The sequence below is a fragment of the Caenorhabditis remanei genome, chromosome V (genome assembly GCF_010183535.1).
Source record: "Caenorhabditis remanei strain PX506 chromosome V, whole genome shotgun sequence".
Lineage (NCBI taxonomy): Eukaryota > Metazoa > Nematoda > Chromadorea > Rhabditida > Rhabditidae > Caenorhabditis > Caenorhabditis remanei.
Genome location: NC_071332.1, coordinates 17,020,543 through 17,160,987, shown reverse-complemented (window position 1 = coordinate 17,160,987; position 140,445 = coordinate 17,020,543). Strand labels below are relative to the sequence as shown.

At 37.5% G+C, this 140,445-nt stretch overlaps 35 protein-coding genes across 35 annotated transcripts in view; 17 read left to right on the top strand and 18 right to left on the bottom strand.

The window, feature by feature from the left end:
• Positions 1–291: 291 nt before the first annotated feature.
• On the bottom strand, positions 292–3,788 carry GCK72_020756 (uncharacterized protein; the record flags this gene model as incomplete). Its single annotated transcript, XM_003106449.2, has 6 exons — positions 292–673; positions 735–924; positions 2,144–2,260; positions 2,306–2,615; positions 3,368–3,552; positions 3,602–3,788. 6 exons carry the CDS (start codon positions 3,786–3,788, stop codon positions 292–294), a joined length of 1,371 nt encoding a protein of 456 aa, XP_003106497.2.
• A 968-nt stretch (positions 3,789–4,756) lies between these two features.
• GCK72_020755 (uncharacterized protein) lies at positions 4,757–5,639 on the bottom strand (the record flags this gene model as incomplete). Its single annotated transcript, XM_003106547.2, has 2 exons — positions 4,757–4,931; positions 4,978–5,639. The coding sequence occupies 2 exons, from the start codon at positions 5,637–5,639 to the stop codon at positions 4,757–4,759; spliced, it is 837 nt and encodes a 278-aa protein (XP_003106595.2).
• Positions 5,640–6,563: 924 nt separating this feature from the next.
• Positions 6,564–7,736, top strand: GCK72_020754 (uncharacterized protein; the record flags this gene model as incomplete). The annotated part of the gene is made up of 2 exons (XM_003106378.2): positions 6,564–7,117; positions 7,184–7,736. The coding sequence occupies 2 exons, from the start codon at positions 6,564–6,566 to the stop codon at positions 7,734–7,736; spliced, it is 1,107 nt and encodes a 368-aa protein (XP_003106426.2).
• A 791-nt stretch (positions 7,737–8,527) lies between these two features.
• Positions 8,528–9,085, top strand: GCK72_020753 (uncharacterized protein; the record flags this gene model as incomplete). Its single annotated transcript, XM_053733775.1, has 1 exon — positions 8,528–9,085. The coding sequence occupies one exon, from the start codon at positions 8,528–8,530 to the stop codon at positions 9,083–9,085; it is 558 nt and encodes a 185-aa protein (XP_053582688.1).
• A 1,620-nt stretch (positions 9,086–10,705) lies between these two features.
• GCK72_020752 (uncharacterized protein) lies at positions 10,706–12,392 on the bottom strand (the record flags this gene model as incomplete). Its single annotated transcript, XM_003106345.2, has 3 exons — positions 10,706–11,350; positions 11,404–12,009; positions 12,189–12,392. The coding sequence occupies 3 exons, from the start codon at positions 12,390–12,392 to the stop codon at positions 10,706–10,708; spliced, it is 1,455 nt and encodes a 484-aa protein (XP_003106393.2).
• A 3,066-nt stretch (positions 12,393–15,458) lies between these two features.
• GCK72_020751 (uncharacterized protein) lies at positions 15,459–16,303 on the top strand (the record flags this gene model as incomplete). Its single annotated transcript, XM_003106440.2, has 2 exons — positions 15,459–15,688; positions 15,814–16,303. The coding sequence occupies 2 exons, from the start codon at positions 15,459–15,461 to the stop codon at positions 16,301–16,303; spliced, it is 720 nt and encodes a 239-aa protein (XP_003106488.2).
• A 68-nt stretch (positions 16,304–16,371) lies between these two features.
• GCK72_020750 (uncharacterized protein) lies at positions 16,372–20,208 on the bottom strand (the record flags this gene model as incomplete). The annotated part of the gene is made up of 6 exons (XM_053733774.1): positions 16,372–16,624; positions 16,667–16,752; positions 18,878–19,162; positions 19,210–19,454; positions 19,594–19,882; positions 20,128–20,208. The coding sequence occupies 6 exons, from the start codon at positions 20,206–20,208 to the stop codon at positions 16,372–16,374; spliced, it is 1,239 nt and encodes a 412-aa protein (XP_053582687.1).
• A 1,908-nt stretch (positions 20,209–22,116) lies between these two features.
• On the top strand, positions 22,117–23,325 carry GCK72_020749 (uncharacterized protein; the record flags this gene model as incomplete). Its single annotated transcript, XM_053733773.1, has 5 exons — positions 22,117–22,188; positions 22,247–22,352; positions 22,404–22,837; positions 22,892–23,006; positions 23,054–23,325. 5 exons carry the CDS (start codon positions 22,117–22,119, stop codon positions 23,323–23,325), a joined length of 999 nt encoding a protein of 332 aa, XP_053582686.1.
• A 1,972-nt stretch (positions 23,326–25,297) lies between these two features.
• GCK72_020748 (uncharacterized protein) lies at positions 25,298–25,772 on the top strand (the record flags this gene model as incomplete). Its single annotated transcript, XM_053733772.1, has 2 exons — positions 25,298–25,360; positions 25,560–25,772. 2 exons carry the CDS (start codon positions 25,298–25,300, stop codon positions 25,770–25,772), a joined length of 276 nt encoding a protein of 91 aa, XP_053582685.1.
• Positions 25,773–25,845: 73 nt separating this feature from the next.
• On the bottom strand, positions 25,846–26,840 carry GCK72_020747 (uncharacterized protein; the record flags this gene model as incomplete). Its single annotated transcript, XM_053733771.1, has 3 exons — positions 25,846–25,989; positions 26,136–26,448; positions 26,497–26,840. 3 exons carry the CDS (start codon positions 26,838–26,840, stop codon positions 25,846–25,848), a joined length of 801 nt encoding a protein of 266 aa, XP_053582684.1.
• A 169-nt stretch (positions 26,841–27,009) lies between these two features.
• On the bottom strand, positions 27,010–28,217 carry GCK72_020746 (uncharacterized protein; the record flags this gene model as incomplete). The annotated part of the gene is made up of 4 exons (XM_003106458.2): positions 27,010–27,188; positions 27,236–27,365; positions 27,410–27,556; positions 27,609–28,217. 4 exons carry the CDS (start codon positions 28,215–28,217, stop codon positions 27,010–27,012), a joined length of 1,065 nt encoding a protein of 354 aa, XP_003106506.2.
• Positions 28,218–29,881: 1,664 nt separating this feature from the next.
• Positions 29,882–30,941, top strand: GCK72_020745 (uncharacterized protein; the record flags this gene model as incomplete). The annotated part of the gene is made up of 5 exons (XM_053733770.1): positions 29,882–29,952; positions 29,998–30,280; positions 30,330–30,464; positions 30,514–30,773; positions 30,818–30,941. The coding sequence occupies 5 exons, from the start codon at positions 29,882–29,884 to the stop codon at positions 30,939–30,941; spliced, it is 873 nt and encodes a 290-aa protein (XP_053582683.1).
• A 663-nt stretch (positions 30,942–31,604) lies between these two features.
• On the top strand, positions 31,605–32,681 carry GCK72_020744 (uncharacterized protein; the record flags this gene model as incomplete). Its single annotated transcript, XM_003106370.2, has 5 exons — positions 31,605–31,675; positions 31,728–32,019; positions 32,070–32,204; positions 32,254–32,513; positions 32,558–32,681. 5 exons carry the CDS (start codon positions 31,605–31,607, stop codon positions 32,679–32,681), a joined length of 882 nt encoding a protein of 293 aa, XP_003106418.2.
• An 824-nt stretch (positions 32,682–33,505) lies between these two features.
• On the top strand, positions 33,506–34,927 carry GCK72_020743 (uncharacterized protein; the record flags this gene model as incomplete). Its single annotated transcript, XM_053733769.1, has 5 exons — positions 33,506–33,628; positions 33,743–34,144; positions 34,193–34,306; positions 34,421–34,822; positions 34,871–34,927. 5 exons carry the CDS (start codon positions 33,506–33,508, stop codon positions 34,925–34,927), a joined length of 1,098 nt encoding a protein of 365 aa, XP_053582682.1.
• Positions 34,928–36,577: 1,650 nt separating this feature from the next.
• GCK72_020742 (uncharacterized protein) lies at positions 36,578–37,042 on the top strand (the record flags this gene model as incomplete). Its single annotated transcript, XM_003106515.2, has 1 exon — positions 36,578–37,042. The coding sequence occupies one exon, from the start codon at positions 36,578–36,580 to the stop codon at positions 37,040–37,042; it is 465 nt and encodes a 154-aa protein (XP_003106563.2).
• A 235-nt stretch (positions 37,043–37,277) lies between these two features.
• On the bottom strand, positions 37,278–42,489 carry GCK72_020741 (uncharacterized protein; the record flags this gene model as incomplete). The annotated part of the gene is made up of 11 exons (XM_053733768.1): positions 37,278–37,450; positions 37,501–37,620; positions 37,665–37,828; positions 37,878–38,151; positions 38,201–38,299; positions 38,659–39,649; positions 40,041–40,119; positions 40,180–40,298; positions 40,345–40,520; positions 40,806–40,920; positions 42,451–42,489. The coding sequence occupies 11 exons, from the start codon at positions 42,487–42,489 to the stop codon at positions 37,278–37,280; spliced, it is 2,349 nt and encodes a 782-aa protein (XP_053582681.1).
• Positions 42,490–47,707: 5,218 nt separating this feature from the next.
• Positions 47,708–49,303, bottom strand: GCK72_020740 (uncharacterized protein; the record flags this gene model as incomplete). Its single annotated transcript, XM_003106408.2, has 2 exons — positions 47,708–48,643; positions 49,256–49,303. The coding sequence occupies 2 exons, from the start codon at positions 49,301–49,303 to the stop codon at positions 47,708–47,710; spliced, it is 984 nt and encodes a 327-aa protein (XP_003106456.2).
• Positions 49,304–53,400: 4,097 nt separating this feature from the next.
• Positions 53,401–53,967, top strand: GCK72_020739 (uncharacterized protein; the record flags this gene model as incomplete). The annotated part of the gene is made up of 1 exon (XM_053733767.1): positions 53,401–53,967. The coding sequence occupies one exon, from the start codon at positions 53,401–53,403 to the stop codon at positions 53,965–53,967; it is 567 nt and encodes a 188-aa protein (XP_053582680.1).
• A 4,128-nt stretch (positions 53,968–58,095) lies between these two features.
• Positions 58,096–58,757, bottom strand: GCK72_020738 (uncharacterized protein; the record flags this gene model as incomplete). Its single annotated transcript, XM_053733766.1, has 3 exons — positions 58,096–58,374; positions 58,417–58,647; positions 58,698–58,757. The coding sequence occupies 3 exons, from the start codon at positions 58,755–58,757 to the stop codon at positions 58,096–58,098; spliced, it is 570 nt and encodes a 189-aa protein (XP_053582679.1).
• A 3,148-nt stretch (positions 58,758–61,905) lies between these two features.
• GCK72_020737 (uncharacterized protein) lies at positions 61,906–64,207 on the top strand (the record flags this gene model as incomplete). Its single annotated transcript, XM_003106371.2, has 4 exons — positions 61,906–62,133; positions 62,178–62,775; positions 62,824–62,947; positions 63,832–64,207. The coding sequence occupies 4 exons, from the start codon at positions 61,906–61,908 to the stop codon at positions 64,205–64,207; spliced, it is 1,326 nt and encodes a 441-aa protein (XP_003106419.2).
• On the bottom strand, positions 63,396–64,641 carry GCK72_020736 (uncharacterized protein; the record flags this gene model as incomplete). The annotated part of the gene is made up of 5 exons (XM_053733765.1): positions 63,396–63,698; positions 63,746–64,249; positions 64,304–64,397; positions 64,451–64,581; positions 64,624–64,641. The coding sequence occupies 5 exons, from the start codon at positions 64,639–64,641 to the stop codon at positions 63,396–63,398; spliced, it is 1,050 nt and encodes a 349-aa protein (XP_053582678.1).
• Positions 64,642–69,926: 5,285 nt separating this feature from the next.
• On the top strand, positions 69,927–71,504 carry GCK72_020735 (uncharacterized protein; the record flags this gene model as incomplete). The annotated part of the gene is made up of 8 exons (XM_053733764.1): positions 69,927–70,030; positions 70,080–70,143; positions 70,327–70,403; positions 70,458–70,590; positions 70,639–70,863; positions 70,913–71,099; positions 71,148–71,272; positions 71,319–71,504. The coding sequence occupies 8 exons, from the start codon at positions 69,927–69,929 to the stop codon at positions 71,502–71,504; spliced, it is 1,101 nt and encodes a 366-aa protein (XP_053582677.1).
• Positions 71,505–71,933: 429 nt separating this feature from the next.
• On the bottom strand, positions 71,934–72,230 carry GCK72_020734 (uncharacterized protein; the record flags this gene model as incomplete). Its single annotated transcript, XM_053733763.1, has 1 exon — positions 71,934–72,230. One exon carries the CDS (start codon positions 72,228–72,230, stop codon positions 71,934–71,936), a length of 297 nt encoding a protein of 98 aa, XP_053582676.1.
• A 7,833-nt stretch (positions 72,231–80,063) lies between these two features.
• GCK72_020733 (uncharacterized protein) lies at positions 80,064–84,168 on the bottom strand (the record flags this gene model as incomplete). Its single annotated transcript, XM_053733762.1, has 18 exons — positions 80,064–80,141; positions 80,209–80,418; positions 80,471–80,824; positions 80,876–80,978; positions 81,051–81,164; positions 81,212–81,387; positions 81,440–81,539; positions 81,588–81,701; positions 81,748–82,016; positions 82,098–82,251; positions 82,321–82,407; positions 82,457–82,696; positions 82,742–82,849; positions 82,897–83,036; positions 83,085–83,292; positions 83,342–83,413; positions 83,463–83,624; positions 84,113–84,168. 18 exons carry the CDS (start codon positions 84,166–84,168, stop codon positions 80,064–80,066), a joined length of 2,745 nt encoding a protein of 914 aa, XP_053582675.1.
• A 1,000-nt stretch (positions 84,169–85,168) lies between these two features.
• GCK72_020732 (uncharacterized protein) lies at positions 85,169–85,477 on the bottom strand (the record flags this gene model as incomplete). The annotated part of the gene is made up of 1 exon (XM_053733761.1): positions 85,169–85,477. The coding sequence occupies one exon, from the start codon at positions 85,475–85,477 to the stop codon at positions 85,169–85,171; it is 309 nt and encodes a 102-aa protein (XP_053582674.1).
• Positions 85,478–86,051: 574 nt separating this feature from the next.
• On the bottom strand, positions 86,052–88,312 carry GCK72_020731 (uncharacterized protein; the record flags this gene model as incomplete). Its single annotated transcript, XM_003106433.2, has 2 exons — positions 86,052–87,551; positions 88,241–88,312. The coding sequence occupies 2 exons, from the start codon at positions 88,310–88,312 to the stop codon at positions 86,052–86,054; spliced, it is 1,572 nt and encodes a 523-aa protein (XP_003106481.2).
• A 3,866-nt stretch (positions 88,313–92,178) lies between these two features.
• Positions 92,179–93,548, top strand: GCK72_020730 (uncharacterized protein; the record flags this gene model as incomplete). The annotated part of the gene is made up of 4 exons (XM_003106340.2): positions 92,179–92,364; positions 92,422–92,695; positions 92,741–92,957; positions 93,002–93,548. 4 exons carry the CDS (start codon positions 92,179–92,181, stop codon positions 93,546–93,548), a joined length of 1,224 nt encoding a protein of 407 aa, XP_003106388.2.
• Positions 93,549–93,786: 238 nt separating this feature from the next.
• GCK72_020729 (uncharacterized protein) lies at positions 93,787–94,985 on the bottom strand (the record flags this gene model as incomplete). The annotated part of the gene is made up of 5 exons (XM_053733760.1): positions 93,787–93,949; positions 94,000–94,169; positions 94,213–94,431; positions 94,478–94,729; positions 94,797–94,985. 5 exons carry the CDS (start codon positions 94,983–94,985, stop codon positions 93,787–93,789), a joined length of 993 nt encoding a protein of 330 aa, XP_053582673.1.
• A 1,173-nt stretch (positions 94,986–96,158) lies between these two features.
• On the bottom strand, positions 96,159–97,527 carry GCK72_020728 (uncharacterized protein; the record flags this gene model as incomplete). Its single annotated transcript, XM_053733759.1, has 5 exons — positions 96,159–96,276; positions 96,351–96,741; positions 96,968–97,042; positions 97,213–97,278; positions 97,329–97,527. The coding sequence occupies 5 exons, from the start codon at positions 97,525–97,527 to the stop codon at positions 96,159–96,161; spliced, it is 849 nt and encodes a 282-aa protein (XP_053582672.1).
• Positions 97,528–116,280: 18,753 nt separating this feature from the next.
• Positions 116,281–117,463, top strand: GCK72_020727 (uncharacterized protein; the record flags this gene model as incomplete). Its single annotated transcript, XM_003089134.2, has 3 exons — positions 116,281–116,400; positions 117,051–117,213; positions 117,264–117,463. The coding sequence occupies 3 exons, from the start codon at positions 116,281–116,283 to the stop codon at positions 117,461–117,463; spliced, it is 483 nt and encodes a 160-aa protein (XP_003089182.2).
• Positions 117,464–130,033: 12,570 nt separating this feature from the next.
• GCK72_020726 (uncharacterized protein) lies at positions 130,034–131,435 on the bottom strand (the record flags this gene model as incomplete). Its single annotated transcript, XM_053733758.1, has 3 exons — positions 130,034–130,150; positions 131,079–131,297; positions 131,346–131,435. The coding sequence occupies 3 exons, from the start codon at positions 131,433–131,435 to the stop codon at positions 130,034–130,036; spliced, it is 426 nt and encodes a 141-aa protein (XP_053582671.1).
• A 773-nt stretch (positions 131,436–132,208) lies between these two features.
• On the top strand, positions 132,209–132,857 carry GCK72_020725 (uncharacterized protein; the record flags this gene model as incomplete). Its single annotated transcript, XM_053733757.1, has 2 exons — positions 132,209–132,288; positions 132,338–132,857. 2 exons carry the CDS (start codon positions 132,209–132,211, stop codon positions 132,855–132,857), a joined length of 600 nt encoding a protein of 199 aa, XP_053582670.1.
• Positions 132,858–132,949: 92 nt separating this feature from the next.
• Positions 132,950–135,078, top strand: GCK72_020724 (uncharacterized protein; the record flags this gene model as incomplete). Its single annotated transcript, XM_003097882.2, has 8 exons — positions 132,950–133,006; positions 133,058–133,274; positions 133,901–134,099; positions 134,148–134,241; positions 134,287–134,526; positions 134,574–134,733; positions 134,783–135,002; positions 135,048–135,078. The coding sequence occupies 8 exons, from the start codon at positions 132,950–132,952 to the stop codon at positions 135,076–135,078; spliced, it is 1,218 nt and encodes a 405-aa protein (XP_003097930.2).
• Positions 135,079–138,160: 3,082 nt separating this feature from the next.
• On the top strand, positions 138,161–139,695 carry GCK72_020723 (uncharacterized protein; the record flags this gene model as incomplete). Its single annotated transcript, XM_053733756.1, has 7 exons — positions 138,161–138,264; positions 138,315–138,445; positions 138,492–138,628; positions 138,675–139,076; positions 139,130–139,224; positions 139,285–139,400; positions 139,451–139,695. The coding sequence occupies 7 exons, from the start codon at positions 138,161–138,163 to the stop codon at positions 139,693–139,695; spliced, it is 1,230 nt and encodes a 409-aa protein (XP_053582669.1).
• Positions 139,696–139,811: 116 nt separating this feature from the next.
• GCK72_020722 (uncharacterized protein) overlaps positions 139,812–140,445 on the bottom strand; it is a gene marked incomplete at both ends in the record, with an annotated part of 1,882 nt that continues 1,248 nt past the window's right edge. The window contains 2 exons of the mRNA XM_003097795.2: positions 139,812–139,987; positions 140,396–140,445. The exon at positions 140,396–140,445 is cut by the window's right edge and continues 66 nt beyond it. Coding sequence (XP_003097843.2) covers positions 139,812–139,987; positions 140,396–140,445 — 226 coding nt within the window. The remainder of the gene's footprint in view (positions 139,988–140,395) is intronic.

Genomic DNA, 140,445 nt, shown 5'->3' with positions numbered 1-140,445 from the left:
TTCCGGATTTTCGAATCAAGGTCAGGAAAAATCGATAATCAAAAAAATCAGCCAAACAAAAAACTTCTCTCACTTATGCTCGCTACTGTAGGTCAACAAAGTGAAATTTTGTTTGAAAAATTTTAGATCGAACATTGAATTTTTTGCTGAATTTTTTTGGTTTTGTAATTTTCCGACAATGAGCTATTACTTCTGTAAAAGGCCCAGCCGTCGCAGCTTTTACATGATGGTCGAAAACAATAAGACAAAATATTTTCAAGCTTTATTATAAAGAATCGAAAATCCAATAATTCACACCTTCCCACTAACAACCGTAGCCCACTTGTTAGTTATCGCTTCATCATAATTCTTCGCTCCCTCATTCCCAATTGACATCATTTGAACATTCGTCGTTACTGCTTGATTCCTTTTCCTATTCAAATGATATAACGATATGAACCCAACAATAACAATCACCAAGTTATAAGTGGGAACTGCACAATTAATACCTCGAGCCACATAGAAATTAATAAAACTCCCGAAAAATTGCTGGCCAAGAACGCGAACGAATAGACTGCAGGCTGTGTAGATTCCAAAGAAAAGCAGATGGGTGAACGTGATGGTCATAGTGAATTTCGAAGTCTTCGTGATCTCTTCCATAGCATATTTAGTAGTTAGTGAACTTTTTTGGTATCTGAAATCAATGAAAAAATAGTTTTAAAAATTTAAAAAATAAAGTTTTTCGTATTACTCACTGCGGTTTCAAAATGCTGTGAACTATTAATAACACCATATTAGCCATAGTATTTCCAAATTTAATGTAGAGAAGTGTCCATAAATAAATGGTGAATTGAGTTGCAGAAGTGGAAGGTAGCATGAGGAACGAGTTAAAGATATCTCGAAACTTTTCGTTCTCGAAAATTTTGTAGAAAGTGTAGAAATTGACTGAAAAAAACGATCAGATTCGGTTTGTATGTAAAGTACCGTGTAGTAAGATATACAATTTGGTATTTTTCAGTTGAAAATGACCAGAAGGGGTTATGGTATCACTGATTGTCCCCGCAAAGTAAATTATGTTTAACCCATACAGAACGAAGGTACGGCTTCATTTTTGTAATTGACAACTTTTTTGTACGGACACTCCTTATAGTCATTATAAGAGGGTTTGCACTATTTTGCACTGAAATGATACGATTTGAGGGAGAAGTTACTTTGTCGATATGTAACTTGCTAGGGACTGCCCGCACAAAAAAGTTGTCAACTACAAAAATGAAGTTCTACCTTTGTTCTGTATGGTTTTTACATAATTTACTTCGTTTGACAATCAGTAATACCGTAACACCCTCTGGTCTTTCAACTGCCACATTGTATATTTCACGGTACTGTATCTCCATCCCCTCTTACCAGTAAAATCACCAAAATGGGTCCCAGTAAAGTTATTGTATGCTCATAACTGCCCGATATCGCAGTTGCAACAAATCTTTCAATGGTGAATCCGATCGGGAACATCATTGGAAAAGTTAGACAAAATAATACAATAATATGTCCGATTTGGAACACAGTCTCGTCAATAATTAGGCCACACTCAGATTTAATAAAAAATGGAGCAAATGCGTGGTATCCCTAAAAAAGAAACTTATTAAGATTCATTAAAATTAAAACTGTAACTTACAAATGCAAAACACAGAACGATTGCATACAGTAAGACACTGCTAAAATAAGTGACGAGTAGAACCCGCAGATTTCCATGAAATGAAAGTGATAGAATACGTTTGTAAATGAATGTTAAAGTGCTGGAACCGCTACGAAAGAAACTCCAAATGTATAAAATTGGGAGGCTCTGTAGACTGGTTGGTAGGTGAGTTGGTAGGCAAGCTCACATTTTGTTTCGTTCATTTTCCGATGGATTTTCAGATGGATTTTCAGAACGAATGAGTGATCTTCAGTTTAGAAGCTTGGAAATAAAGTCTCGTGTCAAGGAAAAATTTCTAGACTCTTTTTTTCTCTTTTTTCAGTTCCAGAACAAAGTTTTGTAAATGTCATGGGAATCTCAAGATCATACAATCAAAACACGAATTGTTTTGTTTTCTCACGCCATTTTTAAATATTAAAAAAAAACTTCATTTAAAACTTGTGCCTCCTCGAACCGCATTTTTAGTCATACATCCACATTTTAATATTCGTAGCGTTGCCAATCGATATGGTTGATGGACCAGAAGAAGTAGGACAGTTGAGAAGAACCCATGAAGGGATACAGAGATGAATATGAAGTTTGTTATCACTGAAATATAATTTATTACAGAAATAATTTAAATCTGAAACTCACTCTGATTGTGATATCCCATCGGCACCAAATAAAACAAGCTAAGCAGCGGACAGAATACTAAAATCACTGGTAGCCCTGTCTGTGCCATAAGAGCATACAAAAACTTTCGATGCAGTGTTACAGTATACTGCGATGTTGTGTTTCGTCTAGCTTGAATCGATAGGACACGAACAGTCAGACAAACAAATAAGCTCATAAGGGAAATTTGAAGGACACTGAATAATGCGACAGTGGCCAAGACTGGGATAGGGTTCAGAGTGAATACGTATAATGGGATGGTTTGGGTATATAAATGGTAGCAGGGAGTTTTCTGAAAATAGGAACGGTAAGTTTGTACTGTTTTGTCAAATCTCTAGTCTCATCTAGTCTCAAGAGTCATGTGGTCGCTGTGGGAAAACATTTTTCAAAAGTTTTGTTTCCAAATGTGTTCTACCGAAAAACCGAATAATTCGAAAAAAAAATTCATAGAAAATGTCTGAAAAAATAAGTTTTTGGAGGCAAAAACTTGAATTTGAATGAAAAACTGTATGTATTTCAAGGACAGACCCTCAGAAATCTGTTCTTGAATACAATATTAGAAACAATTTCAGGAAAATCGAATATCACTATTCTTGTCGTTTAATTTTTGAACATTTCTACAGAAATAACCAACATTTTTCGAGCTGTTTTTTTTCGAAAACTATCTCAAAAATTTTTCGGGTTTTTAGGTGGATTTCGAAAAGTTTAAAGCTAAACAATTTTTCGATGTAAACTTTTCGAAATATTTTTCAGACGAAAAATGTTCGGATAGGTTTCAAAAAGACCGTTTGAAAAATTTTGATAATTTTCAAAAATTATGTAACAAAATTAATGATAAAGTTTTTAGAAAAAATTTTCCGAAAAAGTATTTCGCACAGCTCTGGTCTTGACCTCCACGAGACCAGAATCCAGGTGAATGTCAAATAAAAATACTGCTCCGCAATTCAAATTTTTTGTGAGCTTGTCGTCAGACATGTGAAAAAAACCCGCCACATAATCAAATTCTGGCCAAAGAAACCGAGTAAATCAAAAAGTGTCGCTCACCTCTAACACCACTGGCACTGCTTTCATTTGATCTGGCACAAAAAATAGAAAAGGAATGAAAAACATCGCACTGATAATATAATTCAGGATACATGCATAACCACGAATTCGTCTCCATAATTTCCGGTTCCGGCTTAGCAAGAACCATCGATTTTCGTATACTCGTACCATTGTGGCGACAAGGACTGAAATTTTTCATGAAAATTGTTTTTTTCTTCAGGTAAATGGGCTTACCTGAAACTATCATAACCGAAAAGTAAACTTGATATCCTGTATTCAAGCCTAGCATTGACAAAACTCCTATTCCATTTCCTGCCATATAGGGAAAAATAACAAATGGTATAGCAAATGTGCTCCAGTAGACATCCAACACCGAGCTCCAGACATGAAGGTTCAACAGAGACCACTTGACTGAAGACATGCCTTGCGGAGTTTTAAAAATTATCATATAGGCGCCAAAAAGATGGGCGGGGTACTGGAATCCACTCATCGAATGAAAAATTGTGGATAAAAAATCAGTGGTGTCTAGATATGTGATAGTTGAGTTGCAGTTTTGCATTAAATGAATGATAATGAAAAATGATTATAAAATTTATTTGGGAAGTGAGTGGAATCACGTTGTCGAGTCCATCGACTAACACCTGCGCATATTTTCAGCAAAATTATAGGGTTTAAGAAAAGGGGGCAGACAGAAACAGGATAACAATGATCAGGTTGGGCATTTTGATAAAATGAAATTGCACTGTCTGTGGGACGACAAGGAAATGATCATTGATTGGGACGTTATATGGAATTGATGGTTTTTTAAAGAGTATATCATACAGATCGGATTTAAACGTTCCAGTTTAAGAAGGTGTAAATGCATAATGCCCTAAAAATCAAATTTTCTATAAAACATTTTATATACCGAATCTTTTTCAGAAGATAGGCGGGGCCACATAAAGAAAGTCTGGAACTAAATTTTTATGTTTTAATCAGAATAAAGCGACATTTAGATTTAATCATATGGCGGGGTGTTGTTGGTGTCTGAGATGTAATTTTGGGTTGGTGTTATATGAAAACTTTATTTTATTAACCTTTATGAATTTGACAATGGTTTCAGATATAAAGTGTACAAATTTAAGCATAAAATGACTTTACAACAATAAAACATACAAACGCACAAATTCTCTGTTTTATGTGACCTTGATTCAGACGATAACAGATTATTTATTTTAGATTTCGTAATTTTTAGGTGTTTATAGAAAAACTGCACATGAATAAGGCTACTAAAGATTGTAAATCAAAATATTGAAAGAATTGAGGCTCTGGTGGAAATTGATGGGTTGCGAGAAGTGGGAGCGATCTGAAAATATTGACTTTCTGAAAATAAAAACTTGTATAATTGAACTATATCTGCAAATTGTCCTGCACTTTGTTCCGGGTGAACCAGAAACTTTTAGTTTTGACTTCTTTGAAAGTTGCACGGTATTCTTCAGAAGTGTGATATATCAAAAGGGGCCGGAATACAAGAATTATGGATCTGACAACATGTCCGAGAGTGTATGATAAAGAAACATCATCTCTGGAAACACATGAGTTGATGAGGACATCCGGACACACGTACTCACCTTGTCCATTGTAATTCTGCGATTCCTGTGATTAAACCATACGAGATCTGCACCAAAAAAGGAGCGGTATCAAACAAAAAACAAAAAATCAACACTCTCATAATCATCACCGAATACTTATATTTTTCCGTGTCAATAGATTTTCCACTCAACGCTTTCAGAACAATGTAGAACACAATTTCGAGTGAAATTGACAATAATTGCATACCAATTTCACCGTAATTAGTTAACTTTAACACTGTGAAAATCCAGTCAGAATAGTCGGCAGACTCCAGTATTGCCAATGAGAGACATTCTTGAGTCGGCATTTTAAATGAGTAGAAAACCAAAGTGACAGCTTCTCCAATATAAAACAACAAATACAAAGTTACAGTAATAAGGAATACTGTAGCAATAGTCTTGCGGATCCAGAACTGTTTTCGGGGGTTTTTAAGTGTCAAGACTTGGATAAGACTCATAAAAATAGTGATATAAATTCCAGAGAGTTTTGCTATTCTATTGACATAAATCGCAATGAATCTAACAACTCCAGTGGTTGCGCTGACATATCCATCACAAAATTCTGAGTTCAAATTGTCCAGAATTGCCATGAGTTCTGCTAGAAACCCAGTGAATAGAAAAACCAAATCCAGAACAGTGATGAATGTCAGAAGAATGAACATCGGATGAGTTTTGATATGTTTTCGCAGGATTGCCAAGTGGACAAGGTTGGAGAAAAAGCCAATGAGTGAAAAAATACAATTGGGGTACTTGATAAATTCTTGAATTCCCATTTAGACAAAATGTTTGAGAATGAATGAAATTTTTTGTTTTCCGCTTTGGCTTTGCCCAGTTAATCATGGGGTAGCTACTGGAAAAGTGTCTAACATCACTTTTCATAACAAAGGACTCGTGACTTGATAAAATTTGAAACTAAACGAGACTTAAGAGGTAGTGTTGAGCGAAATGCGGTTTTTGAAATGGCGAAAAGCGGAAATGTCCGAAATTTTCAAAACTCGGATTTTTGGGTAGAACAAATCAAGGGCAACATTTTTGTAGGTGGAAATTTTTTGATAGGAGTGCAGTGTTAGGAGATACAAGCGTTTAAAGCTAGGCGAGAAGAGATTGGAGACGCAGAGAAGCGCGAGTGTCTGTCTTCTCTGCGTCTCGCTCTTCCTTCTTGACGCTGATCTTCAACGCTTTGTATCTCGTCAACCTGCAGAGCTACCGAAGCGGTGTCAACTAATGAAATGTAGGAAATTTCACGGTGACTTTTTTTTAGTTCAAAGTTTTTTGATAGCGCTGCAGGGTTTCGGGATACGCGGCTTCAAAGTTGGCCAGCCTGGTTACTGGAGACGCACATGGGAGGAGACGCAGAGAAGGTAGAGTGTCTGGTTTCTCTGCGTATCGCTTTTTTGAGAGGACAACTATTAGTTGGACGTAAATTGAACATTTGAGATAGATTTCTGATCCATGTCTATTTTTAATTCATATTTTCATTTTCCGCCATACCCGGCTCTCAGACATAACATGTATTATTGTTTTCATCGCTTTCTTGATGCATTAGTCATGCCTATAAAAACTACTGTAAAGAGAACAAATGAACCATGGAGACCACTGAGTCGCCTAAACTTCAGGAGTATGGAGCGCTGCCAGATTGGTTTGACGAAGCCGAGAAGTTGTTTAATTACGTTTTGGCAATTCTTCAATTTGTCGGTTTCTTTATAAATCTTATTCATTTGTCTATTCTGAGCCGAAAGCAGCTCCGTGGGAATTCTGTGTACCGTTTGATGATTGGGATTTGCTCTTGTGATCTTTTATCTCATACACTGACTTTCCTGGCGTTCTCCCCGTTCTGGATAAGGGAGACACGGAAAAAGAGTCAGGATTGTTTCCTAACCATGACCTACTCCGACGCTTTTCTTCTTCTCTACCCAGTTATTGCCCTGGATATCACACAACGCACTTCTTCCTGGTTGGCATTGGCTATGGCATTCTATAGAACTCTCTCCGTCATGTTTCCGATGAGTGGGAGAATTCAGAAGATGTCAAGACCGAGATGGGCGGTATTGACAATTTTTGTGGTGTTCGTAGTAAATACCGCTTGGAGTCTGGTAGTTTTTGGAAGACATTCGATTGTGGAGAGGAATATTGATACGGAGTGAGTCCCCATAGTTTCAGGGTTTCAGGGGTTTTTTTTAAGACAATTTTCATTTTTTTGTTTTAGCTGCAACGGAAACGAGATCCACCTATCCCAAGTCCGCTACCTGATTCTTATCCAGACTACATTGGAACACCTTCATAGTACTATTACCTATATCTATGGGATTATCAAAGCCCTACCATCATTAATAGATCCCATTCTTACTATCTTGTTAACTAATGAACTCAGAAAAGCGGCAAAACGAAGACTGAAATGTGGAAAATCATCTACATCTGACAAATCTGAAAACACCACAAAACTAATTTTATTCGTCACCATATCATTTTTTATTCTGGAGGTCCCCAATGGGTTCGCTCACGTCACTGCAGGATTATTCCATGGCAACCCTCAAATCCTGACAATATCATACATGATCCAAGTGTTTGCTGAAATCCTTCCAGTCTTCAATTCATCCTCCCATTTCTTTATTTGTTTGATTATGTCGACTCAATACCGAGATACTGCTAAGGAATTATATGGATGCTGTAGATCCAGAAAACCCGAAATCATAATTGTCCAGGAGTGTGGAAATCATAGAAGAGGGACTCATAGTACTCTAGGTTCCGTTGTGTTTTGATTCTGTTGCCTTGTTTTTTAAATAAATAAATAAAACGTGTGTAAACAAAAATAGATTTTTGGTACATTCCACACTAAAAAAATACCCAGAAATAGGGAATTGTTTACCAATCAAGAAATAACAGACAATTTGAAAATCATTGAGATATTTGAGATTTGATCATAAGCTGAGCGGTATAAAAGTTGGGAAACAGGTTGAGAAAATATTTTATTTTTTTCTACCGGACATTTCACAACTGGGCATTTTGAAACTAAAAATTTCAATACTTGTAAAGGAAAAATAATAATTTAGGGCCCGGAGCCCTGGATAATTGACGGAAATAATCAAAATCAAATTTTTTCGAATTTTTTCGAATTTGTTTTGCGAAAAAGTCATGTTTTCGACTATGATTCAGAATTTGAGCCGTGTCTTCGGAAATTTGCAAGGACCGGACCTTGGAAAAAACCAGTTTCAAAATGTCCGGTTGTGCGTTCCCGATTCAAGAAATTCCGGCGAATACCAGGTGTTTTCACCGGTGTTCTCAATTTAAGCCGGTGAAAATTTTCACCGGGTGGTTTTGACCGGTTTTTCCTAGTTTTGAAGTTCTGGAAATTCCAGTGGAAGCACCCTGCTCGAGACCCATTCTGTCCAGCTTACTTTTGATCAATAACCTTCGATCCACTAGCCTAGACAAGCATCTTTATTTACTATCTGACTCACGCCAACCGACCAAAAATCCTAATTTTTCTTGAAAACTGTAATTTTCAGACTGATATAAAGCACCAGATCTTAATATCACTCTAACTATCAAAATGGACACCACTACCCATAACATTATGGTCAGCTACATTTCCCCTCCGGACTGGTACAATGACGTATACTATGTCTTCAACTACACCATCTGTATCATGCAATTCTTCGGATTCGCTATAAACCTCATCCATTTCTCAATTTTGACTCGCCCACAAATGCGCTCCAACGCAATTTATCGTTTGATGATTGGAATCTGTTCATGTGACCTGTTAACTCAAATCAATACATTCCTTATTTTTTCTCCGTTTTGGATCAGAGACTCGTCGAAGAAAGAAGAAGAATGTTACATGTCTCACACGTATTTCGATGCTCTATTATACCTGCATGGGACTACTGTACTTGATATAACTCAACGGGCGGCCTCTTGGATGGCACTGTTCATGGCTTTATACAGGACACTTTCCGTCATGTTTCCATTGAATGTGAGGCTTCAAAAGTTGTCAAAACCTATATTTGCTATATGGACTATTATCGGAGTTCTTATTTTTACATCATTGACTACTTGGATGGTACAAGCGAGACGGATAATAAGGGAATATGAGTGGGATTATGAGTGAGATTTCTTAATTTTACTGTAAGGGTGATTCTACAGTACCGCTCAGGAGTTGAGTTTTGCCTTTTTCAGTTGAAAACGCCAAACTTTGAGATCGTGTCATGGTAATACTTGCCCCATAAAGTAGATTTTTAATGGATTATACAAATCAAAAGTAGTGCTTCATTTTTGTACGGACTCTCCCTAGCAAGTTACATATCGTCGAAGTAATTACTATCTCAAATCGTCAAATTTCAGTGCAAAATAGTGCGATTTTCGAGTTGTCCCCTTAAAATGACCATAACTCTCCAGAAAGTGTCCGTACAAAAAAGTTGTCAACAACAAAAATTGAGCTCTACTTTTGATCTATATGATCCATTAAAAATCTACTTGATGGAACAATAAGTATAACCATGACACACTCTCAAAGTCGGACTTTTTCAACTGAAAAAAACCAAAACTTGATATATTATACTTTTGAGCGGTACTGTATATAAATTAGTTGTTTAATACAAAAATGACCGCTTAGACCATACTTGTAGACCCGGGCCGAGCAAAATTCAAAATTCAAAATTTTTCGATTTTTTCTGAAAAGAAAGTCACATTTTCGCCGATGGTATAGAATTAGAATAAATTTTTAAAAATCATCAAGAATGTTCAAATTTTCGATAAAAAGTTCCAAAAAATGTTACTTTTTTGAAACCGGGCCTTCCCGGGTCTTACTGGTCCGGGACGAGTCCTGTATGCAAAATTAAGTTCCGGATAATTGTGGCCGACAGTCAACTTCAATTTTTTCGATTTTTTTGAAATAAAAAAAATTTGAAAGAAATTGGTTATTTTTTGAAACCCGGCCTTCAGGTCATCATGGGACTTGCCAAACCAGCCCGGGCGTTGTCAAGTATGGTTTAGACAAATAGAAATTGCTCTAGCTTCTCTGCGTCTCTCCACTGTTTCGTTTTTTTCAGCTGCAACAAAAACGAGATCCCACTCAACACAACTCGATACGGAGTCCTCATCCCAAAAGAAGACGCAGAGATCCAGAGCAGACTGGTATCCATCTACGGCTTCATCAAGGCACTCCCATCTCTCATTGACCCAATTCTCACTGTTTTATTGATTTTAGAGCTTCGAAGGGCCTCGAAAAGACGTAAAAACTGTGGAAAATGTGAAGAAGATAAAACTGATAATACCACCAAACTAGTTATGTTTGTAACTATATCATTTTTCATGCTAGAAGTCCCCAATGGATTTTCTCATATTGTAAATGGTTTCTTTCAGAATAATGTGCCAGTTAGAACTGTCTCTGTGATGATTCCAGTGTTCGCTGAAATTCTACCTATCCTGAATTCCTCATCCCACTTTTTTATATGTTTTCTGATGTCTTCCCAGTATAGAGAGACGGCTAGACTGTTGTTTCGCTTGAAAAATGAGAAATGTATTATGGTAAAGGAGTGTAGATTTACAGAATCTCACCATTCAGTTGTGCAAGCTAAAAAAATTTAATAAAGTTGAACAAAGATTTATTTTTTGCCATCACCAAGTTTTCTAGAGTAACATTTAAAAAACAAGGGAAACGAATCAATGGTATTGAATGAAACAACACTATTTTGATAGCAAAAAACATGGAAATTCGAGAAATTGTCATCTAATGATTGGATGCTGCAGAAGACGAGTATGAGTAGGAGCTCTGGCGGTATCCATTGGTGACACCTCCAGACACTCCAGACCGATCGATATGACCTCCAACTGAGATTCCACCAATGTTCCCGCCCACACTGATTCCTCCTCGATGATGGTGGTGGCCGGAGGTGATACTTTCAGCATACCCTCCTGTGGTTCTAGTAGTCGAAGTGGTGACATGAGAGGTTCGATGTCCCGTAGAATTCGAAAGATAAGTTGTCACATTCGCTCCATTCAGTAGAGTACGGTAGCGTTCCAACTCCACTTGCAGGGAAGTTTCGTGGTCGCACAGCTTCTCCATCTGGATACTGATCTCTGTGCAGCGTTCTCTGAGGTTTGCGTTCTGCGCGTCCTTCTCCGCTAATATCGCCTCGAAGATTCTGGCTTCCTCTGATTGTTGGTGCTTCAGATCCATTATCGTGCTGGATAGAAGACTGTTTCTCGATTCAATCTCTGCGCAACGACTTTGTGTATGGCTCAATGTGGATCTGATACTGATGAGCTCATCCTTGTAAGTGTCCACATAGACATGGCTATGACTGTGCTCGCGGATCTTTTCGATCTGTTTGTGGTACCAAATTTCAATTTCTTGACGGGAACGAAGGCTGACCTGAAACCAAAAATTGCTTTGAAAAATCTGAAATCATTTGAATTTCAGCCTACCGCTTCATAGTTAGCACGGATGTCTCTCATGGCTGCCTGAAGTTCGGCTCTGAAGTAGTCACGGTTCTCAATGGTGGTGTCACGACGGATGTAGACAAGCTCTTGCTCGATTCTAGTCGAGTTCTCGGTTTGGAGGGTCTTGACACGATGGAGAAGGGTTTGGATCGTAGCGGTATGCTCGTTTTTCAACGAGATCTCGCGACGGACTTGCGCATGAATATTTCCAATGTTTCCCTGGATCTGTGCGTTCTCTCTACGGATTCTCAATACATCCTCGTCAACGATTCGGATTTTTCTATTGAACAACGCAATCTGGGCTTCGATCTCGGCGAGTCTATCCAAGTTGACGTCATGGTCCTCACGATGAGCCTTCACGGCGGCGACGGCTTGAAGCCACTTGTTTCTCCAGATATCAATCTCGGCAGTGATGGCGGTGGCATCATTTTGGAACTTGGTGCGACTGGCTAGGACGGTTTGGACGGTATGGGAGGTTTGTTGGATTTCGGATTCGAAGAATGACGAGATTTGACCGCCGCCAGAGAATCCGCGCTTAAGAAGCTCGATGTCGTGGGCGAGCACGTGGTTTTGTGCTTTGAGGAAGCGGACCTGGAAAAAGAAAAAGTGAAGTTCTGAAGTCTGATCATAACATTTGAATTTAGAAATTGTTTGTGATAAAGAACAGCACGCGAGAACATAGATCAGCACAGCTTATCAGCAAAAATTTTTACGACTTTCTGTTGGTGGTAATTACTAATACATTTTTCTTGTTTTCTAAAAGTTCTCACCTTCTCAATATAATCCGCCAAACGATCATTCAACATTCCGATCTCCCGCTTCTCACGCTCACGAGCGTCGCGGATTTGGGTGGTGCAAATGGCTCCGGCAGACGACATTCCGCTGACCAAATCGTTTCTGTGGAATGTGCCAGAAGCGGCTCCGCCATAGTGGTGGTGTGCGATGGTTTGAGAATGATGTTCGTATGAAGCCATGGCTGGAAAATTTATCACAGTGTAAAGTGAATTAAAAAAAGGGGGAAGATAAAAAATGAAACGTGAAAATTGAAAACTGAAACAATTTCAGAAAAGACGAGCGGGGTTTATAGTCGCTCCGAGAGTTGTTTACTACACCGGAGAAGCTCCGCCCACCGAAAGTTGTAAGGTTTATTCTCGGTTTAAGTGTCCTGCCTTATCAATTCGCCATTTTCGAGCGAGGAAATTACTCCGTTGTGGTGGAAAAATGTGTGGTTAGGAATAGAGAGTGAGGAATTTTTGGAAAGGGAGTTTTTTCAATGAGGAAGGGAGAATGAAGTACATTTTGGAGCAGATTTCTTCGAGGGCGTGTGTATGAGGAGTGAATGGGAACAGTTGGAACACATCCTTGTCAATGATTTCAAGTTTTAATAGAGCCATGAACCTCAATCTCGGAGAGCCTCATGAGCGTTGCGACTGCCTGAATCCACTTCTCTCTTCATTTGCTTATCTCGGCGGTGTTGTTGTTAACTTTGTTGTGGATATCGGACCGGAAAGCTAAGATGATTTTGACGGTACATGAGGATTCTCAGTTTTAAACAATGACGAGGTCTGAGCAACACCCCAGAATCCGCACACGGAGAACGATGTCGTTAGCAAGCACATGATTTTGAACCTAGAAAACTTGGTTTGGACGGTATGGGAGGATCTCGGACTCAATGCATGATGGCATCTGATCACCACCTAAGAATCCCCGCTGAACTCCTCTTCCCTACTTTTCCAGTTTTATTTCCCCCTCCAATGTAATAGCTGATTTTTTGCTTCACGCATTTTTCTTCATCTTTCTTATCAATGCCATTCATTCCTGCTCTCTCTCTCTTTCCCCCTTTATTTCTTTTTCCTCATCCTTATCAGCATGCCATTTATTGAGTACGCTGGAAGAAAAATTCCCTTCCTTTTCTTTGTGTGACGTTTTGATCGGAAGTGCGGAGTTTGGAGAATTAGCGGTGAGGAATAAGTGTCAGTGAAGTTTAGTCGAGGAGAGAACAATCATCGGAGCTAGGAAAAGTGTAGTTGCATTGTCTTGTAGGGGTTAGGAGCTTCACAAATATATTTGATAAGTCAGACTTCCAGGTCGTCTTGAGAAAATGAAAGGTTGAAAGTGACATGACTAACCTAATCACAAACTAAGCCCCCCTTGAAACAAAAGGTTTGAAGATGACAAAGTTTATGACTTAATGCAGCAAAGAAGAAGTGCTGAAACAAGCAAATTTAATCATATGTGTGCTGGGGAGTTGTGAGAGAAAGATTGACCTTTTCTGAAAAAATGAGCTGAAGTTGTAGTTTGAAATCAAATGTTTGAGTAGCGGAAGCTAAGGTTGTGAAAATTCTCATAGCAAAGTTCATGTTGAGGTGAGACTCTTCATTAACACACGGTCTCCAACGCGTAAAAAATTCTAAATAATTTTCCACATCATCTGACCTTTCACGCTGAGTATTGTCCTTGGCTATCTTTGAGAAAGAAAGTAGGGCAATAGTTTGAAACGCTCTAGCTTCACGGAAAAGTATCAACTTGACTAGACGTTTTCAAATCGGATAGAGGAAAAAATCCCTACATTTTGATATGAAATAGTAATGTGAACTTAGACTTTGGAAGCCAGTGAACGAGAAACAGAAAAACTGAGAAATTTGACCGAATTTGAGAAAATGTAATCGACTATTTGTTGTTCATGCACTATAATTTTGTTGAACAAGCTATTAGTGATCGTTAAGTTTTGAAACGCCGTCTGGAAATCTTTTTATGTTCCTATACAGTCCATCCTCAACCAATATTCAGTCAGCTGAGATACAGAATACGTAATTATGTCATTTGATGAAAACTGTTTCCATGGGGTTGTAAAGATTCTTGATCTGATCATTATTCAAGTGAACTGAATCTTCCTGGGACAAAATCAAAAAAGTAGATCCCAATTTTCGATGTCAGATAAAAATGGCTAATTTTCAGCACATTTTCTGATTTTTCTCAAGAATTAGGTCAAACTTCAAAAATGTGGCGCCTTGAAAAGTTTCTAAATTTTATTCTGATTCGAATGAGTCTTCAATTAAGAAATTTCGTTGGAAAATAATAAAGTTGATCTAGTTTTAAGATTTTCCTTCGATTGATTAATAAATCTTATATATGCATCTACTTTTTTATAAAAATCACAGTGAGAGACGCAGACGACGTGTTAAAAAATGTAATTTTGACGATTTTATCCAGTTTTCAGTACAGATTTTCACGTAATGAATGTTGTAAATTCAGCAAAATCGATTATGTTAGAACCGTGACCTACGGAAAAAGAGATTCACGTTCGCGAGATTTTTACATTGCTCAGCAAAAATTTATGCGGGATTGAAAAGCAAATAAAACGTGCAGGAATATACTGAAGCTGAACAGTGAACGATAATATGCTGGATTCAGCTGGAATTCTTGCTAAGTGCTGAAGGTGATTCTCGCGAGACGACACTCTAGTTAGTCTTTACAATTCATTTGTATTTTACTATTTCTTCCTGATGATCAAGACACTCAACTAGCAGCTGACATGTTCCTTCATCTATGTAGAATATAATCCAGGTGAAAAGAAGTTATCTGATTTGTTGACTTCATAACGTCTAAACAATCTCATTAAATTTTATTTTATTATTAATTCGTCTCGTTGAACTTTATTACTTATCTGATAGTGAGAACAAACTTTTTATTTACTGACATCTATCCTGGGACTGTATAGTTAGACAAACAAGCCTAGCCCCCCTGAAACAAAAATGATGTGCATTTTATTCTATATCATGTCGCAGCTATCCAACTTTTTAGAATATCTCACCGTGATTGGATTTGCTTTCACGGTTCCCATAAACTTATTTTTGATCTACTTGACCATATTCCGTATCAAACAAATTGTTGGGACTTATAAGTATATGATTATAATATTTGCATCGCTGGGTATCACTTTCTCGATTTGCGAGCAATTTGCACGGCCATTTGTCCATAATTATAACAAAGGACTTTTGTTTTTCAGTCTAAGTTGGATAGATCTTCCGAATGAAATAATGTTGATTGGGTTGGTAGTCTATGCTGGATTCTATGTATTGGTAGTGGCATTCATAGCAGTGCAATTTGTGTTTCGATATGTTGTTCTGATATATCCAGATTGGGTAAAAAAATTCGAAGGAATGGGGGTATTGGCATGGGGATCATATCCATTCTGGGTTGGTCTCTTCAACGGTTTTGCTATTTTTTGGTTCGCGTATCCGGATGAGTTCGGGGATGAGTACATGAGGTGAGGGAGTCGAACAAAAAAAATATTTTGGTCAGTGAAAAGTTTTGTCAGTGTAACTTTTTTACACTGACAAAATTTGTTCATTTTGATTTTTCTTTCTGTCTAGTAAAATATACATATTACAGAAGCGAAATCTTTGAGGTCTACAACCTAGACATCACCAAGGTCCCTCGCATCCTCATCATCCCCTATGACGCCAATGAATCTATCAGATGGTTCAACACTCTCTACCTGCTCACCGGTGCATTCACTCTCCTCTCTCAATATTTTATTATTATCTACTGTGGCATCAAAATGCATTCCCAAATGAATAAGGAGCTTCTGAAGTTCTCGATTCCAAATCGAAAACTCCAACAACAATTCTTCAAAGCTTTAGTAGTTCAAATTATTGTTCCCACTATTATATTTGTTTTCCCATCAACTCCCTTGCTATTAGGACCCCTATTAAATCTGAAAATGAGTATTCAATCCGGTGGAGTTTGTGCCTTATTAAGTCTATACCCTCCAATAGATAGTATAGTGTTCATGTTGATTGTTACCGAGTACAGGAAGATTTTTACTAAAAAATGTGCAACCAAAACTCATAGTTTGCCTTCTCACTACATGACAGTTTAGTATTGATTTATTAATTATTAATGTATCAAGGTACTCGTAATGAATCAGTTTGATAAATGTTCCGAACCTCAAAAAACGGGTGACATCGATTCACATGGGTCTGGAAACTTCCTGGACTCCCATAAGTATCTTGCAATTGCGGAGCAGTTAACAGGCACCTGATCATACACATTTTGCACCCTTTTCACTATTGCATTGGTCAGATTTTGATCGAAGACAGGAGGCAGGGTTCGCTTGGTGATAACAAACAGTTTTCCATCGGCTTGAACTTCCAGGTGCCAGTTGGTAACGTCGACACGGTGTTGGGTGCTACGATAGTGTCTGGAAGCGGGCGGATAGATATTATAGAAAATTAAAATATACCTGACGAGCGCCTGTGCGGGACTGATTTGAACTGTTTTCACACCGGGGAGTTTGGCAGTTGCGAAATGGATAAACATTATTCCGATCTGGAAATTTTTCATTTAATTTGTCAACCATCTTTCATATGTCAGATTGGTGTCAGGGCAGACAAACGAAGGTAAGAATTCGAAATTTTTTGAAAATAAAAAAAAATCAAAATTTACAAATTTTATCAGTGTAAAAAAGTTACACTGACAAAAATTACACTGATAAAAGTTACACTGATAAAAAGTTTACACTGAGCAAAGATTTTGTTTTTTTTTGTCCGATTCCCTCACCTCATGTACTCATCCCCGAACTCATCCCGATACCCGAACCAAAGTTTTTACAGTGACCAAAATGTTCCATAGATCAAGTACTACACTGACAAATTTTTGTCCAAAAAGTTTGTCTATTTTTAATATTTCTTACAGTAGCGAGCATAAGCGAGGGCAGATTCATACTTTCATGTGTAACTCAGCTGAATCGTGTCCGTTTTGCATAAACTTTTTTTTTCAAAGATAGCTGAAACATTTAGCAATAAGAAAATAAGTTTTTTTTAAAGTTAACATTTTAAATTTTATCGATAATAGATTTTTCCTGACCGTGATTTGAAAATTCAAAAAAAAACTTTTTATTTTTCTCTTGGAGTTATTGAGTTTTTGATGTCAAAATGTTGGAAAACACTTGAATAAACAAAAAATTAAATTGAATCGGTTGTCTACTTTCTGAGCATCGTGCCAGAGCTCCAGAAGTCAAAAGTAATGCTCTCGGGAAAACCATCATAACTCATCAAGAAATGCTCCAAATCTGTCGAAACATTTACCAAAAGACGTGTTTTAAGTTCTTCTACAAACTTTCATCAAAAAATTACAATTTTTGAAAAAAAATTTTTTTTAATTTTTTCACTCAAAATTTTTTATTCCTAACTTTTTCCTAGATTTCCGATATTTTCTGGCTATAAAACGAACAAAAAACACAAACATGTGTTTCATTATGTGTGATGAAGCACTTCGCATGCAAATTTTGAAAGATATGTTCGTTTTATATTCCAGAAAATATCGGAAATCTAGGAAAAAGTTAGAAATAAAAACTTTTGAGTGAAAAAATTTTTTTTTTTAATTTTATTGTAATTTTTTAATGAAGGTTTGTAGAAAAACTTGAAACACGTCTTTTAATCAGACTTGTCACGGGCCGGGCCGGGCCAAAATCAGGAAAAATCTCGGCTCGGCCCGTTTTGAAACATTTTTTCAAAACATTTTGTGTTTTTGAACTTTTTTTTTGGAAATTTTTGGAAATGTTTGAAAAATTTTTTGAACTTTTTTGAAAAAAATATAGTTTTCGAATAAACATTTAAAATTGAATCAAAATGTGACTATGTATGATAATTTAAGCATTTTTTCTCTTTTTTTTCGAAAAATTAAAAAAAAATTGGTAAAAATGGGTACCCATTTTTGAATCCGGGCCGACCGGGCCGGGCCGGGCCAAGAGAAATTTCGGCCCGGTCAAGGAAAATCTCGGCCCGATTTTTGACAAGTCTGCTTGTAATAGATGTTTCAACGGATTTGGAGCATTTCATTACTTTTGACTTCTGGAGCTCTGGCACGATGCTCAGAAAGTAGAAAACCGATTCAACTTAATTTTTTGTTCATTCAAGTGTTTTCCAACATTTTGACATCAAAAAGTCAATAACTCCAAGAGAAAAATAAAAAGTTTTTTTGTTGAATTTTCAAATCTCGGTCAGGAAAAATCTATTATCGATAAAATTTAAAATGTTAACTTTTTCAAAAAACGTATTTTCTTACTGCTGCTGAGTTACACATGAAAGTATGAATCTGCCCTCACTTATACTCGCTACTGTACATTATTTTTGGCAGTTTCTGTCTTTTACTAATGGAAACAGCTAATTCCAAAAAATTTTCCATCTATACCAATTTCCACATTTTGCAAAATCCAAAAACATCTCATCTTTTTACCATACTAATCATATCCCTATCCTAAGAAAAAGCAACCGCGTCCAATTGAAATTTGTTTTGAAAAAAGTTACACTGACCAAAATTTTACAGTTACCAAAACTTTTGTATCTCCGCCTATTTTAACAATTTTCGATAACAGCTCAAACCTAGCAATCGCGCCCCACCGAACATCTATGTCATACTCCGGAAGTACTATCCCCCTTCCCCTCTATATTACCTTCTCCGGTCTCACAATTGCCTTTGAGGCGTTCCACGTCGGATCCACCGTATCCGTCCACTGCCGGAACATCATATCTCGTTTCAACGTCGGCACATCAACGAATTTCTCGGCCACATCCCCATATTTCACAATATTTAAAACTGGGAATATGAGTTCTCCCACATATGGATCTTGAGATTCTATGAGTTGGAGAAGATTTTGGCGGGGAGTTCCGGAGATTCGCTCGTCAAGATCCAAGAAGGAAACCCATTTGGAATGGTACTTGGCGCGGAGGTGGCAGTCCTGGGAGTTGATTTTTTTAACTAAACCTAAGCAATTCGTACCTGAACAGTAATCAAATGCCATGCATAATACGGTCGTTCATATTTGTCGTGCAAATCGATCACTTCTACATCTCCAGTTCTCACGTAATCATTCAAAATCTTCCGATCATAATCAGAAATCGATCCGATATAAAAATAGACAAAAGTCGCGCCCTCTAGCTTCATATGCTCCACGAATTCCACAATTTGCAGCCATTTCGACTCGTTCCCATACAACGGAGCGACGCATACGGTTAGATCGTGTGGTGGTTCTGAATTTTGGTTTCAGTCGTTATAATGTTTTCGGAAAACAAGATTTATGTAGCGATCTCAGTTGATCTTTTGCTGGGATGTTAGATGCGTTAGATTGAAATTTTTCGAAATTTGACATCTCTGCAAAAAAAAACTTACTCTCATAAGCGCGATAAGTTAATTTCACTGGCTCCGGAATTTCCTCACTTTTCTCCAATGTTCTCGAAACTGACATGTATTCTGCTCCAACTCTCCTGGGGCAGTGGAGCACAGACTCAGGAAATACAACGTTTTGATAAGCACTGCCTGGGATTTCGTTGCGTTTGCAGTCGAAGTATCGGCAGTGCAAGTTTTGTTGAACAAGGTATTGAGCAGTCAAGGAAATAGAGATGTGGTTGGAATAGACGAATGCTCCGAGGATAGAGATGGATGTGTAGTTTTGGTTGTTCTGAAAAAAAGTTTTTACTTTCGGGTTCAATTCTAGTCAGACTTGAAAAAAAGTCGATGCGGATTGGAATTTTTAAACTTTTTTCACTACAATTTTTTTCAAACATTCCGGCTCTGACTACTGGAAAACAAATGTAACGTAAATATTATATCCATTTAGAACAATGTGTTTTACACCCCTGTCTATATGATTTTATGGGATTCAGAATCTATGTTAAGCTGACAAAAAATCCTACCTCTACCGACAGTTTCAACTTCATCCATAGCCATTGTGAAAAAGAATTTATCAATGAATCCGTCACAGAATTTGTATGTACTTTGTTCCATGTTGGGATATGACACGATGTGAGACTATTTTTTATTTCAAGAGGTTGCTGACTCACAATTTCTGAATAAAAACTAAGAGTCTTAAATTAATAAAAAAAATTAAACCTTACCTTGACGAGCTTTCCACCTTGAAAAAATCAAGGCACCCGAAAAAAACAGGGTAAAAAACACAACGGTTCTAGTGGCATAACGCATGACTTCTAGCTAAGAAAGCTAATGATTTAGCGCCCAGAATGCGTTCTGCCTTTCTTCTCGGAGATTAGAATCACACCGGTGGAAAAACCGGGTACATGGGAACCTGGATGGATGGCAATACATGCGAACGATTGACCCAAGATACAAAAATTAGAAGAGGCGGCAGTGAAAACAGAGGAACAAAGGTGGTGGCAGATTGCTATTATGCGATTTTGTCTTTGAGAGAAACTGGGCATGACGAAAATTGGGAGGGGAAGGAAGATGTGTGTAGTGTGTTTTACAGCAAAAAAAATTATGAGCCTGCAACCTTCTGAGATACAAAGTAGTCCATGTCACATTTCAACATGGAACAAAGTACATACAAATTCTGTGATGGATTCATTAATAAATTCTTTTTCACAATGGCTATGGATGAAATTGAAAATGTCGGTGGAGGTAGGTTTTTTGTTAGCTTTGAGGTTATTACAGGTAGTTTTACAGCTAGTTGGAATTCTAACACAGATTCTGAATCCCCAGGCTACTAGTCTTCAGTGTTTCAAACATCATTTCCGAAATACACGGGTGTAAAAACACATTGTTCTATACATACATAATATTTGCGTTAAAGAAAAAAACGTGTTCCCTTGAAAACTTTATTCGTCATTCCAGCATAGCGACCCACCTTTCAAAGACAGAAAATTAAACCTGATCAAAACTACACACAAACATATTCGGAGCGGAAAAACGGAAATCTAGATAACATTAGCATATTTTCTCTTCTAGACGTCACAAAAAAAACTATTTGAAAATTTACGTTCCTGTCTAATATGATTTCAAAAAAGTTGTGGCTGGGGAAGCTATACACGTGAGATTCTGAACTCTTTTACATTTGATGCAAGATAAGAATGAGTTTATTTAAATGTCTGTAAGTTTCAGATCTCTCTCTGAGACGATTCATCTACTTTTGTATTTTCTCTTATACCCCACCTAGGTGTCTAAATGAGTTTCGCTTAAAATATCTGAAAATTTTCAGAGAACATATTAAGTTCTCGGAGATTTTTAAGTTAGTATGAAATACTCCAATTAGAAAAAAACATGGTTTGGTTCAAGAATTTGGTTCAAAAATTCTCGAAGATCTGTAATTTTCGAGTCCACTGTTACAAAATCTGATCATATTTTTCGATAACATTTTTCATGCTAAGAAAGCTGCTATATTGCGCGCTATCTTGTTCTTGCATCTTTCTTTTTTCTTCGTGATCTTACGAGGAGTAGAGATTGATCTTTTAAGCTTGAAACCACCGATTTAGAATTATACTTCCGTTCAAAGTCTCATATTTACAAAACGGCAATTTTTTTCAAACTTTAATTTTTATGTTTTTGTAAAGTCAAGAAGAGAAAATATGCGAATGTTATCTAGATTTCCGTTTCTCCGTCCGCAAAAATGTGTGTGTAGTTTATTATTCGATCGGATTTAATTTTCCATCTTCGAAAAGTGGGTTTTTTTTTGAAAAAAATGTTTTGGACTCCTTTCTGATCTGAAATTTCAGTTACTCATAGAAAATTACGTAGATCATTCACATGTCTGAAACTTGTCACATGTTTCATTCCAAAGATCAGAACAGCTGTCTGATCAGAAAAGTTGGACACCTTGTATATAAGGCGTCGTCTCGTCTGAAACTTATTCTCATAATTTTGAGTCTGACACCTCTTTTTTTGTCAAAACACGTTCTGACAATGATATCACTATCCAGCTGCTCTTATAAATGTGCGGTTTGTGATAAACCCACGTACAGTTTCAACTATGCAGTGAGTTTTTAGAGACGTTTTTGGGGAACGAACTCAAATTTTAGTGTCCTTTTTTCAGGTTCTCTCTTGCAACGCTTGCAAGATGTTCTTCCGGAGGTGTCGCAACCTGAAAACTCCAATCGAGCCGTGCAGAACGAACGGAAACTGTGGAGATCTTGTCAGCTGTAGGGAGTGTCGATTTAAGTTGTGCATCACTGCTTGAATGAGAATTCAAGGTTGCTGGAATGAAAATTCAAGGAATAGTACAACACCAAAACCTGCTTCCCAGCTGACCCCAATCCTTCAAAACCTCATATACCTTGACGCCGATCGACACCAAACTTTTTCCACGTATTTATCAATGGAGAACCCTGGTCTTGACGACGTTATTCTCTCTAATTCCATCACATTCATTGAAAAAACATCTCAGATGAAACCAGATTTCTATGATTGGGCTACAATGGACCAAATCTCAGCTATAATTTTCATGAAGAGATTTAGTTTTATCAATTGGCTCTCCCCATCCGAACTCAAATCTTTCGTTAAAAACTCTTATATTCAGTTTATAATGTTATGCAATGCAATGAGATCAGTAGGTCTGAAAAGTGACACTGTAGGGTATCCGGATGACGTGGATATTTTTCCAGAAGAAATTCGACAGATGTATACGGTAAGTAGTAGATTAATAATTTCATTCCCGATATAAAATTTGAAAATTTTTTAGGACTGCTCAGAAAAATTACTCAAAATCCATTTTATGATAGTTGCCAGGTTGATAGAGTTAAAAATAACAAAAGAAGAATTTGTGCTGCTCGGCGCTATAATTATATGTGATCCAGGTGGAGAGAAAACACGCCCCACTGATAATGATAAATAATATTTTCAGCATTCGACTGCACAGAAGCAAATCGAAATAGAATCTCACAATACCAAAAAATATATTCGTCGACTTTTCTAGAATATTGTCAGCATAGATATCAAAAATCCGGACCATCCAGATTCATTGATATCCTCTCGATATGTTTCACTATCAACAGAACATTTGTAGAGTTCGGTGAAGTGTTAATGATGTTTGACAATGAGGCAAAAATCAAAAAGTTATTCACCGACTTTTTCGCGTTCGTGCTCAATAAGCGAGAGTCTTTTGGTATTTCATGATGAGAATAAAATGTTTTGCTTGAACTTTTCTTCATTCAAATATGCTTTTTTGCACAATTAATAATTTTCTGATTTGAACCTAATAAACCTTTTTTGCTTATTGGTCGGAACGCTTTGAAGATTTCCAGAAAATACATTTTTAACAGATTGTGTTTCTTCAAACCAAGGAGCTTAAATAAAATCAAACTACATATTTTTTTCAGCCTCGTTGCCAGGAACGGAAAATAGGTGCGTGAGAAGGAGAGAGAGACGCGGATAAGTGTGCAGGGATTAGTGAGTGCACACATTTTCATCGGCTTTTATCAATTCTTTGCTATTGGTTTTTTTTCGAAGAATCATTGAGACCATGCATATTGTTTGATGGTACAGAAATTTTCTAGTTTCACCTCACTTTACGTTGAAACCCTTTTTTTTCTACGTTTCAAATGTGACTCATTTTTCAGCTGCCCACCATGACCTCCCCATCAAATCATACTCATTGTGCTGTGTGTAACGATATCGCTCTATCGTTTCGCTTTGGGGTAAGTCTCTTTCACATGGAATACAGTTTTTGAGTTTTTTATTATTTGATTTTGTTGATAAAATCTGGGGCTACATTTTTGTAGTTGACAACTTTTTGATAGCGCCGCCCACTTTTGAGATATGCGCCTTTAAAGGCGTATTGTGGTCTGTTGTGATGTTTTCATATTTTAATGTATGAGTTTCGGCGAGTTCATTTTCATAGTTCAAGGTTTTTTAATTCGGTCCACAACCCGCTGAGAGCGAGCGCCGGAAAGTTTGGTCATTGAAAGGGTCGCAGAAAATTGGGGGCCGTGGCCTAGAAATTCGACTTCGAAAAAGTTGATTTTTTGAATTTGGACGGTATTTTCGATTATTTTTGTTGTATTTCTTCAATAATTTCGATAGAAAACGGCAAATATTGATAGAAAAACACTAAAAACTATCGAAAATAACGCCACAAATAGCAGAATACTGAAAGAACAACTTTACAGAAGTAAAATTTCTAGAAAATTCTCGCTGACCAAACTTTCCGTTGGTTTTTTTCAGTATTCTGCTATTTCTGGCGTTATTTTCGATAGTTTTCAGTGTTTTTCTATCAATATTTGCCGTTTTCTATCGAAATTATTGAAGAAATACAACACAAATAATCGAAAATACCGTCAAAATTCAAAAAATCAACTTTTTCGAAGTCGAATTTCTAGGCCACGGCCCCCAATTTTCTGCGACCCTTTCAATGACATAACTTTCCGGCGCTCGCTCTCAGCGGGTTGTGGACCGAATTAAAAAATTCTTGAACTATGGTAATGAACTCGCCGAAACTCCATTATGAGAATTGGTACTAGAGTTCGATTACGTTTTTGGTCAATTTTTGAATTTTTAGTTTTTTGAATTTTTGATTAATTTTTTCTGGTTGCTGGCCAAGCTATTTTCTGTCGGGCTGGCCTAGAAATCCAACAGCGGAAAGTTCGGGCAGCACTGACTGCTTCGATCATTTTTATGCTGAATATTTTCTTTTTTTTTGATTTTGCACAATAATCTTTCACGACAAAAAGTATTTCTATTTTCAGATTATCGTAATTCTTCATTATAAAAAATGTTTTTCTAGGTGTCCTGTTGCAACTCTTGCGCATTATTCTTCCGAAGATGTCTTTCGACTCCTGCCGAAATCAAAATGTGTGAAAACCAAGGAAATTGTAGGTACATGAAGTGCCAATACTGTCGTTTTCAACGGTGTCTTCAAGCAGGGATGAAAGTGGAGTCAGGGCTTGTGACTATGGTGGAACGATTGCAGATTTGACTATTTCTCGTTTTTAATCATCATGTGATTTTCGGAAATTGAGGGATTAAATAAACAATTTTCTTAACCTTTTGTAGCCAGATAAGAGTACAAATGTAGACAGAAAAAAATCACGAGACAAGATTATAGCTTCTACTAGAAATTTTCGACGAGAATTTCCACTATTTTTCCGTAATGGAGCCCGAATACCGCCAATGCGATGCCTGCGTACGGATGGGATACGGATACACCTACAGAGTGAGTTCAACTTTTTCTGTTCATGTTAGCTCGGCACAGTTTTTACAACTGCGTTCCACCGAAATGCTCTCGAAAAATGTTCTTGTTTTCTCTAAGTCTCTCAATTTTGCACACAATTTTCTTCTGTTTTTGCTAGAGCGCGGTTGTAAGAAACGTGCCATGCTAATAAAAAAAGAGAGTATTTCTATTTTCTCTTCAGCTCCATGTCTGCAACGCCTGCATAGCGCTTTTCCGTCGTTTCCATCGAGCTGGTGTCAGTATCGAAACATGTGAGACTGGAGGGAACTGTCCGTTGGACACACGCTGCCGATATTGTCGCTATCAACGATGTCTGCGTGTTGTGCATCAAATCGCAATGTCGTTGAGAGATGTTCGGGATTATAATTTTGCAAGTTTTATTGATCGATTTTAATTAAGATGAATATATTTATGAGAAATTTCTATCTTCCAAAGTGATTTCATGTCACATGACGCTATTAGATTTCTCAGTTTTTCTTGAAGCAAATAATTGTAGTTGCCTGGATAATAAGTGGTAGTGCCATACTAGTCGCTCCAAGCAACTTTATGAGAAAATGAATATTTCGTCGGTGATCTACCAAAAGAAAAACGCCAATCACTGCAAAATCTGCCTGAAAATTTGAGATTGATCTTGTCAATTAATTAACCTTACCAAGGTAATTATCGTGACAATTATAGCCTGCCAAAACATAAGACGTTGCAGAGGGTTTTTTTTTGAACACTTCATCAGAATTGATGTTACAAGCGCCGCAGGTACCATAAGATGAATAGTCACAGTGAAAATTGTTCCAGCTACATCCGATATTTGCATGTATTTCAACTCCGGATTGTAGCTAACAAGAGCGCAATCAAAGAGAAACAATACTAGTTTCAATAGGGAATCCTTCCCAATGAAAAGAGCATAAAGACTTTTGATCCAGATTTTCTTCTTGGCAGCTTGCTCATCCAATAATTTGTCATTTGTGGCCATTGCAATCTCATAAGCCATCAACACCAGGTACACATGAATAAACAAGCCAACAATATAATAGCCGACCAGGAAAACAAGGGATTCGACAGTGGCAAGGATTCTGAAATGAATGTTATGGCTAGTTTTGTTTTGTTTTACAACAACTCACAGCATTAATGAATTGTCCCAGCTGGAGCTCATTACCATATACACGGCAATTGGGAAAAGTGCACATTGTACCAGTAAGAATCCGATGTATAAAGGGTTTTTTATTACATAGAACGCGTGGTTGATCACCGGATACTCTTGTAGTTTTTTCCAAGATTCTAAGTTGTCTATGTGATGTTTTCTTCGAAGGAATGCTGGGATTAGGGCAAGAGACAGGATAACCAATGTAATGTATGGGATAGCAATTATTCGAAAGATAACTCGTAATTGGTTAATCAAGGTTTCAATTTCATCAGCGGTAAAAAAATTGAAAAAAAAGCTGGTGATGTTGGTGATTTCAGACATTATCAAGAGCTCAAAATATCAATATTCTATGTTTGGCATCTGCTTTATACTCAAGTTTCATAAGGAGAGAAACTGAGAAAACTAGATTATAGGTTGTTAGTTTGTGCCTCTATAGAAAAACATTTGTATAACAAAAACATTTTTCCTTTTTGAATGCGTGCATCAGAGATCAATGAAAATGATGAAAATTAGACATCTCAAACATACTACTATTCGCTCGACTTCTAGGATGCACCGAGATTATAGATGGGGCGTGGTTCTCCACATTGTATTTCCTAGAGCACACCAGTTTCACGACGGATCTTCGGATTGTACGGTTGAGTGTCAGGTAGACCATACAAACGGAGCCTGAAATGAGTTTACCGTTTTAAAACCGAGACGTTTTGAAACCGTACCACTACTAGACTGCCATGCCAGATGCCCAACAAGAACTATGAACTCAGAAGATTCGAAAAATTGCATGTAGGCGTATATCGCGGCACCGATGGCATGGAATATGCAGAAGAAAAATGTTTGGAGGAGAATCTGAAGAAATAATTTTGGAGTACTGTATAGTCTAAGGAGCTTACCGTAACCTGCATTTTAGTCAATTTTTTTGTTGCACTTGATCTCGACTCCTTTAAAAAAACAATTGCCAGATAACCATAGAAAACTAGAGTGCTGACAGCCATCATAATATTATTGAAAGTATGGATAACGTTTATGTAAAGAGTGGGCTGGAATGTTTTTCATTTTTTTCAGCCGGAAATTTTATTAGGGCGCACTTACATCCTTTCCAACACCGGGATCGAAAAACCATGACATATAAACGGGGTTAAAAATCACAGGCTTTGATAGAAACATGGCGTACAAACTATACATGAAAAACACCAATAGGATCACATAAATTTTCCAACCAGCGAAGCATTTTCTCATTTTTATTTGTGAATTCAAGTCACAAATTCTGATAAACGCCAAGACCATGCTGGAGATACAACATCCCATCCAGGAGCCCAACCCGATGGAGCCAAGGGTGAAAATTAGACGAGGATAGTCACAGAAACCAATTCCATTGTACCCAAGAATTCCAGTTGCGACGGAATGGATCATGGTGGAAGATAGATCACAGATACCGAGGAACAACATGGTTTTATAAGCGGAAGTTTTCATTTGGTCACTTTTTGCAATTGCTATGAGACAAGTGGAGTACAGAATTAAAATGAGAATCCCGACAGTGATAAAGTAGACTCCCCAGTATTGTCTCCGGTGGTGATTTGACTCTGGAACACCCCCAGAACACCCATAAAAATCCTGGTCCAACTCGAAGCCATTGTGAATGACATAAGACAGTGTGAAGTTAAAATCCGGTCCGATATATTGGAGAAAACTGGGTAACATTGTTAGAGTAAAAAAATAGAAATAATGATAATATCTTGTTTGCCAGTAGACATTAGGCTGTTTCACAAAACAGTTTTATTCTAGGAACCGTTGCCTTTCGGGAATATAATATGCTTCCGTGTCAAGAATTATTTATGTCTACAGGACGAAAAATTTGTTTTTGAAACTGGTAAATTCTAAAACTTTCATAGCAATGTTTTCAATGGAAGCAAAAAACAAAACGTTTTATAATATTTCTATACTCTGCGACAATCAGCATAAAAGCAATAATATCCATCGGCGGATATAAACCGATCAACGGGTAGATTAAGCCCGTTTGCCAATCCACTTCAATATTCAGAAAAGGTACTAAAATTGGGCCAATTATAGGAATAACTGGCAGGAAGAGGAAAACTGTGGGTCCTAGGCCCTGGACAACGAGAGCTTTGAAAAATTGCTTCTCTAGCTCTTGATTTTTAATCGACAACTGTTGTACCTGATCTTTCATGTGGTAATGCATTTTCAGTCCACAATATAGAACAACTCCGAAATGAAAAATAACAATTAGTACTGCAAAAATGACGAATGTCGCGTTTTTCCATCTGATAGAGAAGTTGTCATTAAATATAATTATACTGAATCGTGGGGTATCGGATATGTTTCTGTTGTTATTTTCAATAAAAGATATTCTATAAAAAATGAATGTATACATTTTCAATAAAGAAGAAAAACAACTATTTGTTACCTTTCATACTCATCTGAATACTCCTCAGGTAAGCATAACAAAAGAGTGAGACTCGTCAACATCCCACCCAAGAAGGGGTACATCATCCAGACCAAACGTTTTATCCCTTTGAATGCGTGAATCATCGCTACATTGAACAAATAAAAATATCTATATAAAAACTGTACAGCTAGCACATAGACGTACATTCCACCCAACATTGCGACCATAATTTGTATTAATAAATAAGACTCGAACCACGTGCTAAGACTAAAAAATATCATTGCTTTGTTATAGTTATGGACGAATGGTCTTCCAATAATCTCCAGTCCTGAGAGCAAAATTCCTTGTATTGCAAATAACACGATAATTTTTTTATAAAAGCCAGTTACGGATTTCACATGAAAGACTGTCAAGTAGATTAAAAATGAGTTGATAGTTAAACTGAGGCAAAATTCAATTTTAGCAAAAATAAATACAATTTCATACCACCTCATGAAAAAAATGTTTTTGAGGTTTGACTGGGGAAAAATGAAGAATATGAAGTCTACGTAGCGGTTCACTATGTTTTCTTGAACATTGCTCATTCGAATATCGCCCATCATAAACAGTTTTAATACTGAAAAACACGCCAAAAACACATTATCTTTGTCAAAATTTCAATCCATATAAACACATATAAATACCTTCCGGTCCATAGTTTCAAGTAACAAATTAGACCTGAGAAGTAACGGTGTCGATCTCCTCCATTATGCTTTTTGTTTCTGGCAGACAGCTGGTTGGTGACCCGACATTCGACCACCACTGAGGAACATTAGAAGGAAATAGTGTAATAGGCGATAGACCGCCAAGGCCGCAAAGTTCTTGTCCACCACACTACTTGCTGAGAACTGAAGCTCTTTTTTCTTTTTTCTTTTTCTCTTCTTTCTTTACTGACTTCCATTGTTTCAGTTATTCCAAAATGTCTCAAAGCAAACCACTGGCTTATCTGTCGGCCAAAGTAGTCCTGGAGTATGCCAGTTTTGGGAAGAGGTCAGTTTTTTATTGCCCACTTTCAGTTGTAAATATCTATTTCAGAAAACACTTCTATGCTATGTGCCCAGGAATCCGAAAAATTGAAGAAAATTTGCCTTATCACCTCGAATTAGTCAGGCTGGATAGTATAGAGCAAGACGATGTCATCATTAGTATTGATTCTTATTCATTTTGTTTTAGAGAAAATATGATGCGTATGATAAACCTTTCGACGTATAAAGATGTTGACCAGCTTACCTGTTTGGGACCCGAACAGGCAGCGGAGAAGTTTTTGTTGTATAATTTAAGCAGAGAGGGAACACACATCAAGAATGTTGAATTGACTGTAAGTCTATTTTGTTTTTTTCTTCATTTTAATGCAATACAATTTTCAGGCCGGACCAGAGTTCATTTCGAAATGCATTCCAGTTACTATCAAAAATTTGATTGTGAACAGAACCGCTGCATGGTTCCCAACAAACATTCCAATTGAAAATGTGAAAGTAGATACTACAGTTCGAGCAGATACTGTAAGTTTCAAGTTTCAAAAATGATCATAATTTCTAGTCATACTCTCAGCTGAAAATGGCAAAACACGTGACAGTGAGAATTTATAGCAGTATCAACACAGATATACTATCTGAATGGAATTGTGAGTCCATCCGAATTGAGTCAGGGATGTCCAGTGAACAGGTTGCGGACTACTGTAACAAAGTATCGAAAAGAACCGATAGACCGATTGGAAGTAGGTTGATGGCAGTGCACGTTCCACCAGTGAAACACCTGATTGATTTTCTTCCTTCAAAAGAGTATGCGAGAGAAACAATGTTGAATGACATGTGAGTAGTTGGGCTATGATTCTCATCATCCACAAAGAATTCAGACAATGTGTAACAATTTCAATCGACGAGTCGACAGAGTTGAACGTATACAGTTCGAGCGTTCAGTTTTTCATGGTGGTTGTGGATGTATGTGCAAGAGGGACTGCAATCGATCAAAATTTTTGATATTCTTACTTTTCACTATTTTCACTATCATTTATACTGTTTTTTTTATAATAAAACATTTTTTATTTAGAAACAGTTGTCGTTCTGTTGATGGGGAGCGTCGCATATACGATCCACTTTACAAGACAAATTTATTTTGAATAAATGTATTTTTTCGATAATCATCAATCCGGACAAAGAAGTTCATAGAGTAGAAAAAAGAGCATTTTTATGGGTGCTCTGCATAGGTTTTCGAAAAAGAATTATTAGGTTAATGAGTGAGCAGCGCTGAATTGGTGGCTTCTCAAATAGCAATCAGTGTAATGAGTTGGCTAATGAGGTATAATTCCATGTGTGCTGAGAGCAGTTTTATGCTCGTCTAAAGGGAGGAGAGACCGAGAAGTAACGGTGTCGCAGAAGGGCTGCGAGTCCACAGAGATCTCACCTATTGTGTTATTGGTGTCTGGCGGAGCGGACAGTTGGTTGGTGACCCGACATTCGGCCACCACTGAGGAACATTGGAAGGGAACAACGAGATGTAGGTGTAATGTACTCCCGAGGCAGCAAAGATTTTGTCCGCCACATTACTCGTTGAGAACTAAAGTCATAGTTCTCTTTCCGCTTTTTCTATTCTATTTTTAGTAAAGAATCTTTACTGACTTCCACTTTTTCAGCTATTCCAAAATGCCTCCAGATAAACCACTGGCTTATCAGTCTTCCAATGTAGTCCTGGAGTATATCAGTTTTGGGAAGAGGTCAGTTTGTCTCACGCATTAGCTCAATTCCAGTTGTAAATATCTATTTCAGGAAACGTCTCCATGCCATGTGCCCAGCAATCAGAAAAATGGAAGAAAATTTGCCTTATCACCTCGAACTAGTCAAGCTGATTAGTATGGCTCGAAACGGTATTATTATGAGTATTGATTCTTTTTCGTTTTATTTTTGGGAGCATGAGGGAAATAAGATGTTAATGACAAACGAATGCACGGAGAATAGTGTTGAATGGCTTACCTGTTTGGGACCCGAACAGGCAGCGGAGAAGTTTTTGTTGTATCATTTAAGCAGAAAGGGGACGCACATCAAGAATGTTGAGTTGACTGTGAGTGTGTTTTGTTTATTTTCTTTATTTCAATCTGTAACAATTTTCAGGCCGGACCAGAGTTCATTTCGAAATGCATTCCAATTACTATCAAAAATTTGATTGTAAACAGAACTGCTGCATGGTTCCCAACAAATGAACCAGTTGACCTTGTGAAAGTAGATACTACAGTTCGAGCAGACACTGTAAGTTTCAAGTTTTAAAAATGATCATAATTTCTAGTCATCATTTCAGCTGAAAATGGCGAAACACGTGACAGTGAAAATTTCGGACAGAATCAACACAAAAATAGTATCAGAATGGAATTGTGAGTTCATCCGAATTGAGTCAACAATATCCAGTGAAGAGGTTGCGTACTACTGTAACCAAGTATCGAAAAGAGCCAATAGACCGATTGGAAGTATGTTGATGGCAAACCACACTTCATCCGTCGAATTAGTGTTTGATCTTCTTCCTTCAAAAGAGTATGCCAGAAAAACAATGTTGAATGACAAGTGAGTAGTTGAGCTATGATTCTTATCAGCCATAAAGAATTCAGAAAATGTGTAACAATTTCAATCGACGAGTCGACAGAGTTGAACGTATACGGTTCGAGCGTTGATTGTTACTGTGTGGTTGTGGAAGTCTGTGCGAGAGGGACTGCAATCGATCAAGTTTATTGATATGTTCATTTTTCACTGACTCTGAATTTCTTTTAATGAACATCAAATCTTCCGAATCACATAAAACTATTATTCTACAGAAACCGTGCTTATAATTTTCTAAATATTTTTCACTACTTGCACTATCATTTTTACTTAATTATTTTTTATAATAAAAACATTTTTTATGTAAAAACAGTTGTCGTTCGGTTATCGGGACGGGTTATGGGGGAGGTTATGGGAGGTTACGGAGAAACTTGTCACTTCTAAATATATTAGTAATTTTATCACTAATCTTCTTTGTTCAGTGACGTCCGGCAGTCGTGTCCTTGAAATCCATTGCAGTTGAGGTAGAAGCACTTGCCTGTCATTTATTTATTGTAGAAACTCTGAAGAAAATGTGAATTGTTTCCCGAATAAAAAAGTCGATGATCGCTGTTCTAAGCAAGACAGTTTGGTTTTGCCCGCTGGCTTTTCGTATCCATTACAAAACCAATTTTTCCCGTGTTCTCAAGACTGTCCTGATACTGTCCTCTCAGTTCAACCTGGTTCTGACACGCCTACTCTAAATCAATCTTCTCTTCGTTTTTAAAAGGTTTTAATATTTGAAATTACTCTGTTAAATTCTCAACATACTGTTCTACTAGTTTAGAAATTAATGATGCCAACTGTTGACCTAGAAGACCGAAAACATGCCGGTTCAGATGGACAGTTGTCTTTCACTTCTCGCACTTCCAGGAGTCACTCGTTTAAAAGAATGTCCCGGCAGACAAATTTTTTCAAAAAATCACGTTTTTCTTTTCATTTTTATTTTCTGCATAATATTGGCATTTTTCTTTCAGAAAATGACTAATTTACTCAAACTTGTCTTCATCGGATTTATATTCATAGTCAGTGTTCATGGAGCAAGTGTGTTGGCTGGGAATTGCTCATTGGCGGATAAATCCCATGCAATTTCGTGTGGATTGGTAAGTAAGAAATTTACCTAGACAGACAAGAGCTATTATATTTCTGCCCAAACATGCTTGAATACGTTTTGGATTCCAGTTTTGTATTATAACAAAGTAGAAGAATGTTTCTAGCGCGCCAAGGAGTTTGGAGAGAAAGTTAAGAATCTTGATGATGACAATGAAGATCAGATGAAAGAATTTAGAAGATCGTGTGATGCTCTTAAAGACTGCACTCGTACTCTTGGGCACTGTGGAGCAATGCAAGATGAAGACACAAAGAAAGGGTTCGATTACATGAATTCGATCTGCACTCTCATTGAGTTTGGAGCCACCGAGTTCAAGAGTTGTGATGATAAACTTGATAAAACCGAATCGAAATGCGTCAAGGATTATAATCCCTTCCAGATTCAACAGGACTTGTTTGAAAAATCAGATATAACGGAAACATGCAGTAACCTTTTTGGAAAGGATAATTGCTTCAAAAAGGCAGTTACTGATGCTTGTGGTGCCAACGAATGGGAGAAACTTAAGCAAGTGAGTACATAATATTTATATTTTAAGATAGTTAGACTTTATTTTCAGCGTTATCTTTCATTGAATGACCGCGTCAAGAAATGCAATTTTGAGGGAACCGGAGGTGTTTTAGCTGGGGATTGCTCATTGGCGGATAAGCACCATGCAGTGTCGTGTGGATTGGTAAGTAAGAACCTTACCTGGACAGACAAGGGTTATTATCTTTCTGCCCAAACATGCATGAATACTTTTTCGATCCCAGTATTGCATTATAACAATGCAGAAGTATTTTTCCAGCGCGCAAAGGAATTTGGAGCGCAAGTTAAGAATCTCGATGATGACAATGAGGATCAGATAAAAGAATTTAGAAAATCGTGTGATGCTCTTAAAGACTGCACTCGTACTCTAGGACACTGTGGAGCAATGCAAGATGAAGAGACAAAAAAAGGATTCGCTTACATGAATTCAGTCTGCACTCTCATTGAGTTTGGAGCCACCGAATTTAAAAGTTGTGATGAAAAACTTGATAAAACCGAATCAAAATGTGTTAAGGATTATAACCCCTTCCAGATTCAACAGGACTTGTTTGAAAAATCAGATATTACGGAAACATGCAGTAACCTTTTCGGAAAGGATAATTGCTTTAAAAAAGCAGTTACCGATGTTTGTGGTGTCAACGAATGGGAGAAGCTTAAGGAAGTGAGTAGAGGATAATTATATTCTAAGAAAGTTAGAATTTATTTTCAGCGTTATCTTTCACTGAATGACCGGGTCAAGAAATGCAATTTTGAGGGAATTGTTTAAAGATGGTCATACTTTTTTCCTGGACTCAGAATGATCAGAAACCATTGCAGTTATCACAAAACCTTTATTAAAACGGCAAAATTATTACAATAAATAATTTATATATATATATATTATTTTTCGAAACCACTATAATATTAAAATTCCATTGATGTAATTGCTCTTCTTCTGTTATCTCCAAACTTCTATATACAATGAATAATTGCATTAAAGTCAGTCCAGAACGATGTTCTTATGATTTTTGATACTCTCTTTTTCAACATGAAGATGTTGTGCTCATCTCCTGCCATCTATTCGTCAATCGAAACAACTTGACCCAAGGAACAGTTGGCTCACTGGAAAAGTTGGCTCTCATAATAAAACGGGACGAGATTTGTGTGTTGCTCGTGAATGAAATAGTTTGATTTTTGATCAAGTTTTAGAAAGTTTATCTCTTAAACAAGTTGCCCGAGTGTTCAAATGGACCTTGCTCATTTTAGAACACAAAAGATCTTTTCTCACACTAAAAGTTTCATATATTCTCTATAAAACAATTAACATACTGTGAAAAAAATAAGGTTTCGACAAGGATTTTCAAAAAAAAATTCGCGGGCTGGAACACGCAAGTGCATGAAGTTGTGGGCGGAGCTTAAACTGCAAGCGGCGCGGTTCTTAATTTGGAAAAAACAACTGGAATTAGAACCGCGCCGCTTATTTAAGCTTGCAATTTAAGCTCCGCCCACAACTTCATGCACTTGCGTGTTCCAGCCCGCAAAATTTTTTTTGATAATCCTTGTCGAAACTTTATTTTTTTCACAGTATGTATAAGCAATACTATCAAATGGTGGGTACATGCTAACCTGCAGATAAAAGTACACAACTTTCCAATCGATTTCAATATTCAACAATGATATCAGAAGAGGTGCCAATACCAAAGGCGGAGCCGATAGAAAAAAAAACTTTCAATCAGGAAAACTAGGCGGAAATTTTCTGTTAGTGAACTTGTTTCCCCGTACTGCAAATATGAGAGTCTACTTTTTGGTTATGCAATATCCGTTTTCTAGAACACACAGTTCCGTCACAACATCCTTTCACTATACACACCTACTCTATTCTGAAAATGTTGGCCTACGAGCTGTCGAGTGTCTTCACCAAAATCGGATTTTGTTTCAGTTTCTTTGCCAATTTCGTTTTGATCTACCTAACAATTTTTCACATTAAAAAATTGGTTGGAACCTATAAACTCATGGTGATTTTATTTTCAATATGTGGAATATTATTCACTGCTTTGGAAATTGTGGCAAAACCGTTTTCACATAATTTGAGCAATGCTCTATGCTATTTTAGTTTAAATAACTGGATAGAATCGAAGACATTCCTGAAGTTCTTGATATCAGTGTGGGCCGGGTTTTATATTCAAATTATATCATTTATCACAATACAATTTGTTTATCGACATCTGTGTTTGTTTGATACAAAGAAAATAAAAGAGTTGAGGGGGCTGAAGAGTATACTCATGATTATTTTTCCTTGGATTCCGGCAGCATTTTACGTGGTTACTCTTTATTTATTATGTCCGGCGGATAAAGAGTCGGATGAAGTTTTCAAGTAATTTTAGTGGCGCGCATTTCTAACAACCTCTCATAGAAACGTTCAACTTGCAAATCCCTAATGCTTCAAAAATACAATCTCGTCGTCTCTGAGACCCCTCGCCTTGTTATCATACCTTATACTCCAACTGGAGAAATTTGCTGGAACTACTTATCTGTTCTTCTAACATGCTCATTCCTCGTTTGCTCTCACTACTCCATCATGTTGTTTTGTGGATTCAAAATGCATTTCAATATGAAAAAAGAGCTGCAAAAGTTCTCCGCAACTAATAGACGCCTTCAGATTCAATTGTTTCGAGCCCTAGTTGCTCAGAGTTTGGGGCCAACTATATTTCTAGTCATGCCGATTGCTCCAATTCTGTTGAGTCCATTAATCCCGCCTGTGTTTGGTATTGATATTGATTGGCAGACCGGGTGGTGTTTTACAATGATTGGTGTCTATAGCCCATTCGATAGTATTGCGTTCATGTTGATTGTCACCGAATACAAGACGGTTATCAAAGGTAATTTTACCACAGAACTTTGATATACTCTAGACAACACTTTCAGAAAAAATAAGGTGTTATTTTCGAAGCGACCCAACTCCTAAACCTGTGACATCGGTGATTACTTCATAATAAACATTATTCAATACTTCATTAATATTATTATAGTTGTAAGAATCAATGAATCAATAAACATTTTAATTTTTTTTGAAATCAAAAAGCAAGCATGTTTCGACCCGTAATGCAAATTGTTGCCCCTAATCAAATGTATTCTTTCTACTTTTCTGTAGCAAAGCATTGTTTCAAAAATTGAGACATCTTCCCGACGACATGCGCGGTCCTGCTTGACAGGGAATGCGCTTGATTCGGGTAGACCATCAAGTCAAAATCGATTCCTCGATTTTGAAGCTCCTCAATAAGAATGGCACTGTTTTGGAAGTGTACGTTGTCTGAAACAAAACTTTTAGGAATTTTTGGGATTTAAATTTCTAGGACCTACCATCAAGCAAGCCATGCATCAACAGAAGCCTCGTTGTTTTGAAGTTGTCTAGTTTCCGCGTGACGTCACTGTATGACGCCAACGGTGCATCCCCCATGTAGCGTTCGGTGTAGGTGGCATCTGCAAAAATAATTTCAGTTTGACACCCCCGACTTAATTCCTACCATAGTACGCAAAATTAGTCACTGGAGCCACTGAAATCGCGCATTTGAAAAAGTTCTCTGCTGCCTCGTTAACCATGGAAAGTGTCATAAAACCTCCATAGGACCATCCAAAAACTGCGACTCGGTTTGGATCCAGCAGATGTTTGTAGGCTTTAAGGACCACCCTGAAATTAAAAAAGTTGCAAATGCACCCCAACGAACTTTTAGACTCACTTGATAACCTTCAACTGATCTTCCACCTCTACCGTACCCAGCTGACCATAGACCGCTGACCGATACTTCCAACCTCTGCCTCCACTTCCTCTTCCATCGATTCTCAGAATCGCTACTTGCTGCCCTGACGCCACGATTTCCTCGATTCCAATCTGAGTGGCATCTTTGGTATTCTGATCGTTAGGTCCTCCATAGACATGAACGATTACAGGAATGGCACGAGTCTTCTCACGAGCGTAGACGTCTTTAGGAATGGAGAGTTTGGTAAGGGCAACTGGAAACAAAATTAAGAATTAAGAATCAGAGATCTTAAATTGAGTTACCGTAGTCATCCGAGATTTGAAATTTATCAGAAATGATCACTGGTAAGCCGGCATCTTCGAAACGTGTCTGGTAGGTGCGGTCTTCGAGTAGTTCGGAATCTGGAATGTTGAAAGTTGAGAGAATGTCCAGATCAATCTTGCGAACCGGGCCGAAACGGGCCGACACTGGCCGGCGCGTAACTCGCTTTAAACACAGTGTTATGGACTGAAAAGAATACCAAAATATAGATCTCGGCAAGCTCTATGACTATACTATAATCCGCAGGCCAGGCTAGAATGGTTTTTTTGGCCTTTTTCGCGGCACATTACCGATCCGATATCCGGCCCATGTTAAAGAGATAGACCTCGCCGAGATCTACATTTTGGTATAATTTTCAGCCCATAAGATTGCGTTTCAAGCAAGTTAAGCGCCGGCCCGGCTTTAAAGTATAATCTAAATCTTTTAATTTTCAACTCACACTCTGTTTCCTCCTTATCCAAATTCCTCGTCAAATTTACAATAGTTGTATGGGGAGCTACTGGTCCTTTACATGAAACAATGGCCTTTTTCATCTCTTCGTCTATCTGCGCCTGAGCCCAAGTGCAATTAGTAATAGTGCACGTCAAACAGTTCACATTCGATTTCGCCATACGACTGCTATCTCCGGCAAGATTAAATGAGAATAGGCTGCGTTGTTGGGGTCTTGGAGCGGCCGCGTGGTAGTAGAGTGTCTTGGTCTCCTTGTTGATTCCGTCGATTGAGGTGACATCGAACGCTCCCAATTGCAAAAATTGAGGGGTCCGAGGGTTTCCGGTAGACAAGCGGAGTGTTGCAATTTGTTGGTAGGCGTTTCCACGGATATCGTGTGGGAGTAAGAAGTATAGCGTGTCCTCGTATGAAGTGATAGTGTTGAAATCATCATGAGCCACCCAGCGCTTTGGAGCATACTTGTATTCAAATTCCAGATGACATATCGCGGATTCCCAATCACATATTGTCAGTGCAACTTCGTTTTGGTACCTGTTAGTCCAGACAGACACCAGTCGATCAGTTCCATTTATATCCACCCATTTCACGGCGAGCAAATAGTGATAGGAGAGACTATCCTTCAATTGTACATCCAGTTGTTTTGCCTGCTCTGTTTTCTTATCCCAAATTGATAATGTGTATGAGGGGAGTACTTTGGCAAAAGTTTTTGGGTAGTGGAGGTTTGTGTCAATGGTGTAAGAATGAAGGCGATGGTAACTTCTCAGGGTGACATTCTTTGTTAGATGGTTGTCATAAGAGGCGTATGCAAGACGATCTCCTTTTGGTGACCACCAGAGGGCGTCTTTCTTCCCGAATAATTCTTCCTCATAAACCCAATCAAATAATCCGTCTACTGTATTTTCACCGCCATGGCTGACACGGATAGAGCCCTCGTCTTCAGGAGCGCTTTTGTAGTAGATCTTGTTGCTCTCGACGAATACCTGGAAATCGGATTGAGAGGTAACTAGTTACCACTAATTACAAATGGAAACTAAATTTAAATTTTGGTCAATGTAAAATTTGTGTCAGTGTATTTTTTACACTTACCAAAATCGTTTACATCAGAATCTGACAGAGTTGCGCGGAAGTAAATACGGAAGTAAAGACGGAAGTGAAATTATTTTTGATAGTACATATGCAACTGACGGCAATAATACAAAAGTATGTTTTGAGTTCAAATTTAAAATTCGGGCAGTGTAAAATTTTTTTTTAATTGTTTACACTGACAAAAACTGTTTAAATCAGATTTTCGACGGATTTTTACAGCCTGTCATTAGGTTACTGTAGACTACTGTAACTACTCCTCCACAACTTAATTTTTTTTAAACTCACGAAATCATTTCTCTTCCCATTCCACTTGAACGCCTGTATCACCGACTCCTCCTTCCGCAAACCGATATCGTGCGTGATTCTGGAATCCGACAATTCACGAAACAACTCTTCAATTTCATATGGAATCAAGGAATGTAACCTCTCATTATTATTCACTATTTTCAGATGGAACGTCTCGTTTTGCGGATTCATTCCGGGGTTTACAGCGTGATCCATCAGAGCAAAGTACTTCAAATCGGCGGATGGTGAGATCTCAGCCTGAAGTTTTTGTTGTTGGAATTTTTGAAACTTTCGTTTGACTAACCCCATTCTCTCTTCCAAAAATCAGTCGAGACACTCCATTCTCCACCATTTCTACACCTTCCCAGCTCTGCATGACCACATTGTTTTCTGAGAACGCAAATTCAGCATACGGATATCGTAAAGATCGTAAATCAGAGATGTTGAGCCGCTTTGAGCCAATGTGGGCAGAGGCGAATACTGAAAAACATGGGCGGTTTTTAGTTTTTCAAAAAATTTAAAACGTATTCGTTTTCATTAGCTACGCTATGACCCACAGAGTCATTTTTAGTCCATATGACGCAAAACCGGAAGTCTAGTGGAGCGCGTTTTCACACGATTTGGCAGTTGCCAATTGAGTCGCCGCTCAGCCAAATCACGTGAACGTGGACGAACAACCCGGAGTTAAATTTTTCAAATAAACAGATGCTTCATATGGACTTTCTATGACCCTGTGTGACCCTTTCCCGCAACAAAAAAACTCACACGGCGTAAAAAGAACCAGCGCCGCGAATATCATTGCCAAAATGATGACAACCACCAGCACTGCTGTTGTGATTCCTTTGCAGTCTCGTTTTTGAGCCTCGTTTCCGCCGAGTTCCTGAAAAAGAAAAACTAATTGAGATTGAGAGGAAACATTTCAAAAATTTCTGAGAAAACGAAAATTGCACACAGTATCATGGACATGAAACCGCATCTATTTGCTGAATAGCTTAATTCATAAAAATTGGAAAACTGGACGATAAGTCCAATAATCGGAACACCGCCACCACCTATATTGACAAACAAACAAACAAATAGGTGGCATCGGAAAAAAAAGAAGAAAAAAGAAATGGTGGCGAGACGAGGGGCGAACCTGTTTTCTAATGTCTGTGTCTGTTTCGCGGCGCCCTTTTGTACCCTTTTTTGAAAAATGATTTTTTTTGGTATTCTTTATTATGACACTTTGGAAATGTGTTTGGAGTCCTTGAAAAGGTTGACAATTTTCTTTTGAAATTAAAGAAATGTTTTCTAAAGACTTTATTAGGAAAGAAAGCGGGACCGACAGAAATAATAATGTCTGTCCGAATATCTGTTTGTCCAATGTCCACCGATGTTTGAGTTGAGGGATCCCTTATCGCAACAAAACTTTGTGTAATGTTACATGTGGTTTGAAACTTTTTTCTTGGAAAAAAAGAAAAATCTTTTTTTGCAGACAGAGATAGAAAAAAATTTTGAGAAAAAATGCTGAAGATGTCTTCATGCGATGAATCCAAAAAAAATGACACAAGTTAGTCACACATATTTGCTTCCTTCAGTTTTCATGAATAATAAATTTAGGCGAAAAAGTGCTGTCACCATGAATTTTTAATGGTTCTGGAACACCACCATAATTGAAAATTGAATGTCTTCGTTTTCAGGATGGAATTAAAAAAAAGAACGATCAAAAAAATTATTTTAGAAAACAAGGTTTTGCCCGAAATTTTTTCAAAGTGAAATCAGAAATTCTGAAAAAAATTTGAGCGTCTGTCACGGTGTCATCGATTGTTTGAATTATTAAATTTTAATTAGACGTGTAGATCAAACATAAAGCTTCATTTTTGTAGTTGACAACTTTTTTGTACGGACACTCCCTAGAGGGATAATTTTAAGGGGACAGCTCAAAAATCACTCTATTTGCACTGAAATGGGACGATTTGAGGGAGAAATTACTCTGCCAATATGTAACTTGCTATGGAGTGCTCGTATAAAAAAGTTGCCAACTACAAAAATGTAGCCCATATATTGTTTGGTATACTCACCAAATTTGGTAATAGTAGGACAAAAAATGATGGTCTGGCGCCCTTTGGCGATGGAAAAGAGGTGGGAGAGAGAAAGAGGCTGCAGACGGCTAGACACTCTCGCTGTCTGCACTCTCTCCTTCTATGAAAATCAAGGTCTAGACTTGTTTTGCAAGTCTAATATTTTTAAAAATTTGTTGTCTACAATTATTTTATCCCATTTCACACTTTCAACTTTCTTCTCTACTTTCCCATCAATTTCTTATCACAACTCAGCCACCTGGTCGACTCCTCTCGTCCGTCCTCCATTTCAAAAATTGTTGTAACATAACTAAATCAGATACAACTGACACTCTCTATCTCTCTCTTACCTCATCGTATCCTTCGAGCAAATCTGCTTCGGCCGTCATGCCGTCGGGCCGCCGTTCGCGTAGGTTTTCTGTCAGTTCTGAAATCAGATTCAAATCTGGAAATTTAATAAATTTATGAGATAGATACGTAGGTTCAAAGAAAACATAGGCGGTGCGTTTTTATAGATTTATAATCTTTGAAAAACCAAAAATCAAACGGAAAAAAGAGGGGAAAGTGAGCTGCCTCGGATTAAATTACTGCAAGATAAATGTGCCAAAAATGTATGTGTGTGCACATACAATGAAGATTGATGGAGACTATTAGTGACTTGTCTTTTATATAGACTCGGGGGGAGGAAAAAAGTAAAGAAGATGGAAAATGTTTTGATCAATCTGAAGGGAAGGAGATGAACATCTGGAATGAGGGAGGGAAAGAAAGATGTTTATGTTTTAGATAGAGGGAAGAGGAACTTCGATTCAGATTCATTGGTCATTTAAACATGAACATCTGCACAGAAAAGTTTTGAAGAAATTTTTGGTTAACAAAAAGTAATTTTGAATGTAGCTTCAAAGCTGAAGTCATTGGGATTCAGAGTGGACTAAGACTCTTAAGTTCATTATTCTGAAAAAATTGTGGATCATGACATCCGATTTTGAAATACGAAAATTCTAGAAACAGATTCAGAATCCTCACGTCTTCTGCTTACAAATTATTTAAATTTTCAGAAAAGACTCGAGGTAAACATACTTGTCAAAGCCCGGGTAATTGGCGCCAAAATTCGAAATTCGAATTTTTCCATTTTTTCGCGAAAGAGACAAATTTTCGACTATCATTCAGAATTTGAAGAAATTCTGAAAAATCTTCTTTTTTCGTAGCAGGGCCTTGAAAAATATGAGGTTTTTTAGATGATTTTATACATTAAAATGAACATTTTCCGTTTTCCGTAAAAAGGTTTACAAAATTCGTTCAGACAAAAATTCAGATTTTTCCAGTTTTTGAGACGTTTATGACTAAACATTCAATAGAAAAGCTTCATCTTTGTATACAACCGAAAATTTGAAAAAAAATTTAGGTAATTTTTACTTATTGGAGTAACTAGCTTTATAGAACATAGCTTCAACCTTGAAAACACAAAAATTATTATTCGAAATAAGAACTACAATTTTTTCGTTTTTCAGGAGAAAGAGCAAAAGGTTCAAAGTTAAAAAGAAAACGATCAAATATGTTTTTTCTTTTCCTTTTTTCCTTTACCTACCCGATGTTTAATTGGCAAGGCCACATTCAATAAAAAACCGCCCATTCAAAAATAATTTCTAATGTGATTTTCAGTTTTTTATCACTCTGATCTAGTGTACAATTCACGAATTCAATATTTGTTTTTCATCTTCTTCAAGAAAAGAGTGAAATCTCGTTTTTCTCGTCGTCGCAAAACTATGTACTTGAATTCGGAATAAGACTCAGAATTGAAAATTGAGACGTCTTTTCCTCCTTTAGAAAAATGGAACGAAAAAATGTCAGAGGGTTGTGAAAAGTTTGGGATGTTCCTACTTTTCCCCTCAAATGATCAGATCACAGGTAAATAAAACGGGGAAATTTATATTGAGAGCAGATAAAAAAACGTTTTTGATATAAGAGTAAGGGGAAGGAACAATAAATAAGTCTGGGTAGAGTAGGGAGGAGAAGGAAATGTACAATGGGGGATAGCCTAGGAGAAGAGGGGCGAGAAGGTTGTAGTGGGGATGATATAAGAAAAGATAAAAGATAAAAGTTGAAAAGAAAAGAGGTAGACTCAGAGAGAGAGAAAGAGAGAGAGTTGGAAGGAAGGGTGGAAAACTTTTCTGTGGGAAAATCCAATGGGGTCGTTAATGGCGGAGGGGAAGGGGGGAGAAAAGGGGGGAGGCATTTAAAAAAGTAATAGTCTTGTTCACTCGTTCATGGATTTTTGGAAGGTGGATCAGCTGGGGGTAATTTAAATTTCCAGTTTCAAAACTGAGTTATAACACTGGAAAGCTAATGTTTTCAGGAATCTATTAGAGTTTTCATAGATACGGTTCCAAGCAGAAGCAAAAATGTCATCCTTAATACATAGGGAAGACCACGGAGTCAATTTGGAGTTATGGGACCTGACCTACATATATGAAAGCTGAAAGCTGAGGAAACGCTGATTTCAAATATATATTCAGCTCTTGCCCTCAAAGCCTGGTATAAGAGAAAAATTAGATCAACTTTCTGAAAAAGGCAATTTTTTTCCTTTCTGACACTTAAAGAAAAAATTTCCAATTTTCTGCAATTTTCTTCATTTTATCTAACTTTGACCTTGTTTTCCTTGAAAACCAGGCCTCCAGTTCAGAAACTGAGTGTATATTTAAAATCAGCGTTTTCTCGGCTTTCCAATGATATAAGTCACGCCCCATAACTCCAAAAGTCAGGCCAAGCAAAAGATGTCGTAACGACTTGCCATGTTCCACCACATTTACTGCTGTTTTCCATATTTTTAAAAATATATTTACCAAAAAAAGGTTACAGAACGAACTAGGAAAACATTGATGATAACCATTAGACAGTTTTTTTGTGAAGTTATTATGATGTCAACAAGAAAAATAGATAAGGCAAAGACGTTTGGTTTTAATCTGAAAAATAAATAAACATTCAGGGAAATTTAGAACAGATAAGAGTGAGAACTAGGGGAACTTTATTGAGTGAGTGGCAGGAGAAAAACAGTTTTTTTAATAAAAATAATTTTTGAAAAGGCATTTTAATCAAAGCTAGTGTTTCAATTCTGTAGTTTACATGCAGCCAGTTCTCTGAAATTTACAGCTGACCAATTTGAAAAAATCAATTAAAAAAAGCGTCAAATTATAGGAAAATACCGAAAAAGTGAATTATGATGTCAGTTCACTTTCAAAACGAACAGATGTCAGTGTAATAATTGTACTCACTGACACAGATTTTACACTGATCAAATTTTGATTTCAGCCTCAAAATTGACATAATTAGGCCTCGGTTGCAGTCATCGTTAGTCTTAATTAACATTGTTTACATTATTTGTAAACAACTAAAATCGTATAGTTGTCCTTTTCGTAGTAATCATAATTGGTTACAGCTAGACAGGACTGTGCCAAGTCCCATGAGCTCAAAATGTTAATAAGAAAGGTTTTTTCTCAGAAATCCTTCTTTACATACAATTGAAGTTTTCCAGAAGCTTTTTTCCGATGCCTCTCCAGAATACAAATTCCAAAACTCAAGTCAAAAAACCTATCCCCCCCTCTTACTTCTTCCTTCTTTCTCCAAAGAGTCACTTGAAAAGAGAAGAAAATTTTGGTGCCGTTGCACTTCTTCCCTCTTCAGAAGCAAGAAAAAATTCCTCCTGCAAAACGATTTATGGGAATTCTGTCTTTCGGAATACAAGTGACACAAAAAAAACGGAAGATGGGAGAGAAAAAAAAACTTCTGGAGAAATGAAAGTGGGAGAAGAACAAAACAAAAGAGAGCTGTGCACGGAATAGAAAATTGAGGGCCGAGTAGAAGTTCTCGGCGAAAAAAAAACAAGTAAATGGCTCCGCTTCTGGACCATAAAATCTTGGAGGCCACGCCCACTTTTTTCGGGGGAAGGATTTGAATTCGAAAAGGTCAAAAGAAGGCGCTAACCGAATTGTCCTATGTGAATAGGGATGGGAAACTTGTCGGAACTTGTTTGCAAAAAAATTCTGAAAAGTTCCCATTTTTTCTCAAGTATACTCTTTAAAAAGGGGGGCCTGGAGAATTTTTTTGTTGGCCTGGCCCGTTGCAAGTCTGGATGAAAGTTCGCCCAATCACAGTTTTCAAGGCCCTGTCCGGCAAAGCCCGAAGGCCAAAAAATACTAATTTTAAAAACTTTTTTGTTGATATTTTTTCATTTTTTATTGTTATTCAGACACTATTTCACAAAAAAAAAACAAAAATTCCAAAAAAGCCAAATTTTGAATTTTGGCGGCAACATTCGGGCCATGACAACTATGTGCCCGATGACGAGCCACAGCCAATTACCCCCAACCCACTCCTCCTAATTCCGAAGCAAGTAAAAAAACGGAACAAAAACATTTCGAAAACAGCACGAGCCGTTTGTCTCGACGCTATTTATGTATGAGAGCAGGCCTATATATGCATTTGAAGGGTAACTCCTTTTTTTCTCTCGAATTGCTAATGCACTTGTGCTAGTAATAGTTGAGGGAAAAAAACGAGAACAAATAAGTTGGAAATAATGCTGTAGTAGGATAGAAATAGGTTCTTTTTTGTTTTGAAACATTGAAAAAGGGACAAATGCGTAAGTGCGCTCTATAGAGAATGAAAAAAAAAAGGTTTTGGCACAAAAAAAAATTACCACAGGTCTCTTCTCTGAGTTTTTTTGATTTCACTGGATTTTCTAATGAAGCGAATTGAATTCATCGACCTTCGGAAATCGGAAAAACTGTGCTCTTCCCTGAACCATGCTTCACGTTGTTACAAGTGTGCTCTACTGGACATGTGGTAATATTTTCAGAAGAAACATATATAGAAAGGTGACGTCACGACGATTCTGAACCTGGTTTCAAACTTTTTTTAGTGCTGAAATTATCCGAGTTACATCGTTGTATGTATGACGCGAATAAAATCTAAGCCTTGTTGCAAGGTTACTGTGAAAAAATAAAGTTTCGACAAGGATTTTCAAAAAAAAAATTCGCGGGCTGAAACGCAAGTGCGGCAGGGAGTTGTGGGCGGAGCTAAAAGTGCAAGTGGTGCGGAAAAAATGACAGCAGTCTGAAACCTAGACTTTTTTAAATTTGTCTTGTTGTGACGATTCGAATGAGTATAATCATGCCTAGGTTTAAAAAATTGGGTTTCGGCACAAAGCCTGCGGTTTTAAATCATGCTTACTGTAGTACTCGGTGTGAGACCTAAGTAATTTGTAGTAAGGCATGAAAGCTGGCGTCTGGGGAATTCTGAATCTCTATTTGAAATTTTTGTAGTGCCACAATTTGTCAAATTACAACGGTTTTAGTCAGATCACCCTATTTCCGGTCAAAGACCTCTTTACTTTCTGTTTGAAAAATATTATATTCAAAATTTATATGGCGGGAAAGCGGACGTCTTCAGGACTTGAAATCTATGTTTTAAGTTTAATTCTCTTGAAATTTGCTTCATTTTGATTTGAAACCCCTTTAAATCTGGAAATTCAAACAAAAAACAAAATATTATAAAAGCCAAAAGAATTTATTCATTAGTTCCTAAATGTACAGAAACAATTTTTCACAATCCTCTTTACTTTTTCTTCAAACAACACTGCCCGGAAACATTTCCACAAGGCGAATAGTTCTGCTGACAGCCACACTGATTGTTCTGCATAGTTTGACAAGCCATTTGCATCGGTTGGTTACAGGACTGATTGCAGGACGTCGAGCAGGCAGGAGCGCATTGTTGGTTGGAAGATGTTCGGGTCTGGCATTGTTGCTGGCATTGCTGCTGACATTGTGGAACACATTGGGAGGTTTGAGGGGACGCTTGGACAGTGATAGTGATCACTTGAGTGTTTGTGTTGGTGTTCTGGCACGAGTTCTGGCATTGCTGACAGGAGTTCGAGGTCTGTTGGGAGCATTGGGGAGCACATTGTTGTTGGCATGGCTGTTGTTGTTGGTATGGGTTGTACATTTGGTTCTGATTTTGATTCTGATTCTGGTACATCGGTTGGTCCATCATCGTCTGCTGGTTATTGTTATTGTATCCCTGATACGCTCCATATTGCTGTTGGTTATATGGATCCTGGGTGTAGTAGTTGTTGGTGTTCATGGTTCCACACTGCTGCTGACACTGTTGCTGACACTGCTGCTGACATTGCTGAGTGGGTTGGGTCTGAGTGCATTGTTGCATACAATTATTTTCGCACTCTGTGAAACATTGGCTGGATGGCATCTGAGTTGAAGTCATGGAGTTGCAGGAGGACATCTGACAAGATTGCTGACAGGTTGGCTGGCATTGAGTATTCCCATTAGACTGGCACTGCTGGCTACAAGATTGTTGACAGGCTGGCATGCATTGGGAAGTTTGGAGTTGGTATTGCTGTTGGCCTGCACATGAACAGGAAGATGTGGTCGGTTGGCAGGAGCAACTGTATTGTTGGGACGATTGCTGGCAGGAGCAGGTGGGTTGGGTGGATTGAGCACAGCCGCAAGCTTGTCGCGTGGAGCGGATGGAGGAGGCCTGGAAATTGGAAGTTTATGAAAGAGGGAAAAGTGAGGTTAAGCAGATAGAGAGCTGATGTTTTCAAAATTTATATGACTAACTAGTTGACGTCGTAAAGATTCTGAATCTGTTTTCAATGTTGACCTACGACAAAATTGAACCGACTTACACGGATTTCAATTTTGAATCGTGTTATCGTGTGTCAAAATTTTTCGGAAAAAAAGTTACATTGACTAAAATTTTACAATGACAAAAGCTCTTATACCTACTTCAAGATTTTTCAATATCTGAATCCCCATAATTTCAGTTTTATCCTAGCAATCAGAATCCTCACGACGTCAGCTTGCAAACCATAAAAATTTTGAAACATTAATTTCGGTTAGTTTTAAGACCCTTTGACCTGGAATAGAGAGAGCTGACTAAAACCTTTGGAACTCCACAATAAGAAATTTCAAAAAAAATTCAGAATCCCCAAGACAAGAGCTTAAAAAATTATATGAATCAGTGAAAAATACAGTAATCACAAAAAAAAGTCAACATCCAATTTTTTAAACCTAAGCATGATTATACTCATTCGAACCGTCTCGGCGAGAGCAATTCAAAAATCTAGACTTCAGAACAAAATCTCACCTCAGCCACCACCAATACCACAGCAAGTGCCAGAAGAATACAACGCATTATCAGTGAATTGTGATTTCCTATTTCTCCTCGCCGCTTTTATACCCTCCATAATATTTACTAATCACTAATCTCTTCTGGTTCTAGTTATAAGTTAACAGAATGAAGAAAAAGAAAAACTAAATTCTCCTCCCTTTCCCACTATCAAAAGTTTACAATGTTTGCATTTTTCATTGACCCGATAAATCAATGTTTGTTGAGCATGGGTAGTAGGGAAATAACAGGTTTTTAGGTATTTGTTTGTGTTAAGAAAGAGTTGGTAACGTGGGAAAGTGGTGAATAGAGATAAAACTGTCTTTTTTTTCAAAAGAACTTTAAAATGTTATATGTATGCTTCACTCTGCGAAATGAGGGTGAAGAATGTGTTTTGTTTGGTCAGCGTCCCCGTCTCTCCAGGAGGAGAGCAGCCGTTTTCTTTCTGTTTCTTCTACGCCCTCCAAAACATGTTTTTCTTGTGGCCGAATGGTCTAGTGGTATGATTCTCGCTTTGGGTGCGAGAGGTCCCGGGTTCAATCCCCGGTTCGGCCCATTTCTTTTTGTTTTTAAGTTCTTCAAAACAAACCAAAGGTTTCTGTCTTCTGCAATACCAACAAAACGGCCCGTCTCGATTCACGGACCTCCTTTCCCTCTGCACAGTTACAAATAAGTACTTCGAGGATGATCAGTACCTCTACTGGATTTTTTTTTGAAATGCTGAAGCTGATTCTCCCGAGACGACACTCTATTATCTTTACTAATAATATTCAACAGATTCCGTCTGTCCGTTTATGTGTTGCAAGCCATAACTCCGTCCGTACTGGACCGATTTCTATGAGACCTAGATAGATAGATTGGAAACTTCCCTTAGATGATGCCCGAACTTTTCTTTTTTCGAAAAAGTTGATTTTGACGTCTTCTGGAGACGATGATGTTTTTAGTGCTAAATTGTGTTGAGAAAAGGTGTGTCCCGACAGGGTGGTAGAAAGCTCAAAATATCATTCTAATACTACTGACTCGGTGTTTCTTGACTGCATTCTCGAGTGCGCCCCGCCCGCGCGTATTTGGTGTAATGGTGTACATACACAGGTAGTTGGCGTGTGGTCCGCATGCGGATTCAGTCCCATTTTCCGTCCGTATAGAGTCCGCGGCGAAAATATGACCCGCTACGGACTGTATATGGACGCAGTGTGGACTTCGGGAAAAGAGAAGAAAATGGGCGGCAGGCGTCCGCGCGCGGACTCAGCGCGGACCGTATATGGATTGGCGAAATAGTCCGTATGGACTGGCCGCGGCGGCCGCTTGCAGCAGCTCTTCCGAAGCTCTCGGACTCCTCTCGGATAATGATTTTTTTTTAATCATTTACGGAGCTTTTACGTTTCTTTCCCTATTTTTCGAAAGTTTCGCCTTTCTTTATGTTTTTTTTATATTGAAATTTCTTTTAATTATTTTTTTCGTGAAAAATTCTCGCATTTAACTGTGAATGATCGAAAAATTATTATGTTTTCAGTCAGTCCGATGATCCCAAAAAGAGAAACAGCGGCGATAGCTGAAATGGAACCAATTCTTCGATTTTCTCAAAGGTTTGTGATAGTATTCAACATTCTCTATTCAAAATAAATTTTTCAGTGAGAAACTTATATAAAATTGGTCGGAACTCCTTCTCAAGCACGACATCTCTATTTGTCCGGGGGAGGAACCCATTTTCGAAAGTAAGTTATAATTATTTTTTATTCCGCAATTAATGGATTTTTTCAGAAATACAAAGTGAAACACGGAAATCAACGACTGAAAATTGCTTCTACGACAATTGGATTTCGATGGATTTCAAGGACACGACTGCCCGACAAACGTGTGGTTTCTATGTCTAATTTACTATGTTTTCTTCTTATTTTCATTATTTTTAATGTTATTTTATTTTTCTTTAAATAAAATAGTAATTTTATCACTAATCTTCCTTGTTAAATGACGATCTGAACCGGGGAACAAAGTAGGGAAGGGGCTGGCGGTGGGAGGGAGAGGAGCGACTTTTTCGGCGCGCGGACGCGAAACGGACCGTATATGACGCACACATTTCGTCCTTAGCTAATTCTTTTGGAGTCCGCGCGCGGGCGCGTATATGGTCCGTATTTCGTCGCTGGCCAACTACCTGTGTAGGTGGCCCTCAGGCAACGGAAGAGAGTTCGTTCCCGCCATGTAGGGAACTTTTTTTGTTTTTTTTCTTTGATAAGAACATGGCCTGCCGGTATAAGAAGTTTTTGAATAACTTTGTTTTTTGTCGAGATTTTGTAGGACAACAGTTCTAAATATGTCTCTTTCTTTTGAAACTGTCCACACCGCTACAATTCTGTCATGATAGGTGATCGAGTTCCTACTTTGACGCTGTTAAAAAAATTACAATCCCACCGAGTCAGAAACTGATAGCAGTTTACAATAATACTTTTGTACGCAGCTTCATGGGGAGGGAGGCGGCATCGCCGCCGATCAATTAAAAACTCAAAATGTGTTGCTTTTTGAAGATCTTTAAGAATTTTTTGTGAAACATTTTCAGGTACAAATGAGAAGAATTGAAATTGAAATAGACTGAATAAGGAGCCTCTTTAACTTTCGAACTTAGATATATGTAAAATAGTTTTAGTTTTGAAGTTTTCCAGAGAAGCGAGGCGGCATCGCCGCCGAACAGTCAAAAATTCAGGAAACAGAACTTTTTGGAAACCAGATTAAAAAGAAAATTTCCGTGTTTATGAAAAAAAAAATTGAAAGATTTTGGGGAGGGAGGGGGCATCGCCACCGATAAGTCAAAAACTTAAAAAGAATACTTTAAATGCATTTCTTGATGATGTAAATGAGGAAAGTCTCATTCGGTATAGGTTTCTCAGTCAGACAAAAAAGACATTTGCTGTATTTAGTATAATTATATCTGAGACCACGGCTGTCTCAACCATTAAAGAAGCTACTAGGAGTATAGTGAATGAACACTACTCAAGAAGTGATGTTGATTTGTGAATAAGAAAGTTTGTCGGAGCTAGGTTACTTTCAAGAAAGGAACAAATTCTAGAATAAGGATTTTTCAAAACATGGGCTTGGTTCGCCATATTCAGAGGAGGGAGACGGCATCGCCGCCGAAAGTTTAACTTAATATTTTAGGGATCACTTGGCTTTTGAAAAGGGGAAAAGAGAGTTACCAAGTTGCTGTTCTTCTAAAGTAGTATTTTTGATAAAGAAGAACAAATGGATAGAGTTCCAATTGATGAAGCGAAAAATCGATCTTACTGAAATCCATATTCTACTGGAAAGAAAAACTCATTGAGAAAATTAGACGAATTTCGATCAGAAAAGCAGATGTGTTTTAATATTGTTCTCAACCAAAACGGTAGCTAACAAAAACTACCAACAAATGAAGAAAAGTTATATGATCTAGAACGAGGGGATAATTTCGATCCCCGTCTGTCTGAAACATTCAAAAAGCGCCGCAGGCGCTGTAAAACTTAGACGGGTGGTGTAGCAAAGGAGGTTGAGCAGCCGTGGGCTGCGTCAACCGACTGGTACACTCATAGACATGTGCAAATCAAAGACCACTGATTCTTTATTCTTACTCATTACTTCTTTACTTGTAGTGAAAAATTTTCAATGAGCAGTCGAAAAGTTCAACTTTTCGTAGTATGTAGCACTTGTTTAGTTCCGGTTTGAATAACATTGCTTTTGTGAGAGTCGTAGGATTTGTGACCACCTTAAGCTCATATTTTCGTGAGATCAAATTTTCGTGAGATCAAAAATTGTCTCATAGCTTTTCTTCACTATATTCTTGTCTTTCTTGCATTTTCTTGTGTAAAAAATTTGCCGGCTGAGCTTTTCTACTATTTCGACTTATCCACATGGACCCGAATAGTTTTTCGTGTGTAGTTTGTAGAAAGTTTACAAATGCTTTCAATTATGGAGTGAGAAAATATTCTCAAGTAAAATTTCTCATTGAGTTTTTTTGACAGATTGTTTGCTGTAACTCTTGTAAAGCATTCTTCCGAAGATTCCAAACTGCAAAAACTTTTCCGACGAGATGCAAAAGCTAGAGGAACTGCTCAAAGTGTCGATATTGTCGATACCAACTTTGTATCACAGCAGGAATGAATTGGAGAACTCTGAGCCAATGTGATAACCAACTGGATACTATTATTCAAAATTTGATTCACTTGGATTCTTACCGACAAGACAGATTCCTCAATTTCACCACTGATATGAACTTGAGTCTTGACGAGCTAATACTGGCTGATTCAGTGAACTACGACCAAAAAACTATTGATTTCCAGCCTGATTATGATCACTGGGCAATTGTTAACCACATCACTGCAATTGATTTCATGAAGCGTATGGATTTTGTTAAGAAGCTGCCATCTGACGATTTGACTAGCTTGATAAAATCCAATCACCTGCAACATGTGTTTCTTTGGAACGCTATGCGCTCATACTGTGACAATATAGGATATGTTTGCTATCCAGGAGGAATCGATGTTCTTACTGCCTCGTTAACTTCTCTATTCCCGGAACATCCCCAGGTTCTGAATAAATTCAGATGCTCCCTGATCGGTAAGTTGGCCGAAGTTCGAATCACCAAGGAGGAATTTCTTCTGCTCAGTGCTATCCTTATTTGTAACACAGGTACCAATGGTCTGATATTCCAATTGGCATTTTAATTATCTTTTTCAGTTTCTTCAAAACTAACCGTCCCAAGTCAAAACCTTGTTTCTCAATATCAAAGAATGTATTCATCTACTCTTCTACAGTACTGTCTGAACACTTATCAACAGTTTGGACCATCCAGATTCACTGATCTGTTATCAATTAGTCACATAATCAACGGAACTTATGAAAGCTTTAGTCAAATAATTTTAACGTTAAAATACTATCACCCAAAACCTCAAACCAAACAGTTGTTCATTGATATCTTGGATTCTATGGAATGAAATGCCGTTTGATCATATTTTCTCCATTATTGTTGTGATCTCACCAATTTCCGGAAATTTCTCCAATAAGAACTTTGTTTCCATTCTTTTTCTTTCCTATATTTATAAAACACGACTCACCTTCGAAAAGTTCATAAATCATTTCAACTTTAGAGTGGTCTGCTGGGATTATTGTTGAGTCACAAAAATTAAAAGCTTGAAAACGAAGAGATCAACAGATAAACTTTTAAGCTCAAGCTACACACATTCGTATTTCCATCGTTAGTACCTCTCCCTTTTTCTCTCTTCGAATTTGGCTTGAAATTCATTTTTCTGGTTTAGAACACGTGATTTTCAGAACTTTGAAAAAGGAAAAATACAGGCATCACATGAAAATCGGTTCAGTAGGAAGGGCGGTAGGATCGGCGGCATACAAACAAACATACAGCCGTTTGCGTTTGTTAATAGTAAAGATAATCATAAAATTAAAATTAAAACTGCAAAATTCCGGAAAACTGAGCCGTAAACGAGTTAGCCATTATAACAGCCTTTGTATGGTTGTAAATACACTCCGACTCCTCCACTATAAATTCCAGCTTCTTCAACTCTTCATCAGGCAAATTATCCAATTCCTCGTTATTGTAAGAAATAATCAACCACATGTTCCAACTTATCCGGTATTTGGATCTCATTGATATCTTTTATGAGGTTCACGTTTTGAGACTCGGAGATTCGCCCTAGAAAAATGCTTCGTTTCCATGATTGTCTGATTGCCTCACTCACTCAAAATAATCTGCAACACTGCCACAGTGAGTAAGCGACTAATTATTGATAGATAAGGAGAAGGGGAAAGAGGTAAACATTGGTCGGAAAGCAACATTTGGAGTTGTTGCAAGAGATTAGTAGCGAAAACTTGATACAGATTAGTCAGAAAAAAAAATCAAAAAAAATGAAAAGCTGAAACCGTGGGGTTCCGATTTCTTAAACAGTAATCAGGTTATGAAAAATTTGTTTTTAATCGGATTGGTAACCTAGGAAACCAAAATGTTGATTTTTTTGTCATCAACTCCATTTTGAAATCAAATTCTGAATCCCTACAACGTCTGCTTTTTAACTGTGCAGATTAACTTAATTTTGGTCTAAGAGCAGCTCTCACAATGTTTCTATGAGCACAAATATTTATTTTTTATAAAATTGAAAAAGAAATCATAACCGAGTCTTCTCCTCCAGCTCAGAAATAGTGTTAACCATAATCAATGCTTTCGTCTGATCATAAATCGAATTCGTTTCATCCAGCACATAATACAACTTGTTCAACTTTGATTTTGGAAAGTTATTTAACTTCTTATGCTTATTTCTTTCAATCCATGCAACAAAACTCAAGAGCTGCTCTTGAATATTGTGCTCCTTGATGTCATTTTTAAGATTTTAATTTTTCGACTCGAATATTATTTCTGGAAAAAAAACATGAAATTATCTAAAAAAAAAATGGAAAGGCTTACTCAGCATGGTTTGCAAGATTTTAAGCTTTCCTTCTGTTTGTTCAATTAGCTTTTAAGGGGATAGAACAACCACTGTGGTTGATGAGTTCTGTTTCTTTTGAGCTATCAGTGTGGCCACGTTATTTACACATTTCGCAGTAACGGCAACATGATTTGCGTTTTTTAAACTTTCATCATTTTGGAAGCTGAAATTATGTATGTTTGAATTTTTGTTGGAAATAAACATTTGTAGGTCACTGCGGTAAAATTGACGGGAGGAAGACGTTTACAATGTTATCAATAGTGATTTCTTCTCTTGATATTTGATATTTTATTTACTATTTAAATATACAGTAAATGTCACTGGAGGTCAGGTAAAGTCCCTCACGAGACTAAACCTGAGAAAAAGAAACCGGGAAATAAGGAATTATAAAATAGGTGTTGGGCAAGGGGGAAGGAAAATAAAGAAAGAAAAAAAATCAGAATCGTGCAATATTATTCACAAGAAGAGACTTGAATTCCGATGGGCAAAGGAAATGAGGGACATTAATAGTTAAGGCATTCCAAATAGGTATTACAGTTGAGAAAAAATTAGAGCAATTAGGATTTATACAGATAAGAGACATTGGGCGACGGGAGGAGGAACTTAACCTGACATGGGTCTCAAGACTAGGAAAATATGAGGCGCCGATTATAAGATTGTATAAGAGAAGTAGTTGCGCTTTGAGTTTACGGTGGCGCATAGAAAAGAGGTTAAGTTGGGAGAGGCGATCCGAGTAGGAACAATAAGGTGTGTTACAGCGTTGAAGAATTTTCCGCGAAAAGAATCTGAGAGGAGTTTCGAGCTTGTGCGCTAGTTTAGATGATGGGGGAGGCGAATAAACGACGGAGCAGTATTCAACTAGAGGGAGTATTTCAACTAGAGGGAGTATTCAACTAGAGGGAGTAATTCAACTAGAGGGAGTATTTCAACTAGAGGGAGTATTCAACTAGAGGGAGTAATTCAACTAGAGGGAGTAATTCAACTAGAGGGAGTATTCCTGACATTGAAACAAAAAAAGAGAGGGTGACTTTTTGTTTAACTGATAAGAATCATAAAACAGGGAAATCGAGTTTATAGTAGAAACGCTTTGGATGGGTTTTTGAGGTTCGTAGTTACATTCCGTTTTTCCATATTATAATAAAGAATTCGGAATCTATGAAACTAGAAAAACCAAAATTTCCCGTCAAATAAGGTGTTTTTAAGTTTCAAAGCATTATTTTTGCCGCATTAGTTAAACTACAGGGTGGCGAATAAGTATACGACGCTCTTAATTCTTGGATATTCGGCGGGAAAACGCTTGAATCAACAAAAAAACGTTATTAATAGTTGGAATGTTCAAAATAGATTTAGTATACAAAAGGAATTCGAAGTTGGATACTTTGGCTTTGATACAGGCCTTCAGACATAAGACGCCAAAATCGCCTGTGCGCCGCAGGTAGTCGACGTTGACTTCGTCTCATATCTTCTGAAGGGCTGTCTTGAGAGCAACGGCCGTGTTGTAGGAGATTCCTGATAACTCGCTCTCCAAATATTCCCATACGACAAAATCGATTGGATTGAGATCCGCCGACGAGGAAGGCCTAAAGTCGTTGTTCCAGCAGCCAGGAAAATGAGAGAGATGATGAATTTTGTTGATTTGGAACTGTGGGACGTAGCCCAATCTTGTTGAAAGATGAAAAAAAGTCCAGTAGAGTGTTGAGCTGTGCAGAGGAACAAAACATCCTTCAAAACCAAGTTTTGGAAGACCCCGAGTTGATTTTCGCTTTTTAAAAAATAAAAACTAACGAAGTTCTACCGTAAGATGTCACCGCCGCCCAGACCATCACAGTTTTAGAAAAAAAGTAATTAGGGGCCTGGTAACGTTAAGGGGACCTACTATCACCTTTTGATAACAAAAGTTTCTGCTTTTGACGGTTGGAAAAAGGTTCAATAATAAAATGTTTATCATAAGTCCAGATCACGCCCGATACGCGGCGCACAGGCGATTTTGGCGTCTTACGTCTGATGGCCTGTATCAAAGCCAAAGTATCAAACTTCGAATTCCTTTTGTATACTAAATCTATTTTGAACATTCCAACTATTAATAACGTTTTTTTGTTGATTCAAGCGTTTTCCCGCCGAATATCCAAGAATTAAGAGCGTCGTATACTTATTCGCCACCCTGTAGTTGAATGTCAGTCAGCTGAAATCCGGAGAGCCGGAAAACACACCTGTAACGGCCTGAAATTTCGAATAAAAGACTTTTAGACGACCAATTTCAGAGTATCATGTGGAAAGCCGCGGAACAACAATACTTTACTCAAGATTTTATTGATCAGTATAAAAAACAAGATTCTGAACCTCTATATTTCATTTTTAAAATGAAACAATTGTTGACGAAACTCGAGTTCGTTGTGTTCTGCTTCCAACGGTTCGTGGAGGTATTTTGAAGAAGTCCCGTCCACTCATGATCACTTTTTCACACTCTGCACGATATGGTTTATGGGCAAACAACATGATCAATGTCGAGTTGATGCCATGCAGAGAACCAACTATAAACACTAAGTTGTTCGCTTCTTGACTGTAAAAGCCATAAGTTTCAGAGTATAAGATATACACAATTGGAACTTGAACATTGAGAAGAAATACGGTTACCTGAAAAAGAAAAATCATTTTTAGAGCTTTCAAATTTTTAACCTGTGCGTATAAAGCCCGCATAAATTTCTTCTGCAGTTTCATTGTATTTTCCGAGAGAGTCATTTGTCTTGATGAGGATTTCATGTTTCGATTAATTAAACCAATGAACAAAAACGATTCAATGACTACAATTACAGCCATGGAGTTGAAGGGTACCAGTACCCAGAAATATTCTACAGCAAGTATAAAAATTGGACCGGATTTTATTTCTTCGGGAAGATTGGGTATCAGCTATAAACTATTTTTGTTTTTTTTTAAATTTATCTGGTGAGCACGCTCACTTGGTAAGTACGCTCCAACGCCATTCTTTGGTCTGGCACATTTAGACATGCAGGGATCATAAAAGTAATGGTCAACAGATAATTTATTATAATGAATGGTATTCGGAAATAACGCCAAATTTGATTTTTGCCGTATAGTTGATAATAGCGGTTTTCGAAAGCTACCACTATGGAAGTGCATACCACTGAAAAATGTTTATCCAGCCGGACACACAATAGAGAAAAAAAACTTACTGAAAATCAAAGTTATCATTAAATATATTTGAAACAGCGTTGAAATAGCAAACCAATTCGTCAATATTCCTAACGGATATCCTCCCATAACTGGGAATATTAATAAAGGGACACTAAGAACAGTTAAACCCCAGTCAAGGGCCATACACCAGAAATGTAAATTGAATAGTGGCCACTTCACAGAATTCATGGTTTTCGGAGTTTTAAAAAAGATGCAATAAGTTCCAAAGACGTGAAGTGGTGTTGCTATAACAGTGATAACATGAAGAGAGTTGATAAGAAAGTCTGGCTTTGCTAGAAACATGAGACAAGTGTGCAAAATCAATATAAAAGAAAACAAAAAAGTAGGTGTCAAGAAAGTCAGAAATCAGCTGCCTTGAAAAGAAGAACCTCGCAAAGATCTTGGTAAAATCATGTTTCGAGCTTCTTAGTTGAGGTGGCTTTCAGCTGCTCAAAACATAAACGATATTCAGTTTACAATCATCAGTCCACCAACCACAAAGTAATCTTTGAAAGCCCTTCCGATCGTCAAGTGTACACTCAGAGTGTGTTCTTAAACGGAGACGAATGACGACATAAATAAAAATACTCGAAGGTATAGCAAAGAACTCATAAACAATTAGGTTTCAGTGAATAGGAAATGTTGTACACACGCTCCAATAAAATGTTGTACATACATATAAATGAAATAAGTGCTCATTTTCGATTAAAACGGGCCGATACAGTAGCGAGCATAAGTGAGCACCCCTACATACTTTTATGTGTAACTCTGTTGAATCGCGTCCGTTTTGCATAAACTTTTTTTTGAAAGAAAGTCAAAATATTCAGCAATAAGAAACTATGTTTTTTGAAAAATTTCCATTACTGATTTTTTCGATAATCGATTTTTCCTAATCTTGATTTAAAAATTCGAAAAAAAACCTTTTTTCTCTTGGAGATATTGAATTTTTAGTTTCAAAACGTTGGAAAACACTCAAATAAACAAAAAATTATGTTGAATCGGCATTCTAATTTCTGAGCATCGTGCCACAGCTCCAGAAGTCAAAAGTGGCGCTCTCGGGGAAATCATTAAAACTCATCAAAAAATGCTCCAAATTGATTGAAACATGTACCAAAATACGTGTTTCAAATTTCTCTACAAACCACCTTTAAAAAGTTACAATTTCAGAAAAAATAATTTTTCAAATTTTTTTCACTCAAAAATTATTTTATTCCCATTTTTGCTCAATTTACGATGTTTTCTGGCTATAACACGAACAAGGAATACATACATGTGTTTTATTATTTGTGATAAAGCACTGTGCATACAGTTTTTGAAAGTTATGTACGTTATAGCCAGAAAACATCGTAAATTGAGAAAAATGGGAATAAAATAATTTTTGAGTGAAAAAAATTTGAAAAATTATTTTTTATAAAACTTTATTTTTTAATAATGGTTTGCAGAAGAACTTAAAACACGTATATAAGTACATGTGTCAATCAATTTGGAACATTTTTTGATGAGCTATGATGATTTCCCCGAAGGCACTACTTTTGACTTTTGGAGCTTTAGCACGATACTCAGGAGAAGTTGATTCATTATAATTTTTTGTTTATTTGAGTGTTTTCCAACGTTTTGAAATCAAAAACTCAATATCTCCAAGAGACAAATAAAAAGTTTTTTTTCGAACTTTCAAATCAAGATCAGGAAAAATTGATTATCGAAAAAATCAGTGACGGATATCTTTCAAAAACATGTTTTCTTATTGCTGAATACTTTGGCTCTCTTTCAAAAAAAGTTTATGCAAAACGGACACGATTCAACAGAGTTACACATAAAAGTATGTAGGGGTGCTAAATGTAGGGGTGCTGTAGGGGTGCTAAAAATAAAAGTATGTAGGGGTGCTCACTTATGCTCGCTACTGTATAAAATGGTTAAGCTCAGAAAAGTAGAGCAGCAAAACGTAATTTCAAAATTCCGAATGTCATTATGGTTTATATACTCAAACTTCAAACATTTACATGTTTTCAGAATTTGTTTTGAGGTATTCACTACTCATAGAGTCTCTATGAGTAGATAGTCACTTTTTTCAGAGACCAGAGCAAGATTACGATTATCTGAGTGTGTAAGATTATATAAATTAGCAGCTTATGGATTAGTTTTCACAATCTGATAAACTTGGAATTATCAGTCCATCAACCAACAAATGAACTTAGAATGTCCCCTCTGATCGTCAAGTTTACACTCAAAGTTTTGTTAAACGGAGTCAAATAACATGAAGACTCGAAGTTATAGCAAAGGATTCATAAATAATCAGTTTTTAGTGAATGGTCCATTTCTTGAAGAAAGGTAATCGCCTTATGTTTGGGACCGTTTTTTTTTGGATTCGGGCCCGCTATTTTGAACTCGGCCTGCTATAATAAAACGGAGCCGAAATAAGCTTTGACGAAAACGAGACATGAAGTTATTTGTGCTTTCCTGAGACACTTTCATGAAATTCAAGTGTCTGCAATTGGTTTCTGATTGCTTCCCCTTCATATTTATACTAGTGAATTTTGCATATTTATCTATGCTAATTTCTGCTATCAATGAACACCACGCACCGTTCGATTAAATCTGTTCAGTTCAAAAACTCTCATTCCCATTCCCCTTTCTATGATCTCCAAAAAAGACGTTTTCCTATATGCTGCCTTCACCTTGACTTGTGTGGTAAACTTCCATTTTGTTTTTTTCTGCAAATGCTATCAAATTATTCAGGAAGACCGTGCCTGGTCGTTTTTTGTCACTATCGTATTAGAATCTATCGGCGGAATGTTTTTTGTGTCGATCGGGCAGTTTTCCGAAAGCCTTTTGCAGATGATGTTTGGTGGAGTGCTAGGGCAGTTTATTGATTGGATATCGAGGAAGAATGGTAACGGAAAAAATGTGTGAATTATCAAGAAAAAAGTTTAAGCCATCATCATGGTAACTCACTTCAACAACTTCTCCATCCTAATGGCTACTTTCATACTTCTCAAGGACTCTCCTCCATCAGGTTCTCCTTTACTATACTTATCAATATTCTTATGCGCCATTAATCGGCTATTTTTGAATGCTGAAAAATCAATAATTTCGAGAGACTGGGTTGTAGCCCTGAACCATGAAAGTGCGCTGGCTAGACAGAATGCCACGTTGACCGGGTTCGACCAACTATTGAATGTACTATCTCCGGTGGTTGTAGGGGTGAGTGTCACTCCGTATTATTGAGAGTCGCTAGGCAGTTTCAGACACTCATCACCTCCTATGGAATCCATCAAACTCTAATTATCTTTGCAATTGGTTCCATGGTTTCTTTGATCTTAAAATCCACTTTTCTCTATTTTACTTATACGTCCAACCCATGCCTTCAAATCATCAGGAACCACAAACATTACAAAATAGTATCGGGGTCGGACTGTGATCTACAACTTCTGGAGGAATCTGGACAGAACCTCCAACCACCAGGCGTTTTCTCCACTTACTACCGACAAACCACATTCTGCGCTTCCCTCGGCATGGCACTATTCTACAAGACTGTCATGGGATTTGATAACTTGGCGGTTGGCTATGCCACAACCTCATCTAAAATTTCTATCTTCACTATCGGAGCCTTGAAGTCATATGGAGCGGTGGCTGGGATGGCTGGAGTGATTTCTTATACATTCCTTGAAACACGATTCGGTTTGATACGTGCTGGATATGTCGGGTTGGTAGTCCAGCAAGTTTTTTCTTTGTTAGCAGTCACTACGATATGGATGCCGGGGTCTCCTTTTTTGGGACGTGATGTCATCAGTGAAGGCCCGAGCATTTCAATTTTCCTAGTAGCAATTGCATCTTCTAGATTTGGTACATATGTTCAAGACTCTAACTCCCCTCCAACCGCTTCACTTTCAGGACTCTGGTGCCTTGACATGGCTGTCACCCACTCCATGCAGCTTCACGTCCCTGAATCCGAGATAAATACGGTCTTTGGATTTCATATGGCGTTGTGTCAAACGTTTTCAGTACCCAAGGAAATGTTGGTTATCGTTTTCCCGGAGCCCTCACATTTCGCTTTGTATATTTTGTCATCTTATTTTTGTGTGACTCTAGGGCAATATTTTTTCTATTTGTATGCGAGGAAGGCAAAGGAATAAAAAAGTTAAAGGCATAATGATGCGCACCGCATAGTTGGTCACACGGACTTTTCACTACCTTTATTATCACGTTTTCTATTTTGAACATCTAGAAAAAAATCGTATTTCCAGACAAAATCATTCATAACTTGGCGCAATATGCTAGCCTCATTTTAACAGCAGATTATGATTCTTTTTGTCTTTTGCTATTGAACCCTACTTTGGAGAATGTTGCAATTGTGCAGGAGAGCAAATTTAACAGATAGAGAAGCTTCAAAAAACTATAAAAATGTAGACTTTATTCACATTAAACGTATTATATAAATATACATTTGAAAAACACATATTTCTTTATTTCTTCATCAAATACAAGACGCTCCCCGGAAAATAATCCGTCGGAACAATCTCCACATCATCAAACCCACACTTGTTCATCAACGCCACTGCCCTCTTTCTTCCCCACATAGATCCACAACACAACGCATCCGGACTATTACTTCCAACTGGAAGACAATGGAGCATTGATCCACCGTACTTCATCGCAGCCATCTTCCCGTACGTTTCACGGTCAGTGTGCACATTGCTGGACCCATCGACATCGGTAACAGCGACGATACCATCCGGTTTCACTACACGATGAACTTCGAGAAGGCACTGAAGTTTTTAAATATTATATTTGCTTACGGGCTCAAAAAATATACCAAATCTGGCCGCATTTGATCGTGGCAAGACCCAAAAAGGAGTACCAAGTCGAAAGAATCCGTCCAGTCCTTTGGCATTTTTCCAGCATCGCCTACGACAAATTCCAGATTCTTGAAATCAGAGCCATCGGATTTTTTGTAAAGCTTAGCCTGCTCGATTGCCTTCTCAGTGATATCCAGCCCAACAAATGTGGAATTCGGAAAGTGCTCGGCGAGCAGTCTGACATGAAGACCTCCTCCACATCCGACATCCAGAACTCGTACCCCTGTCACCAGACCGTCTGGGATTCCATGACCAATAGCAGGAACGAGGCTAGGGATGACATGCTTCTCACTGGTAGCTTTGGCAAACTTCTGCTGCATTTCTTCAAAGTCGGAGTAGACGGAGTAATCGAGGCCATAGGGACCGTCCTTTTTGAAGCATTCGATAAGAGTGTCGATTGGTTTAAGGACGGTGGATAGCATGGTGTTGAAGATAAGTGGGAAGTTGTCGGTGGTGAGCGCCTGGAAGGTCAAAATTTTAAGGATGGGTGGGCGGAACCTCGAGAAATAGCTCACCTCCAAATTCTCCTTGGCAATCCAAAACTCCTCCTTCTCATTCACCTCCAGAATATTACCGCATGCCAGAGTGTTACACCATTCACGGACGTATCTATTATAGAAAAATATTCAAAAAAGTATCAAATGAATTACCTTTCTTTACACCCAGCCGTCTCTGCAATTCTTTCTGGGAGCACTGGATTTTGTTCATCAGAAATTTGCGCGATCGCTTTGAATAAATTCAAGCGGTTCCCAATGTTCACAGCATTGGAAAGCACGTTTCCAACAGCCAGGTCCTAGAAAATTTTTTTTTTTTTTGAAATTTTTTGAAATCTCACAGTAAGACGATCCTGCATTGTTGTAAATAGTTCAGAGCAAAAAAACTCAAGAAATAATCTTAAAAGTCATGAAATTCCCACTTCTTTATATACTCTTGTTTGTCGCTATTTGTGTTTCCCTCTAACCACTCTGTGTCTCCGCCGGCGGCACGCTATTTTTGTGTCGGGTTGTGGTTTGTGCCTTGTGGTTAGTGTCTAGGCGAGGAGTTACATCATAACAAGTAATTTGAAATTTTGGATATTCAGAAATGAAGTATGTTGGAATACAAATGATATGGCTATATGTAGGGACCGCAATGAACGTGGGCGGAGTTATTCATTTTCTTCTCTTGGGACGTCATTTGGAGATTATCAGAATGTTTGACGGTCTGCCCTGAGAGCCCAGAATGCTGAAACAGAATGAAAACTTTCGGCCCCTATGTAATCGAGTACGTAGAATTCGATGAACACACTTTCGTTTCACCCACATTCTTAGTTTTCTCAGAAAACTGAAAAAAAGTTTTGCCTCGAACAGAAACATGTCACGTTGAGATCGTTGTAGGTCAGACTCGCATCGTTTTTTTACTGTTTCTAATAGTTCTTGGCATACTCTAATAGGTTTTGAAAGAAAATTCAATTTTCGTGCTGTCGAATTTTTTTGGGAGCCAGCTGAACTTCGAGGCATCACTTCAAAAAATTTACAGTGATTACCTATATATTTTCTGACATATTGTTTTTGGAAATCTCTTCAGGTACCTGGGGTCAAAATTTGGAAAGCCTTTGATTCGTAAAATGTGATTTTTTCGATGTCCGAAGACAACAGATTGAAAAAGAAAATCAGTTTTCCCGATAGTTCAGGTTAATGCAAGTCAGACTCGCATCGTTTCTCGACGGAATCAGAATCTACGCAAAATTTCGATCTAGACCCATTTAGAAATAAAAAATCCGTATTGTAGAACTTTAGATATTTGATGATTTATCTCGAAATATGCTGAAAATCCCTCAAAAAATTCTCCTGAATTTAAAAAAATCACGTCAATAATATATTCTCCTATTATCAGCGTCACATTTGTGTTCATTTGGTTCAGTGGATAACACGGGGTGGTTTTATTCAAAGGGTTTCTGGTTCGAACTTTCCTAAATTTTGCAAAAATTTGACGGATTGAACGTGAAAACAGAAAATATTTTTTGCGTGGTCAGGAAAACGAAAGAATTCCCCAAGAGAATTCAGTAGAAACCATGGCTGACTAAAAGGTCCTGTAACTTCGGAGAGTGTGAATATTTTCGGAAAAATTTTGGGAATGTACTTCGATATACCTAAAGAACAGGCCAGGATGGAGATTTTAATGGAAAATTGAGTTTGAAAAAAATGTTGCGGTCTCTAGCTATATGAAAGAAACTATAAATTAAACATACGGTGGCTAATAAGTATACAACGTTCTTGTGAGATCAAAATCCGCTGATAATCGACGGAAAAATGCTTAAATGAACAAATAAACATTCTTAATAGTTGGAATATACAAAATTGCATATGCGTCGCGTCTCGGACGTGATCTGGACTGATGATAAGATTTTCACTATTGAACCTTTTTCCAATCGTCAAAAGCAGAAATTTTTGTTGTCATAAAATAATCGTAGGTCTTTAGAACATCTCCAGGCACGTGACCGCCTTTTTCCTAAAACTGTGATGGTATGGCTCGCGGTGACAACTGACGGTAGAACTTCGTTAGTCTTCACTGACAGAAATGCTAAAATCAACTCGGGGTCTACCGAACATTGGTTTTGAGGAATGTTTTGTTCCCCTTTTTCAGCTTTATGTTGTCAGCCCCTGAATATTGTTGGAAGCAGCTGAAAAATCACCATAAAGAAGAAACTCGAAACTTGATTTTACCAGGATGAGGTTTATATTCAGTGCAGCTGATTTCTGTTATTCATAAGACATTCTTTTTCTGCATTGCACTTGTCATATATATTTTGCACACTTGTCTCATGTTTCTAGCAAAGCCAGACTTTCTTATCAACTCTCTTCATGTTATCACTGTTATAGCAACACCACTTCACGTCTTTGGAACTTATTGCATCTTTTTTAAAACTCCGAAAACCATGAATTCTGTGAAGTGGCCACTATTCAATTTACATTTCTGGTGTATGGCCCTTGACTGGGGTTTAACTGTTCTCAGTGTCCCTTTATTAATATACCCAGCTATGGGTGGGTATCCGTTAGGAATTTTAACGAATTGGTTTGGTGTGTCAACGCTGTTTCAAATATATTTAATAATAACTTTGATCTTCAGTAGGTTATTTTCTCTACTGTGTGTCTGACTGAATACAATGTTTTCAGTGGTATGCACTTCCATACCGATTACTTTCGAAAACCGCTATTATCAACTGTACGGCAAAAATCAAGCTTGGCGTTATTTCCGAATACCATTCATTATTATAAATTACCTATTGACCGTCACTTTTCTGATCCCTGCATGTCTAAATGTGCCAGACCAAAGAATGGCATTGGAGCGTACTTACCAAGTGAGCGTGCTCACCAGAGAGCTAATATAAAAAACTTTTTTTAACGCTGTTAGCTGATACCAAATCTTCCCGAAGAAATAAAATCTGGGCCAATTTTTATACTTGCTGTAGAATATTTCTGGGTATTAGTACCCTTCAACTTCATGGCTGTATTAGTAGTCATTGAATCATTATTGTTTATTGGATTAATTTATCGAAACATGAAGTCCTCATCAAGACGAATGACTTTATCGGAAAATACAATGATGCTGCAAAAAAAGTTTATGAAGGCTTTATACGCACAGGTTAACATTTTGATATCCAAACAATATAAATTTTTTTCTTTTTCAGGTAACCGTATTTCTTCTCAATTTTCAAGTACCATTCTTGTATGGCTTTTACTCTGTAACTTCTGGCTTTTACAGTCAAGAAACGAACAACTTTGTGTTTGTTGTTAGTTCTCTGCATGGTATCAACTCGACATTGATCATGTTGTTTGCCCATAAACCATATCGAACAGAGTGTGAAAAAGTGATCATGAGTGGACGAGACTTCTTCAAAATATCTCCACGAACCGTTGAAATCAGAACACAGCGAACACGTGTTTCATCAACAATTGCTTCATTTTAGAAATAAAGTTTACTGTGCGTGGAGTTCATTTATAGCAGAAGTTGCATAGATAATTGTGCAAAAATCATTAGTATAGAGATCCAAGAGGTTTAAATTGATTCTCAAATCCGTACAGTAGATGACTTATTCCACTCATGCGTTATTCTACCGTCCCTTCCGGTACATATACCCTACGTACCTACCTGCTACTTGAGCATTTCCTTGTTATATACTGAGATTATAAGAAAGGAAGTTCTAGCAATTTCCTCTGCGTCTAATCTTTATATTTGCTTATTTTACTTCATCGCAGTTTTATTACTCCACATGGCTCTCTCCTTCCTCACCGATAATATATCTCGTATTTGCTATATTCTTACTATATTTTTCAACACTTCTCTTATATTCCTCACTGTAAAATTCACCCGACACATTGTTGGAACCTATCGAAATATGATTGTAACTTTTGCAATTTTCGGAATAATGCTTTCTACAGCTGATATTCTGATAAGACCTGTGACTTTTTCAGAGACAGTAACCTTCCGAACACAGCTATTAATTTTCAGTTACTTCATTCTTATAACGGATGTTTTGTTTATTTCACGCTAGGCAGTGCATTCAGATTTTCTAAAAAACTTTCTAAAATTGCACTATGTAATTAATTCACATCGAACAATAGACTTTAAAAATAATAAACATTTCAGTGGTGCATGCCGGAGTTTATGGTTTAATTCTTGTGTTTTTAACAGTGCAGTTTGTCTACAGAGCAGTGTTATTGTCAAAGTTGAGGAAAAATTGGAGCCGTCATTTTGATGGCTGGAAACTAGTCTTCTGGATTTTTTATGCAGTCTCTATTGCGGTAATATGGGCTTTATCTGTAAATTTTGTTTCCTCGGATGAAATAACGAACAATTATTTGCGAAAAATGATTCTGGCTGACTATGGAGTCGAAATCAGTACCGTTACCTATAATGCGATCTTAGCATATGTGAGTGATCCCGATCCACCAACAAACAAAAACTTTTTCAGAACGAAGAAGGTCCCAACAAGATCGTCCGCTGGAATAGTGTGCAGACGATAGGCACACTCTCAATAATTATGACTTCTCATTATATTGTCATGATTAGCTGTGGTATTTATATGTATCACAGAACCAAATTGAAATTTCAAAATTCGTCCAGTGCTTATGATAAACTACAAAAGCAGTTTTTCCATGCTTTAATCTATCAAACCACTGCACCAACTCTATTTTTCCATTTGCCCGTACTTTTTGTAGTTCTGACTCCGTTTTTCGACTTGAAAGTCAGTTTCAACTCAAGTTTAGTGATATATGGAATCAGTGCGTACCCTTTGGTAGACACTTTGATTTTGCTGAAAGTTGTCAAGGAATATAAGAATGCATACTTGAGTGAGTTTGATTTTGCAATACTGTGGAATCTGTTGAAAAAAGTTTCAGGATTTGTTGGTGTAATTATTAAAAGTTGCGTGGAAGTGTGCGGAGAAGAAACTCCGAGAAATCCACAAACTCTGACAAACCGAGCCAAATCAAATCGATTTTAATAATAATTATTATTATTAATATTTACAAGAGACATATTGGAAAAACATAGAGAAGAGTTTTACTTTAATCTCCATACAAAAATGTTATACCCGTCGCACAACGATTGGCACGATGCCAAAAAAGATTTTGCTGAGTGGCAAATTTGACTTTGCCACAGTGCCAAACATGTTTACGTTTAATTGTCGTATCTTTTGATATAAACCGCAACGCGTACGCAACGCGACCCGGAAAAATTCAAATATATTTGTAGCGGACCGTCTCATAATTTCTTTTCAAAGTATCTACAAGATCCATTAAAACGTCCGAAAATATCAGGGTGTTTCTCTTGAATTATAGCATCATAGTTGTCAATAAAGATAATGATCTAAAAATAACAATCTGCAATTTTCAGTTCAGATCTTTACCAATAATTCACTAAACGTCTAAACATTTTCAGGAATGATACATTTTGAATATTAGGAACATATTTTGAATTTTTGATCAAGACAGCCGGGAATGAAACGGAATGGGCTATAAGAGCAACAGATTATTTGTTATTTCCTTCTTCATAAATGCGTAGATTAAAATCTCGCGGCTATACCCATACCAGGTGAAAATTAAAAAATGACACGTTTGATATCGAGTTCACATTTGTGTGCCCACTCTTAGTTATATGTCAACTATTTCCAGTTTTCTGTACATTCTTCTTCTTGCTCTTCTGAAAATTTCAGAATCAATAAAATGTTATCATGACCCGACTAATGAGAACAATAAAACGTTTGTTTAGCAAGGTTAGATTTAAGAAACTGAAAATTTAAAATTTCAGAATTTGCGAAGGAGATTTCTGTGTGATTTCTAGATTCCCAAGATTTATTATTACTTATCAAAAGGTTGGCTTTACTATTTCTTTTTTAGATTTTTGCTATTAACACGGCACGCTTCCTACAACCGCGCTCTACCGAAACCGAAGAAAAATGTGTGCGAAAATGAGAAACTCAGAGAAAAAGATACATTTTCAAGGGAATTTCGGTGGAGCGCAGTTGTAAGAGCTGTGCCTAGCTAATAAATTTTAGACTTGTCTCACTGGAATCAAAAAACCAAATTCCTCATGTACTCTTGACCATGACGATAATATGGTGTGTGTTTGCGAGTGAGTTTATAACAAAAAAATGTAGAACCCAATGCTCCACCTTTAAATTTTCAGCACGGATTTCTGCAATACTATACATCTCTATCGCTCGAATGCCACCATTCTCCCAATCACTGAATGTAAAGCTGTCAATCAGTTAATTTATGAGACAAAAGGTTGTAATAAATGTATACGGACCATCTCTTACGTATGAATCTTTTACACCAAAATTTCCAGAAGACTTTGATTATTTCAGCTGAAAAATGATGACTATGAGTTGAATAAGTTTCCGAATTCTGGTGCGAATGTGAAAGATCTTTCAGAAAATATTCAATGTAATACGCGTGGAGATTCCGGAGATTTTATACTTGATCAATCGGTTTACATGCCTGAAAGATTATACAGAAACTTTTTTGCAGATTCATGCTATAACTTTTCGATGCATCAATATCATTATTATATTCATTGCAGATGTTCGTCGGTAACTAACATATATTTCTAGATTGATTTCTCTGAAAAACTTATTACAGACCAATTGCAACTCCCCTGAGACTCCAGATCTACCATATCCAATTGCTCCTCCTAGAATACAATGTTTTACCAGTGGATATGATGTGGATGTTAATAACAAAAAATATGAGAACCTAACGACCAAAATATGGTATAAAGAAAATTATAGAATGCTGATGACAAATGTTTCTTATGTGGACGACGACAGTTTGTTCTTTTTTGTTAAGTTTGAAAACAAATAGGTATCAAGTTCAGGTGAATGTCAAGGCCACTATTGCGTCATTGCTGTTGACGAAGGGATCCTGCTAATTGATACGTTCTATGATATTTACTACAAAGGGTGCATATCGGCTAACGAGCAAGGACCACAAAAATTAGCGGTAAATTACTTGACAATTAAAAAATATATGCGTGCTCAGTTTCCAGCTCGGGTACTCGTACCTCAATGATGTTCGCTATTACATCTGCAACGAGGATTACTGTAATGCGGATATTGAAAGTGTGCTGGAATCGGCGAGAAATTCAAGTATAGATGTTCGTGATGATTCATCAGACAGAAATAACATTTTGATTGTTTTCTTCTTTTTATGTTTCAGTTTTGAAATTTTTTGATGAACTTTTCTATTTTCGATTAAACAAGCGACTCCATACAAACTATGCACGAAGCAATTTTCTTGTGGCAGGTGGTTTTAAATATCACGTTTGAAAACATACATTCACTATCTAAATCCGTAAAAGTTTCACTCCCTTCACGGTTTGTGTTTTCCACCTGCTCCTTTTTTTCAATCAGGAAGTCACAGACAATATTCGGTTCTTTTGATTTCATTATTATTCCGTTTTCTAACATGTAACATTTTCTTCTCTCTATGTTTTATCTACAGAGTTAAGCTAGTTCTAGCCTAACCTCTGAACTCCTAAATCTCGCACCCCCATGTGGTTAAGGATGCCTTAAGAATATCTAGTTTTTTAAGCTCTGCCCCCCCCGTGTTATAATTTTGCCACGTCATCAATGAGCACTATGAAAAACAGTTTTATATTATATCAATTCAAATGTGTCAAAAATGGTGATTGTGATTTAATTTCATAAATCAAATAGAATTCTGGTCCAAAAGTGACTATCCATCGGTTAATCGCGACGACTCTCATCTCGCGACGGAGGGACTGCAATTGCTGGTAGAACATTAGGTGGGTCCGGAAGAGATAGACCATGCGGGAATCCACATCGAATATGGTTATCAGCGCCAAACTCGATCCATTGGGGGTTTCGAATACGTCTCCTCCGTGTCTATGAAGAGTGGCCACGAAGATCCAGCTCTGACAAGGGAACCCCAAGACCATGCAAATGCTTTTTTGCCTGAAACTTTCATGATAGGTTAAGAATGGTCAGAAAAGACGTTCCTGAGATTTTTGAAATCCGCCCGACACTTTCAGCCGAGTTATGAGCTCTCAAAGTTTGGCTCAGATTTAACACAGTAAAGCTCATTTTCTCGCTCTGAGAAAGTTCCCAAAATATGGCTGTCCTCTAGTTGCTACGTTTTCGTCTGGCCGGTTGGCCGAGGGGATGTGCGCTGGGGTGGTAATCAAAGTGTTGGTGTTTCGTTTCCCCTTTTGGTTTTAATTTTTTTGTTTTTCTTGATAACACTTTTACCACCGTTTTCGACATTTTTTGTCTTCTTTTCTTTGTTTTCTGGTTGAAAATATCACAAAAATTGTTTCAAAAAATTTAATTTTTCGACCAAAAACTCAAACTTGACTAACTATTGTCGCAACAAAAAAGTTCCGACATTTTTTCCCCCTCGGTGTTTGCGGACTCAAGCCAAAATTTGATAATTTTGGCTTGAGTCCGCAAACACCGACGAGGAAAAAATGTCGGAACTTTTTTATTTCGATAATATCTGGACGCAAGATGAAGATTTGAAAAAATGAACTTTTTTGAAACTTCGAAATATGAATTTTTGCGATATTTTCAACCAGAAAACGAAGAAAAGAAGACTAAAAATGTCGAAAACGGTGGTAAAAGTGTTATCAAGAAAAACAAAAAAATTAAAACCAAAAAGGGAAACGAACCCCCAACACTTTGATTACCACCCCAGCGCACATCCCCTCAGCCAACCGGCCAGACGAAAACGTAGCAACTAGAGGACAGCCATATTTTGGGAACTTTCTCAGAGCGAGAAAATGAGCTTTCCTGTGTTAAATCTGAGCCAAACTTTGAGAGCTCATAACTCGGCTGAAAGTGTCGGGCGGACTTCAAAAATCTCAGGAACGTCTTTTCTGACCATTCTTAACCTATCATGAAAGTTTCAGGCAAAAAAGCATTTGCATGGTCTTGGGGTTCCCTTGTGAGTTCATTTTGCATGATTTTCACGATTTCAGCAAAGTTGGAAGTGATATGGCGATTAATATGGTTGAACTCGTCGTAAGAATATTCAGTAGGGAATTGCTCGTAGGGGAGGGTTCTGTAGACATTGATAGACCTTCTCACCAATACACTCTCCGATTTTCTGAGAAAGTGTGCATCCATTTCGGTGAGGTCATTGTTATCTCTAATGACCTCAAACAGTGCAACACCTACTCCTCTCGAGAATCCAAATTGTCCTCCAAAATAGAGGATATCCCGGATTGCTCAGGGGGAAAACGCCTTTCCTTTTGGTAGCAATCGGACAACAGTCCGAATGCAAATCCTTGGCATTTTCGTTGATTCATTTGTTTGTTCTGAAAAGAAAAATGAAACATTATCAAGATAAAAAGAAAAATTATCAAAATATTATTGAACATCGCCCTTTTCAACGAGACAGAGCGGAGCTGTTACATTGAATAGTAGTCTTTCTCGACCCTTTCTTTCCACACTCTTTTTTAATCCATTTTCTTTCTTCTCACCTCGGAATGTTCTTTCTCGAGCGTGTCTTTTTTCACACCTTGGAAAACAATAGAAAAAATCAAAATAGACTAATTATACACTCCGACACAATAGACGGACGCATCAAAAGAACATCGACCTAGTCGAATGTTCAAACACCTCAACTATTTCATAATTCACATCTTCTTTGTTCCCTTGTCAGTTCAATTCAAAGAATTTCTCAAGATCCTTGTTTTTTTTAAATTGGTACTTCTGTTTTCAGCAAACTGAGCATTTTCTAGCTTAGTGTTTTGTTTTTTAGACTGACTATTTCAAAAAAATTCAAATTTTTTAATACTCACCTCTTTTTTTAATAATATAAATCAAAAAGTAAATATAAAACACAGTAGTTAATAAAGTTATTTAGAATTCAAAAAAAATCATGATACAAGAGGGGACGAGCCATGTCCGGTAGGCCGTCTAATATATAATAAGTTATGAGGAATGTTTAGTATACGACCGTTTATATACGAAGTGGGCGTGATCTCGCGGGCACAGCGGGGGTTCGAAGATTTCTGGGAGATGTGGCCATCTGTTCACATGTTCTCCCCCGCCGAAAAGAGGAATTTCCACTCATTACATCGATTGGCGCCTTTTTGATTGATTGGTTTAAGGAACGATTGGCCACTTTAAACCAATAAAGACAAACTGGTTGTGGTTTTCAATATATTTAATTTAAAAAAAGATAAAATAGACGCTCTCCTCTGGTCTTTGAATTTTAAGGCTAGTTCTAGCCTATCCCATCCAGAACTCTAAACCCCTAAACTCCGCCCCATGTGGTTAAGTTCGCTTTAAAAAACATCTAGTTTTGTAAACTCCGCCCCCTTTGTAATAACTTTGCCATGTTGTACTCGATACAAGTACTTTCTTTTCTTTTTCTATCACTGACGTCATCCTGCGGGAGAAGAGACGGGCCCAAGGGCACTTTCTCCGTCCCCCGCAGCATGACGCATTCCACATACTCTCTCAAAAGTCCACACTATTTTTTATGTAAAGGACATCTCTCGATGTCTTCCAAATGCTTTTTCCCTCTAGGCTTTTCGTGCCATTTCTCTGGTACATTATATCTCACCAGAAAACTGTCTGGCCACGCCCCGAGCATCACCCCCAAAGGGCACCCTTCGTTTTACATGTCATCAAAGAGCACTGGAAAATACAGTTTTATATTATATCAATTCAAATTTAAATTTATGTATACTTGAGAAGGCGTCTTACCACTTATGCTCTAAGATCAAAATATAGTTCAACAGAAAAAAAGAAGTTCATAACTCGGAGGAGAGAGGGTTAAAAATTTTGACAAATCGCACAATGGGTTTGTGACTTCCATGATTTGTTGTGCCTGGGAATGAGTTGGTTGGCTTTCCACCTGAAAAAAATTCATTCGAATAACAGGAAGATTGAAAAAATAAATTCTGTTAATTGAACACTTAACGAGCTCATCTCTTCGAGAAGTCCTTCCAAATATCGCTCAAAGTTGTCCATCTCTCGAAGTAGTCTGTAATGGAATATGTATTAGAGTTTAGCATGTCGTTTGGGTCCTAAAATGAATTGGAAACAAAAAAACTCCGCTAAATAACGGTTAAATTGAATTTAATGTATAATTTTTGTATTGAACAAATGTTTCATTTCAGAAAACAGTAATATATTCAAGAAAGCAAGTTTTCTCAAGCGGGTCGCTGATTGCTTCACAAACTCCTCGAATATCGGGAGCAGATCTCCAGGAGGAGTCTTCTACATTTTTGACTCGACCTCTCCGGAATTTCGAAATCCAGCAACTCACTCATTGAATCGAATACTTCATAGATGTGATCTATAGTCTTCAAATCAATTTTGATGTCATCGATTTCCGACCGGATCTAAGAGTCTGGCTCGTCCTACAATAAAGTAATAAACAAGGGTTAAATTGAATTTAAAGAATAATCTTTCTATTGAACAAATATTTTATTTTATTAAACACTTATATTCGAGAAGGCTAGCTTTCATAAACGTTTTGCTGATTGTTTCACGATATCCTCGACCATTGGAATCAAAATTTCATCTTCTCCGATTTCGAAGAGGTCTTGTTCAATCTTTAGTAAGAGATTTCTCCACTTCCTACTTGACCAGTCGGTTTCCAAAATTTCGGAATCCAGTAAGTAACTCATTGAATCGAATTTTCCATATACGAAATACGGGAGATCGATCCCAGGTTGTTCTAGATTCTTCAAATCTATTTTTATGTCGTCAATTTCCGATCGAACCCACGGATCGGGTTCGTCCTACAATAAAATAATAGGTGACATTAAAAACTAAAAAAAAAAGAATTAATAGTTAATATTAAAATTAACTCACTTCGGGTAGAAATCCCAAAATATAATCTTCAAAAGTGGGTGGTGCCGTCATCAGTTCGGTGGAGCGGAAACTGGAATGATTTGAATTGAAACTTTGAAGTATTGAAATAATTTTTTTTAATTGAGAAAACATTATATCAGAGACTGACAGCGGGGGTGTTACTGAGATCTCGAATACCGATGATTTCTTGAATGTAAAACAAAGTATCCACAAGGGTTGGGATAGGTTTGGGAACGAATGTTGGAAAGTATTGTATGATCGAGGTTAGAGCCCTCCTACTCCTCCAAATGCTTATTAGACGATCCCTCTTTTCAAGGAGGCGGAGCCTATTAGCCCCCTTCCCTGTATAATTTTTTTTCATTATTTTTTATCTCCTTTTCTTTTTTCTCACCTCGGAATAATCTTTCTCGAGCTTGTCTCTTTTCCCACCTTGCAAAACAATAGAAAAAAAGGAATAGACTAATTATACACTCCGGCACAATAGACAGGCACATCTAAAGAACACCGACCTAATCCAATATTCAAACACCATGGGAAATCATTTATCATGCCTTATTCATCTTAACTATTTCTTAATTCACATCTATTTGTTTATACACTAGCTTACAATAGTGAGAGAAACAATAAATAACATCAGTGAATATAATATTATAAGATACTGATTAATATATAGTGCTTGGTTTATAACTATATGGTTTAAATAAAGTAATGAAAGAATACTACCACGTAACGTGTTTTTGATAGGATTCTAACAGAAACGTTCTAAAGATTTGTGGATAAAACAACTGAAAACCAGGGATTCACGGCGACAAGTGACGAGCTTAAAACAAAAAATTTGGTCTAACCATGTTATCCTTAAGACCTGACATGAATTTGGAGCGATTCCAAAATTGCGAACCTTTGAGGTTCCCTAGTCAGTTCAATTTGAAGAATTCCTCGAGACCCCAGTTAATTTTTTTAATCACTTAAATTTTCAGCAAACTGGGCATGTTCTAGCTCAGTGACCATTTCAAAAAAAAATCAAATTTTCTAATACTCACCTATTTTTAATAATATAAATCAAAAAGTAAATATAGTAAATACAGTAGTAATAAAAATTATTTAGAATTCAGTAAAAATCATAATATAAGAGGGGACGAGCCATGCCCGGTAGGCCGTCTAATATAATGAGTAATGAGGAATGTTTAGGATACTCCGACCGTTTATATAGCGACCAGGCGAAGTGGGCGTGGCCTTATGGGCACAGCGGGGGTCCGATGATTTCTGGGAGATGTGGCCACCTGTTCACATGCTCTCCCCTCGCCGAAAATAGAGATATCTCCACTCATTACATCGATAGGCGCCTTTTTGATTTATCGGTTTACGGAGCGGTCGACATCATTTTTGACAAGACGTCAACATACCGCCAATTATATTCAGATGTCATATACTTGGTCTAGATTTGAGGGTACAATTAGCATGTTGCGCATTATTTCCCACTTTTAGAAATACAGTGTCGAGTAGAGAGACAATCAAGATAGTTTGTTGTAAAATTTTTTTCCGAATTGCAATTTTCAGCTCGGGCACTCGTATCTCAATGATGTTACATTTGTAGCGAGGATTACTGTAATGCGGATATTGAAAGTGTGGTGGAATCGGCGAGAAATTCAAGTATAGATGTTTAAGATAATTCGTCAGACAGAAAGGATATATTAATTTTTTTCTTCTTTTTATGTTTCAGTTTTGAAATTTTTGATGAATTTTGAAATTTTCGATTAAAGAAATGACTCCATACAAACTATGCACGAAGCAGTTTTCTCGTGGCAGGTGGTTTTAATATCACTTTTGAATAAACTACACCTACTTTGAAAGAACAATTAAAGGAAGAAAGAAATATACTACCATAATCATAAAAATTTCATCTGCTGCACGTTTTTTTCTTCAATCAGGAAGTCATGAGCACTATTCGGTTCCTTTTGCTTTATTCTTATTTGATTTTTAAACATGCAACATTTCCTTCTCGTTTTCTGTTTTATCTACAGAGTCTTATATGTTATTGAACCATCGACACCGGCGACTCCCTATTTAGAAGTGAGAAGTTATCAAATGCGCTCCATCGAAATGACCTTGAAAAATACACACAATTTTCTTCGGATTCAGTAGAGCGCGGTTCAGCCGACGTATAGCGTTTATACATAATTTTTCAGATAACTGATCCCATTCCGGATTCACAAAAAACTGGATTTACTACTCTGTTCTCATCTTTTATGTTATTACTACAGTCGCTGCTACTATCTTATCAGCAGCGTTTTTAATCATTTCATTACTTCTACGGAGTCATTTGGCACCGGCAACTTTTTTCGAATTTGAATTTAAAAAATAATCATTTATATAATAATCTTGCAGATGAAGTTTTACTGGTTTCTAACTCAATTGACAATATCTTCTTTCGTTATTGCTGCTTTAAATCTAGTCTTCAATGTTCCATCTACACTGTTCCCGGTTATTACGGAACAATTCGCTCAGTCTGAGATATATCTGCCTATATCATATCTAAATGACTTTTTTCTTCATTCCATTCTTTTCTCAAACCTCGCAATTGCAATTCAACGATTTTTTGTATTTTTTTCACTCCAAGAAAATTAACAAAATTTTTGATACGTAAGAAATTTTTTTGAAAAATAGAAGACGATTTCGAAAATTTCAGCCCAATAATTTATATTTGGATTTGTTTAATATGGATTTTGCCATTGCCGATATTATATATTTTGTTTCGAAACAACTGTGCTTACAAGTATGAATCTGTTTATGAGAAGTTCAAGTTGTATTGTTATTTAATTGTGACTGGAGACAAGAAATTTATAATTGAGCCACCTTTAGGAATACAAACGGTTAATTTTTTTTCATTAAAAATACCTAATTTTAATTGAAAATACGGTTTTCAGTTAGAAAACATCATTCAACTAGGGTTGCCACTTTTTATACTCGGCCTATATATTGCTCTTGTTATCAGGATCGTAAAAATGAAAAGAAGTTCGAGGAACAAAAATGAAATTGTTATTTTCAGACAAGCTGTTTTTATTTTCGCAATGTTTCAAGTAAGAATCTTTTTTATTTATTTTAAAAATCTAATTCTTTTTATTTTCAGATTTATAACATTGTGACTCTATATGGAGTATCTATAGATCTATATGGAGTATCTATAGAAGTCAACGTAGCTACTGCGTTTTATTTGAAACGAGCTATTCATACGGTACTCGAAAAACAAATTTTTTTAATTGACTTAAGATAATTGGTTCAGGCTGAAATTTTCGCTGGATCCATCACACCCTGCTTCATTTCCTTCAATTCACGGGAGATACGAAAATTGATTTTATCGAAAGTCGCAATTGGGTCACAACGGAATTTAGTTCCTATTAATAGAAGGATTAGTGCTGTCAGACAAACTTGAATAATATATTTTTTGAGTTTTGGCTGTTTAATAAAATGCTTTAATAAAATCCCGTCTCGGTTTGGTTTAAAATGTCAGACAGGTGAAAAAAACATGTTACCCACTTTGTTCTGTCATAGACTTGTTCTAGTTACCAAGACTGAAAATGTTTTTAGGTTTTAGTTTATTTATTCGAATAGTTTAAAATCGTAAACTAGCGTCTCCCGCCTCCCGGCGGGCTCCGCTGGACTCGGCTTCGCCTCGTGCGCGGTGCATAGCAAGATTCACATTCAACAGATTCCTGTGCATAAAAACTATTTCTAATATTAAAAAAAAACATTATTTATCTACTCTAATACATTAATAAGTCATATTCCAAAAGTTTTGTTCAATTTCCCAGCTGCAGAACCTCTCGATAGACCACGTTTCGCACCATAATAGTTTAAAATCGTAAATTAAAATACATATAGCAAGTAAAAATCCGGTGAGATTAAAATAAAAAAAAACAGAAATGCCACAACAATTCATAGAATTATGAGTCGTCCTCGCTCTTTGTGATGTATCGAATCAATTTTCCAATCATTTCCGTGAACTCTTTTTTTGGGATTCTCTGGAATATAAGTAATATCAGGTTATAGAAATGAGACTCTAGAATTGTGCTCCCATTTGAAACTTACATAGCCCAAATGATCCTTCTCAATCGATAATTGTCTCAAGTGGTCTGCTATGATATCCAACTTTGGAGAATTCACTTGATGAACGATTCGACCCAACAGCAAATGCACTTTCTGAAGTGCGACAGTGTCATTCAAATCCTTGGTGATCGCCTCCTCCATGGCTACTGCAGCGTGCCCCACGACTACTGCAACGCTGTGAATCTTCACGTTCTGTAAAAAAACAAATTGATAGTTTGAACGATTGGGATATCTAAGAACTTACAGCTTCCAGCGGACAGAATTCAATGACATCGCCTAGCATTGTGAGTGATTCTTTGAGAAGATCCGGTCCCATATCCTCTACAGTTTGTTGAATGTTGCGTAACAGGTTGTAGGCGTTGGTAAATTCTTCGGTCTGATTGGGGATTGGAGTTCTTTCTTGTGTACTCATATTTCGTTGGATGGGGCTCCGATGAGGTGACATACAAGCTTCATCGTAGTCATCACGAAGGCTTCCATCCGGTTCTTCTTCATTTTCCGAGTGTTCTTCATATGATTGAACACACTGATTTTTTTTGACTCGAAGCTTGCTTTTGTAGTTTTGTGGTATACTCGTTGATCCACACTGCATCAGATCCTAAACTTTTTTTGACTTGTTTGAAACAAAATGCATCAATTTTAATATTACCGTGCTCTGTGATCTTGTATTCCATCCATTTGGATTTTTGGATGTATAATATAGCAGGGTTCGAGTTTTCTTCTCCAGTTTAAAGTATGCAATTTTCTTGAATCTGGAAAAGGCAATGGAAACATTTTCAGTCATTCTCAAACTTTTGATATCCAAATTTTAGAAAATGACTCACTCATTTTCAAATTTTTCACATACAGGCCAGTTCATCGCGTATAAAATCGCCGCAATCTTTTCGCGGTCGACATCAGCGACTCGCTCGGGATTCTTCACTAGCATTGCCTTGATTCTGGAAATTCATGGGTAGATCTCAGCAAAGATTTTGTTTTAACTCACTTGTCCACTTTTAATACTAACTTCTTGTCGTCAAAATGTTCGTCTATACTTTTCAGATAATTTCTGACCGCTTCTTTCAACTTCCACTTCTTGAGAGACGTTTTTGCTCTCTCACCCACAAAGTTGATTAAATTTATGTTTGGCTCATCGATACACCTAACTTTCGAATTTCGGCTCTGAAATTGAATATCAGCATAAAAGAAACATCTCCAAAAAATATTTATGTACCGAGTTCCGTTGTCCTACTTGAATACTACCATCGGTTTTTGACGCGTAGTAGGAAAGTAGCCTTTTCGAGTCCAATTCAATATCGAAATCTTTTTTTAGACTGAAAACGTTTGCTTTAAATCATTTTATTCAAAACTTGACAACTCACCCGATTTCCAGTTTCTTATGCACCCACCACCGCGTGGCATACATAATGGCCGCAATTTTCTCTTGTTCGATACCATGCAAACTGATTTCCAACGTTTTGAAACATTTTTGTAGTCTGAGATTTCTAAATTGTTCTGCTAGTTACAACTCTAAAGACTTACATTTTTTGATATGCCACATCTGTTCTTGTTAGCTCTTTACCGAACTTTTCTTCCATGTAGGGTACACAATTTCTGTAGACCTCATTGAAAACCATATCATCTGGCTGCTTTCTGGAACACTCCGCAAAATAATGAACCAAGTGCTTCAGTTCTTCATTAGATAACTTGTTGCGGACTCTTCTTTTTGATTCTTCTCCAATTTTTGCCCCAAATTTCATTTCGTCATCGCTCGATTTTGAGTCTTCAATTGAGTTGATTGCAGAGATGGTCTAAACGAAACAATAAACAATTTTAAATGTAGCAACAAAAAATGAAAGTTTGTTTTCAAAACTTTTCAAAATTTGACTTACGATGTGCTGATCAGAGTCCGGCAATTCTTCCATGGGGACTTCTGGTTCTCCGGTGTCTCGCTTCAAACGAGTGGCTCCATTTTTGGAAACGAAACGAACGATTTTTCCTTTTTTGTCGAATCCCACTTCGCCTTTTCGACCCAAGCTGATGATTCTGAAAAATTAAAGTTTCAGAATTTGAGAGAGGATGAAAATTTGGAGTACTCACTTTTTCTGAAATTACTTTGAAATGAGAGCTTGAGTGATGAAGAGCGTGCGAATCTTTGAACTAGACCTGTCATCATTTATGAACTCTTCCAAGTGCTCAAGACTGAAAATTAAAGAAATAATAAAAACTGGGAACTCACTCAAAAACTTACTGATATACAAAAAATTGGTCCGATACCTCTTCACGCTTCGATTCGAACAGTTCCGCTCTGTACTCTTCTGCCAGTTCTTCATGGGCAACTGGTTTACTACGCCCTCTTGCAATTTCGATCAAAAACTTGATAAAATCTTTGTCGTATGAAGTATTCAAGTACACATCCTCATAAATTATCTTCACAGCTCTACCATCTGCAGAAAACAACGCGGTTCCCTCACTGGCTATCCTCGTTATTCTGAAAATAACCTAATTCACACGCATAAACGAGGGGACCACTCACTCGTCTCGTAAATAAGCGGACAAGGGAACCTGTGCTCTGAAGAAGACACGAACTATATCGCCAATTCCACGTTTTTTTGCAATTAGTTTCTTTTCCAAATCATGAACTCTACAAAAACTATAATGACTGATGCATAGAACTGCAAAAAAGCTTACACGTGGTCAAAAAAGTTCAATGGGTGTTTGGTATTATTCTTTTCATTGTACTCATCAATTAATCCGTTTCGATTAAACATTCCAGTTTTCGGATAATCCAGCAGGAAATCAATAAACTTGTTTTCATGCTCTGGGACAAACTGAAAACGCAACTGTAGAATTAAAATAGTTATTTTCAAAGAAATTACCCATGGCACATCTTTACTCTCCACTTTGACCTTCTTCACTTCAATTTTAATCAAATCTGGTTTCCGATCCTCTAAATCGTCATCAAATCCGGAGCATGTTCGTCTGGTAGATGTCGTTACTGAAGTTTTCATTTTGCAGCCAGCCTCAGGCGATTCTTCAGAAGTTGTTTCTCGGAACGTATCGGGAGATGAGGTTGGAAGTGAGGCTCTACAATTATTATTTCTAAGTTTTTAAGTTTCTAAAGAAAAAAACTCACTCTTTATATATTTTTCTGGAGTTTTCAGATGTATTGCGTGCTCTTCTGGCAGCTTGGCGGTTCAGTTTAAAGCTGAAATTCGATACCGATTCTTTTCAATTTCGAAAAATTCCCAACTCACGTTTCTGTCTCCTTATCTGGACTTGGAATTCTCTGTCTTTTCCGATTAGATTCTTTTTTGATGGAGGCTAAGGAATGAGGTTGAAGCGAACTGGAGCAAGGGGTAGCAGAAGGAGGGTCTGCGTTCATTGCTTCTTCAATACAAGTGTCTTGTTGTTTGACTCTGAAATAACAAAAAAAGTTGAACTCGGTGAATTTTGAGAGACAGTTTTTCTAATTGAATATCTAAATTACCTTGCCCTATACTTTTCATATTTCTTTTTACTTACTTGACAAGGGAACCTTTTGGGGTCGCAAGTTTTGAATCGTTCCAAATTGCTTCCAGGGATTAAGAACAGCCTGATTAGGCATATCCCAAATTTTTGTTTTGTGCTCGTCACTTGCCGCTGAGAAAAACCGTCTCAAAGGTTCATTCCTGTAGATAAACGCTGTAAAAGCCCGAAAATGGCTTGCAAAACCAGAAGTGAAGACGGTTTTTCTCAGCGGCAATTAACGAGCACAAAACTAAAATTTGGGATATGCCTATTCAAGCTGTCCTTAATACCTGGTAGCAATATGGAACGATTCCAAACTTGCGACCCCAAAAGGTACCCTTGTGAGCGAAAAATCCATTTTCAATATTTCTTACCAAACAAATTCATTAAAACTCACTTTATTTCTTTTTTTCCAACATTAGCTCTTGATCTAGTTGAATTTCCGCTTGACATGACTGCCTGAAAACGAATAAAAAATTAAAAGAAATATGTGTTCCTTTTGAAATTCGCGCTACTCGCATCTGTCGGATTTTAGGCCACGGTCACAGTTTTTTTTACCGGAAAATTATACGCGGAGAAAAAAGAAGTAGAACGTCAAAAAAAATTCGTCAAAAAAACTTCAAAATTTCCAATGAAAACCAAAACAATTGGGCAAAAAAATTATATCGAAACATTGATTTTCTGTTTCGAAAGTGAACGAGAGAAGAAGAAAGATAGGGACGGTGTCCCGAAGGACAATGAGAGAGAGAGGCAATAAATTGACGCAGGCACAATAATGTGTATGTGCTGTTGCATCTAAATGTTGTGAAGCGATGCAACGAAAAGATGTCTGGTGTGATGAGAAGAAAGGTAAGCAGATGGCGAGTTTATGGAAAGTTGACCTGACCCACAGAAAGAATATTTTGTTATTGAATGTGTGAGTAAGGAAAAAAATGAAGATGAATATAGTAACAACAATGACCGTTTCACATGAAAATGACCAGCTTTGAGAGGGTATTACGGTATCGCTGATTGTCCCACAAGGTAAGGTAAGTATACACCACACTTAACTTAGTTAGAGCTTCATTTTCGTAATTGACAACTTTTTCGCACAGACATTCCCTAGCAAGTTACATATCGACAAAGTAACATCTCCCTCAAATCGTCCCAGCGCAATATAAAGTGATTTTTGAGCTGTCCCTTCAAAATGACCATAACTCTTCAGGGAGCATTCGTACAAAAAAGTTGTCAACTTTAAAAATGGAGTTCTACTTTTGATCTGTACGATCCATAAAAATTGTACTTTGTGGAACAAACAGTGATATCTTATCACCCTCTCAAAGTTCTTCATTTTCAACTGAAAAATGCCAAATTGGATATCTTACTGCACGGTACGTATTGGTCAAACGTACTCACCTTACTTGAAAAATTCCACAACTCATATCTCTTCTGAATGATCTGCTCGAGCAACTCTTTATCTCTTCGGAATGATCTGCTCGATCAAATATCTCTTCGGAATGATCTGCTCGAGCAACTCTTTTTTTCTCGAAATAGCCATTAGTTTTCTCGAAATAGCCATTAGAACTCCCATCAGCCAGCAGTCCCCAATTCCCTTCTGACAGACATGAAACGGCCACGGATCTTCCCAAACATGCCACTCATGCTCATTGCATCGAGGAAGAGGACTCAATAGTTGATGCGGTGGATACCAGGCGTCATTCAAGTTCTCAAAATCGAGATTATCGTTGACTTTTGCCGATTTTTTTTCCGAGTGATTCCGCATTTGGAGGGAAATCCGGATCGATGAAGTACCCAGCGACACTGATGTATATTTTAGAAGATTTTTTTTAAATGAGATTTTGAATCTGGAAATCGGGGCTACCTGAATATTGCTGCCTTCTCACTGCACTCCTTGTCACTTTCTTTTAACACGTCATCTTTTGTAGAGAGAACTTCCACGGAGAAGGGCATAAGGAGAAATTAATTTCTTGGAAAGATACTCGTGACACTCACGTAAATGTAGAAATTTTAAGAATAAAAAGATGTTTAACTTTTGAAATACCTCTGATAACACTTCTAGTAACTGCAATCCACAGGCTAAGCAATAGCGCCCCACCGCACTCATCGAAAAATTAATCAACAAACGGAGCAGTTGACAAGGTTTACACTGCGTATCGAGTTTCCACAGCGACGCAGCGAATACCGTTTTTTTGAATTTTGAAGTCTAGTCAAGCGCGATTGATTTATCAGAAATAATTCCATCAGGATAATTACTTGACAACAAAAATAAGGGCAAAATAAGAAATGAATGAATCATAAACAAAATAGAAAGATAGATTCAAAATTATCGATTCGTCTCACTGCTCCTCACGTTCGTCCCGACACCGCTCACAGTCCACAATACCAAACCAAGGGCACGCTTTTTGCATGTGAACAAAATCCAGCATCCATGACACTTTCCGAGCGAGACAGTTGATTTGGCACAGTGCAACAGCAACATGCACGTGTCTCGGCGTGAGAGCATCCTGCCCTGCCAGGTTTTTATGGACCTTGTTTGCATATCCTTTGATGTTGTCGAAGAATTTGTAAAGTTCCAAAAAATCGAGCGTCTTGCACAACTCCTTTTCTTCAAACTTCTCCGATTTCGTTTTGATTATCAGTTTAGCTTTTGATGCGTCTTGATTCATTCTGTGAACGTAGATATCCTCCCATAACGTTTTGATGGCATCAACGACTTTTATATCCACAAAGAAGATGTCTCTGCTCGGATCGAAGTAAAACTTCAAAGACTCCAAAAACTCTATGACAATGTTTCCATCCTCTGGTGTGATTTTTTGAAAAACTTTCTTCGCCAGAATCATATCCATCAGAATCTCGTGGAGAGCATCCACTGCGAGGAGACAGAAGTCGTCATAACGAACACTAGGTATGGGGGACTGGGTGAATAGAAATTGAGTTATTTCAATGTCCACGAATTCCAGCATGGCATAATAGGTTTCACCGATTTTTTCTTCAATTTCATTGTATGCGAATGTTGAGAGATCGGGCATCTCAGCTACTTCATTCTCGAGCCAATTGACATCCACACGAAGTTTCTTTAGAGTATCGACCAACTCGTCAGCCATCACAAAGTGATTACAGTCGAATGAAAACTTTCGGATGAGTGGTTTCCATCCGCATTCAGAATTAAGAGGAGGCAAGTGAATATGTCCTTTTATGGCATAATCTTTGACGTTTCCGATAACGTATCCAACCCATGAAATAATTCTTGCAAGCTCTTCAGTAGAAAACTTCAGACCTGGACATTGTTTGAGCAATTTGTCCAAAGTCGTCAAAATGAAATCATCCAAATTATTGATTCTTTCCTTCATCTCCTGCTTCCATTCTTCCACGAATTGCTCATATTTTTCGCTCGTAATTTTTTCAGTAAAAGCTCGATGAGGTGGAAATTGGCGTTGCATATTAATCGGTTTCTCCGGACATACAATCAGTTCGTGATGACTTCCATTTATAAGTTTGTGCCAGCAACGATCCAGAACCGCTTCGGCCAATATGCCTTCATGCGACCCTGGCAATGGGGTTTTATCCCAATAATCGAACATTTTGTACAGATCGTTTCGATACAAGCAAAACTTTCCATTCACACTTTTGTGAAAATAAGGGAATGGTGCGATTCTTTCTGCTGCATGCCAGTTGAAATATTCGAGGCATCTTGGGAAATTCATATAGCTGTACATTTCGTGCCAAAGTATCGTGCTGGTTTCAAACATGCCGAGTAGCTTGTTTCCCTCTTGTATAAGATTCTGGACGTTTTTGACAAGATCGTCGCCTTCGCATTTCCAGGTTGGAGGGATCAGCTGAAAGAAAAACTTTAGTATAGTTTTTATATTTAACTTTGAAGGAGGATTCATTGGAACCAATTTTCAATTAACAGCAACTCTCTGCGCCGTAATACAGTAATGACCATAATTCTAACAACTCATTGTCTGTTGGAAATGTCCAACTTTGAGAAGATGTTACGGTATCACTGATTGTTCCATCAAAAAGTGTTTAATGGATCATACAGACCAAAGGCAAAACTCCATTTTTGTCGTTGACAACTTTTTTGTACGGGCACTTCCTATCAAGTTATGGTCATTTTAAGACGACAGCTTGAAAATCGCATAATTTTGCACTAAAATTTGTTGATTTATAAGAGAAATTACTTTGTCGGTATGTAACTTGCTAGGAAGTGCCCGTACGAAAAAATTGTCAACTACAAAAATGAAGTACTATTTTCGATCTTTCCGTTTCATAAAAATTTTATTTAGTGGGACAATTAGTGATACCATGCCACCCTCTCAAAGTTGAACATTTTCAACCGCAAATGGCCCAAGTTGTTAGAACTATGGTCATTACTGTATGAGCTAGATACGCAGTTAGGTACGCAAGCTTGCAATCTGCTTTTTACAGATATACTAATAACAACTTTTAAGTTGCGCACTGAGTCCTATGGAGCGCGGTTGCTCAAACATACTAAACACGAGATTCCGTAAACCGAACTCACCTCTTTCGGAAGAAATTTCCGGACTACTGACAGTAGACTGTGTGGCTTCCGAGAAACGTCGTCCTCGAACATAGCTGAAAACCATTGAGATTGAAAAAATCAAAGAAAAAAAGACGGACAAAAGGAAAAATACAAACACAATGGAGAGCGTGAAAGAAAAACGAGAGAAAAAAGCGAAAATGAAAACAATTTTTTCGAAAATGATGACAAAAAACAATAAAGAGAGAGAAATGTGCGCGCGTAGGTCAACCGAGTAGAGCAGCGAAGTATGTCTAGGAACTGAAAACTTGTAAAGAAAATCATAAAATAATTTGATCTATTATCGGAATAAAAAAGTTCCGACATTTTTTACCGACGCGCAAGGTTCGCGCCACTGATCTCCGGGAACGCCCACTCATCATAAACATTTCTTCTGCAATATCAGGGCACGGTTTCATTGATTTCGCGGGTTAAGTTTTGTTTGAAAATACCACTTTAAAAATAAAATTTGACCTATTTCCTTTAAAATTTGATCTTTTTTCTTCAAACTTCATGGTGGAAATGAAATTTTGAAGGAAATAGGTCAAATTTTATTTTTAAAGTGGTATTTTTAAACAAAACTTCACCCGCGAAAGCAATGAAACTGTGCCCTGATCTTGCAGAAGAAATGTTTATGATGAGTGGGCGTTCCCGGAGATCAGTGGCGCGAACCTTGCGCGTCGATAAAAAATGTCGGAACCTTTTTATTCCGATAATACCCCAAAGAAAATTTTTTCATGTTTGTCTGAAACTGTAATTTATAATTTTCTAATCGAAAAATAAATCGATGACGTGATAGCCCTGTGGCAGAGTTGTTGGGAAGTAAAAAGCGGTAGTTAGACGGAAGTGAGTCTTATTTCGACAATATGACACGAACTTTAAAAATATGAAGTTAATATGTTGTATTGATGGTATTACTACCCTTCGAGCATAAAAAATTCCAAAATTTTTCTTATCCCCTACCAGTAGACCCGAAAAAGCAGCCGAATTTGAAACCCGGAAGTCGGAAGTCGGAAGTGAAGACTTTTTCAGGTCTACTGGTAGGGGATAAGAAAAATTTCGGAATGTTTTATGCTCGAAGGGTAGTAATACCATTAATACAACATGTTAACTTCATATTTTTAAAGTTCGTTCCATATTGTCGAAATAAAACTCACTTCCGTCTAACTTCCGAGTTTACTTCCCAACAACTCTGCCCTGTGGATTGTGGAAGAATAGGTCAAGGTACAAACCCCATTCGAATTTTCCCCACCACAAATTCAATTTTTCATAAATCTATCTAACTGAACATAATAAATGTTTAATGATCATAAACTTCTCACTCTATCATTATATCTATGTAGCCTACCAAACTTCAAGAATACTTTCCGCGAGTTTTCACCATCACATTTTATTAACGTTATAACAATGAAGACAATCAAAACTACAACATCATTTTATGACTATGAACCTCCATTCTATGAGTTTTCTCACGAACTTTTAAAATATAAAGTCGAGGAATCGAGTGTCGCAGCGACCTATATCTCTTATTTTGGATTATTTTTATGCTATTTTCACTGCTTCATTCTAACTCGGAATGAGATGAAATCTAATTTTGTTTTCCGTTGTGTCCTAGTGATATGTATTAGTGACATTGTGATTTTCTTGAAAAGTATACCGTGGAATTGGGTTGAATGGAACATCAACAAATTAGAGGATAATGAATGTCCGGTGACCATTGATTACTTCCAAGAAATTGGTTTTATATTTCTGTCAGCATCAAGGCCAATAGTAAAACATATCTCATCGATTTTTGTTTTGATATTATCTGGTACTCACATATTTTCGATTTCGAATAGCGTCAAACAGTACCAGACTTTGTTACTGTCTGTAATTTTAGTAACTTGCTTTGCTTTGCAGTTCACTCCTTGGCGTTATTCAAATCAAAGAGAGAAGTGAGAAGTATACTTCCTGTTTCTGAAATTGAAATCTGAAATTTTTCCAGCTGCGAAGTCAACATTCCTAATGACAAATTCACCGACATTGCAATCAAACAAGAATTTTATTTTGAGTATCTTTCTCATCGAAAAATTATAAATCATTGTATCACAATGGTACTATCTTTCCTTTTGACAGTTTCTTTTATCACACAGATATTGAAGCATCGATTATTGATTAGTAGCAAGAAGGACATGGATGAGTGAGTTAAAATAATGATTTCTTTTTAGTTTTAATAATTTTTTTTAACTTCAGATCAGGCTTGGTCGGAGTCGGAGAATCGGATAATCCGATTCTCCGATTCTCCGACTTTTTTCGGAGAATTTCTCCGACGGATAATTCTCCGACTTTTTTTTTCGGATAAATTATCCGTCGGATAATTCTCCGACTTTTAATTTCGGAGAAATTATCCGAAATTCTCCGATTCTCCGAAAAAAAAGTCGGAGAATTTCGGAGAAAACCGGAGACGACGACACTCAAAACCCTGTTTTGGTGATATTTCTACTGGTAAACGCTTTTAATGATGATAAAACATGTTTTAGAAAGGTGAATTCAGAAAAACGCAACAGGAAATCCGTTTTAGAAGCATTTTTGGGAACATTTTTGGATTCTCCGAAATTATCCGAAATTCTCCGATTCTCCGAGAAAAAAAGTCGGAGAAAATTTCGGATATCCGATTCTCCGACTTTTTTTTTCGGAGAAAAAGTCGGATATCCGATTCTCCGACTTTTTTTTTCGGAGAAAATTTCGATTCTCCGATTCTCCGAAAAATTTTCTCCGACCAAGCCTGCTTCAGATCGATAATTCTGATTCTTGCACTAACTTTGAGTTGTCTCATATCCAACTATACAGATGGCTGTTTGGCATTATTTGAATATTTCTTATTGGAGCCTTATGAGCTGATTCAGTTAGTTATTTTTGTTGTTTTCGTGACTGATTCAGAAAATGGATGAAATATTTGAAATCAGCGAATTGAGAACTTTCAGGAAAGTATAATCATGCCCAGGTTTGGAGGAGATTTGATCTTGCCACGAAATTCCCGGTTACTGTAGTTTTCGTGGTGGGACCCAACTTGCTTCAAACCTAGTCATGATTATACTTTTCTGAAAGCTCTCAACGAGCTGAACATGATTATGACAGTGAAAGTTGAAAATTTTCAACTTTCTAGCTAATATGTTCAGAAACTACTTCATCCGCGTCCAAGTAATTCGTGACACAATAATTGTCTTAAACTCTACTTCTCACTTCTTTATTTGTCTCATAATGTCTCCAATTTATTGGGACACCGTCAAAAAATATACAACAACACGGAAGACGGAAAAAGTGAATTTCAAGACAGATACTTCAAAATTTATTTAATTAATTTTTAGATTCCTGCTCCGGACCCTCAAACTGTGTCGAATGTACATATATCAAGTTTTTCTGATGTTTCATGAACCACTAATAAACCATTTTAACAATCACTTGGGTTTCAAATAACATTTATGAAAAATGTTTGTCATGTTTGCCTGAAACCTTCAATTATAATTTTCTGTTAGAAAAGCAAAATCAGTTAACTTTCAAGAGTGATCATAAGAAGATTTGATTTAACTGATTTTAAGTTTTTAAAAAGTTTTCTCGATTGAAGAAAGTTCGTTCAGGATTCTGTCTAATTTCTGAATTTTTCCAGGAAAACCGAAGTTACAAGACAATTACAGAAAATACTTGGTTACCACCTCTAATATTTAAATTTCTTTTTCAGCACAAGTCACAAACCGTCATGATTAATTGATAAATATTATTTATGTATATAGTTTGATGGAACCGACAATGACAAACTCTTATCACCCCCGGCCGGCTACCAAATTTTGATCAGTCGGTGAAGCAACAACCGGAGTTTCAACTTTGTACAAATAGTCTTCTTGACTGAATGTGATAAGATTTTTTCCATTTTCTCCCGAAACATGCAACTTTTTCTTCTATTTCTCTTCATAATCCCGGCAGTTTATGGCCTTTCATGCCCTCCTGAATACATTTTGGTCAGTGGGATAAAATGTCTGAAAATGTTCTCGACACCTGCAAACCATTGGGAGGCTGAGAAGAATTGTACATCTGTTGAAGGAACGCTGGCTAATATTAAGAATGCTATAGTAAGTTTTCTTTAATTTTTTGACTGGAAGTGGTCTAACGAAAAATCATTGTTTTAGGATAACCGCGTTGTGACAGAGTTTGTGAGAAATGCCAGCGTCAATGCAGTCTGGATAGGTCTCACTTGCTATGGCAACAATAAATACTCATGTTATTGGGATGACGCTTCCGGGATGCCAAGTTTGTATGACAATTTTAATTATAACGAGCCATCGGATAAAGAAAACGGAAATTGTATTGTAATGTCAGCCGAAACGAACTGGAAATGGGAGAGTAAGGTGTGCATGGATCCAGCTTGGCCATATGTTTGTGAAGCGCCGACTACTGTAGAAAGTGAGTCAATCTGTTCTGTTTTTTTATAAAAGTTTGTACTTTAAGAATCATCTTGCAGTCAAAAATACAACTACAATAACAATTGCTACACAAAATCTCTTCAGGTGGCAAACGGTAGTTTGGCTGCCTACAATTGTCAGAATAAGTCCGACACCTTGGTTTCAATTCATTCAAAAATGGAAGTTGATTATATAAGGAATTTGTACAAAGGGACGAATACAACGAGTATTTATATTGGAGCAACGGTAGATGCCAATGATAAGTTAGTCTTCAAATTTTTGGGATTTCAAGACTTATAAATTTCAGAATTACTTGGCTCGACGGTACTCCATTCGATTTTGACTACAGAAACCCTCTTGACACTCAGAAAGGAGACTGTGTAGTGATGGATGTCCATGGATATGGGTTATGGTCTCGAGTGGATTGCAGTCAGAATTTCGAGTACCTCTGCAAGAATCCACTTCACGGAGGAAGTGATCCAGAAGTTCTTGAAGACAAACCTGAAGTCCTTCCAACCCAATCAGGATGCAACTCATCGGTTGTCCTCGCCCCTGGCTTCATTTCGACCTTCGAGTATCCTCTGAACGGTCTCAATATCTGGGCTTGTTACTATGATATCGTTGCTCTTGGTCCCTATAGTGTTGGCATATATTTTGATTTCATTGACACGTACGGAGAGCTGACTGTGTTTGATTATCGCGGTGTGAAGATTGGAGATTTCGGAGGGATAGACAACAGGGATCAGGTAGCGGTGTATGCTCCATATAACACTGCTACAGTATACTATGAACCAAGGCATAAAAATGGGACGGAGAAGGATAAAGGGTTTCATGCGGTCATTTTGCCATTGTGATGTTTTGATAAAGTTGATAAATAGATTTTTGATTTATTTTTTCTCCGAACCTCGGACCGTACCGTCTTGGAATTTTTTTTAATTTTTGGAAAATTTATGGAGAACTGAATATTTTTGATGAGTTTAAAACAAGTATCAGTCAGTTCTTTTGTTCGTTGCTTAAAGCCTTAAAGAGTAATAAATGTTTTATTGTGTGTTTTTAATCAGTAAAAATGTTTTATCAGATATTTTTGCACATTCAATTAGTCTGCACCGTGCTAGATTTCGCAGACTTTAATATTGAGCCTCCACGACAAACTCGGAATATCCTGTTACGAAAAATCGGAAGACACAAGATAATTGCCACTGGGTCCACAAACGCAAACACACCAAGAGCCATCGCCTCTATGTTGTTTATGCCTCTGAAATTTCAATTTTTTAGCAATGCACATTTCACTCTAAAATGGTGTACCTCCCCAGTTGAATCCCAAGCATTGGACTGTACCAGGATAATAGACAGGGAGAAAAGCTGATGAATATTGGGATGACAGTTTGCACAACTAGGGCTCGGAGGAGTTCTACTTGGAATTTAGATGTTTTACGGCTAGTGTTCGGCGCCATTTTTTTGAGTTTTTTGATAGTCTGCAATGCAATGATCTTAACCTTCCACTTTCATCTCATTTACCATCACTGCCAAAACCAAAAACATAACTATTGAAATAGTTGATAAGGATGACCACAAAATTACTGCCACCCACGATTGGAATGTTGTTTCTTCGGACCCTTCATTAAAGAGCGCTCCCAGCATATTGAAATACATTGAGTCACTGCCATAAAGCTCGCGGAAGTCTTCACGAATATATTTTTTGATTTCGACGTTTGCGCGTCCCGGGTAGTAACATATCTGGAAGAGAACGTTTCAGTGAGCAGTTTCACCAAAAAATTCCTACCGCATGCCAAACTCCAAAGTACATTGCAAAAACTAGCACAGAAAATGTCATGTACTGATAAAACTTTTCTCTGGTAAATTTGGAGTTATGGATTGCTAGGTATCGATAGATAAAGTGGATCAGAAGAATGGCATAACTTGCGGCAACCAGTGAGCAACGAGCAACAAGGAGGTTGAAGTGAAATTCGGATGGCTCGACAAACCAGCCATGTTTAAGGAATAGGAAAAAGCAGTAGCGGTAGTTGTGGATGTCCTGAAAATGCAAGGGATCGCAACCATCCGTCTCTCAGCCTAGTCAACAGTATGTCCCAAGACCTTACCAACGGCACAACAACATTCACCACCGAGTAGGTCAAATTGAATAGCGCGAAGAACAAAAGAAGGAACCGATAGTTTCCGAATTTTTTTGTATTCTCTGAGAATATCATATATATAAAAATCGGATTGACAAAGAATGCTAATCCGCAAAAAATCTTCGGGAGGTATTGGAAGACCCAGTCGTCAAACATGATTACGAACAATGGCAATGGTTTGTATGAAGATTTGGGTACGTGTTTGAAGTAATATACTGCGGAAATGAGGGGCGGTCTAGGGAGCCCGGAAAAAATATACAGTGGGCAGGAAATTAGAAAAAGCTCATTTCCTATTCACAGTAAACAATGGTTCATAACACAGTGGGTTGGCAGACAAAAACTTTCGAACAATTTAGTGAACCTACTATACCGACACAAAAAACTTCACTGCGGGAAAAGACAGTTCAAAGCCAGAAACAGATTCAAATTGCAATAATAAGCCTTTCTGAAAAACATATAAGCCGTGCTGCCTGAATTAAAAACCTTTAATTGCAAAATTTTTCGTCAAAAACTGGAGCGATATTCATCAAATTAATAGTTTTTCAGAGGTTAAAGAAGAAGCTAAAGTCTAATGACAGCGAGACTATATTTCTCTTGAAAACAATTAATTCCCTGGTTTCTGAACGGATTCTCTAAACAGTTTTCAACCATTTTTCTAGGGTTCTTGATCACTATGATACCTTCAAATAAGAAAATGTCGCATTAGTTAGATTGAGGTTGTCTGAAATTGTATTAGTCGCCTAGATACTCCCAAAAATCACTTTCACGTTTTTTATGGACTCCAACATCTCCAAACACTTTTGTCTAATTTCTGCTTCTTGGCATACTGTGCTATTTGTTTCTGGCTGACCGTACCTCCCAAAAATATAATCTATTATACATCAGCTGTGGGTATACTCATAAACAGTTCACTCTTTTCAAACGTCACCCAATTTTTTTTTCAAATTTTTTGTATTGAACAAGTCAAGAATCGGGACCAGATGACACAAAAAGTGTAATTTATTTCTCACCCATATAGTAAAAACCAGTTATACGAGATTCTACGATAACAACAGTTTTCTTAAACACAAATCTAATTTAGTCAAATGAAAAACACCGGGAATCCTCGTCTGATTGTAAAAAGACTTAACCGCGCATCGAATTGCACTTATCAGTAAAATTATTTCCCCAAATCGTTGTACGGCGTCGTTCCGATGATTTTGATTCGTGTGAGCCATCAATTCTTCGAGTAGTTGTCGTCTAAGATCTTTACTATTTTTCAATACAACTCGATGTGCGAAACTGGCTGAAAAATTAAAAATGTTGCTATAAAAATGAAGAAATGAAAACTCAACGAGTTAGGAGAAGCATTGTTTTCAGACTTGCACACTCAAAATCATCGATTTCCAGATTTCTGAATGGATTGCCCAGGCATTCAATCAATTCCTCGATGAAAGCAGAATTAGTTCTGCAAAAAAATTGTGATGCATCTTTAAATGACCGTTCTCACCCCAGTTGTATAATACCTTTTCCAAAACTCACTCCGCTTTGCTACTCTGCTCTTCATCTTCTTGAAATTTATCGGAATTCAAAATTTTTCCATTTTGCAATATCCAAACATTATCCTTTTTGAATCGAGAAGTTTGAAATGCCTGATCAATCAAAAGGAACGCTATTCCATATTCCGATAACACCGAGTTCTTCTCCTCTCGACTCAACTTTCGATATGTCTCGAAGTGATTCCCCCACTCGTCTGCATTTTTGAAAGCTAACTTCAAGGAACAATTGATGTCACCACGACTAGCCGGTTTCCTGTGGGCGTTTGGCTGGTTGCGGTTTCTGATTGGGTGGTTACTGTAGTTCACGTGAAGTGCACGTTGAACCCGTTGGAGATGGACGAGTGGTGTGAAAAGCGACGACGAAGTTGGAACATCTGGAAGGATAAGGTAATTAGGACAATTGTAATTGATAATTACAACAGACTTTAATATGAAAATTGCAACAAATCTTTGAAAATTACGTTATTTTTCAATTTGAAAGATGGTACTGTGGTTTCTTGGCACATACTTAGAGGGGACTAATCATATACCAATGAAAAAATTTAAAAACTGAAGAAATTGTGGAATTAGAAAAAACCGTATACGATGTATACACCATACCTTTATAATGAATCATTTGTTCATAAAATATCACTTTGGGGTTTCTGGGACCAAGTCGATCACGTTGCTGAATAGCTGAAAAATTCATTCGTTAAAAAAAGAATCTAAATTCTACTATAGAAAAAAATCAATTAGAACCAATTTACCCGAAAAGATCGTACGTGGTCAAAACGATTCGGAAATTCGGAGATTTTGAGATAAAGTATTTTGAATAGACAGTAGTTGGAAGGGAGATAAGAATATACCTGCGGGTTTCATTCCAACGTGAAAACATTTTCTCAATCGGCAAGCTCTGCAGGAGCATCTTGATGCTGGAATTTTTTTTAATTAAAAAAACAAATCTCCCGCCTGTCAAACTCACCAAAAGTAATCAAGCACCTTCCCTGTTTCCAACATTTGTACTGAACTTTATTAATGACAGTCCTTCGAAAAAATACAATACATCCAAGGCATGCAGGTACACCAAACTGATGTGAATGTACCGTGTCACTGCAAACCGCGCAGACTTCAGAAGGTGTAGAGGAGGGGGTGGATACGGTAGTCGACGGTGATAACGACATTTCTATAAAATTGACATAAGTATGAAGATATGAAACGAAAGATGTGAGAGAATTCATGTTTTCCATGAAGAAGGGATCTAATCTACATACATGCAGGGAATATAAATGTATTTAGTTTAATCTCCGCCGGAACATCATGAGAAGGACATCTTCTTTTATTTGTTCTAATTCTCCGACAGTGTTCTGATCTTTTGATCTCTCAATGCAGGCGTACGGTATGACGCGGCCTATATCTTATTGATAAAGTTCATGCAGATCATCATAAGGTAATAAGACAGAGATCAGGTACAAAATCATTGAAAATATAATTAATAGGGCGAACTTTATAGAAGATAACAGTGGTTCTTAAGGTAAAATTAGAAATATATCATTTACAGTGATTATCTGGAAATTTTAAAAACTTGATAATTGTACCTTACGTTAGTTCGATCCCGAACAAAACCGATAACTGACTTTATTTCTGCCCTCGTTCCTTCTGAGATCATCATTTGCAGATACGAGATGGGCGGAGACACCCAATAGAAAAATATTGTGTGCGTGTGTTTTAAACGGTATTTCATAGTCAGATAACACAGGTATTTAGGTTGCACGTCACCAACAGTTTTTCCAATAATTCTGTTTTGATATTCACAAGTTTTTGAGGAAAAAACTGGAAAGTGGTTGGCGAGCATGTGTGGTCTAGACGTTGTGTTTTGATGCGGATATCTCATTGATATCCGCCCCGCGATCAAACAAGGGAAGATCTCGATCAGTGGACAGGATTTGCATTTATTATTGAGGTTGGACTACGCATGTAGATTCATTTTATTTTGCATCAGAATGTTGTATTTTTTTGGTTTTCTTCAGATCAAGTCAATTGCTGACAAAGTATATTTTTCTTGGAATAATTTTAGTGTTGATAATTTAGAAAATCATTTTCAGATAGTTTTTACAAAAAAAACTTTAGATCACCTTACGTCTATATAATTTCTTTGCCAATTTTTCTAGTCTCTCCTCTTCTTTGCACAAATTTTTTTTCTGATTTTCCTTCATCTGAAATGTTTTACACTTCTGATGTTTGTTGGTCAAGCTATACGTTTTTCTTAGAAGCTATCAGAAATTGAGCTGTCAAATTTTAGTGGCTTTTGTATTCAGCAAATCGGTCAGAAAACCAACCAGTGACAGATAAAGATGAGCCTTCTGAAGTTTTATTGAATTTAGTTTTAAAACGTTTATTAGGGAAGAGTTTTAGCCAGATCACGGTCGAATGTGAAGTCATATAATAAATCAGATATTAATTAAAATACTGTTGACGACTTCTCACTTCCGTTGTTCGTTTTTCATTTCGGATACTGAAAACTTCACAAACAAAACATAATTTAATAACTGTGCTTTAACTCACAAATGAATGTATTTGGAAGCATACTCTCTGAATGGAGGAAAAAATATAAAGAGTGAGATAATATTGAATGATGAATGAGCAGAAAACAATACTAGACAGATCGAACCGAGAAATTGTGCATTTCTAATTTCCAACACGACTGAGCCAAGAATTAATGATGTTGGAGATACGCAAAGAATGGTAGTAGTGATCTGTACACTTAAACTTCTTATTGCGACTGAAAACCGTCCGGATAAGAATTGGCCTGTCCAGAACTGGATTTTTCTTGTTTGGGAATTACCGAGTTGAACTGTTTCATAAATAATTTTTATAAATTTGACCATAGGTTATTTCGACCCTGAGGATTCCAAATCTACAAAAAACATTCTGCTAAATGATCACGTGAACCGAGTTATGACCCGTCAAACTTTTCCGATGGATAAGTTATGTTCGCGTGACACACGGTATGCCGGAATGTCCACCACAACATATCCCCTTCTTTTCCAATCACCGGTGGCGCCTCAGGATCCTCAAGGTCAAAATTACCTATGGTCAAATTTATAGAAAAAGTTCAACTCGGTCCATCGTGTACTATCCTTGAGGTTCAAGAAATGAACTAGAAATATATTTTTTTAATTCAAGAATCATTAACCAGACACCGTTTTTCACAATAGCGGACAATCAATACTGAAAATAACTGAGAAAAAAACTGAAAGTTATTCTAGTATTCATCAGACAATAAGCTTTGACTGGACAGGTGGAATTGTAGTGGCTTTTGTTTTTAACAAATCGGTCAGAAAAACAATCAGTGATAGATAAACCTGCGGCTTCTCAAATTCAAAAAAACGTTTGAAAATTTTTATATCGTTAGATTGTTAGCTAGACCACGGTTAAGTGTGAATTTTGCAGAGCGTAAATAGCTTTATTCTGCTTAAAAAATGAATGTTGAAAAAAAAAGTTATGCATCTATAACAAATAATTTTGATATGACATACTAAATAGACAGTTTGAATAAATAATTGAAACATTCATAGAATAAACCAAGTATTAATTAAAGTACTGTTGACGACCCTCTCACATCCGTTGTTCGTTTTTCATTTCGAAAACTGAAAACTTCACAACAAAACATAAATTCAATAATAGTTCTTTCACTTACAAAGGAATGTATTCTGAAGCACACTCTCTGAATGAAGGAAAAAATATAAAGAGGGAGATAATATTGATTGATGAATGAGCAGTAAACAATACTAGAAAAATTGAAATAAGAAATTGTGCATTGCGTAATTCCAAATTGTACAATCAAGCTTCTTATCGCATCTTTGTGCTTTTTGTATGTTCCAGGAGATATTTGCAATTTCAGTGCACCCATTAGTCGGAAAATGTCCATAATAGTGAGAGTTAGTATAAGGCAAATAAGAGACAAGAATATAACCATAAAAGCTATCACTAAAACATACATAGAGTTTTTAATGTAATAATCGAAGTGTGATAACTATAACAACGGTTTAAAAACCAAAGAGAGAGGTGAAATCTAACTAACGAGAATAACGGACGCAGCTAACGTGCCTCCACCAGCGCCCAACAGTGCCGAAATTCCCTACTTACATAGTTGTCACCGGGCCGGTCCTGGCCTTGGCCGAGCCTTAAGATAAGAAGCTCTACTCGATTCTATTTTCATGGTGACAACTATGCCTATTTAAAACCGAAATTGATTTTTGAAATTTTCCGACAAAATAGCGACGAGAAGTGCGCGCGTGCCCGTAGGTCAACGCGGCAACACAGTGACATACGGAGTGAGTCTAGAAACTCAAGCGACTTTTAGAAGCTGTTTAAGAAAAGCACACGGTGCCAACCGTACAACTTTAGAACTATTTGCTTGCCACAGTTTTCACGATAGTGATCTATCAAAACTGAGAAAATTTGCATGTTTTGCATTTATGATGTTTATTGATCGACCCGTAGAATTTTTTAGAATATTCAGACAATGATTGGTGACTGGACAGGTGAAATTTTCGTGGTTTTCGTTTTCAGCGAGTTGACCAGAAAGACAACCAGTGATATATTAACCTGCGACTACTAAATTTCAGAACAATTTGAAAAGTTTATGTCAGAAGAGTGTTACTCAGAATTTTGACAGATATGAAAGAACTTTTATTGATGAAGAGCCAACAGCTTTATTGTGCCTGGAAAAATGAATGGTTTGAAAGCCAAATATGTTTATCAAAATGCATAATTTTGATATGAGATACTAGTTAGATAGTTTTAATAAATACTTGAAACAGTCGTAGAATAAATCAGATGTTAATTAAAATACTGTTGATGCCCCTCTTACTTCAGTTGTTCGTTTTTCATTTCGAAAACTGAAAAACCAGAAAATTGAACTCGATATTAAAACGGTCACTTACAATGGCATGTATCTTGAAGCATACTCTCTGAATGGAGGAAAAAATATAAAGAGTGAGATAATATTGATCGATGAATGAGCAGTAAACAATACTAGACAAATTGAAATAAGAAATTGTGCATTGCGGAATTCCAAAACGACAAAGACCATCATTAGAGATACTGGAGATATACAAAAAATAGTAGTTGTGATTTGTACAATCAAGCTTCTTATCGCATCTTTGTGTTTTTTGAATGTTCCAGCAGATATTTGCAGTTTCAGTGCACCCATTAGTCGGAAAATGTCCATAATAGTAAGAGTTAGCCCTGAGCAAACAATAGTTAAAAAAATAAAGACAAATCCTGCCATATAAACATATGTGGAGTTTTTAATATAAAATTCAAAGTGTGATAGCTGTTGAAAACTGGGCAGATATTCAGGGTAAAACTGAAAATTTAAAGGTAAATCCATCTTATATCCTTTCTATCGTTAAACCTCTGCAATATATCTGAATTGCTCTTCTTTTTCTACGTGAAAAACATTGAAACAGAGAGTAATGTACAGAGGAGTAATCAGACAAAAAATATAAATTAAGAAGTATAAAAAATTGGGTAGAATATGCGTTTTTAATATAATTGCAATGACTTGATGTTTCTGAATGAAGCTCATCATCAAGGACTCTATCTGGAGTATAACAATGCTAAATGCAATTATCTGTAACTTAGCAATAAATTCAATTGTATCAGTTTAACTTACAATATTATAGTGTAATGAAATCCCAAACCACTCAGATAAGATACCAACAGAGTATCCTGCTAAAAATGGGAATAGTGGAACACATTGCATTAGAAAAGTTAAATGAATGTCTGTTATTACGCACATACTTAGATATGCCAGCAAATAAAATCGAAAAGTTCCCAGTTTTTTACACTGAAAAATAAGTAAGTAAATGCCAAGGGAGTTCAGAAAAAATGAGATGATTCCAATAACATGATAACATGAAATAATCCAATAAGGTTCGGAAAAGTCTATGTTATATGCCATGTTGGGGAGTAAAAGTGGCTGGTCGGCTGATTATCATAGCCAGAAATTAAGTTGGCTAGTTGAGAGTGACAGGTGGAATATCATTGATTAGCAGGATTTCTGATTTGTCGCTTCCAGTCGCCAGAAATCATTTTCAGTGGAAGAGAGAGAAAGAGAGTTAGTTCAGAATTCAGGGCCAAAACTTCTTATTAGTCATTTTATCTAACGCATTCAATATATTTCTTTCTCGTTTCAATCGAATTATAGATAGACTAAGTCAAAACTATTCTGTCGGTAGAGTCAATCCACTATCAGACCTTGGTCAATTGTATATTCATGCATAGATGTGAAACATTTCTGTAGAAAAACCGTTTCATATTTTATGTATATAATTCACACTTAGATGTTCTAAATAATTATTGATGAATTGTTCAATTTTTAAAACTTTCATTGCGTGAAAATTAGAGACACCCAGAGAAAAGAATATAAATACCACCAGTTTCTTGACCAAACTCTCTCGTTATTCAAGGAGTAAATACTTTTAAAAAGCAGTTTTTAAACCTCTCATTTCAGTTGTTCTTTTCCGCTTCCGCATACTGAAAGTTACAAACCCCAAATTAATTCAATTACAGTTCTTTCACTCACAATGACATGTATTCTGAAGCATACTCCCTGAATGGAGGAAAAAATATAAAGAGGGATATAATATTGATTGATGAATGAGCAGTAAACAGTATTAGACAAATTGAACCAATAAATTGTGCGTTTCGAAATTCCAAAACTACAAGGACCACGACCAGAGCTATTGGAAATATGCAAAGAATAGTAGTTGTGATTTGTACAACTAAACTTCTTGTCGCATCTTTGTGCTTTTTAAATGTTCCAAGAGATATTTTGAGTTTCAGTGTACTCATAAGTCGAAAAATGTCTACAATAATGAGAGTTAGCACTAAGCAAAGAAGAAATGAAACCATAATAAAAACTGCTGCCATAAAGACATATGTAGAGTTTTTAATATACAAGTCGAAGTGTGGTAACTGTTGAAAATTGGGCAGATATTCAGGGTAGAACTGAAAAAAAAATTATAGGTAATCAATCTTCTATCACTTATCAAACCTCTGCAATATATATCAATTGCTCTTCTTTCTCTGCGTGAAGAACATTGACACCAAGAGCAATGACTAGAGGGGAAATCACACAAATAAGATAAAATAAAAAGAATGAAAACTTTGGTAGAATATGTGTTTTTAATATGGTAGCAATGACTAAAAACAGGTGGAATATTCTTGATAAAACATATTTCTGTTTTGCTGTTTTTTTGATTCTCCAAAAATCATTTTAAGTTTCGAAGAGAAAAAGTGACTGGTCGGCTTGTAACCATAGTCAGAAAGTTAGTTGATCTCATAAAAATAGCAGCAGGTTGTTAATTGGATTTCTATCCTTCATCTCGTTGCTCAGAGAACAGCAGGAGAACTAAAATGTGTTCAAACATCGAATGTCAAAGACAAGAGTTGAAGTCTCACTGATACGAACACACTGAGAAATGATTCAAGTGCCACGAGGTCCGGTCCATCAAGTGCAATCTGCCCAGGGAACAGACATTCCTGGATTTCAGCTCATACCGGATTCCTTGTCACAGTCATAAAATAATCCGGTTTGCCTAGTTTGGCTACCATTGCTATTGAGTCCTGATATTCTCCAGGAAATCCAGTAAAAAAAGCTGAGAGCATAATTCTCATTCTAACGGGTTCCTTCTCCTCTCCGACGACATAGACCTGGAGTCCACTAAGTGATTCAATATGGAGCAACGAATGATTACTTCGAATGAAATTGTTTTGCTCAGCTCGAGTCCAAACATTCATCACGTACAATTGGAACAGCTTCATCGAGCGGAAAAGTAGGGAGAAAAAGGTTTTATCACAGGCCATATGCGTAAAAAATGTTCTATAGTGGCGAGTGGATAAAATAAGAAGACAAAACATGTGTCACTGTGCATTTGGGAACAGGCACGTTCACATTTAAAAAACACATATAAAAGAAGTTTTTAAGAAGAGTTCTACTAAAAAAGGTACCTGAATGAATTTTTGAATATCACGAGAAGTTTTCCAAATTAAAAGTTCACAAACACCACATGGGCATCAGGTGGGCACAAGTTGATTTTCGCCACGATTTTTCTGATTTATTTCACTTCTTTTTCAATTTTATCGTCCTTCCACTTTATGCTAATTATTTTACACAGAAGATGAAAAAATCTAAACACGACTCGTCAGGTAAGACAGTATTATTTATTTGTTTTTGTTCAATTTTCGTGAAATTTCAGCTGAACAAAAAATTATTTCAACGATACAATAATCATCATCAACTACGATCTCCAGCTGCTCACCTTCTTTTATCTTCACGTTCAATTGTTCATTTGTCAAATTAAAATACAAGATAATAATAATTTCAGTAATTATGGGAAGTAATAGAATAAAATAAACTAGAATTGCCAAACTATAAGATGAAGAATAGAAATTCTCAGAAGTGGAATACAGAAAAAGAAAAACATTTTCGTGAAAACAACAAGTATACAAATTACAACAAAAAAATTCAGAGTAAATGCAAAAAACTTGAAGATGAAAGAAGGTGAGCAGCTGGAGATCGTAGTTGATGATGATTTTTGTATCGTTTAAATAATTTTTTGTTCAGCTGAAATTTCACGAAAATTGAACAAAAACAAATAAAAAATACTGTCTTACCCATAGTTGTCAAGGCCCGGGCCGGTAGAAAATTTTCAAGGCCCGGCCCGGCCCGAAGGCACGGCTTCAAAAAATGACCCTTTTTTTCCCAATTTTTTTCTCGAAATTTTTTCAATTTTTCATCGGAAATGTGTCCATTTTTGACTATTTTTCAGAATTTCTTCTAATTCTGACTGATAGTCGAAAATTTGACTTTTTCGCGAAAAAATTCAAAAAAATTCAAAAAATTTGAAAAAATTTGAAAATTTGACTTTCGCGCCAATTTGCCCGGGCCTTCGGGCCGGCCCGGGCCGGGCCGGGCCGGGCCCTGATTTCGCCGACAAGGCCCGGCCCGGGCCGGGCCTTGACAACTATGGTCTTACCTGACGGGTCGTGTTTAGATTTTTTCATCTTCTGTGTAAAATAATTAGCATAAAGTGGAAGGACGATAAAATTGAAAAAGAAGTGAAATAAATCAGAAAAATCGTGGCGAAAATTAACTTGTGCCCACCTGATGCCCATGTGGTGTTTGTGAACTTTTAATTTGGAAAACTTCTCGTGATATTCAAAAATTCATTCAGGTACCTTTTTAGTAAAACTCTTCTCAAAAACTTCTTTTATATGTGTTTTTTAAATGTGAACGTGCCTGTTCCCAAATGCACAGTGACACATGATTTATCTTCTTTTATCCACTGACCACTATAGAACATTTTTTACGCATATGGCCTGTGATAAAACGTTTTTCTCCCTACTTTTCCGCTCGATGAAGCTGTTCCACATGTTATTTGTTTTCCCCGCTTTCTACGAAGAAAGCTAGAAATCCAATAAACCACCTGCTTATTTCATTGAGGCCAACTGAACTCCGGACTATGAGTCATAATATGTGTCATTATTTGAGCCAATATGAGATGTGTAAACTTCTCTGAAATCCGTATGGATAGAATCTTCTTTTCTTTTTTTTTTGCTCTTCGCTTACAATCACGAATTAAAAGGAATTTGGCGACTCCTGAAAGCGAAAAACAGAAATCTGTTGAATCAAGAATACTTCACCTGTCACTCTCAACTAGCCAACCAATTTTCGGGCTATGATTATCAGTAGACCAGTCACATTTCTTCCCAATATGCTGTATAACGTAGATTTTTCCAAGCCCTATTGGATTATTTCGTGTTATCATGTTATTGGAATCACTTCACTTTTTCTGAACTCCCTTGGCATTTACTTGCTTATTTTTCAATGTAAAAAACTGGAAACTTTTCGTTTTTATTTGCTGACCTATCTAAGTATGTGTTTTCTAACTGACATACACTTGACTCTTCTAATGCAACTTGTTCCACTTTGCCCATTTTTAGCAGGATACGTTGTTGGTATCCTATCTGAGTGGTTTGGGGTATCATTACATTATAATCTTGTAAGTTTCCGTCGAGCTGATATAATTGAATTCATTTCTGATTTACAGATAATCCTATACAGCATGATTGCACTGCAGTTCGAATTCTTGTTGTTGAGCTTCATTCAGAAACATCAAGCCATTGCAAGAATATTGAGAACACATATTTTACCAAAATTTGTATTTTTCATATTTTATTTTATTTGTCTAGTTACTCCTTCAATTGCTACTACTGGTTTCAATCTTATTCGGGTACAGAAAGAAGAGCAATTTAGACATATTGCAGAGGTAGGTTTGACGATAGAAAGGATAGAAGATTTATTGCCTTTAAATTTTCAGTTCTACCACGAATATTTGTCAAATTTTCAAGAGTTATCACACTTCGATTATTACATTAAAAACTCTATGTATGTTTTAGTGATAGCTTTTATGGTTATATTCTTGTCTCTTATTTGCCTTATACTAACTCTCACTATTATGGACATTTTCCGACTAATGCGTGCACTGAAACTGCAAATATCTCCTGGAACATTCAAAAAGCACAAAGATGCGATTAGAAGTTTAATTGTACAAATCACAACTACTATTTTTTGCGTGTCTCCAACATCTCTAATGGTGGTCTTTGTCGTTTTGGAATTACGCAATGCACAATTTCTTATTTCAATTTGTCTAGTATTGTTTACTACTCATTCATCGATCAATATTATCTCACTCTTTCTATTTTTTCCTCCATTCAGAGAGTATGCTTCAAGATACATGGCATTGTAAGTGACCGTTTTAATATCGAGTTCAATTTTCTGGTTTTTCAGTATCCGAAAGGAAAAACGAACAACGGCTGTGAGAGGGTCGTCAGCAGTATTTTAATTAACATCTGGTTTATTCTTTGACTGTTTCAAGTATTTATTAAAACTATCTAACTAGTATCTCATATCAAAATTATGCATTTTGATAAACATATTTGGCTTTCAAACCATTCATTTTTCCAGGCACAATAAAGCTGTTGGCTCTTCATCAATGAAAGTTCTTTCATCTCTTTCAAAATTCTGAGTAACACTCTTCTGACATAAACTTTTCAAATTTTTCTGAAATTTAGTAGTCGCAGGTTAATCTATCACTGGTTGTCTTTCTGGTCAATTCGCTGAAAACGAAAGCCACGAAAATTCCACCTGTCCAGTCACAAATCATTGTCTGAATATTAAAAAAAAATCAACTGCTTGATCAATAAACATCATAAATGCAAAGCAAATTTTCTCAGTTCTGATAGATCACTATCGTGAAAACTGTGGCAAGCAAATAGTTCTAAAGTTGTACGGTTGGCACCGTGTGCTTTTCTTTAACAATTTCTAAAAGTCGCTTGAGTTTCTAGACTCACTCCGTATGTCACTGTGTTGCCGCGTTGACCTACGGGCACGCGCGCACTTCTCGTCGCTATTTTGTCAATTTCGGTTTTAAATAGGCATAGTTGTCACCATGAAAATAGAATCGAGTAGAGCTCAATGAGATCTACAATCTGACTGGTTGATCGACTCCTAATTTTAATTTTGAAGCGAGTTATCTCAAGGCCCGCCCAAGGCCAGGTCCGGGCCGGTGACAACTATGTAAGTAGGGAATTTCGGCACTGTTGGACGCTGGTGGATGCACGTTAGGTGCGTACGTTATTCTCGTTAGTTAGATTTTACCTCTCTCTTTGTTTTCAAACCGTTGTTATAGTTTTATTGGATTTTATAGTGGATTTTAGCCGTGTGGCTTTGCAATAAAATGATTATTCTTCAAAAAGTATTGTTGTGGGCGTTTCAGGTTCTAGGTTGTGTCAAAAGTTGGTTTTGACATAAGTTAGAGTGATTGTATCTTTAATATTCGTTGTTTCTTTCGTTTGTGTGTTTTGTCGTTCATTTTTACAAGGGAACCCCAAGACCAGTGTGTGCCTTCGAAGCCATTTCGAAAGAATTTTCGAAATTCAAATATTTCGAAAAAAAAGTTTCGAAATCACAGACTGCCCAAGACCATGCAAATGTTTTTTTGGCTGAAACTTTCAGGATAGGTTAAGAATGATACTTTGCATTTTACAAAATCTCACTTTGTTTTTTCACGTCTGCTTTCTTTTTTTCAAAACTCCACAAAAGGTACTATGGACAAGAACATTTTTCCTAACTTGGTAATATGATCTACAGATTCACAAGCGGTGTTTTTTCAACATGGAAATCATAAAATTGTATGGTTGAAAAACTCGAAAAAGCTGAAAGTGTCGGGCGTATTTCAAAAACTTCAGGAATGTCTTTTCATATCATTCTTAACCTATCCTAAAAGTTTCGTCCAAAAAAGCATTTGCATGGTCTTGGGGTCCCCTTGTAAAAATGAACGAGAAAACACACAAACGAGAGAAACAACGAATATTAAAGATACAATCACTCTAACTTATGTCAAAACCAACTTTTGACACAACCTAGAACCTGAAACGCCCACAACAATACTTTTTAAAGAATAATCACTTTATTGAAAAGCCACACGTTTAAAATTCGCTATAAAATTCAAGAAACTTATAAAAAACCAAAGAGAGGTAAAATCTAACTAACGAGAAAAATGGACGCACCTAACGTGCCACCGCCTGCGCCCAAGAGTGCCGAAATTCCCTATTTAAAAGCGGAATTGCGCGCGCGTGCCCGTAGGTCAACGCGGCAACACAGTGACATACGGAGTGAGTCTAGAAACTCAAGCGACTTTTAAAAATTGTTTAAGAAAAGCACACGGTGCCAACCGTACAACTTTAGAACTAGTTGCTTGCCACAGTTTTCACGATAGTGATCTATCAAAACTGAGAAAATTTGCACGTTTTGCATTTATGATGTTTATTGATCAACCCGTAGAATTTTTTAGAATATTCAGACAATGATTAGTGACTGGACAGGTGAAATTTTCGTGGTTTTCGTTTTCAGCAAATCGACCAGAAAGACAACTAGTGATAGATTAACCTGCGCCTACTAAATTTCAGAACAATTTGAAAAGTTTATGTCAGAAGAGTGTTACTCAGAATTTTGACAGATATGAATGAACTTTTATTGATGAAGAGCCAACAGCTTTATTGTGCCTGGAAAAATGAATGGTTTGAAAGTCAAATATGTTTATCAAAATGCATAATTTTGATATGAGATACTAGTTAAATAGTTTTAATAAATACTTGAAACAGTCGTAGAATAAATCAGATGTTAATTAAAATACTGTTGACGCCCCTCTTACTTCAATTGTTCGTTTTTCATTTCGAAAACTGAAAAACCAGAAAATTGAACTCGATATTAAAACGGTCACTTACAATGGCATGTATCTTGAAGCATACTCTCTGAATGGAGGAAAAAATACAAAGAGAGAGATGATATTGATTGATGAATGAGCAGTAAACAGTACTAGAAAGATCGAGCCAAGAAATTGTGCATATCGAAGTTTGATAACGATAAAGACCACCATTAGAGATAATGGAGATATACAAAGAATAGTAGTTGTAATTTGAACAATCAAACTTCTTATCGCATCTTTGTGTTTTTTGAATGTTCCAGGGGAGATTTGCAGTTTCATTGCACGCATTAGTCGGAAAATGTCCATAATAGTGAGAGTTAGCCCTGAGCAAACAATAGTAAAAAAAATTAAGAAAATTCCTGCCAAATAAACATATGTGGAGTTTTTAATATAAAATTCAAAGTGTGATAGCTGTTGAAAACTGGGCAGACATTCAGGGTAAAACTGAAAATTTAAAGGTAAATCAATCTTCTATCACTTGTCAAACCTCCGCAATATATTTCAATTGCTCTTCTTTTTCTACGTGAAAAACATTTAAACAAAGAGTAATCCACAGAGGAGTAATCAGACAAAAAATATAAATTAAGAAAAATGAAAAATTGGGTAGAATATGCGTTTTTAATATAATTGCAATGACTTGATGTTTCTGAATGAAGCTCAAAGTCAAAAATTCAAATTGTAGTACAATCATGCTATATGCAATTATCTGTAACTCAGCAACAAATTCAATTGTATCAGCTCGACGGAAACTTACAAGATTATAATGTAATGAAACCCCAAACCACTCAGATAGGATGCCAACAACGTATCCTGCTAAAAATGGGAACAGTGGAACAGCTTGCATTAGAAAAGTTAAATGAATGTCTGTTAGAACGCACATACTTAGATATGCCAGCAAATATAATCGAAAAGTTCCCAGTTTCTTACATTGAAAAATAAGTAAGTAAATGCCAAGAGAGTTCAGAAAAAAAGAGATGATTCCATTAACATGATAACATGAAATAATCCAATAAGGCTTGGAAAAATCTATGTTATAAAGCATATTGGGGAGAAAAAGTGACTGGTCTACTGATCATCAGAGCCCGAAAATTAGTTGGCTAGTTGAGAGTGACAGGTGAAATGTTCTTGATTTAACAGAATTCTGTTTTTCGCTTTCAGGAGTCGCCAAATATCTTTTTAGTCTTGATTGTATTAAGTGAAGAGCAAAAAAAAAAGATTCCATCCAAACGGATTTCATGGAAGTTTACACATCTCATATTGGCACAATTAATGACACATATTATTACTCATAGTCCGGAGTTTAGTTGGTCTCAATGAAATAAGCAGTTGGTTTATTGCATTTCTAGCTTTCTTCTCGTCGCTGTAGAAAGCGGGGAAAACTAATAACATCAATGTCAAACATCAATGTCAAAAACAAGAGTAAATCACCTCACCTTTTTATTGAGTGGTTCTCTAATTTCCGTTCCGGCTGTACATTTTCCATAAAAATTGAAGACTTCACCGATACCTCTATTACTCAGATACCCTCCGGAGTTCCTCAAGGCTCAGTCTCTGGCCCTCTCCTCTTCCTCATATTCATAAACGATTTACTTTTTGATCTCGCACGTATCCCTTCCCTACTGGTCTCGGCATTTGCTGATGACATAAAAATTTTCTCGTCAAATCCCGTTGCGATCCAAAATGATATTGATCATATTGAATACTGGTCATCGGCTAACTCTCCTCCTCTTGCCCACACTAAAACATCTCTCCTCCGACCCGGACCCAATAATGCTTCATTCCCTTATTCCATCGCTGATCATCCTATCGAAACTTCCGAATCAGTTCGGGATCTTGGTCTCATCACTGATTCATCTTTGAAATTTAAATCCCACAGAAACATGACTATCTCCTCCGCTCTCCTGCGCTCCAAGCAACTTTTGAAATTCTTCAAATCAACCTCACCACAATTCTACATCTTTCTCTTCAAATGTTACGTTTTGCTTATTATTGAATACTGTTCTGTAGTTTACTCACCCCCTCCTTCTTCTAAATTATCGTTATCGCTAGAAACTCCTCTCCGATTCTTCACCAGGAAAATTTTTCAACGGTGCAACCTAACTTATTCCTCCTATTCCGATCGTCTAGCTCAACTTAACCTCTTCTCTATGCGCCATCGTAGACTCAAAGCTCTTTCTTCTGTATAAATTTCTAAGCGGTACCTCATACTATCCAAACATAGATTCGTATGTCCGGTGTTCCTCTTCCACTCGTCGCCCCATGAATTTAGTTTGGATTAAACCTAATTGCTCTGACTTCTTTTCTCACACCGTTCCCTTTTGAAACGCCATAGCCGCCCAAACATATTTTCTCCCCCCCCCCCCCTGCTGAATTCTGTACACTAATTATGTAACCCGCTATTGAGCTTATCTTTTATTCTAAAACACCCTTCCTCGCATTATTTCTTTCTTTATTCTTATGTCCTTCATGTTAGTATACCTATCTATTGAAGAAATTTCTACCTTCTGAACATAAAAAATTCCAACATTTTACTTATCTGGTATCATTGGATCTTAAAAAGTTGCTGAATTTGATCATTGGAAGTCGGAAGTGGATTTTTTTCAGGTCCCCTTGTACTAGATAAATTAAATATTTGGATGTTAATCCTCGAGTGGTAGTTATACCCTCAATCCAACAAACCAACTTTGTCTCATTTCCGTCCCTTTCACACTGTCAAAAAAAAATTCGCTTTTGTCTTTACTTCCGCACAGCTCTGAAGTTTACGTAAAGGTGTAAAAAGTGTTTGGAGAAAACCGATTCATGTTTCAAGTATTCTGGATGTAGGATCATCCATCGGCTGTAACTGCAGTTGAGTAGATGGATTTTTCAATTTTTTAAAGTTTTATTGCATGAAAATACGGAAATCCAGAGAAGAGGATAGAGATAAATATCATCAGTATTTTGACCTACGTTTTTTCGTTATTCAAGGAATAAATATTTTCAAAAAAAGAGCTGCTGAACCTCTCACTTCAGTTGTTACTCTTCGCTTTCGCATACTGAAAACTTTAAAATAAAAACACTAGTTCAATTGCACACTTTTCACTAACCATCTCATGTATTTTGAAGCATACTCCCTGAATGGAGGGAAAAATATAAAGAGTGAGATAATATTGATTGATGAATGAGCAGTGAACAATAATAGACAAATTGAACTAAGAAATTGTGCATTTCGAAATTCCCAAAGGATAGAGACCATGAGTAGAGATAATGGAGATACGCAAAGAATAATAGTTGTGATTTGTACAATTAAACTTCTTATTGCATCTTCGTGCTTTTTTAATGTTCCAGGAGATATTTGCAGTTTCAGTACACTCAGTAGTCGGAAAATGTCCGTAATAATGTACCCTAGCAGTAAGCAACCACCTGATAAAAATATAATAAGAACTGTTGCCATAATAACATAAATATAGTTTTTAATATACAGCTCGAAGTTTGATAACTGTTGAAAATTGGACAAATATTCCGGATAAAACTGAAAATTTATAGGCAATCGATCTTCTATCATTTGTCAAACCTCCGCAATATATCTCAATTGCTCTTCTTTCTCTATGTGAACAATATTGATACCAAGAGTAATGAGCAAAGGAGTAATCAGACAAAGAAAATAATGTGCGAAAAATAGAAATTTAGGTAAAACATGTGTTTTTAATATGATTGCAATGGTTTGATGTTTCTGAATGAAGGTCATTAACAGGAATTGTAACTGGAGTGAAACGAAGCTGAATCCCATTATCTGTAAATCAAAAATGAATTCAATAATTTCAGTTTGACGGAAACTTACAACACTATAATATAATGAAACCCCAAACCACTCATAAAGGATACCAACAACGTATCCTGCTACAAATGGGAAAAGTGGAACAGCTTGCATTAGGAATGTGAAATGAATGTCAGTTAGAAAACACATGCTTAGATATGCTAGCAAGTAAAATCGAAATGTTCCCAGTTTTTTACATTGAAAAATAAGCATGTAAATGCCAAGGGAGTTCAGAAAAAAAGAGATGATTCCAATAACATGATAACATGGAACAATCCAATAGGGTTCGGTAAAGTCTATGTTATATTGCATGTTGAGAAAAAAAAAGTGACTGGACGGCTACTAAACATAGCCTGAAATGTAGTTCTGCTGGGAGACATTGACAGCTGAAAAATCATTGACAAGCGGTATTTCCGTTATTTCAATAATGTAGATGTATGTACTTTAAGACTACAGCTAATGTTGATCGGATCATTTCTGTGGAAATTCCAGGTAAAGACGAAGACCCAATGTTTCATGAATTGAGATCCACTCTCATGAGGCATCATCCATGTGGAGTTCATAACCCAAAGTCTCCAAGCGTGAACAAAAACGGATCCTGCAACAAGAAGTTTCAGAAGGAATCCGTGAAACTACGTCGAAACCACGACTTGTTCTCGTTATCATTCTTATATATCGTTTTAACGCATGTGGGGATTGTCCGCATCTCTGTCACAATGTCGGCATTTTATTTTCATTCCCCGAAATACAAATTATCATTTTTAAAAGTTTTCACGTGAACTCGAGTAGCGTAGCCGCGAGTAAACGCGCCGAAAGGGCGTGAGCCTAAGCTGGTACAATAGACGTGATAATTAATGGGCGCTGTGTCGAATACCAGTTTGATTGAATGATTGTGCTATCAGACTTTGGTCAAAGGTATACTCTTGTATTGATATGAAAATTTCTGGAAAAATACCCTTTCATATTTCCCGTAAGTGATTTGTTGGTTCGTGATATCGTGCTCTATCATTTCGCTAGTAGTGTTGGGTGATGCCGTACTATGATACTTATCGCCATTAGAAATGTTGTCGCGCCACCGCTGTGTTGTAGCCAAGGATCCCCCTTAGGGTACCCCCTTACTTGGCTACCAAAGCCAATCCGACGGTCCCCTCTGGTTTTCCCCACAAAACTAGGACCATCGGAGCCTTTTTATTAACCTCTTATTCAATCTGTTCATTAACAATATTCTCATTATTTTCGTTATTCTCAGTTATCTGAGTTCTATCAATTTATTATAAATTATTCTAAATTATTATAAATAATTATAATTCAAATTACCGCTCTAAAGCTCCAAATTCAGCTAATGCGCTCCAATAAACCCAGCACTCTCTCTTCCGCCACGCTCTCTCGCTAGCGGACACCAATGTTGTCACTCGCGAGCGGTCGCGTCGCGTGTCATTGCTCATGTTAGCCTTTTTAGGCCAGAGTAATTCAGTTCGTTCGTGTTTTTCCCGCCGACGACGGTCGTTTCTCCGACCGTCATCGCACTGAGAGAGTTGTTGAGGAGATTCTGATGTTAGCACTATATTTTCCCGTGCCATCAGAATCTGGCGCGAGTTTGAGAGCTTAGGCCAAATTATATTCTTCCGGTTTTTGGGACTTTTTGTTTCTTTTTCCCGCCGTTCAGTCCCGCCGCGTTCGTCGTCCTGCCTTCCTCGTCTCAACATATCCTCAGGACACGTCGCTCTATTCTTATTCTCTTTTTTATCACCCTTTCTCTATTTTGGTTATTCTTCGAGGATATTTCCTAGAAGAAGGTTCAATAAACGGGTCACTGATACTTTTGTGTTCTTTCTAACATTGCTTATCTTACAAACATGCCGCACACACTTTATTTTGGGACGATTTATATTTCTTCTGAGAGGCAATAGTCTCCGACCGCTACCTTCATTGCCCTCTCAACATGGTGCATTACGACCGTTCAATAATTAAATTTTTATTGATTTGTTGTGATTTTCCGTTCCGTCGATCTTTCTTTATCGTTCTCTCTCTTTTTTGAACGTAGTTTGGTCCCGCCGCTGTTGGAGTAGTCGTTTTTTGTGGCATCCGTGTCGCAAAACTCCAGGTGGAACCAAAAATCTAAAATTTCTCGACTCTACGAACGAAAATCAGTCCAAGAACCGCGTCGGCGTCCCAAAAAATGAAGTAAAAGGCATATAAGTGAGCAAAAAGAACGTTAGAACACTAATTCATACCCTGAAACACCTTTTTCTTCGTCATTTCCTCGTTATTCTTCTCAAATTTCTCGTTATTCCGTCATTTTTTCTGGACAGGCGATTAAAAACCGTCACCCAGACCTGTCATTCGAGAATTCGAGACAGAAAAAACACCTTCACGCGTAATTACTGAGTAAAACCTGATTCCTCCTCATTTTCTAATGAAAATGTGTGATACGGGTATCACATACGCTACAAAACGGTGTCAAAAATTTTTTTTCCATCGTCATTTGCCCAAAAATATTCGAAAAATTTCGAAAATTCGTCGAAATCTCATCGGGGAACCTCTAAATGAGCTCCGTAAATCGACACAAATTTTAATTTGATAATGAGAGTACGGTACGCGACCGCAGGCTCCACACACGGGCTGCGTACAGTTGCGGACCGCGATGTACAAGACCTTACGCGCATGAGTTTCGAAATTCTTTTTTCGCTCGGGCCTAAAATTTTTTCAGCTTCTTGTACTAAATTCTCTCTCATTTCCGTAATATTTTACTAAAATATTATTAAAAATAATTATTCTGAATATTTTTCAGACCAAAAATGTGGCATAACGACGAAAACTCACCAAACTACTCAAATCTCTACCTCCCGCCGGTATCTCAACTCCGAAACTACGTGATGTCTCAGAGTCCCGCCGATGGAGGAGCCTTCTATGAAAGAGTAAGCATATTTTATGTGAGATTTGGAAAAAATTCGAGAAAAATTTCGAGAAAAATGACCAAAAATTACAAAAAACGATAATTTTACCTAAAATTTTTTCGATTCAAGACTGAAACGTAGTCAATTAGTGTCAATTCTCCAGCAAAAGTAACCTTTTGTGGCTAAAAACATCTAAACAGCTAAAATTTCGGCAAAACAAAAAGCCTTTCAGCAAAAAATCGTAAAATTTCGAAAAACTTTGCTAAAAAATCGGTATTTCGGTCGATTTCCGGACGAAACTCGAGTTTCCCTGGTTAGTTCTCCGAGAAATCGCGGTGAATAAGCTCGAGCATCACTGTTCGTGCTATGTTTACTGGATTTTCGCGAGAAAACACCAAATTCTTCGAGCTTTTCGACCGAAATCTACAAAAAAGATGATGCAATACGCGAGTGAAGGCTACAACAGAGCGATAGCGTGGCGATCTGCTCTAATATTTTGAATTTCTCTGAAATCAAGCCTAAACATCCATTCAATTGCTCATTCTAAACAATTTCAAACAAAATTTGTTCACTTTCGAATAAAAACAAGCTGAAATATACCGATATAGCATAAAATTTCGCTAAAAAACTCTCATTATTGCATAAAAATACCAAATATGGCTTCATTACAGCTCCAGGTCCCGCCGATGAGTACCAATACTCACCCAATTCAATCGATTGGAGAAATCTCCACCGGTGAGGATGAAGACAACGTCTTCCAATCCATCTCGGAAGATTCGGAAGGGATTCAAGGAAATCCAGAGTCGTTCAGCAACGTACTCACACACATGCCAGGTATAAACATTGCAATAAATGTGCTCTCGAATATAAAATAATTTATTCAGCACGCTCCGAGAGCCGATTCTCCCGCCGATTCAACAACACAGTCGACAGACTCGGAGGCATGGCAGAGGAACTCATGGGATTCCAAATGGAAAATCCCGCCGTGGCTCGTCCTCCCGCCGTTGCTCGTTCTCCCGCCGGTCAAGGCACCACTCAAGGTCAAAGCTCCCGCCGCTCCATCCTCATCTCGCAACGTCTCTAAGAGACCAGCCAACAAGGTACTAGACACTTTACAACATGACTGATAACAACTATTGATTATTACAGCAACTCCAATTGCCCGGACCGGAAAAGATTCCACGCTCCTTCTGGAACTGAATCTCCCGCCGCTTCCACATCATTATATATGATTCCCGCCGCTGTTAAATTAATTATTTCTTATGTTGTTATCCCTAATAGGGCATGTTGTTAAAGTCCCTTATGGACTATTGTTATTTTTATTGATGATAATAGGGCCCCGTCCCATAAAATCAATTCTGTTGTAACTATATTCCAGTATTTCCTTGTACCATTCGGAGTTCTATTACTCTTGTATACCTGATTTCAGACCAGTCGTCATTGGGACAGTCAGAGTGATATGAGATGAGCATGAGAGCAACCACATAATATCTTTTCGAACACGCATTACACTACATCAGTCACACCTTCAGAGCAGCTTTACGAAGCACTCAAATACAAGGGGATGATAAACCCTTATAAATTTTCAACTAAATCTGAGTGTCACGGGTACGTCCCAACACTTGGAAAAACAAGACGCAAGAATAAGTTCGAGCGCAAAATGATACTGAGTACAGGGTACGTCCCATATTCAGTAAATTATACAAACAATCAGATGAAAATCATCTGTTTTGTCCCGCCGTTGGTTATAAAAGCGTATAATTCGAATCAAATCAATTGATTCACAAGCGCATACCAATGGCTTCACACTTACAGTCTACACACGAGTAATACATTTTACTCTAACAGACTACAGTACATCAGAAGAGCAGAATTCGTGAAATAATCACATTCTCTGTTTCTGAAAAACAATAACACAAGAGCAGAAGCTCTAGAATCCGAAAAAATTTCAATACTCAAGAAGGAATCATGTGATGAAAAATCATCATAGCAGAATCCCGAGTATAGAAGTCCCGCCGATGAACAAAACGCATCCAAAAGATCATGTTCAATGGTATAAACTTCTAAAAAATACAATGTTTCGAAAAGTAGACGTTCAAACAACATCATGAACTACTTCAGAACACACAGAGACATCAGATGTAACATCCCGCCGCTGTTTCAGTTGTGCGAAAAGTTACCAAGCACATGTTTCCACCACAACAAATTCTAACACACTAGAATTTATAAGATCAAAACCAACTATAGAAGAATTCAATTCTTTGAAAAGTTTCCAATTACGGTAGTGTAACATCCAAACTACTGGCATTGTATCGATTGTCCAAGTAATTCACTGTCATGTGCTGACAGCGCGAGTAAGCCCTCAATCGATCATGCAAAAATCAAACCCTCTTCACTTGCAAGAGGTGATATGTATTCTAAAAGTTAGGTTGCAGAGAAATCTGCAATTGAAAGTACAGATCGGATTCTAGAAATCGTAAACTATGGCACTGTCACCAGCCAAAGCCAAGTGTATCAATGATACTGTGGTATCTGAAAGGGCCGCCAACTCTGGAGGACCCAACCAATTATTCTATACTCCCTACATCACAGACTATGAAGTTGAAAAGAGGTGTCTTTAAGTGGCAGTTACAGATGGTAGCAGAATGAAAGTTGTCTGTGCCGGAAGGGCCCTTCTGGTACGTAGCGGACCCTGTAGAATAAAAAGTTGGTAGCGATATTTCGCAAAATCAGATATTCGGTTGGCAGCCGAGTATTTGGTATAACATCTCAAAATATCGCACCACAGCGAGATATTCGAAGCCAAGGCCCGTGACAGGGTGGCGTTTTTACCATGTTCTATTATCATATCAGTATCGATTAATATCGACTACGACATCTGAGAGAACACGCAGTCTAAAAAGTTGAAAAAATCTATACAAAACATTCATTGCTTATATATAATTACGTGTAAAAATAGCAGATGCTCACGTCACAATACGTCACTGACACGTTCCATTGACACGCAAACACACTGCACTACATTCACACAATATATAAGAGATCGAAAATAGTAAATTAGAATCAGTATAACCAAAAATCATACGAGCAACTCTCCAAAACATTTGGCTAGTAAGTCTCATTCTCATCTTATTCATTCTGACCGTTCCAAAGCGCTCAACGTTGTCTCAGCCTCCAACCATCGTACAAAGAAACAAATTTTCTTTACAGATGGCTCACAGTCAGTTACGTCTGGCCCATGTCTCTTCGGACGAAGACAATCGCCCACCGGACATTCGTGGTCCTGCACGTCGATTCCCGCCGCGACACGTCCCGCCGAGAACTCCTGACATTAAAGAAGTCAACATGAAATACGAAGTATTCTTCGGTGTCAACGGAGCATTCACTTCGAATGATATCAGAAGATTCGTCGCGTTAGAATCCGATACAATCTGAAAAAAAACGTCTCGGTCAACAGCTACTACTGCGCCCAAGAACTGGCAGCTGGAGCGGCTTTTGGACATGCGATTGTTATTCCCACACCATCACTCTTTGCTGAGTTTCCGTGGGTACAATGGCAGGCATTCCTTCAGCTCGCATGGCAACAGGTCGTGGACATTCTGATGGAAGAAACACAAGAATGCAACTGAAACACACCGGCGCTCCAGGAGGACCCGGCTCAATGAACAGATGGCACGGCTCATCTGAATTTTTCCCGCCGTGTTTCTTTCTCGTCCCGCCGAATCCTGTCAAATGTTCACCAACTCGTATTATGTATTTTCTATTGAAAATCAATAAATTTGAATTGAAATAAAAACCGTGTTCGTCTTATTTCCAAATAAATAAAAGGCAAAGCCTCTGATTGAAAAGATTCTAATCAAACTATACTGATCACAATAAAATCATGTAAAATTTCAACAAACAAATGACTGCAAATTCTCTCGAATGTCACATTGGTATTCCTAACCGCAAAAGATTGTTACTGTCAAAGAACGGTGCTAGTGTGGAGTGGAATATCTCCACATGGTCGGAAAGAAAAGGAGAGGGACCACGGCCGCCTTTGCCTGAATGATCCGCTATCGTTTCCGCGCGTTTCAATCCGGAACAGAATCGCAACTTCGCGAAACTGCTCACATCAGTGTGACCTACGAGACCCTAACCCATTGCGAGGTTCTGTACCGAAACTCCTCGGAGTCGTGCATCCGATATACCCGGCCGAGATACCTCGGGGGGCACGATCGTATCGTAGAATTCAGAAAGGGAATTGCTAAACCTTTCCCCTAGTAACACAACCTCTAGGGTACTGTAGAGTGCATATCCAACGAAAGATCAAGGTTATCGATAGCTAGCAGTATCGATGATAACAGACGAACTATCACAGCGTCTATAAAAAACCCTTCTGATATGGGATTATAATCAGGCGGATTACCGGTATCAGTAATCTTAGAGACGAACTCCCAGAGCGTCTATAAAAAACCCTTCTGATATGGGATTATAATCAGGCGGATTACCGGTAACAGTAATCTTAGAGACGAACTCCCAGAGCGTCTATAAAAAACCCTTCTGATATGGGTTTATAATCAGGCGGATTACCGGTAACAGTAATCTTAGAGATGCACGTGTATCTATAAAAAGCACTGTAACAATCCTACTGACCGCGCACGGCTATTGACCTGTCACCACAGGAATACGTAGTTCATCTGGAAAGTAGCCCCACGAAATCCGCGAACTCAATCACCAGTATAGATCCGGTGGACTCTCAAAGTTCACCTACATGCATCTACTAGTGTATAGTTCCGGATAGAACATCACTGAGAATTACAGTGCAACAAGAGGAATCCTCTTGCACTCATCTCATGTCATTACGACGATCTCAAGAAGGCTACCATCAACCTTCATTTCTCACACTATTCATTTTTCTTTCAGTTAACTGGTCGTTGTCTTTGACAAACTCTCGTCCTTCTGTATGATGTCCGATCGCTCTTGCCGCTCGGCATCTCCCGCCGCTAGAAGTCGTCAGACTACTTCGGCTCAATCTGAGCCGGGGAAGTCTCGCAATCGATCGAAGTCCCGATCGAAATCACAATCCCGCTCGCTCAGGCAAGGGATTGTGGGGCCCACGAAAACGGTGATCACGAAGATTGTAAAGAGAGCCGGAGAACTCCTTGAGGACTCTGAAGCCGCCTTGAAATTTTTGCGTGACCCTGATAACAAGATCCCAGAAGATATCGATCAAGATACACTCGCAGCTGCAGCCACTCTCGCCTTCAACTTGAAGGACACGGCGTGCAAAATCGAGACACTTGATTCGTTTATCTACGAACAGTTTCAAAAGCCAGAGATGAAAGATTCTCCGGACAGAGAAACTTACCTTCGCGAAGTCAACGAAGCCTTCGTCGTCAGCGGAGCAGATCAGATCTTGATCGAACTCTGCAAGCGCATTGACGACATGCACGAAGCGCTAGTTAACCGCGGATACAAATTTCCAGAATACAACGACGATGAGAATACTGATGAAAACGTGCAGAATCCTAATCCCGCCGGTGATATGAATGCTGTAAATGAACCAAACGACGTTCAAATTCTGAGCGAAATAGCACCCAACGGTGATGGTTCACAAAGATCGGCGCTACGCTCGTCGAGCTCCGGCCCAATCACATCATCGGCAGCCAGAGATCTATCCCTAATGGAATACGATTACGAAGACTGCCCACGCATCGAATCAGTAGCTCATCGAGCCAAAGTCTGGAGACTCGAAGAAGAAAACAGGCGTCTCGAAAGAGAAGCTGCACAACACCTACGTGCACAGCACGCAGACACAGTGCGTCGACTTGCTCAGGAAAAACAGGATCTGAAGTACAGGGAGTCTCTCCAAGCAGAGCTCATAAGAGCTGAGGCTCTGGATCGTCAGTGTGCTCGACGACTCCAACAAATGATCGTTGAAAGAGAAGCGGAAGAACGAGCTAATAAAGCTCTTCCCGCCGCTGAAATAAACATGATTGAAAGAACGCAGACCACAAACGCCACACATCCGGAGACCTCCCCCCCGGGAGCTCTCGCTCCGGTCGTGACCGTGTCAAAACCGCCTGCCGAAACAGCACCCATTGCTGTATCAATCAAACAACAACAACGATCAATATTCAGTACCACTAATTACATCAATAATCCTATTGTCGACGCCTATCACGTACACTCACAACCACCAGTCGCTACTCAAAACATTGACTTGAGACATGTGTTGAATGCAGTTAATAACATAGCAGAAGCTCAAATGGCTTCCGAGAGAAACATTCTGCAACAAACTACTCACATGGTTCAAGATATGGAGCAAAGACTTGGTGCGCAAATTCATGAAAGAGCTGAGTCTATCCGATCCAGAGCTACCTCCAGATCTCATCCACAGAGTTCGGCATCTTCTGAATCAAGCTTCATGCGACGATACGAACGCAGAGACAGATCTGAATCCGAACCGGAAACGGAACACTCTCCGCCACCTCGTAGTCAAAGATCCCGCCGCTGTAATGCTGAAAACAGAAGTGAAAGCCCGAGAAGACAGGGAGACGGTCTCAAAGTAGACACGCTGATCAGATTCTTGCACAAATTCGATGGAAGCGGAGATTTAGAACTCTTTCAAACACTATTCAACAAATTCATCATGTCCAACAGAGATCTGAGCGCGGAGGTGAAATACGCAGTACTGTTGAACCACATCACGGGTCCAGCACAAAAATGCGTATCAAGAGCACAAGATACAGTTCTCGCCATCGCTACAACATTCGCATCACTCAACAAAGTTTACGGCAAAGTGAACAGCAAGCACAACCTGCTGCAAAAGCTTCAACAATTGCCATTCAATCAGTCAAATCCAGAAGCCATGCGCCTGGATGCGGCAGCCATGTCAGTTGTCATACAGCAAATGACGGACAGAGGAGTTCCCGCCGATGATTATATGACTATGTGGACCATTGCAGCCAAACTCCCAGAAGACTTGAGAAAGAGTCTGGCTAAATTCAGCATCAAAATGGGTGATTCTCTCACACACGAGATGGTCTTAGACCGTATCAGCAGAGACATCGAGATGTTGGCCATGGAACAAATTTACAACAGTCAAGTCAATCATCATCCGCTCAACGAGCTACCCACGTCATACGCGTCAGTAAACTTTACGAATGCGAATTCGAACTCGAGCTCAGTCCCGCCGAACAACGCTCAGAACAGAACATCTCATTCTCATAATACTCAGAATCCGCTGGCGTATATCCCCAATCAGCATCCCACAGAATACGTTGACCCAGTTACCAAAGCCAAACTGGAAGGCTACTATGCCCCAGGACCCAAAGGCGTACATCTCAAAGTCATTCCGCGTTCATTCCCCTACCCAAAGGAAGAAGATACGAAATGCAGAGCTTGTGATGGAAAACACAACGAGATTCGTTGTACACTATCCAGCACCGAATTCAGAAGTCAATGTAAACAAAGAAATATCTGCCCCAACTGTGTCAGAAAACACGACATTACAAAATGTCGCTCACAATACCGTTGCGGATACTGTGATGGCTTGCATCACATGGGAGGCTGCCCACTCAAAGAACACTACAGAAACAAGAAGAACTATCCCGCCGAAGCTAAACCGATTGAAACGTTTTTTCGTTCCAACACCTTCAACAAATCTAAGTAGAGGCATTACGGCAGGCACAGAGTCGAAAGTACCGAACTCTGTGTCACAAGCTGACTTGCCAACAGCACTGCTAAAAAACCCTCTTATAAAAACTTGGTCCGTTCGTTCTACTAATCCTGTTTCTAAAAATCGTTCTTCTACCACCATCCGGGGTATCGCTAATCCTAAAACTATTGAGTATTTCAAAAATTTAATTAAAAATGATTATCCAGAAGAGCCTGATTCTGATAAACTGGCGTTGTTGTTGTTCACAAAATTCTTAGCAAGATCTCAACCGCATCAAGTGCATTTCACTCATGCTCGAGAGGATTACGGTCGCCTTACTTTCGTCTGCCTTGAAACAGCAAGAGGACAACCTCTACTGGCTCTAGTAGATTCAGGCGCATCACTATCACTCATTCTTGAAGCATCAGCACGAAAACTGTCGTTAACCATCTTGCAAGAAACACAACTCACAGTCCAAGGTTTCAATTCTGTCTCTTCTTCTAAAACTAATATTTACGCCCTTGAATTCTCTCTCCTTGTTCCCAAGACACCACTTTCCATCATGATCGTCGGTAGTCCAAATCTTCCGAATACAAAGTTCGCAGCTCCGATATTGTCTCCTGAAGATTCACTCTATCTAAAAAACTCATCTATTGATATGAGTCGAGTACTATCCAGTGTGCACCACAATGGTCAAAAGATTGACATGATTCTCGGCAATGACATGTTGTCTTGGATTTCAGCTCAACCAGATTACCATAAACACATTCTTCCCTCCGGAAGAGCACTGGAACAAACCCAGCTCGGTATCATCGTTCATCCGGTGCCAAGGCTAATTTTGTGGCATAAAAGCCAAGTCCCGCCGCTGTATGAAGAGTACCAACTATCAATCAATATAGCCACTGTGCTAATGGATAGCAGTGAACCAGAAGATGCCATGACGAAACTAACTCATCAAATTGCCCAATTCTGGAGAGTGGAAAATCTGGGAATCGAAAACGTCACTGTTTCCGAAAGTACCAAAAAAGCCACAATCGATCTCCTTCAAGTATTCTATAAAACTGTAAAGTTTAATAAAGATGGCAAGCCCGAAGTTGCACTTCCATACAATGGAAATGAGTTACGTCTCACAGATAATTATTCGGTAGCCTACAAACGATTCATCAGTCTTGTGGTAACATTGAAAAAGGGTAAAAATCTCCTAAATATCTATCATGAAATTATTGTCGGTCAAGAACTAGCTGGTTTCATCGAGAAAGTGACGACGGCAATGCTGAAAACCAAAGGTCCCAGATACACTATCCCACATCGTGGAGTAGTAAAAGAAGACTCCCTCACAACAAAGTTGCGAATCGTCCTAGACGCATCTAGTCACGCAAGAGGCGAACTCTCACTCAATGACTGTCTTCATGCTGGTACCAACATGATCGTTCCAATATACGGTATTCTCTTACGAATGAGATGTCCCCGATACATCACTGTCGGAGACATTGAAAAGGCATTCCATCAAGTACCTCTACAAGAAGAATTCCGGAATGTAACCATGTTTATTTGGTTGAAAGATCCGTCCCGTCCCGCCGATGACGATAATATCCAACTGTATCGATTCAAGGTAATTCCCTTCGGAGTGTCAAGCAGCCCATTCTTACTGGCAGCTTACATTGTATTCAATCTCGACAACAATCCACACGATCTCAACAACGAGATCAAGGAAAACTTATACGTTGACAATTGTCTCTTCTGCACAAATGACAAGTCTGAAATTGCGTCAAAAATCAAAGGTACCAAACTCATCTTCCAAAAAATGGGGATGAACCTTCGCGAGTACATTGTAAATGATCCAGACACAATGCAGTCATTACCTCCCGCCGAAAGAGCTCAATCGTCAGTTATCAAACTCCTTGGATACCGTTGGGATTCAGTGAACGATACCATAACTATCAAAATTGCCAAGCTAGACATCGACCATCCAACTAAAAGAGAAGTTGCTTCAAAACTCGCGGAAACCTTCGATCCACTCGGTCTGGTAACACCATTGATGGTACCATTCAAAAGGTTAATGCAAAAAGTCTGGTTGAAGAGTGACACGAATTGGAAAGATAAAATTCCGAAAGAACTACTGTCAGATTGGAGAGTTCTTTGTAACATCTTCATTGACAGAGAAATTGTGGTACCCAGACAGCTCACGACTAACTATGAAAACTCTGAACTGCACTTGCTTCTATTCAGCGATGCATCTCAGGACATTTACGGAGCGTGCTGCTACGCCTACTTTGCTGTAAATGGAAAACCACCAACTGTCACTCTCTTCACAAGCAAAAACAAGATCCGTCCATCAAAGAATGAGAACTGGACTATTCCCAAATTGGAACTGCTCGGAATTCAATGTGCATCCAACCTGGCTTGTGCTGTAGTAGCTGAGCTCAAGGTTAAAGTCACCTCAATCAAACTGTTTTCTGACTCGGCATGTGCCATCTACTGGATTTTGTCTGAAAAGAACACCCGTCTCTGGGTAGCTAATCGTATCAAGACCCTACAAGACAATCGAAACAGAATGAAAGAATGTGGAATTGAAACCACGATTCATCACTGTCCCACAAAAGAAAATCCAGCAGATCTAGCCACACGAGGCATGTCCACTACTGAACTTCAGAACAGCAAACTATGGTTCGAAGGACCAACTTTTCTGAAAGAAGATCCATCAGAATGGCCGTGCATGATTGAAGGAAATGTCACTTGTCCCGCGGAATTCCAAGAATTAGTATACGCTGAGATCATCGATCCAGTTACTAAGAAGAAGAAGAAACCGCTAATGGAGAAGAAGACTGCTCCCGCCGAAAAAGTTCCAGAGGAAATAGATCCCGCCGAAACAGTCATGGCTGCAAATGCAACCATCTTAAGACCTGGATCGTTCATTCCCTATACAGCAACTAATTCTCTTCCAAAATTGTGCAAAATTGTAGTCCAAATCTTGAAAACTTTCAGTAAAACACTAAAATCTAAATCATGGGATAGCTACGTGATGAAACAATTCCATTCATCTGATTGCCCACTTCACCAATTAAAAGTGGCCAGATTGCTCATTATCAGCGAGCACTACAAAGACTGTGAATTCCAAGGCTACACTTTCCCGCCGGATATTGAGTACCATACTGACACTGACGGATTACGCCGAGTACACCGAAGAATTGAGTCTCCAGTGCTTACACAAGAAGCAAGTGAACCGATTCTTATTCATCCACGCCATCCACTGGCTAAACTCGTCGCTCTTGAAACACACGAAATCAATGGTCACATGCCAGAGACATATACAGCATCTGCTGTAAAAACGAGATACTGGATCCCTAAACTTGGAAGTATACTGAACAACATCATTCGAGAATGCGTGCAATGCCAGAAAGTGAACAATTTCCCTTTCGCATATCCATACACCAAAACTCTTCCACGTTGTCGTACCACTCCATCCAAACCGTTCTCCAAAGTCGGTCTCGATTATTTGGGTCCAATCGTGTACAAAAAAGACGACAACAGAAAGACCGGAAAGGCGTATGTCCTCGTCTACACTTGCTTGACCACACGTGGAGTTGTTCTACGAGTAGTCCCTGATGGAACATCTCAAATGTACATTCTGACATTGAAAATGATTTTCCACGAGTACGGGGTTCCAAAGACTATCTTTTCAGACAACGCATCCACATTCAAGCTAAGTGGATCTATGATCAATAGAGATATCAGAGAAGCAACTTACAGCCACTCTCTAGTAGAGTTCTTGGCCGCCGAAGTAATCGACTTCAAATTCATCACACCTCTTGCCCCATGGCAAGGAGGAATCTATGAAAGAGTCGTGAAACTTGTCAAAATCCAACTGACAAAAGAATGCGGAACCAGAACTTACGACTACTTTTCTCTACAATATATCGTGTCAAGTGCTCAATCTATGGTGAATAACCGCCCATTGATCCCACACTCCAGAAGTCCAAAGGACATGATTGCTCTCAGACCAATCGATTTCATTGCCCCAGGCGTCATGCTTGAAGTTCCCGCCGGTGAAGCAAACTCTGGAGCTCTCCCACAGAGCACTGAAGCTACTGTCCGAGCTCATTTGAACAAATTGGAACAAGCAGTAGACAGACTATGGGAAATCTGGTCGACTGGATACTTACTCCACCTGAGAGAAAACGTCCACAAGAAGAAAAGGTCGTCGTTGTTACGTCCCGCCGTTGGACAAATGGTGATCATTGTTACCAAGCTTATCAAGAGACACAAATGGCCACTGGGAGTCATCGTTCATGTCGAAAAATCACAACGTGACGGACAAATTCGCTCAGCGATTGTCAAATGCCGCGGCAAGCTTTACTCACGTGCTGTCTGTCAACTGATTCCGCTGGAACTAAATCCACTGAACCGCCCTAATATCGCAGCGGAGGATGAAACAGACAATGCACAGGACGACAGTCCGCATGAGTTGCCAGCTCCCGCCGTTCTCAAAAATCCAGACATGACATACGCCCCAGAGCTATTCCCCTCTAAAGACTTGCCTAACATTGCGGAAGCAGAATATCCCATCCAAAACTCAGATCCAAATAATTCAAATCAAAATATACCACTGAACCTAAACATCGATGAACTCGAGAATCTAGATGACACAGATTTTGAATTAAACCAGTCACGACTGGTAGATGGAGGTAGTTATACTGACCCCCAGACGGTCATTCCGCCTGATGTCACAGATGAGGACATTGCGGAGTTGCCGACGGGACGCGTGAGAGAATTCCTCTCCCGCAAAGCTAAATCCAAGCCCATCAACTACGTACACGTAGCTGAAGTGCAAAGTCCCGCCGTCACCTCCCCCCCCGGGAGTGTAGCCAAGGATCCCCCTTAGGGTACCCCCTTACTTGGCTACCAAAGCCAATCCGACGGTCCCCTCTGGTTTTCCCCACAAAACTAGGACCATCGGAGCCTTTTTATTAACCTCTTATTCAATCTGTTCATTAACAATATTCTCATTATTTTCGTTATTCTCAGTTATCTGAGTTCTATCAATTTATTATAAATTATTCTAAATTATTATAAATAATTATAATTCAAATTACCGCTCTAAAGCTCCAAATTCAGCTAATGCGCTCCAATAAACCCAGCACTCTCTCTTCCGCCACGCTCTCTCGCTAGCGGACACCAATGTTGTCACTCGCGAGCGGTCGCGTCGCGTGTCATTGCTCATGTTAGCCTTTTTAGGCCAGAGTAATTCAGTTCGTTCGTGTTTTTCCCGCCGACGACGGTCGTTTCTCCGACCGTCATCGCACTGAGAGAGTTGTTGAGGAGATTCTGATGTTAGCACTATATTTTCCCGTGCCATCAGAATCTGGCGCGAGTTTGAGAGCTTAGGCCAAATTATATTCTTCCGGTTTTTGGGACTTTTTGTTTCTTTTTCCCGCCGTTCAGTCCCGCCGCGTTCGTCGTCCTGCCTTCCTCGTCTCAACATATCCTCAGGACACGTCGCTCTATTCTTATTCTCTTTTTTATCACCCTTTCTCTATTTTGGTTATTCTTCGAGGATATTTCCTAGAAGAAGGTTCAATAAACGGGTCACTGATACTTTTGTGTTCTTTCTAACATTGCTTATCTTACAAACATGCCGCACACACTTTATTTTGGGACGATTTATATTTCTTCTGAGAGGCAATAGTCTCCGACCGCTACCTTCATTGCCCTCTCAACATGTGTTGTGTACCACAGTCGATGCGCCATGTTCGGAGGGGCTCATCAGAATGAGGAAAGCGAGAACCGTACTAAGATGAAAGATTTACTATCTTTATTAAATGTCACAATCCTAACCAATCAAAGGTATTTTCGGTTTCATGTTCTTCTTGGACGACGGTATTGATGATATTGGCGGCACTGGTGGCGAAGTAAAGTCAAGTTCCGGGGGCAATGGATTAGGAGAGGACTTTGTATGGGACAGTGAGCGTTGAACACGGCTGGCATCGGTAGAAGCAAAGAGTGAAGATTAGATTAGCTATTTTTCCTTAAATGCATCACATTGTAATTGTCTTTAATATGATTGCAATGGCTTGATGTTTCTAAATCAAGCTCATCATCAGGGATTCTATCTGGAATGAATGCCATTATCTGTAAATCAGAAATGAATTTGAAAACTGTTTCATATTTCATGTATTTTTGGCACATTGAGATGTTCTAAATACTTATTCAGCTGAGAAGATGGATTTTTCAATCCGACGATATCGAAAAATCTTTCACGTCGTCACTATTTAGAAAACAGCCCGTATCTTTTTATGACATGGATCAATCTGGAAACTGACGATACGTTTGGAATCCTCTATCTCAATTTCTATACTGTCGCCCAACCAACCATTTTTCAACTTTAAAAATTTTTATTGTATAAAAATTAGGACATCCAGAGAAAAGGATAGAGATAAATATCACCAGTATATTGACCTACTTTTTTCGTTATTATAAGGAGAATATATTTTCAAAAAACAGTTGATAAACCTGTCACTTCAGTTGTTACTTTTCGCATACTGAAAACGTTAGAATCAAAACATTAGTTCAATTGTACGCCTTTCACTCACCATCGCATGTATTTTGAAGCAAACTCTCTGAACGGAGGGAAAAATAGAAAAAGGGAGATAATATTGATTGATGAATGAGCAGTAAACAGTACTAGACAAATTGAACCGAGAAATTGTGCATTTCGAAATTCCCAAAGTATAGAGACCATGAGTAGAGATAATGGAGATACGCAAAGAATAATAGTTGAGATTTGTACAATTAAACTTCTTATCGCATCTTCGTGCTTTTTTAATGTTCCAGCAGATATTTGCAGTTTCAGTACACTCATTAGTCGGAAAATGTCCATAATAATGAACCCTAACAGTAAGCACCCACCTGATAAAAATATAATAAGAACTGCCGCCATAAAAACATAAATAGAGTTTCTAATATATAACTCGAAATTTGATAACTGTTGAAAATCGGGCAGATATTCAGGGTAGAACTGAAAATTTATAGGTAATCAATCATCGATCACTTGTCAAACCTCCGCAATATATCTCAATTTCTGTTCTTTCTCTATGTGAACAATATTGATACCAAGAGTAATAAGTGAAGGAGTAATTAGGCAAAGAAGATAATGTGCGAGAAATAGATAGTTAGGTAGAACATGTGTTTTTAATATGATTGCAATGGCTTGATGCTTCCGAATGAAGGTCATCAACAGGAATTGTAACTGTAGTGAAACGAAGCTGAATCCCAATATCTGTAAATCAATAATAAATTCAATCATTTCAGTTCGACGGAAACTTACAGCACTATAATATAATGAGACCCCAAACCACTCATGTAGGATACCAACAGCGTATCCTGCTACAAATGGGAAAAGTGGAACAGCTTGCATTAGAAATGTAAAATGAATGTCAGTTAGAAAACACATACTTAGATATGCCAGCAAGTAAAATCGAAATGTTCCGAGTTTTTTACATTGAAAAATAAGCATGTAAATGCCAAGGGAGTTTAGAAAAAAAGAGATAATTCCAATAACATGATAACATGGAACAATCCAATAGGGTTTGGAAAAGTCGATGTTATATATCATGTCGGGGAGAAAAAGTGACTGGTCGGGTGATAATCATAGCCAGAAAATTAGTTGGTTGTGAGAGGCCAACAGGTGGAATATCATTGACAAGCGATATTTCCGTGAATTCATTAACGTAGATGTATGTATTTCAGTACTGCAGATGATGTTGATCAGATTATTTCAATTTCAAAGTCCAGATAAAGACAAAGACCCAATGTTTCATGAGTTGAGATCCACTCTTATGATGCATTGTCCATATGGACTTCATAACCCAAAGTCTCCATGCGTGAACAAAAACGGATCTTGCGACAATTAATCTGAGTTTTGAAAGTTCTGCTGAATTTCCCTGTTTGCTTTGGACTGATTGCTTTTGTAATAATTTAATTTTGAAATCTCTTTGTGATGTTTAGAAGTTTATCCTGCTTTTAGTAAAACTATTCTTAAAAACTTCGGGTACATGTGCACGTGCCTGTTTCCAATACACATGTTTGGTTTGCACAGTGATAACATTTTTCTTATCAATCTCACGTCACTATGTAGTTACAATTTTTTGCCTGTTCTTAATTTTTCTAGTTTCTTTTTCTTCGGAAAATATGTCCTCCGAGTATTCATTGGTTACTATTCCCGATGTCACGCTAGATAAAATATTGGAATATTGTCATTTTCGAGCTATGTGAGTCCCTTTTTTCAAATCAAACCTTATTTCTGTCGTTTTTTTCTAGAATTCTCCTCCGCAAAGTGTGCCACCGTATCCGAAACTATATAGACCAGACAGTTCCTGATATCCATTTGACAAGTCTTGAGACCAGTGTTTACAATAAAGAATGTATCATAAATTACGGAAGTTATGGAAAAGTTCGCTACAAAGATCATGAAAAAGGATGCGAGGTTGAATTGGAGCATGAAGGAGAGCCAATGCTGGTGGAAAATGGGAATTTCCTGGATATATTCCTAAGCGACTTGAAATTCGCTTTGTCTCATCAAAAGTCAACACTAAACCTGTTTAATTTTGTTGAAGGGATTGAAATAGAATTTGATATGATTCAATTTCTAGAACGATTGTCTCAAATCTTGAAGAAAAAGCCAAATGGACTACCAACCCAAGAATTTCACATGAAGGCTCGAAACCAAGAGGAGATAATGACAATTCTACCGTACTTGAAACCAAAATTGTTGGATACAATTTGGTTATTCGATGCATTACACTTGGATCCTGTAGAAACTCAAAAATCGTTCAACTGACGGAGCAAGAGCAATGGAAAGAAGCTAAAACAGTGGGAATACCCACGTTTTTTATTTCCCCGAGTGAACTTGAACATTTTGTGCATTTAGAAATGTTTCTCCTATTTGCTGAAACTATTTCTCAGGATGATTTGGAATTTTTGAGAAAAGTGAGTGAGATAATTTTAATGTTTAGTTTTTAATTCTTCTTTTTGTTTCAGTCGTTGATCAAATCGCCATCGTTTGACAATTTCAACTTGAGCTACAAAAACTTGAAGCCAGAAAATATTTCGCTTGGGCCACCATTTGTTGATGATTCACAAGATGTCTGGTTTTTCAAAACTTCAGATTTCAAAAGGACTCTAGCGATTGTTCATGAGAAAGTGGATGAGCCTCATTTTTTGTTCACAACAGTTGATGAGTCAAAGGTGCCCGAGGGTGCGGTGCTCCAAATTTATGATAATTAATGTTCTACTTTTTTCGATATTACCTACTCGCCGGTGGCTGACCGTTCGCTCAATGTTCGGTCCGGGGGCAGCTGTCTACCGTAGTTTACCCATAAAAAGTTTTAAAAATACGGTAGTCGCAACGAGACCCCACACCTTGTCACCGGGCCGAACTTTGCGCGAGCAGTCAGCCACGTAGTATGGTATAACACCTCATGAATAAAAATGACACATTCCACATTGAATAAAAATTAAAAAACGTCTTTCAGAGTACACAATACCATTCCAGACGAATTTCAGACATATTTAGATGCTTTAATTCTATTGATTTCAACAGACCCCTCCCCCATAAAATATTTGATGTCACACTTCCTATAAGAGGGTGTTAACAATGATAATACTACCTTATCGGTTCAAAAATGAAACTGCGGTTATAAAAATTGTCATTTCAACCTCTAAAACTATTCACTATTCTATTCCTCTTACTACTCCTATTCATGATCTATCTAAACTTTACAGAATAAAAAAATAAATAAACTAGGAATAGCTATAGTGTCTAGGCTAATGATTTCAAAATTTTTCAGGATTTGATTTGAACTACAATTGACAAATTTTCAGCACCCGATGCATGTACTCCAAGAACTAATAGTACTATTCTTTATGCTTACTCAAATGACTTGGATGCTTATGATGTGAACATGTTACGTAGCAGTATTGTATTTACAAATCGTAACATATTTTACGGATACACAACCTTTGCCAATGTCAGATTTGATGTCCATCACGAAGAGGAGATTCAGTATCATTCTGATGTTTTGTTAGTTGTGTCTTTAAAAGTTTCCACTAACGCCTAAATTCCTTTTAGTAGTTTCAACGCATCTGTCACTGCTCACATGCCAAATTCCTCCTTGTCATATGGCGACAGTGCAACTGGCAGCGATGTGTTTAATGTTCTAAAGGTATGTTGGTTTGTTTTAAGTTTTCAATGTAATGATAACTTCCAGAGATACCTGGAAAATGATCAAGCAACTCTTTGTGGCTCGATTGTATACATTGTGGCCAAACGTTACCCTAATCAAGTGGATCTTACCTCATTGATTACTCAACTACGAGCAAATCACGTTTTTGTATACGTAGTCGCTCACGCCGTTCCATCTGGGGGTAACAACCCTCATGCGTTGTTTGAAGTCGCTTCAAAAACGAACGGATTCTGCGTATTCAATAGTGGTAACAACTTTTGGATTGTAAGTAAATCTGAAGAAATGGCAGAACCTTAAAAAAATGATTTCAGAGCGTAGACAACCTCAGTTATGTGAACTATCGTAAATACCAATTCTTTTCTCAAAATTATGCAGTGACTGGATCTGGACGAATCGAGCTACCGTTATTCACGCCTAACCCAACGGTTTATTCAGAACAGATGTTGGTTGTAATCACCGTCCAGGATCATAGTAAGATTTAAAATAATTAATTAATCGAAAAGTCAACCTGAATTTTCAGAAATCGACAGCACTTTTGTAGCATTGAACTACACTATCGAGAGCGTGGACGGAAGTTTCGTTTGGACTGGACCTGATATTGGATCGGGGTACCCCCGATTTGGGACCGGTATCCTTGCACAGCCACAATTGAATGGCTCTACAGACTACAAGTTGACTATTGACTATCACTATGCAACAGGCCAGCAGCAAGTTATTGAAACAAGATTGCACAGTAACTTGTAAGTTTTTGAGTGTTTGACTTGAATTTAGATGGTTTTTTTCAGCTATCACGACTTCGTGCCATTCGCCAATTGATTTAAACTTGGGATTCGTTATATTGTGAAATAAATGATACAATGTGCAGTTTGAATAGTCTTTGTTATAATACGATACTAACCTCATAGAAGAGTTTTCTCACACATATTTAACAAAAATCTTTAGGTGCAAGTGCTATCAGAAACTCAAAAAAAAACATAAACAAACATATGATTAGGTGTTAGACACTACTATGTTATTACTAGATTCCGCCTTCTGAGAAAAAATTCATTTCTATCCAACACCTTTGAATATTTCCAATCGAGCTATGTCGGGCCTGCTTTCGGAATTCCAGCGTGCCATCACAGTCGACTATTACGCCCGTTTAGTCAACATAGTCATCTCAATTCTTGGCTTGATTTCCAATCTGTTCCATTTCTCCATCCTTATCAGTCGAATGTAAGGAAAACTTTACACCCACCCTCCCAAAAATAATTTTACACCCTCAGGATGACGTCACCAGGTAAACCTGAGTACCTGTAACGTTCTGAAAAAAAGGCCTGCAAGGTCTACCTGTAATTCATCATACCCCGTTCATTATTCCCAGTACGTAAGTACCTTATCTGTGCTGCTGTATACCGTATACCTGTTTACCTATAATTAAAAATTTTCTGAATACAACCGAAAGAAAGGCAAATGAAGAAAACAAGTCACAAAAATTTCGGTAAAAGCACAATCCCCATAGATGAAAAACACAAACCAGACATTTGCGGAAAACATACTTCCGTGACTAGAAAAATTTATGGCAAAAATCAGAACAGCTGCTCAATGTCATAAGGAAGTACTACAAGTCATATCATACTCACTTGCTCATTTTTATCACATTTTGAGTGTAGGCTTTCCCTTAACACCGGAGCACTATCAACTATTTTTTGGTGAGTCCCAATGATATTGTTGGAATTCAAATATTTGTTTTTCTTTTCTGCTGACAAGAGAATAGTGAGTTAATTCTTACCTGGACAGAAATACCAAAAGTTCAGAGATCTTTGAAAAAGATTATCAGCCCGGCACGCTACTTACAACCGCGCTCTACCAAAACCGAATAAAATTGTGTGCGAAATTGAGATATTTCAGTGGAGCGCAGATGTAAGAACTGTGCCGAGCTAAAATCGCTTCTAAAATATTATTGTACATATCTGAGAATGAAAAGATCTGTTCAAATTCTGTTTGACCATTCCCATCTTTCTATTCACGAGAATACTACTGATAAAATCTAAACCAGGCACATAGATGAAACATTTCGATAACATCTTCTGTCCCTCCTGTTGGTTTCTGTCTTCTTCTTCCTTTCTTGATCTTTTTTACTCTATTTTACTCTATTTTTAAATTAAAGTATTAGCCTTATGTCATAATCCTGAAACCGCAGACACAAGAACTCAGCCAATGTACTTCCTGCTTGACAGATCACTCTTTTTCTGTTTCCTTGTCTGACGTGTATTTTCTATGTAAATGTGGGAAATTTTTCATTTTGTTCTATGCTCAATGAATCAGACTCTAGAAATAATCTTTCAGACTAAATAACATTTAATTAATTGATTATTCGGATTTTCGTATTCCTACTTTCATCAGTACTCGTTTTCATCCATTAGTACCCAAAAGAGATAAAAATCTGTGACGTCATGAAGCCGGGGAGTTCCCCTTTTATCCTCATTTCCTTCAGAATTTTCTAGTTTCCCCTTTTCCCGTGATCTCCTTGGTCTAATATGTAGTTGTGTCTGATTTGTGTGCGTGTACATGCGCATATCTAAATTTTGTGCCAAATGACCAAAGCTCTCCGGTTCACATTTATAATCTCTCGTATATCTTTAGTCTGGTGGGCGGAGACGAGATTAGTACAGTAGCGAGCATAAGTGAGTATACCACCACTCTTTCATGTGTATCTCAGCTGAAACAAGTTCGTTTTGCATAAACTTTTTTTTCAAAGATAGCTGAAGCATTCAGCAATCAGAAAATACGTTTTTTGAAGAAGTTAACATTTTTAATTTTATCGATAATCAATTTTTCCTGACCGTGATTTGAAATTCGAAAAAAAAACTTTTTATTTTTCTCTTGAAGTTATTGAGTTTTTGATGTCAAAATGATGGAAAACACTCAAATAAACAAAAAATTATGTTAAATTAGTTTTTCAAACCCTAAGCATCGTGCTAGAGCTCCAGAAGTCAAAAGTAGCGCCCTCGGGAAAACCTTCATAACTCATCAAGAAATTATTCTAATTAGTCGAAACATGTACCAAAAGACGTGTTTTGAGTTTTTCTACAAACCAACATCAAAAAATCAAAATTTTAGAAAAAATAATTTTTCAATTTTTTTTCTTTGAAAAATTTTTTAATTCCAATTTTTCCTAGATCTACGATATTTTCTGGCTATAAAACGAACAAAAAACTCAAAAATGTATCTCATTATGCTTGATAAAGCACTTCACATGCACATTTTGAAAGGTATGTCCGTTTTATAGCCAGACAATATCGAAAATCTAGGAAAAATCGGAATTAAAAATTTTTTCAATGAAAAAAAATTGAAAAAGTATTTTTTCTAAAATTTTGATTTTTGAGGTTGGTTTGTAGAAAAACTCAAAACACGTCTTTTGGTACATGTTTCGACTAATTTGAATAATTTTTTAATAAGTTATGAAGGTTTTCCCGAGGGCGCCACTTTTGACTTCTGGAGCTCAAGCACGATGCTTAGGGTTTGAAAAACTAATTTAACATAATTTTTTGTTTATTTGAGTGTTTTCCAACATTTTGACATCAAAAACTCAATAACTCCAAGAGAAAAACAAAAAAGTTTTTTTCGAATTTTCAAATCACGATCAGGAAAAATCGATTATCAAAAAAATCAGAATTCGAACTATTTCAAAAAACTGATTTTCGTATTGCTGAATGTTTCAGCTATCTTTGAAAAAAAAGTTTATGCAAAACGGACTTGTTTCACATGAAAGAGTGGAGGTATACTCACTTATGCTCGCTACTGTATATCCTATCACATTTTATTTAAACGAAACCGAAATGTTAGTTTAGTCTTGATCTGTCATTCGTATAATTTTATTTTATTTCTTAAGTGAAATGAAAATTTCAGAGAAAAAATGGATATGCCACCAGATCAACAAATGTGCAAAGTATGCAAACTCCCAGCCCATGGCATGCATTTCGGAGTCATGACTTGCAGACCTTGTGCTGCTTTTTTCAGGTAATTTTTCAGGTTTTCAGGTCATAATTTAATAATAAATATTTCGGAAGATTTGTAGTCCTTAATCTCGATTATGTATGTCTGCAAGACAAGGAGAAGTGTAATTTGATTAATGTTCGGAGGAATTCCTGTCGGCAGTGTAGATTCAAAAAGTGTGTGCAAGTGGGGATGACAGCGGAAAGTGAGTTTTTATATTTTCAGTTTCTTATAATCTATTTGTGCTCCAGACGTCCAACTCAACCGCGATGCTCACTCAAACAATATTCGGATGAAGAATGTAAAGACGCAAAATTTGAAGAGCGAGGAGGATACCATTTGTTCCAATAAGGCAAGCACGTCTTTGATGCCTGTCGTGAAAATTCAAGTAAGATTTCCATCATTTTGCAGTAGAGCGCAATTGCATTTTCCAGGACAAACTCTACACCAAATCCATTCTGTCCGAAATACAGTACGACAATCTCTATAAAGATATGCATGAAGTTTTTATGTCGGATACCCCATCCCTTACTCACGGATATTTTACCTCCTTAACTCCCCTATATAGATTCGTCGAGGGTCTGCGACTAATAAGAAAGTCACAGGAAAAGGATGAAATCAAATTCGAGAATCGTTTGACCATGGAAACACTTGTCCCTCATTGGAGAGCGCAGGCGAAACGGACAGCAATGCTTACAATGCACTCAATGGCTTTCAGAACTCTCCCGCTGACAGAAGCTTCTAGAATTTATAAGACAGTTTGGAAGAATATTTATCGATTGGAACGGATTCAAATGTCCACTGAAATTTTTGGAGGCAAGTGTGTCAGTGAGAAGGTAACCGATAACTCTTTCTTTTTTTTTAATATTTAAAATTTCCGTTGTTCCAGAAGCTAGCAATTTCCTGCGAACGAGCCATCCATCTGGATTCATTGTTCTTTGATATTGAAGGGATGTCCGAGAATGATTCCAGGCTATCACTAGAGTGAGATTTCCACATTTTTTTTTCCAAAAAAACCGTTTTTGAGAAAAATTTGGTTTTCAGAGATTACAAAACGTTTGCCGAGAGATGTGTTGAAGAAGTGGCCAAGCCGTTAAGCCAGTTGTACCCATCTATCGAGGAAGTTGCATTCCTTATACTAATGTTTGTACTGCATAATGGTTTATTTGATAACCCATTATTCCAAATTTTAATTTTAATTTAATTACAGAAGAAAGTATCAAAGGGGAATCTCTAGAAATCTGCGACCAGTTCCGTGATAGCATTGCCGATGACCTTCACAAGTATTACCAGAAAAATGAAGTGGTAAATTATGCTCAGCGAATTGCAAAGATGATGGGGATAATCATTGCAATGAAGAAAATTCATTACGAAGATCGAGGCGGTGGTTTCATAACGAACACCAAGAATTCAAAGTTGGGAATAACCAATAAACCAACTGGTTGTATTTATTGACCCGTGTACCTATAATCATCTCAATTTAATTGTATCTCAATTTCTATACTGTAATAATACAATTGTATTACTATTTCAAATACTTTATACCAGTTTCAATAATAAATAAATTTGAATTAATTATTTTTCATAAAGCTTCCACTGAGATCATCATAATGTATCCGTATCATTGCAAACACAATTTTCATAATTTTTAAGATCCTTTCTGCATAGCACACTATCCCTTTCTCCTGGTAGTATTCATGAAGATCATTCGATATATCATCCAGAAAATCCTCGTTATTCTCGGATTCTGCAAACACAACTTTTGGGTATTCTACTGCACAGTCTGCCACACAGCAAAATTTTAAAAGTTCTCATCCATCAGAATTCTAGAAATCAAAATTATTTATGTAATGAGCCAGAAAACGTGAGTTTTGGTTGGAAATTGACTTTTTTGTTGCAGAAAAAACAGATTTTCAAAAAATCGAGTAAAATATTTTAGACAGAAAACATTTTACGATAAGAATCGCACTTATTGTACTTGAGGATGGTCTAAAACTGTTACAATTTAAAAATATAAATATTGGATGAAATTACAGAAAATCTCATTTTTCTGAAAATCTGTTTTTCTGTAAAAAAAGTCAATTCCTTACCTTTGAAGTTTTTTTTTGCTGTGTGAGAGACCGTGTACTGAAAAATAAAACTTAAATTCACTTACCTATCTGCATCACAAAATTCAGTATTAAAAACGCCGTTTCTTTGGAACTT